At 45.5% G+C, this 130,318-nt stretch overlaps 7 protein-coding genes across 17 annotated transcripts; 6 read left to right on the forward strand and 1 right to left on the reverse strand.

Moving 5' to 3' along the window:
- Positions 1-773: 773 nt before the first annotated feature.
- Positions 774-2,919, forward strand: LOC128419230 (sulfotransferase 2B1-like). The gene is given in 4 exon segments (XM_053399658.1): positions 774-975; positions 1,326-1,542; positions 1,545-1,724; positions 2,822-2,919. Coding segments are annotated over 4 exon segments (693 nt in total). The 5' UTR covers positions 774-777.
- Positions 2,920-3,391: 472 nt separating this feature from the next.
- On the forward strand, positions 3,392-14,182 carry LOC128418548 (sulfotransferase 2B1-like). Of its 6 annotated transcripts, none has more exons than XM_053398313.1 (8): positions 3,392-3,517; positions 3,722-3,890; positions 4,726-4,874; positions 9,851-10,059; positions 10,468-10,594; positions 11,301-11,395; positions 12,967-13,147; positions 13,946-14,182. In XM_053398313.1, the coding sequence occupies exons 3-8, from the start codon at positions 4,742-4,744 to the stop codon at positions 14,053-14,055; spliced, it is 855 nt and encodes a 284-aa protein (XP_053254288.1). In that variant the 5' UTR covers positions 3,392-3,517; positions 3,722-3,890; positions 4,726-4,741; the 3' UTR covers positions 14,056-14,182. The 6 variants fall into 6 exon arrangements, with proteins under 6 accessions (XP_053254288.1, XP_053254289.1, XP_053254287.1 ...); XM_053398312.1 differs by having other exon boundaries at positions 3,393-3,517; positions 3,722-3,871; positions 4,734-4,874; XM_053398309.1 differs by having other exon boundaries at positions 3,405-3,517; positions 3,722-3,862.
- Positions 14,183-15,817: 1,635 nt separating this feature from the next.
- On the reverse strand, positions 15,818-17,551 carry LOC128418556 (cytochrome c oxidase subunit 6B1-like). The gene is made up of 3 exons (XM_053398329.1): positions 17,425-17,551; positions 16,759-16,859; positions 15,818-16,067 (listed from the first exon to the last, which is right to left on the reverse strand). The coding sequence occupies exons 1-3, from the start codon at positions 17,528-17,530 to the stop codon at positions 16,014-16,016; spliced, it is 261 nt and encodes an 86-aa protein (XP_053254304.1). The 5' UTR covers positions 17,531-17,551; the 3' UTR covers positions 15,818-16,013.
- Positions 17,552-20,854: 3,303 nt separating this feature from the next.
- Positions 20,855-28,528, forward strand: LOC128418546 (sulfotransferase 2B1-like). Of its 3 annotated transcripts, XM_053398307.1 has the most exons (8): positions 20,855-20,957; positions 21,855-22,010; positions 22,732-22,810; positions 24,141-24,349; positions 25,070-25,196; positions 25,617-25,711; positions 27,355-27,535; positions 28,335-28,528. In XM_053398307.1, exons 4-8 carry the CDS (start codon positions 24,152-24,154, stop codon positions 28,442-28,444), a joined length of 711 nt encoding a protein of 236 aa, XP_053254282.1. In that variant the 5' UTR covers positions 20,855-20,957; positions 21,855-22,010; positions 22,732-22,810; positions 24,141-24,151; the 3' UTR covers positions 28,445-28,528. The 3 variants fall into 3 exon arrangements, with proteins under 3 accessions (XP_053254282.1, XP_053254281.1, XP_053254279.1); XM_053398306.1 differs by lacking the exon at positions 22,732-22,810 and having other exon boundaries at positions 20,855-20,966; positions 21,863-22,003; XM_053398304.1 differs by lacking the exon at positions 22,732-22,810 and having other exon boundaries at positions 21,855-22,003.
- Positions 28,529-30,411: 1,883 nt separating this feature from the next.
- On the forward strand, positions 30,412-39,732 carry LOC128418557 (sulfotransferase 2B1-like). 3 transcript variants are annotated; one of them, XM_053398330.1, is made up of 7 exons: positions 30,412-30,603; positions 32,199-32,343; positions 32,735-32,931; positions 35,091-35,208; positions 36,709-36,803; positions 38,864-39,044; positions 39,234-39,732. In XM_053398330.1, the coding sequence occupies exons 1-7, from the start codon at positions 30,427-30,429 to the stop codon at positions 39,341-39,343; spliced, it is 1,023 nt and encodes a 340-aa protein (XP_053254305.1). In that variant the 5' UTR covers positions 30,412-30,426; the 3' UTR covers positions 39,344-39,732. The 3 variants fall into 3 exon arrangements, with proteins under 3 accessions (XP_053254305.1, XP_053254306.1, XP_053254307.1); XM_053398331.1 differs by having other exon boundaries at positions 38,864-39,005; XM_053398332.1 differs by lacking the exon at positions 30,412-30,603 and adding an exon at positions 31,607-31,833.
- Positions 39,733-50,040: 10,308 nt separating this feature from the next.
- LOC128418558 (alpha-tectorin-like) lies at positions 50,041-61,135 on the forward strand. 2 transcript variants are annotated; one of them, XM_053398333.1, is made up of 8 exons: positions 50,041-50,630; positions 53,544-53,591; positions 53,857-53,931; positions 54,658-54,788; positions 56,737-57,018; positions 58,106-58,243; positions 59,951-60,261; positions 60,989-61,135. In XM_053398333.1, coding segments are annotated over exons 2-8 (975 nt in total). In that variant the 5' UTR covers positions 50,041-50,630; positions 53,544-53,554; the 3' UTR covers positions 60,990-61,135. The 2 variants fall into 2 exon arrangements, with proteins under 2 accessions (XP_053254308.1, XP_053254309.1); XM_053398334.1 differs by lacking the exon at positions 50,041-50,630 and adding an exon at positions 50,657-50,704.
- Positions 61,136-69,277: 8,142 nt separating this feature from the next.
- LOC128419231 (alpha-tectorin-like) lies at positions 69,278-111,231 on the forward strand (the record flags this gene model as incomplete). The annotated part of the gene is given in 19 exon segments (XM_053399659.1): positions 69,278-69,329; positions 69,332-69,471; positions 77,642-77,923; positions 81,212-81,349; positions 81,548-81,707; positions 82,857-83,272; positions 84,245-84,629; positions 85,478-85,580; positions 86,504-86,999; positions 89,666-90,224; positions 91,466-92,064; positions 94,537-95,101; positions 96,510-96,709; positions 98,082-98,474; positions 100,025-100,311; positions 101,507-101,772; positions 103,284-103,882; positions 109,704-109,943; positions 111,118-111,231. Coding segments are annotated over 19 exon segments (5,994 nt in total), but the record flags the coding sequence as incomplete, so codon positions are not given.
- Between the last annotated feature and the right edge of the window lie 19,087 nt (positions 111,232-130,318).

Below are 130,318 nucleotides of genomic sequence, written 5' to 3' on the forward strand. Positions count from 1 at the left end.
GCTCATCTCGCTCTAGAGGCCGTGAGCCGGCGCCGTCCGAAGACACTTCCAGGTCACGTGGCCAGCGTGACGAAGCTGCAGCTGGCAAGCCAGCACCAGCGCAGCACACAGAAATGCCATTTACCTTCCCGCTATAAAGCGGCCCCAATTTATCTACTTGCACTTAAGAATGCTTTCGAACTGCTAGGTGGGCAGGAGCTGGGACCGGACGACGGGAGCTCACCCCGCCGCGGGGATTCAAACCGCCGACCATACGATCGGCAAGTCCTAGGCACTGAGGTTTTACCCACAGCGCCACCCGCGTCCCGACCTCACTACGGTATACTATTCCATAATTCTGGGAATCTTGCCCAATGGGAGGGTGCTGAATAGCTACCATATGATGAAGATTCATTCAAATTCTTATGTTCCTCTAATTGTTTTTGCAAGGGTCAGGCAGGTGTGGTTAAACCACAGAGCCTAGGACTTGCCGATCAGAAGGGTTCGAATCCCTGCGACAACGGTGAGCTCCCATTGCTCGGTCCCTGCTCCTGCCAACCTAGCAGTTCAAAAGCACATCAAAGTGCAAGTATATAAATAGGTACCGCTCCAGAGGGAAGGTAAACGCCGTTTCCGTGCACTGCTCTGGTTCGGCAGAAGTGGCTGAGTCATGATGGCCACATGACCCGGAAGCTGTACGCCGGCTCCCTTGGCCAATAAAGTGAGATGAGCGCCGCAACCCCAGAGTCGGTGACGACTGGACCTAATGGTCAGGGGTCCCTTTACCTTACCCATTGGATGGCAGAGGTCTTGAGCTTAATATTGAGACATGGGGACCCCTCATGGGTTCAGAAGGTACCACTGAGGGAAAGGGCACCCTGGATTGAGCTTGATGATAACTTGCAGCTTGCCTTGAACAATCCTTCCCCCAGGATCCTGAATACTCACCTGCCATTCCAGGTTTTCCCCAAGTCCTTCCTCCACTCCAATGCCAAGGTAAAAGAGGAACAATGGACACATCAAGACTGCCTTTGACTCTTGTCTTTTTGGCACACAAATGTGGGGGATTCTGGAACACTTGACACAGCCTCTTTACAGGAGGATGCTATATTTTGCATTAGAGAATGGGAAGGAATATTGGGAATCTCCTTAGCAGTTCCTGATTGTGGAAGAACTTTAACTGGACATGGTCCACATGTATGGTCAGCCCAGGTCCTCACTGGAGGCTTCCCTCGTTCCCATGTCAGGTTTTATTTATCATGCCTTCAGTTTGCTGCCACACTCTGCCTATTAATAGTGTTGGGCTGCCTGGGCCCTCCTTCAATATAGCTCTTCCTCTGTTACAGGTAGTCTATACTCTGCGTAACCCCAGAGATGCTATGGTTTCAAGGTACCACTTCATCAAAGGCTTTAAAGTATTGAAGGACCCTGGAACTGTGGAAGAGTTCATGGAGAGATTCCTGAGTGGGGAAAGTATGGAAGGAGGCAAATCAGCCATTCTTCTTTGCCTCCTGATGAAGGGCAAGCTCTCTGCATCACATGAGGATTCACAGCCATTTGCTTTTGCTTTCTGCAGGACCTTTGAGGCAGCATGCAGAAGATCTGTCATTTTCTTGGCAAGGAGCTAAACAGCCAACAAATTGAGTCTGTGGTGGAAAACGCCTCCTTCCAGAAGATGAAGGGCAACAAGAAGTCCAACTTTTCTTTAATACCCGAGAGCACAAAATCAAAGTTCATGAGGAAAGGTAAAAACATTGGTTGCCACGGAGTGCCAAGGAATAAGGCCACAATGCTGCATACCAGGGGTGAATAACCTCTTCTATTTCTGTTTTTCTGTTTGATGCCACACAGAAAAAGTCAAATAATTAAGGGACAAGTTTCTGATGGTCACAATTCTTCAGTATGGGAAGAAGTTGAAATATTGAGCACTGTTTCGTAGCGTGATAACTGACAGTTGGGATATTGGGTTGTGTGCATAGGGTGTGGGGCTGCCACGGAGCATTTTGCTACTTGAGGCAAAACAAAATGGCTTCCCTGCTGCTGCCTCCTCCGCACCCCCTGTAGCTGCTTCCTCCTCCATCACTGCCTGAGGTGACTGGAGGCAGCCTGAGGATGCCCTGGCATGCTGAAGGCAGCGGCTGGGTGGGGGAAAGGAGGCCAGAGAGGAGCAGGTGTACAGGGGAGCAGTGTCAAATACAGTGATTTTACCTGACTGAAATTGGAAATGCTTAAATGCATTGGTACGTGTTTAATTCTGGCATGTTCCCCAGTAACTCTCATGCGTTCGGTTAACTCTGGTCACATAGGAGGTATCTTAATGCATTCTCCATTTTGTTTCGTGCGCAAACGGCTTGACTGTAATGGCTGCAGCTCCTTGAACACTGGAGAAGAGACAGCATTAGATAACTTTCTTTCTCTGGCAATAGAGATCCTGCCATCTTCCCTTCTGTGGGACACACGACCAAGCCAGCGTAGACATCACTGAGACAGAAAGTGCAAACACGCCGGGAATGTGGGCTTGGGAGAACACATCTTTGTTTGGAATTCTGTCCTGCCATTTGGTACCCAAAATCCTCCTGATCTTCATCTTGGTATTGGTGGTTAGCCCCACATTCTCTCTCCCAAACCCTTTTGGAGAAGTGAGCCGTTGCCAGAGCTGCCATTAGGCTTGTCTGGCTCAGTAACAATGGAGAGATTTCTGGTTATGGTGGAACCTAGGTGGACAAAATGGTCTACCGCCTCAAGCGTGTAGCCACCAATGCAGATGCATGGAGTGCTGGCGACATCCCGACCCAAGGTGTTGGTCTCCGTCAGGCTGATGACAAGGCCGGACTTCATGCAGGCTTGGACAAAACGGTTGATGAGTTTCTGTGGAGCTTCCCTGAATGTGCTGCCAAGGCTGCATTGTCTGCAAACAACCTCTCAGATTACGTGTCATGATGCAATGTATGAAAACCACCTTTAGGGGGCGGGGGGTGTTCTTTGTAATTGTCAGTCCTAGTTTGTTCTTCTGGGCTTTTTGTAGAGGTTTCCTGTGTGAGATGGCAAAGTCCTCAAGAAAACTCCGTGTATACCTAGGAAAACAATTCCTGCTTCCTTCTGTTAGGCTCGCTTTTCTTTCCTTAAAGAACGATTGCCTGATTCCCCTCTGTCTGATTTCCAGATTGGAACATGCACAGATTTAAAATTAAATGCTAAATGAAATAAATTCTATAATTGGCTGTGGCAGAGGGAGAGATGGGACACTCCAGTGCCTCATTTTGCTCTTGAACTGGCACTTGAGTTTTGTTTCTTCCTCCTCCCTGTCCATTCCCTTTTCCTTTGGAGTTGTGTCTTTTAGATAGGGTCTGTCGGCTTTGTTCCAACGTAAGCTTCCTCTGGGATGTTTTCAGCCACAGAGAAGAATAAAATGCTGTAAATCATTAACTGAGTGTAAAAGGTCATTGTGAACATTCTTCATCTCACCTTGCCATACTGCTGGCAGAACAAGGGAAAGGAAGAGACCGGAAGAAGGAAAGATCAGAAGCAGTCAGTGGTTGTAAGTATGGTTCAGGCTGAATTCTAAGGTGGGTTGGAGGATACTTTAGGGCTATAAACACATCATAAAGCAAAAACAAACCAATACCTCCCCTCCCACAAACACATTTAAAAGGCCATATAATGTTCAATCGGCCAAAGGCCTGGGTCCCCCCCCCCATGTTTGCTTTGCTACTACGTAAGCTCATCTGGGAATGTTTCACAGAGCAGAATAAAAAGTTGTGAATCAGGAACTGAGTATCAAACAGCACCTTGAGCAGCAAGTTCATCTCGCATGGCATACTGCTGGCAGAACAAGGGAAAGTAAGAGACCAGAAGAAGGAAAGATCAGAAGCAGCCAGTGGTTGTAAGTATGGTACAGGCTGAATTCTAAGGTGGGTTGGGGGCTATAAAAGGAGGGGGGTTGTTTCAAAGGTTTATCGTTACTCAGAACCTCCAAGTCCCATAGAGCCAAATGTATACCTCTTTGGTTCATAAAAGCCCTCACTTTTTTACACTTATTCTTTGGGGGGTCCTGATGCAAATTCTCAGGCTCTTGGAATGTAACAGTTAATGCATATTTTTGCTGTGTTTGTGGCTTTGGGGAAATAGCCATTTAAACTCTGATTCCATGGCCATAGTGTGAGACTTAGTCCACAAGCAATTACATGTGTATTTACAAGCAATTACAAGTGGAAATATTCCTACCTGGTCCCAACAATAAGGCGGCTGACATTTGTCCATAGCAAGGTCATGCATACCAAAGTTTGAAAAGAGGGCGGTTGGGTTGGGAGACCCGGCGAGGAGGTGAGAGAAGGAAGCCCCCGGCCGCGAAGCAGTTTAAAACACCTGTGGTCACGTCCCCCACCGGCATAGACTGGCCGAGCAGGTGTGACGCATCTGGGGCAGGCGCAGAAGGGGGTCTCAATCCTATGCCCACGAGCCGGGTCATTGCAAGGGCCCAGATGCCCAGCCACAACGCTGCCCAATGCGAAAGGTGAGTGGGTCCTACCTGAAGGTCCCAAAGGATGTGGCATTGAAACTCACTCTCTCATATATCTTGATAAATATGTTCTAATGAATAATAATAATGTGTTTGTGAGAGGGGGTTACTGCTTTGTTTTTGCTTTATTGTGTATTTTGTATTTTTGTGTGGCGAACCACACTGTTATCTTTGGCTGTATACAAATTTAATTAATGATGGTGATGGTGATGATAACATCTTTACAGTTTTTCAGTGTCATCAATGACTTCTTTCACATACAAGGGAATCAGTTTACCTGTAGTGGACTACTACTCAGAGGAAACGCTCCGCTATGTTGAAAATGAATTCCAAATGTTGGATGATGATATAGTGAGCGTCACTTACCCCAAGTCAGGTTAGTAGTGCACTTAGGTAATTTTAAACTTGGAGTAAACAGTGTTTCAAAGATGATGATATCCTATTTCAGAAACATTAAACAATAAAATAGCTAATCTCTCCCTGCATCCATTTTTGATGCTTCATATCTCCTACAGTCTTTGTATGTTAAGAAACACCTTTTTCTTTTTTGACAAGTCGGATCAAGAAATTAAAGTTTCATTTAAAACCAATTATTATGGTTCTGTCATGTCTAAAGGCTGTGTGTAACATTCCACTCTACCAGGAGCGCCATGCAACTCACAAATGCATCTTAAACTCGTGATTCAAAACACTGGACAGCTAAGCAGGTGGCTTACATCATAGATTTTTGTTTTTCTAGATACACAGCCCCTGGAAATGGGGACTCTATTAACACCACCATGCTAAACCTCCTTACTCGGAGGTACCTCAACAATTAAGGTATAGCTGACCTATAAAAAAATCAGGAAGATACACTCTTGCTTAAGAGAAAGATGCTTAAGGAAAACAGGTCCAAGAATTTCAGATAGTCCATCCAAAACTTCTACAGTTTTGCCTGCTGCCCAGGAGGACTCCCCTGTGTGAGTGCCTGAGGGCCCTGCTCTTGCCACTTACCATCTGGCCTGGGGCGGGGCCTGGGGCCTCATAAAGACTGCGTGCTGCTTGCTGCTGCTGCCCAGGAGGACTCCCCTGTGTGAGTGCCTGAGGGCCCTGCTCCTTCCTGCCACTTACCATCTGGCCGGGGGCGGGGCCTGAAGCCTCATAAGGACTGCGTGCTGCTTGCTGCCTGCTGCCCAGGAGGACTCCCCTGTGTGAGTGCCTGAGGGCCCTGCTCTTGCCACTTACCATCTGGCCCAGGGCAGGGCCTGACAGGCCTCACCAGGACAGTTGTTGCTGCCAGGGGAGCACAGAGTGTTTTTAGAGTGGTTTTAAAATGTTTTTAAAATTTTTCTTTTGGATTTTTTGTATGTGGCGGGTGGGGGTGGGATGGATGTTTGGTTGGGCTTGGGGAATCTTTTTATTTTTATTTTGATGTTTTTGTAATTTTTACATTTTTTTGGGTTTTTTTTGTTTGTATTGTTTTATTGGTTTTGTTTGTTTGTTTAAGATCTTATTTTGTTCTTAGGGGGAGGGGTCAGGGCTGCCGGGGAGTGGGCCCCAGCCCACAAAATGGCTGGGGCATGTTCCACAGGGGGGGATGCACTGGGGCAACCGATCTCAGTGATCACGGGTAGGAGGAGGAGTTACGCTAAGACTAGACCACGTCATTACAGAGGAGGCAGGTTTAGTCGTTGTCTGAGGACTATTCCTGCCTCCGGGTCTGGTCCTGACCGGATGGATACTAGAATCAGCAAGGGATACCCACATGACCTGAAGGTGCTGCTGTGCAATGCCAGGTCAATGATTCATAAGACCACTGCCATCCATGACTTGATCATGGATGGAGGACTTGACCTGGCATGTGTAACAGAGACTTGGTTGGATGAAGCAGATGGGCCTGTCCTTGCCGCTGCTTGTCCACCAGGTTTCTCTTACGCACAGCAACCCAGGTCATGTGGGCGGGGAGGGGGGGTTGCAGTGATTTTTAGGAAGTCATTAGTTTGCACCAGGCGTCCTGTTGGGAAGACCCAGTTTTCCGAGTGCATGTTCTGGAAGTTGGGCAATAGGGGCAGTACAGGATTCCTTTTGGTGTACCGACCTCCCCGCTGCACCAAGGATTCCCTGCCCGAGCTGCTTCAGGTCGTGGCGGATGTTCTCCTGGAGACACCTAGCTTGGTCGTCCTAGGGGATTTTAACATCCATGCCGACACGGCCTTACAAGGGGCCGCTCGGGACTTCGTGGAAAGCATGGCCTCCATGGGGCTGTCCCTGAATAAGTCTGGCCCAACCCATAGCCGCGGACATGCCTTGGACCTGGTGTTTACCTCTATGGATGTTGGTGATCTGACACTAAGTAAAAGCGAAACGAAAGAAGTGCCATGGTCAGATCACTTCCTGGTGCAACTGGACTTCTCTGCGACCCATCCCCTCTGCAGGGAGGTGGGACCAATTCGGATGGTCCGCCCCCGCCACTTAATGGATCCAAATGGTTTCCAGAGAGTGGTAGGGGATGCTTTATCCCATGTTGATGGCCTTTCAGCTGATTCCCTGGAGGCCCGCTGGAATGTGGAGTTAACCAGGGCTATTGACTGTTTGGCTCCGAAGCGCCCTCTCCGATTGCATGGAGCCCGGACAGCCCCGTGGTTTTCCACGGATCTGAGGGCAATGAAACAATCGTTGAGACGGCTAGAGCGCCGGTGGCGGATAACTCATTCCGAATCTGACCGGACACAGGTTAGAGCTCAACGTCGAGCCTACCAAGTGGCGATAGCGACGGCGAAGAAGAATTTCTTCACCGCCTCTATTGCATCTGCAGAAAACAGCAGCAGGAGACTTTTTCAGGTGGTTCACAATTTAGCGGAACCACCTGCAACATCGGGGCCCAGTATGGGCCACATGTTCTCCTGCAATGATTTTGCAAAGTTTTTTGCAGATAAAATCGCTCAGATTCGGGAAGAAGTAGACTCCACCGTGGGAGCAGGGCCGGGGCGGGAGAGTGCTAGAGTTCTGTCTAGTCAAGTTGAGTGGGATCAATTCCAATCTGTTACCTCCGAGGATGTGGACAGGCTGCTTGGACGAGTGAAACCAACCACCTGTCTCCTGGATCCTTGCCCATCCTGGCTTATAAAAGCTAGCCGGGAAGGACTGGGCGATGGGCTTCGTGGGGTGGTGAATGCTTCCCTCCGTGAGGGAGCCTTCCCAGACCCGCTGAAAGAGGCGGTTATTAAACCGCTTCTTAAAAAACCATCTTTAGATGCGGCCACGATGGCCAACTATCGCCCAGTCTCAAATCTTCCATTCTTGGGCAAGGTGATTGAGCGAGCGGTTGCCGAACAACTCCAGGCACGCCTGGAAGAAGCGGACCATTTGGATCCCTTCCAGTCGGGATTCAGGCCTCATCATGGGACTGAAACTGCCTTGGTCGCACTGGTTGATGATCTCCGGCGGGCTAGAGACAAAGGTGAGAGCTGTTTCCTAGTTCTGCTGGATCTCTCAGCGGCGTTTGATACCATCGACCATAACATCCTTCTGGACCGTCTTGAGGGGCTGGGAGCTGGGGGCACTGTCATACAGTGGTTCCGCTCCTTCCTCCTGGGCCGTGTTCAGAAAGTGGTGGTGGGGGATGAGTGTTCAGACCCCTGGGCTCTCACTTGTGGGGTGCCTCAGGGTTCTGTCCTCTCCCCCATGCTTTTCAACATTTACATGCAGCCGCTGGGAGAGATCATCAGGAGGTTTGGGCTGGGTGTTCATCAGTATGCGGATGATACCCAGCTCTACCTCTCTTTTAAATCAGAACCAGTGAGGGCGGTGAAGGTCCTGTGTGAGTGTCTGGAGGCGGTTGGAGGATGGATGGCGGCTAACAGATTGAGGTTGAATCCTGACAAGACAGAAGTACTGTTTTTGGGGGACAGGAGGCGGGCAGGTGTGGAGGATTCCCTGGTCCTGAATGGGGTAACTGTGCCCCTGAAGGACCAGGTGCGCAGCCTGGGAGTCATTTTGGACTCACAGCTGTCCATGGAGGCACAGGTCAAATCTGTGTCCAGGGCAGCTGTTTACCAGCTCCATCTGGTACGTAGGCTGAGACCCTATCTGCCTGCGGACTGTCTCGCCAGAGTGGTGCATGCTCTGGTTATCTCCCGCTTGGATTACTGCAATGCGCTCTACGTGGGGCTACCTTTGAAGGTGACTCGGAAACTACAACTAATCCAGAATGCAGCAGCTAGACTGGTGACTGGGGGCGGCCGCCGAGACCATATAACACCGGTCTTGAAAGACCTACATTGGCTCCCAGTACGTTTCCGAGCACAATTCAAAGTGTTGGTGCTGACCTTTAAAGCCCTAAACGGCCTCGGTCCAGTATACCTGAAGGAGCGTCTCCACCCCCATCATTCTGCCCGGACGCTGAGGTCCAGCGCCGAGGGCCTTCTGGCGGTTCCCTCATTGCGAGAAGCAAAGCTACAGGGAACCAGGCAGAGGGCCTTCTCGGTAGTGGCGCCCGCCCTGTGGAACGCCCTTCCAGCAGATGTCAAAGAGATAAACAACTACCTGACATTCAGAAGACATCTTAAGGCAGCCCTGTTCAGGGAAGTTTTTAACGTGTGATATTTTACTGTATTTTTGGTTTTTATGGAAGCCGCCCAGAGTGGCTGGGGAGGCCCAGCCAGATGGGCGGGGTATAAATAATAAATTATTATTATTATTATTATTACAGCTAACTTTAATCAATAATTTCATTTCCCATTTTCTCTCCCTTCATCCCTCCCCGCCCCCCTCAGTATAAAGCTGTTTTGGATTCCTGATTAAGCAGACAATGTTCTTATCACTGAATGCAGCAGAATCAGGTGGTATTCTCCTTTAAATGGAGGGCCACATAAAGAATCTGAGGCTTAATTATGCCCTCTTGTGGAATATCTGTTCTTCAATACTGGAATAGCTGGATCACATGTTTGGCCAAGTATAAAGCTGTTCTGCTATATTTTAACAGGAAGATTCTAGAGATGTGCCTCCTGCAGGTGTGAGCAACAAGTCATCCATGAATGCTGACTGTATATAGAAAGCTAAGTAATATGTCTGCTATAGATTAGTCACACTGCTAATATCCTCACTGGCTACACCCTCATCAAAATAGTTCATTCGGTTTGGTTCACCATGTTAAACTAGACATGAATTTTTGGAATCTTGCCTGCGTAGGAGGGTGCTGAGTAACTTGCTGTTCACAAAAAATCATTCCAATTTTTTCTGATCCTTTCAATTGATTATGCATGGGGCATACTGGTTCTATTGAGCCATGGAAGGGGAGAGGGAACAAGATAAAGGAAATGTGTTTATTGCAGAATCAAGAGGGGTTGAGAAGACTACCTAATATTCCTCTAGGTACCCATTGGATGCAGGAGATCCTGGGCTTAATCTGGCGTGATGGGGACCCCTCCTGGGTTCAGAGTTTACCAGCGTGGGAACGGATAGCTTGGATTGACAGTATTCCGGGCCTACAGCTTGCCTTGAAATCTCCTGCACCCAGGCTCCTGGCATCTCACCTGCCTTTCCACATTTTCCCCAAGTCCTTCCTGCACTCCAAGGCCAAGGTAAGAGAGGAACAATTGACACATCAAACCTTCTTTTGGCTCTGTTAGGCAGAATGACCTGCTCAGTGTTTCAAACACTCCACCTATGGCCCTAGTCAAGACAAGTATCTGACCCAAAAAGGGTGGGGAGATAACCCCTGCCCAAAGCAAGGATGGAGGAAGACAATTTGCTGCCTGAGGTGTGGCAGAAAACACACATCACCAAACACTAATTCCTACTAGCTTCTGGGGGTATAAGGATGGTATACAAATTTAATAAACAAAGAAAGAAACAAATAAAACAACAGTAAATTAAACAACAAAGACTTTGCTTCCTTTTCATGAGACCCACCTAAGCTGCCTCAGTCTGTCTCTAGTTAGGGCTTCTTCTCTTGCCTTCCCTAAATATGTCCCCTCCCTCTCTTCCAGGTTATCTATACCGTGCGTAATCCCAAAGATGTGATGATCTCATTCTATCATTTCAGCAAGGGCTTAAAAATAGTGGAGGACCCTGGAACTTTGGAAGAGTACATGGAGGAGTTCCTGAGTGGGAGTGGTAGGGAAAGAGGGAAATCAGCCTGTTTCATTTGTTCTACCTCACTGGTCACTATGTTATCAAGGCTCTTTCCTGCCCTTTCCTCTCATTTCCTTTCATTGTATCAGAGAAGTACAATTCCCAGTGAGATAGGTGTGGAGGGGGTAGGATGGGAAAAGGTCTCGCAGTACTCACCTCATTTTCTTTTAAAAAGTAATGAATGTCATTAAAAGAGGAATTGGAATGGCTGCAAAATGTAGGGAGAGGATATTATGAATCCCTGGCTCTAGTGTCGTATACAATATTAGATCTCTTGTCTATGTAAATAGAATCATTAGACAACCCAGTCTCTAGGTGGTACTAGGCTTAGTTGTATCTGGGTGTTATTGAAAGTTCCCTGCTTCTGTAAATAGGTGCCACTGTGGTGGGAAGGTAAACGGTGTTTCCGGGTACTCTGGCTTCCATTATGGTGTCCTGTTACACCAGAAGTGGTTTAGTCACGCTAGCTGCATGACCCAGAAAGCTGTCCGTGGACAAACGCCAGCTCCCTCAGCCTGAAGCAAGATAAGTGCCACACCCCATAGTTGCCTTTGACTGGACTGTTACCTACCTTTTACCCGATTGGGTGAATAAAGGCCCTTTGTAGGTTCCTGACTGGTGTATCCTTTATGTCTTTCCTCTCGCCTCTGAAACTGTTTACTTTGCTCTTTACACTTTGCTCTTCAAGTGTCTTATGGTTCCTGGTTTGAGCATGTGAAAAGCTGGATGGAGATGAAGGACAGATCCAACTTCTTCATCATCACCTATGAAGAACTACAGCAGGTATTGGCCCAACCTTGACCATATTCACACTTCCAGGTTGTGTCTCCAACTTTATGTCATGTGACATATCATTTTGCCATTTTATTTTATTTTTTGTTCTGAAAAAGTCTTCTACAATTGGCAAGGTGATTCTGAGTTAGAGAGGTACAAATTCCCAAGTAATTCTCACTTTTATCTGGTGCTTTCTGTCTAGTTGCAGTTGATTGGTTCTGCATAAGTCTATGCTCTGTTTCATTGTTTGTTGATTCAGAAATATATGCATTTTTAACACACACTACCACCACAGCTATCCACAGATATTTGCAAATCAGTTCATCTTCCCTGCATGCTCCCTTTCAAAATTAATGAAACAGGTAGCCCTCTTAGCCAAGAGCCTTGGGACACCTTAGAGACAAAGCTCATGGTGTGACTAATGGCCCATCACAAATCCACCTGTCACTGCAAACCTAAACATGCCCTTTCAGAAGTAAGTCCTATTGAATTCAGTGGGGCTCACCACCAGGTAAGTGGAATTAGGATTGAAGCAATTCTTGCTACCTTGATTTCACAATTCATTATAAAGTTTCTATCCTGTCTTGTTTCTCTCACGTCAGGAGGGGCAGTTTAGTTATGCTGTAAGTGCAGAAAACTTGGGTGGTGGTGGGGATGTAAAGGAGTTTTAAATTTAATTTCACTATTGAAAGAAACATTTAAGGTGGTAAGAATGGGCAGTCAAATCCAGATGGTTCTCCCCTCTTTTTCAAAAAAATCTGTGGAGCAGTGATAACACTAGCAATTTTCAGAAGAGATTATTTATTTCCTTGCGAAAATAACAATAATGATTGATGTGTTCCTTTGGTCTTTAAAATGTTAATAGGGAAAAAATCACGATAGGATTTCATCCTTAATCTGCCTCCTAAAACCATATACCTGTGGATGAGTATCTCTGAATTCTGTGGGATTTACTTCTGAGTAGACATGGTTAGGATTGCAGCACAATCCTTTAAAGATATAATAACACTTCCGATGAGGCACCTTTATGCATCAGTTAATATATTAGCAACATACTTCAAAGAAATTTATGTATCTATTTATATACAAAGTATGTGTGTTAAAAAAGGAAAGTGTCCTTTGTAGAGAACTAAGGTGAATAGTGCTCACAGCAAGTCTGTGCTACAATGGGGGTTTGAATGAGCAGATGGAATGAAACAGTTTGATAGTCCATTTTCAATTGATTTCTCCAACATTTCTGTTTTGGGTTCAGAGTTCCTTTCTTCTTCTCCAGTATATTTAAAATAAAATAAAAATGACTTAAGGCCAAAGAGCCTGATATTACATGTGCGGTGCCATTCCTTTGTTCTACAACAGACCAGGTGCGGCCTACAATCTGCTGTTCTGTACTTAATTCAACATCTCCAAATTCAGAGCTGTCTCCAGTATTCCCTGGGTCCTGTACTAAATTTGAGGTAGCCTTGAATCATTCTTGCTAAATGCTCCCTGCAAGAATGGCCTCTGCATTCTTTCTCAAAGGGCAGATCTCCCTGTGGCAGTGTCAATATGAGAATTCAGCCATTTGCTTTTTCCTTCTGCAGGACCTACGAGGAAGTGTGAAGAGGATTTGTCATTTTATTGGTAAAGAGCTGAACAGTCAGCAAATCGACTCTGTGGTGGAAAATGCCTCCTTCCACAAGATGAAAGACAACAACATGTCCAACTTTACTCAATTTCCAGATACCTATTTTGATCACACAAAAGGAAAGCTCATGAGGAAAGGTAACAAAATACCTTGTGATAAACAAAGGCTGTGGCTTGTGCAACCTATGAAAAGTGTGTGTGTGTGTGTGTGTGTGAGAGAGAGAGAGAGAGAGAGAGAGAGAGAGAGAGTGAGTAGTGGTGGGGAAGAAATCTGATTCAGTTCACATTGAGTAAGCCTACTCATCTCACACGTTCCTGTACTGATACTCAACAGTTCTTTGAAATTCACACTGCTCTGAATTTTGTGTGCTATTTTCTGCACAACCCATCAGTGCAGAAATGAAACTGCTAACATAATGTAGGCTGGCTTCACCCTTCCCAGGCTGGATACCTGGAAGTCTCCGCCTACCTCAGCAAATGACCCAATCCTGCCTGGGGAGGCGTTGCCAGGGGATCGGCCAGGTAAGGGGAGAGACCACCCTGCCCACACAACAGAAGGTGAATCTGACATGCGAAGCATCAGTTATTTAAGATTTGAAAAAAGAGAGAAAAGGAGAAAAACTAAAATTGTCAGATTTGCCCATTCTTACTGGTGAAGCTTTAGGAAAATGCAGCTAAGTACCGGTAAGTCTAGGCCATCAACATGGAAGCATGACTACTCCTGGAGTACCAGTTGAGGGAGGGCCTGGGAAGAACAGCCAGGGAGGAGGTCCTGCTACTCCTAAAAAAAGCCGCCTGAGGCAGCTGCCTTGCTTCATCCAGTGGAAGGGCAAGTCCTGAGCAAGATGAAATGGGGTCCTGATTTTAGTTGAAGTAATTTTAGTGGATCTTTTTTGTGGTTGCCAAGTGGTTCCACACCCTCTTCTGTTGTTCCAGGTATTTCTGGGGACTGGAAGAACCACTTGACTGTGGCACAGAATGAACACTTTGACCGTGTTTATCGTGAGAACATGCAGGGTCTGCGCATGACATTTCCATGGGATTGAAGAATGTCAAATTACTCCTCCTGCTATTTTGTCTCATGCTTTTATGTCTCTAGTGGTTCTGGTATTTTTGAACAGAAATTGAATGGTTTTATTGTGATCGTTACTTTTGTGCCTCCTCCTCCTTATTATTATTATTATTATTATTATTATTATTAAGCTTCTGGTCTCTCAACACCTACTCGAATGCATTAAAATGTCCCTCTTGGCTCCCTGAAGTTTATCAGCAAAGCTGATACTCTGATCATTTCCTTGGAAGGTAGGAAGTAGGTTATCAGCATACTCTTGTACGACCAGTTTCCTTGGATCTGAAGTGGTAAGGTCAATGATAGAAAATCACTCCTTCAAGTCCATCTCTTCCTATCTCTTCCTCCTCTGGAGGGTGGCAGGAATCGTTCTGTTTGCTGTATCTTTCACAGCCACTTTGGTGTGTTCTGAGGTCAGCAACTGCTGCCCTAGCTCCTCAGGCCCAGAAGTGGTGTCTGGGGTGAGAGCATGCAATCAATTTTGCAGCTCCAGCGACACAGCATGGCTCCCGACTGCCCTACTTCTGTGCATCGTATTTCTCCAGGGGCTCATCTCTTACAACGGATGATCTTCCTCCTCCCTAAGGGCACCCCACCTGTGTTGCTGTTCCAGCACATCCCACTCAGCTCTATTGAGAAACTCTGCATGTTGCCCTGTACTGTACAGGATTGCCCTGTAATTTTTCCACTCACCTCTCCATCCAGGGAAGCAAGAGGCATTATCAGAGTGAAAGAGCACCTCACAGCCAGGCAGAAGCACAAAGAGGAAGTTCAGGGTTGGTGAAAGATGCAGCCTAGGGAAAGGGTGAATGGCCAGAGGAATCCCAAGGGCCAGATAAGAGAAGTGTGGAGGGCCGCAATCAGTCCTGAAGGCCAAGCCTTTCATTCTTACCTTGTGTGTTTATTCAGAAGCAAAATCCACAGAGTTCAATAGTAAATGTAAATAGGTCTGTCACTTTACAATGCAGCCCTACATATATTTACACAGCAATCTGAATCACCCTGAGTAGGGCTTGCTTCCTAGCAATCAACTACCTAATGTTTTCCTTTTGTCCAGGTGAAGGGCTTTTCACAGTGTGAGAAAAATATCACTTTAGTGCAAGAATGCCAACTTGAATAAAATATTGGGGGGGGGGAGCAGGTAAGCCTCTCCCCACATAATCGATCACAGGATGTGGCACAAATGCACCATTTAATTGGTAATGACTATCAACTTTGGGGGCTTAGGCCCCCTCAAATATTTTACTGAGGGCCCGAAGTGACATCGGCCCCTAGAAGTTGACTCCTATGCTACAGTGCCAAAGCAGCAGTGATGAAGTCAGGCCTTAAGCCCAGCAGGAAAATAACTCCCTTCTGTAAAATGTGTTATCTAGGCTCCCGCCTCTTGCATAAGCACAGAATTCAGGGACTTTTGTCATCTGCTCATGTAACTTATTACAACATATCCAAACAACCTGCGGAACATTCTTTTATCATGAGCACCAATGGGAACTGGCCAACTGCAAGAGAAGGCTGACTGTGCTGTAGCCAGATCAGCCTCCAATCTAGCAAGCAAGTAGAAAATTCCATGTGCAAAAGTATTCCAGACTGCTTATCAAGTGGAAGTGGAGAGGTGGTGGTTTATGGCAAAGCAAGGAGGGGTGCTGTGGAAAATTATGTGAATCGTGTATCCTACATGTTATAAGAAGGACCCCAGTCATTGACAACAATACCACAAATTCACACATAATCAACCAATCTTAACACAAACCATGGCCACAGGTTTTTATGCCTTTTATTAGAATTTGCACTGTCACATGATGTTGGACGCGCAAGTCAGCATGACCAAGAAAAAGCGTTATTTCAGACTATCCTTCAGTCACCGCATTTCGGTGGGGGGACCTCAGCAGCACAGCAGTGTCATGAGAAAGGGAGCAACTGGCAGGGGCAAGACAATCAGATCTTGCCAGGAAAAGTCCCCTCTTCTATGCGCTCATCCCAGCTAGTGACCTGAAAAAGACCAATAGGCTTCTTTGATTAGTCATATCTTCTGGGCTAGTACAGAGGCAAAGTGACTAAGACTACAGATCTCCTCCTGCACATGGAATTCTGCAGCTTTCTTTGTAGAAAATTACATTTCTAATCCTCATAACTATAGATTATAATAGTCTTCTTTTGTGGGTTTTGTGGGAGTTGCCTGCAAAATGTTGCAATGTTCACAAGGTGATATTTATGTTTCCTGCATAGCTATCTAGCTTATCCTCATATTTAATAAAATTTTGACCTTGCAATTTGTCAATGAAAAGGTCCCCAAGGCAAAACAATGAAAATAGTAGTAGTTCCAGTTATGTTCTTTTATTACCCATCACTTACCAATACATATCCTCCTTGTTCTTTTGCTACATGCAGCTAAAAATATAGGAACACATCAGGCTCACATTATTAATTTTATGCAAAATAATAGGTTTTAGTGGTTATCATTTTGAGCAGATTGAAGTTTTCTGACATACATTAAGCATCTGTCTATTGCATCTCTGAGGCTTCACCCAACACAGCCCATGGTCCACAGAACCTCCCCTCCAGTCAAATAACAGAGCACTGAAATGTGCCAAACACCACCCACCAAGCCCATCCTTTACGCTGACACCTATTTCTCTTTCACATACACATTCCTTAGCCCTGCTCAGTTCCATTCACATACCCAAGAAACGGGGCAAAGGGACGTGTACACTCTTTTGTACCACTGACAGACATAAGGGTCTCCTCCCTTGGCATTCATGGCTTTCTCACAGCGGTGGAAATCTGTGGAGAGAGAAATGTTTCAGACTTATGAAGATGACCACTGCAGCTCCTCTAGTACAGAGCCCAGGGGACAGCTTTTTAAATCCCAAACTGTTTGCAAGACTCTTGATGTATTCTGCACAAGGTGGCGTCAGACATTAGTTTAGCCTATCTCTGCTTATTTTATTGTTATTTAATCCTTCTTTCCTCCTCTACTATAGAAACTACCCAGATCAACTTACAAAAAAGAATACATAACACTTGCACATTCTCGTAATAAGGATATTATAGTGATAATATTATGGTCTGACCTGTTGCATTTTCCTATTGTTTCCACTTACTGCCTCATTTTATGCACAGATCTAGAAGTGCTGCAGCCTGAAACTTTTAGGAAGACTTGCACAGTACACTATGGACCTTGCCTGCAATAGTGAAAGTCAACAGTTTGGAAGTTCAGACATGGTACAACAGGACAACTACATTTTTTATACTTCTCTGGCAACTCAGATGTCAGATGATGAATAGTCCTAGTTTCTCATTACTCACCCAAGGATGCAAAAAATTCACACAAATAAATTATACGCACCAAGATAATTCTGCCAGCAGTTCTGGGTTTCGTTTTGATTGGGGAACCGGCTGTCAAACGGAGCCGTTCGGTAATTTTCCAGCTTTTCATTTATGGTTTCAGACATGTTCTCTTCTCTGAAAGAATATATAAAATCAGCAATGTGAAAAGACCCAGAAGATTCACAGCAGTAACACTCAGAAGCCATATCCCATGTTAAGGGATTATGTGTCCCAAAGGTATTTATATCTTCAAGGAGTATTCCAACAACTGGATGGCAGCACAGTCAGATCATGGGAGCAGAACACTGCTTAAAAGCTAAAGGTAAAGGACCCCTGGACAGGAAAGTCCAGTCAAAGGTGACTATGGGGTTGGGGCGCTCATCTCGCTTTCAGGCCAAGGGAGCCAGTGTTTGTCCACAGACAGCTTTCCAGGTCATGTGGCCAGCATGACTAAACCACTTCTGGTGCAATGGAACACCATGATGGAAACCAGAGTGCACAGAAACGCCGTTTACCTTCCTGCCACAGTGGTACCTATTTATCTACTTGTACTGTTAGCTTTCTAACCCCAGCCCACCAAGCACGCATACACACATGCAGCAAAGAAATACATTAACACAGTATTATCTCTGTTATGTACTGAAGTTCTCACCCTGGGCCAGCAGGGGGATACTGTAGATAGTTTTCACTCAGGTCCACATGAGTGGACTTGAGTGCAAATAAGGGATTGAAAGTGACGTTCAGTGACTGGATAGTTACAGAAAGTTGCTACAGTTGCGTGGTAGTGGAGCTCTATATAAGCAGGCTGGCTGAACCCTTCAGTTCAGTTCTGTTCTGGCCTGTGAATAAACAAGAGCTGTTTGAAGAATCGCTGTGTCGTCTGATATGTTCACCTACAACTTAACAATCTCTGTACACCATCCCCTAACAAATCTACAACATTAAAACCCCATCACCCAATATCTGCCTGATAAGAGGCCAGAAAGATATTGCTTCAAGTCCCAACATTGCTGTGGACATGCTGGAAGGAGAGAAGTAGTATGCAGAGCAGGTATAAGGGAACCTCTGGCCCTCCAGATGTTGAACTACATCCCTGGCAAATGGTGATGCTTGCTGGGGCTGAAGGGAGTTGTGGTTCAGCAACATCTGAAGGGGCAAAATTTCTTCGCACCTGCACTGCTGCGAGTCCTGGAAGACCCGTTCCCTGCTCTGCTAGCTTTTTTCCACCTGGCCTGGGAGGGTGGGGTCCTGGCTGACTCCAGCTACACAAGCTGAGGTTGCTGAACAGACTCTTGGTTTGGGGTATTGTTTGGTGGGTTTTATTGCTATTGCTGATACAGTGGTACCTCGGGTTACGAACGCTTCAAGTTACCTTTTTTCGGGTTACCAACGATTGTAACCCGGAAGTAAGTTTTCCGAGCTCTAGGAGGCCTTGCCGCTGCCTGGAGCCAAGCCCCAACATCCGTGGGGCCTGCGGAGGCTCTGCGAATGCTGGGAGCCAAGCCGATTGTGATTGTGGAAGAGGACCCTGAGACCCCATCCAAACATCAGCACAGGTAAGAAAAAAAAACATTTTCATTTTGTACTGTTTTATTGATTTCATTTTATAGATCAGTGGCCTCGTTAGATAGTAAAATTCATGTAAAAGTACTGTTTTAGGGGTTGCTTTTCACCATCTGGTTCCTGTTTTGGTGTGTTTTGTTTGTTAATTGAGTCCCTGGCTGCTAATCAGAGACTTCCTGTTGAGTCTGCAATCTGTTGAGTCCTGAGCACCCATGCAACACAAAAGTAAGATTTGGAGATTTTGTTTTTGCTAATTTTTTTGCGTTTTGGTTTGTTTGTTTGTTTTTGGTTTTTTGACTGTGACTTGTTCTTCATTTTATGGGACTGACTTGTGACTTCGCTTTTGTGACTGTGGCTTGTGACTTCATTTTTGTGACTTGTTTTTGTGACTGTGTGGAACCCAGTTCAGGTACTGGTTGATTGTGTGACTGCAGAAATGGATAAAAGCCCCCCATCCAAACTGACTATCATCAGTGTATGTAAGAAAAAAGAAAATGTTATTTTTTTTCCATCTAAAATACTGTCTTATTTATTTTATACTACAGTACATTGATTATTGCCTTCATTTTATGGATCAATGGTCTCGTTAGACAGTAAAATTTGTGTTAAATTGCTGTTTTAGGGGGTGTTTTTCATCGTCTGGAACGGATCAATCCACTTTCCATTACTTTCAATGGGAAAGTCTGCTTCAGGTTAAGAATGCTTCAGGTTAAGAATGGACTTCTGGAACGAATTAAGTACGTAACCTCAGGTACCACTGTAGTTCAAAGTGTTGCTAGGTGGCCCTAAAGTTACCCCCAATTGTTTGGAAATTTCCAGTTCCAATGCCTTCTGTTCCAGTTGTCTGAAAGCTGGGTGGAACATTTTGTGACTTGCTATGTTTTGCAACGAATTGCGTTATGGCAGATTCATTTATGCCAGCGCCGTGAACTATTTTAGAAACCTTTTTTGCAGGATGGCATAGCAGTGCTTATTTTCTTGGCTTGCAAAAGTATAGAAAATGAGTATTCTGCTTAATGGATGCATCAGACCAATGAAGTGTTTGAACTTTCTAATAGATTTCGCAAGTGTGTAATGATCTATTGAGAAAAGGAGCACCCACAGATAGATGATATTGAGGCAGTAATTGATCTTACTTTGTCTCCCTCAGTAATCCAACAGGTACAAATGAGTATCATTGTGCATATTGCACCATAGTCGCAGCCTTTGATTCAAGCAGAAATCAAGCATGGCTCTCACTCTCTGGCTTCTGCCTGCTTCTGGCCCAGCTCTCTCTCACGCACTCTGGCTTTTGTCTTCCCATTTGCCCTCCTGCCGAAAGCCTTTATTAAACTAACAACCTGTATTTAGGGCCATTACCAAGAAGCTGGCCTGGAACCCCCCAACTTTACAACACTACCTCTCCCCAAGAACAAGACACCTGTCTACCCCCCACTGTGTACAAACAAGCAACAGAATAATAGCTTCCCAGTTGGAAAATAACACAAGTTAACGAAGATGTTAAACACACATAATCCAAAACAGTCAAACATAGTTACACTTCTAACACCTCAGTCACACTTCAACACTGGTCCAGTAACAACTTTATATTTCATTCTTCATTCCATTTATATATTGCCCTTCATCCGTATATCACCGGTGTGTGTGTGTGTGTGTGTGTGTTTCACAGCACAGAAATACAAAAAGAGAACACAGAACACATCATAAAGCAGAAACAAACCAATACCCCCCCTCCCACAAACACATTTAAAAGGCCATATAATGTTCAATCGGCCAAGGTTCAAGGCCTAGGTTCCCCCCTTATCTTTGCTTTGCTAAGATGAAAGCTTATCTGGGAATGTTTCACAGAGCAGAATGAAAAGTTGTGAATCAGAAACTGTGTATCGAACAGTACCCTGAGCAGCAAGTTCATCTCGCATGGCATACTGCTGGCAGAGCAAGGGAAATGAAGACATCAGAAGAAGGAAAGATCAGAAGCAGCCAGTGGTTGTAAGTATGGTACAAGCTGAATTCTAAGTTGGGTTGGGGGCTATAAAAGGAGGGGGGTTGTTTCAAAGGTTTATCGTTACTCAGAACCTCCAAGTCCCATAGAGCCAAATCTATACCTCTTTAGTTCATAAAAGCCCTCATTTTTTACACTTATTCTCTGGGGGTCCTGATGCAAATTCTCAGGCTCTTGGAATGTAACAGTACCATAAGTTAATGCAGATTTTTGCTGTGTTTGGGGCTTTGGGGAAATAGGCATTTAAATTCTTGATTGCATGAGCATGGTGTGGGAGTTAATTCCACACGCATTTACTTGTCCGTGTGGAGGGAAGAGTGTTCTGCTTTGGGCAGTTGTGGCTGTTTTACTACACCCCACTCCTTATTGTCTGAATCGAGTTTTGCTCTGTTTATGCACAGAAGTCCCAATCCTAGTGATGTGATCGTGGCTTATTTTTGAATGGAAGTAAATGATTTGAGCAAATTATGGAAGCAAATAGTGTGAGGAATTTGCCCTGTTGATTTCATGGGATTTGAAAACCCACTATTAGGTCTACAAATGACTGAATTTGTTAGGGTTTGTTTCCATGTGTCCCAGAGATCTGAATCATTGTGGTTGATGACACAGCTATGTCCACAGTTCGGCCCCAAAACAGTGACTACTTGAAGGTCCCTAAGGATATGGCATCAAAACTCACTCTCTCATACATCTTGATAGATATATCTTAATGAATAATAATGATGGGTTTGTGGGAGAGGGTTATTGCTTTGTTTTTGTTTTTGCTTTATTGCGCATTTTGTATTCTCAGATTTTATTTTTGTGTTGGGAACCACACTGTGATCTTTGGATGAAGGGGGGGGTTACAAATTCAATAAATAATAAAAATAGTATTATCTTTACAGTTTTTTAGTGTCAACCATGCCTTGTTTCACATACAAGGGAATGAGTTTGCCTGTAGTGGACTACTACTCAGAGGAAACACTCCGCTATGTTGAAAATGAATTCCAAATATTGGATGATGATATAGTGAATGTTACTTACCCCAAGTCAGGTTAGTGGTGCACTTAGGTAATTTTAAATGCTGGAGTAAATGGTGTTTCAAAGATGATGATGTCGTATTTTAGAAATGTTAAACAATAAAATAGCTAATCTCTCCCTGCATCCCTTTTTATGTTTTACATCTCCTACAGTCTTTGTATGTTAAGGCACACTTTTTTTTGATAATTTAGAAATAAAATAGTTTCATTTAAAACCAATTATCATGGCCCTGTTATGACTACAGGCTGTTTGTATCATTCCATTCCAGCAGCAACACCACACACAAATGCATCTTAAACTTGTGATTCAAAACACCAGACTCCCAAGCAGATAGCCTGCGTGATATATGTTGTATTTCTAGGTAGACAGGCCCTGGAAATGGAAATTCTGTTAACACCACCATGACAAACCTGCTTACTCGGGGGTACCTGAACGAAGTGTACTGTAGCTGACCTATAAAATCATCAGGAATATACACGCTTGCTTAAGAGAAAGATGCTTGGGGGGGGGGAGGGAGTCCCAACTCATCCCAATTTTTTGCGAGAATTTCAGAAACCATCAGATAACCCAACCAAAACTGGCCAGTAATCTGGTAATGGACTACAGTTTAGTTTGCACTGTCCCTATTCGCCATAATGCCCTGGACTTCTTTTTTCACAGCCAACTTTAATCAATCCCTTTATCTCCCATTTTCTCTCCCCACATCCCTCTGCCCCCCGCCCCACCCACTGAGGTACAAAGTTGTCTGGATTCCTGACTAAGCAAACCAAGTTCTTATCACAAAATGCAGAATCAGGTGGCATTTGCCCTCAAACGGAAGGTCAGTTAAGGAATCTTAGGCTCAGTACAACTCTCTTGTGAAATATCTGTTGCCTGTCAGGGTCCTCAGTACTGGAATAGCTGGATCACTGGAATAAAGCTTATCAGCTGTAGTTTAACAGGGAGATTCCAGGGGTCTTCCTTCTACAGGAGTGAGTTGATCATTTGCTTGGCTTCCAACCTAGCACAGTTAACGTGACAGGCTTGGTCAGAGGGCAAACCAATGCTGCTGTCAAACCAGCAAGAGGAGGACTTCAAGAGGAGCTGTGGTGTGGCACGAGGGGCTCAGCTGCCTGGTGGGCTTGGTGGGAAGGGAATTGCAGGGCTGTAGCTGCAACAAGCATTTTTATTACTTCTGTTTTCTCGAATGATTTGCTCATGTCAAAAGCAATTGTATTTCAGGATATTCATCTCTGAATGTTGTTTCTTTATATAGAAAGCTAAGTGATATGTCTGTTATAGATTAGTCACACTGCTGACATCCTTACCTGCTACACCATCATCAAAATGGTTCAATTTGATTCACCATGTCATGAATTTTTGGATTCCTGCTTGTGTAATATTTATATCCCTGGCTAGGCTTCCCCAGCCACTCTGGGCGGCTTCCAACAAAATACTAAAATACAGTAATCCACCAAAGATTAAAAGCTTCCCTAAACAGGGCCGCCTTCAGATGTTTTCTAAAAGTCTGGTAGTTGTTGTTCTCGTTGACATCTGGTGGGAGGGCGTTCCACAGGGCGGGTGCCACTACCAAGAAGGCCCTCTGCCTGTTTCCCTGTAACTTGGCTTCTCGCAGTGAGAGAACCACCAGAAGGCCCTCAGCGCTGGATCTCATTGTCCGGGTAGAATGATGGGTTGGAGACTCTCCTTCAGGAATACTGGATCGAGACCATTTAGGGCTTTAAAGGTCAGCACCAACACTTTGAATTGTGCTCGGGAACTTACTGGGAGCGAATGTAGGTCTTTTAAGACTGGTGTTATATGGTCTCGGCGGCTGCTCCCAGTCACCAGTCTAGCTGCAGCATTCTGGATTAGTTGTAGTTTCCGGGTCACCTTCAAAAGCAGCCCCACATAGAGCGCATTGCAGAAGTCCAAGCGAGAGATAACCAGAGCATGCACCACTCTGGTGAGACAGTCCACAGGCAGGTAGGGTCTCAGCCTGCGTACCAGATGGAGCTGGTAAACAGCTGCCCTGGACACAGAATTGACCTGTACCTCCATGGACAGCTGTGAGTCCAAAATGACATGAAAGGGGAGAGGGAACAAGATAAAATAAATGTGTTTATTGCAGAATCAAGAGTGGTTGGGAAGACTACCTAATATTCCTCTAGGTACCCATTGGATGCAGGAGATCCTGGGCTTAATCTGGCATGATGGGAACCCCTCCTGGGTTCAGAGTTTACCAGCGTGGGAACAGTCACCTTGGATTGAGAGTGTTCCAGGCCTACAGGTTGCCTTGAAAACTCCTACACCCAGGCTCCTGGCATCTCACCTGCCTTTCCACATTTTCCCCAAGTCCTTCCTGCACTCCAAGGCCAAGGTAAGAGAGTAGAAATTGACACGTCAACCCTGCTTTTGGCTCCTGGGCAATCTGTTAAGCAACATGACATGTTCAGTCTTTCAAACACTTCACCTACGACCATATCACCGTGGGCAACTTCTGTCATGATCACAGCTAGTTAGAGAAGGCTTATATATCCCCACCCCAGATGTTGTGGTTGTGGTGAAAATTCCACTTTGCCTCTCACTTTACATTTAACCTCCACCTAAGTAACTCCCACCGTTCCTGGAAAAATCTTGTTTGAGAAGTCATCCACATTTTTCAAAATTTTGGGGAAAGGTGGTTAGTCTCCAACTGAGTTGTGTCTGGTGAAAAGGTGGGGGGGGGTTATTGTGAAATTATTAATCCTGTAGGATTCACATAAATTTTGGACAGGTTGCTTAGAGGTAAGGAAAGGCAAGTATCTAACCCAAAAAGGTGGTGAGAAAACTCCTGCCCAAATCCATGCTGGAGTAAGATGATATGCTGCAAGAGGTTTATCAGAAAACCACAAGCATCAAGCACCAAATCTTACAAGCACCTGTCCTGTGAGTATAGGGTGGCATACAAATTTAATTAATATAAACAAACAATAACAGTAAATTAAACTACAAAGACTTTGCTTCATTTTCATGAGACCCACCTAAGCTGCCTCAGTCTGTCTCTAGTTAGGGCTTCTTCTCTTGCCTTCCCTAAATATGTCCCCTCCCTCTCTTCCAGGTTATCTATACCGTGCGTAATCCCAAAGATGTGATGATCTCATCCTACCATTTCAACAAGGGCTTAAAAGCAGTGGAGGACCCTGGAACTTTGGAAGAGTACATGGAGGAGTTCCTGAGTGGGAGTGGTAGGGAAAGGGGGAAATCAGCCTGTCTCATTCGTTCTACCTCACTGTTCACTATGTTATCAAGGCTCTTTCCTGCTCTTTCCTCTCGCAGTACTCACCTCATTTTCCAAAAAAAGTAACAAATGTCATTAAAAGGGGAATTGGAATGGCTGCAAAATGTAGGGAGAGGATATTGTGAATCCCCAACTCCAGTGTTGTAGACGATATTACATATCTTTCCAGTGTAAATAGAATCATGAAACAGCTCAGCCACTAACTGATATTTGGACTTGTTGTATCTGGTTGGTGTTGGAAGTTCCCTGCTACTGTTCTTGTTGATCAGGTGAAGAATAAAGGTCTTTTCTAGGTTCCTGACTGGTGCAACCTCTATGTCTTTCCTTTCCCCTTCAAAACTCTTTACATTCCACCTTGCTCTTCAAGTGTCTTTTGGTTCCTGGTTTGAGCATGTGAAAAACTGGATGGAGATGAAGGACAGATCCAACTTCTTCTTCATCACCTACGAAGAACTACAGCAGGTATATTTATGCCCCCAGGTTATGTCTCCAACTTTGTGTCATCATTTTGAAATTTTTTTTTGTTCTTAAAAAAGTATTGTACAATTGGTAAGGTGACTCTGATTTAGAGAAGTACAAGTGTGGGGTTAGGATTGCAGCCATTCTTGTTACCTTGTGTCAGAGCTGCCCGAGGTCCCAGCTCACAAAGGACCAACGCCGTTTCGTTGTTAAGTACGAAAGTCTTTATTGAAGTTCAGTTTCACTTTCACAGCCGCAGCGTGCAGCTCTACGTCTCAAACTCTAGACCGCTGAAGCTCCGTCTGAATCTCCTCCCCCCAGACACCAGTTTAAGCCTCTAGCCTTGCTCCACCTCTTCCTTTGCTCTTTCCTCCTCTGGTTCCGCCTGTCCGTCGGGGTCTCGCCCTTCCTAGACTCTTCTGACGCTGAGTCCCCTGAGTCTTCCCCCTCCCTCCAGCGGGCTTTAGGACCTGGTTCCCAATCCGGGTCTCCTGCTGTCCCGCGCACCTGTACATTTGAACTTGGCGTGCGCGCCCAGCCGGCAACCTTCCTCCTGACCGTTTCACTGCTGCTGTCACTGCTTCCCCCTTCGGGGAGGCTAGCTGTAACTGACCTCCCCTCCGTTCCCCCACTCTCCGATGGAGGCGTGGTCAGCCCTGACTCATCTTCTCTCCCCGCTGGAGGAGACGCTGGTCCTGACACATGTGACTCTTCCCCCCCACTACGCTCTGGTGGGGAAGCTGGTCCTGATCCCCCGCTGCTGCTTTGGGAGTCCCCGCTGGCCCCTTGTTTCTGGTGCGTCCCCCCTGGGACCCCCCTTGCCCTGACCATCGGCGCCCCCTTCTGGGAATCTTCTGATTCGCTGGAGAAGCTCATGGAATCTCTCGGGTCACTGTCATACTCCCCTACGCTGCCCTCAGATTCTTCCCCTTCGCTCTCCATTTCCTCTCTCCCCTGTGCTTCTGCTCCTGAGCCCCTGACACCTTGATTTCACAGTTCAGTATAAAGTTGCCATCCTATCTCGTTTCACCTCAGGGAGAGACAGGTTAGTTATAAGTGCAGAAGTAAAGGAATTTTAAATTTCATTTCATTAATAAAACAAAGATTTAAAGTGGTAAGAATGGGCAGTCAGGTCCAGAAGGCTCTCCCCTCTTTGACAAAAAGACCAGGATTTTAACTGTGGAGCAGTGATAAAACTGACAAGTATCTGGAGAGATCACTTCTTCCCCTACAATATGCTATTCTGTATTTAATTCAATGTCTTCTAATTCAGTGCTGACTCCTGTGCTGACTTTGAGGTACCCATTGACAAACATTTGCATGATTTTTGCCAAGTGCCCCCTGCAAACGGACACAATTGCCTTTGTTTTCTTCCTAATAATAATAATAATAAATTTTATTTATACCCCACCCTCCCCGGCCAGAGCCTGGTTAACAACAGTAAAATCACAGTAAAAACATAATGGGGGGGGGGAAAGCAATTTAAAATACAGGTTAAAATGCAATTTAAAATGCAGCCTCATCAAAACCATAAGGGGAGGGAAACATAATGGTCAGACTGAGTCCAAACCAAAGGCCAGGTGGAATAGATCTCTCTGTGGCAGTGTCAATGTGAGGATTCACTCATTTGCTTTTTCCTTCCGCAGGACCTACGAGGAAGTGTGAAGAGGATTTGTCATTTTATTGGTAAAGAGCTGAATAGTCAGCAAATCGACTCTGTGGTGGAAAATGCCTCCTTCCACAAGATGAAGGACAACAAGATGTCCAATAATACTCAATTTTCAGATACCTATTTTGATCACACAAAAGCAAAGCTCATGAGGAAAGGTAACAATTTACATGACAGACCAAGGCCATGGCTTATGCAAGCTATGAAGAACCTTTGTGTGTGCATGTGAGTGTGAGAGAGGGAGGGAGGGAGGTGGGGAGGAAAAAAAAAGAGGTGTCGGGGGGGGGGATTTGACTCAGTTCACCTTAAGTGAACCTACTTAACTGACACTTTCTTGTACTGAAACACAACTATTCTTTGAAATTCACACTACAGATTTTTCAATGCTGTATTCCAGACAAGTAATCAGTATAAAATGTCACGGCTAGCATAATGTAGGCATATAAATGCATATACTGACAATAACATACATATTTGCAACAAAAGCAACAACAACCTGTTTCTTGCATGAAAAATGTGTAATTAGGATAAATTTGCATTAAAATGCTGGTGGATTTTTGAAGGATTTTTTTAAAAAAATACAAACGGATGTTATAATGTGGACAACTGAATTTAAGATTTGGGGAGGAAAGGAGAAAAGGAGAGTAACCAAAATTGACAGATTTGCCCATTCTTATTTGTGAAGCTTTAGGAAAATGCAGCTAAGTAATTCTAGGCCATCGACATGGAAGCATGACTACTCCTGGGGTACCAGTTGAGGGAGGGCCTGGGAAGAACAGCCAGGGAGGAGGTCCTGCTACTCCTAAAAAAATCCACTTGAGGCAGCTGCCTTGCTTCATCCAGTGGAAGGGCAAGTCCTGAGCAAGATGAAATGGGGTCCTGATTTTAGTTGAAGTAATTTTAGTGGATCTTTTTTGTGGTTACCAAGTGGTTCCACACCCTCTTCTGTTGTTCCAGGTATTTCTGGGGACTGGAAGAACCACTTGACTGTGGCACAGAATGAACACTTTGACCGTGTTTATCGTGAGAACATGCAGGGTCTGCGCATGACATTTCCATGGGATTGAAGAATGTCAGATTATTCCTCCTGCTATTTTTGATCCTCATGCCTCTCATGGTTGAAGTGTGTCCTGCTAAATAAACAGATTTCTGAATAGAAATTATATGGTTTTATTGTGTGACTCCTTTTAAGGGTATGGGTTTTTTTAAGCTTCTGGGCTCTCAGCACCTACTGGAATTTATTAAAATGTCCCTTTTGGCTTCCTGTAGTTCATCCGCTCAGCTGCGTTTGCTGGAATTACCATGGGAAGATGTTTTTCATGGGTGTTCCAGTAAGATCTGGCAAACTACAGAAAGTCACAGGACTAATTTTAATTTGTTTAAGTTGTTTACTTCACTACTGTCACACCTTTTCACTCTACCAGACTGGTTTATGAGCCCTCCATCCCACACAAATGGGATAGAGGGCACATTTGCCCCCACCCCCATTTTTCAGGCTGCAGCAGCTGTATTTCTCATTCTTCCATCATTGCCTGCCTTTCCTTCTTGCATCAAGGAAGAGGCGTCACCATTTCTTGCCTACCTCCTCTCCTTGGAGTCAACATGTCTTCTTGCTAGTGGTTTCTAGTTAGAACCCTTTGCTCAATTCTAACTGGACACTACTGGTAGAAGCTGTTCTGATTTCTGGCCTTAAGGAGGGCCTTAAGATACAATCTGGCCCAGAGGAGATGAAATAATTTGGTGCATGCCTCATGGGTTTCTCTGGGTGCCTTGGGGCTTGTGAACAGGCTCCAACTCTGCAAAGAAGCCCTGTGACACAACTGCATTTATTTTGATCTGACAAAGAGAAGCTCACAACTCAGCCTGAAACAGCTTACTACTGAAGGGGAACAGTTAGGGTTCCCCCCAAAAAACCCTAAAAACTGTTTGTGAATCCCCCCCCCCCCAGCCAGGCCTCACCTTAAGCATTTTAAAACTGCATTTTCCTCTAAGACAAAAAGCATTAGCTAAGCAGTCCTCTTCTGTAATGAAAATGCTGTAACTAAAAAAGATTGCAACAAGGTAGAGAACAGAGCCCATTGTCTTCTCAGGCCTTTCTCAGAGCCTTTGGCCTTGCTAAAGAACCACATTGCAACTTGCTTTCTGTCCGGGAACCATGCCAAAGCACAAGAATGAAACAACTGGAACACACTGAAACCCTCTCACCCACTTTCTGGGAAGGGTCCAAAAATGGTCCCAAGACAGGAGCTTTCTGTTCATGCTCAGAGGAACTCATGGGCAGGACTCTTGAAGAAGGGGGAGGGAACTGGAAGGGGATATAAAAGCTATGTGCAATGGCTGTGAACTTCGTGCTTCTTTGTGACTTATCACACTTGCTCCTCTGCCGACCCAGGTTGGCAGAATAAAAACACTTTCTCTGGATTTAACCCCTTGGTGTCGTTTGGCTCCTTTCGTCCCAGCTTGGGTGCAACATTTTTCCTACCCATGGTTTAAAGGGCCTAGAAAGGCTACACTACCATCAACAACAGACAGCATGACAGAGAAGCAAACATAGGAACTAGAACCTGCAACACACCCGGATGCCAGCTCAGGCCACATTCATGCCATACATTTAAAACACGGCGCTAGCACTTTAAACAGCCATGGCTTCCCCCAAAGAATCCTGGGACCTGTAGTTTATTAAGGGTGCTGAGAGTTCTTAGAAGACCCCCATTCCCTTGCCAGATCTACAATTCTCAGAGTTTCTAGTGAAGAACAATAGATTATTAAACCACACTGAAAATTGTTTACTGATCACCATTGCATGGTTAATTGATAAACTGCAACTGGTTCACTGAGGCATGGCATTGGGGGAAAGACGACATCTGGAAAGCCCAAACCCACCTTGTCCATTATCCAAAATATTATCCAAAAATATTCTGTCCCTCTTTTGTTTTTAATTGTTTGTATTTTACATGTAAGCCACCCTGAGTCCCTATCAGGGAAAAAGGTGGGGTAGAATTTTATTGTTATTGATGATGATGATGATGGTGTTGAGGTGCAGCAAAATATGGTGGGCAGCACAGGCAGTTTCCTGGCCACCTCACTTGGAATGTCTCACTTTGAGGAAGGACCCAATTGGCTCCTCCTCCTCAGAATGAGACAGGTAGAAGAAGGAGCAGCAGAGAAGCCTCCAACTAGTCACCTGCCTCATCACTGGACAGCTCACTTGCCTGGTCTTCTGTTGGTAGGTGCCATAGGCTGCCCATTAAAATCTATCTATCTATCATCTATCTATCTATCTATCTATCTATCTATCTATCTATCTATCTATCTCTATCTCTATCTATCTATCTATCTATCTATCTATCTATCTATCTGCAAAGCACCATTCTAAGGGATTTCAGAAGTAATCTACCCAGCTTCTACTCATATTGATCCGGCGCCGAACTCCAACTTATAGTTAGCAGAGTAAAAAACTTAAAACACGTTGCAGGATTCCCAATAAATAGACCAGACGCAATTAATATTTCATCCAGCAGAGCTTTACTGCTACTGAAGGCAAATGAGCATAATGGTCACAAATCCAATACATGCAGGATTGGTACTGTCCATAAGAAATCGAGTTGCAGCAGACTTAAACTTACAATAACTTTTAATAAGACAAAACCTTAACACTATATACAGAACACCACACCAGAAGAGAGATAGAAAGAGAAAGAGAAAGTGAAACCCAGGCTCCTTCTGGCCTTACTTTTATAACATGACCTTGACAGAAGAGATAGCGCAGCCAGTTTAAGCCAGCTGTACTCAACTTCTCTGAAGGAATAAGCCAAACATCATGAACCTTCTGCTTGTTTCTTTCACACAGAGAAGCTTCCAGAACCCACTTGAATTAATTAGACTAGGAAAGATCTCTGCATATCAGATCAATGCTTTCTGCACTAAGAAATGCAAACTGACACTTAAGGCATGATAACATATCTATCTCTAAATCGCTATACCAGTAAGTGTATCAATATATATTTAAGTGTGTGTATAAGAGAGAGAGAGAATTTGAGGGGGGGGGGAGACATACAGTATGTAAGACTATGTAGCTAAATGTTTAGACTTCTACCTTCCTCAGGGATACAGTTGGGATTTCAAATGAACACCATTAGCCTGGATGACAGTTTTAAGAACACTCGGGATGGAATAATTCTAAGGAGTGTGTCATACACAATATATTGTTGTTGTTTTTAATTTAAGAAAAGGAAAAGGCTACATGCGAAACAAGCATTGTATTCTAGATGGAAACCAATGTTGATTATTCGTGTCTTAAGATGATTGATTCAGAAATCCTCTTTCTTATAATGGTGGATTTGATGGTTGCCCCATAGAAAAAATATGTATTTTATATCTATTTATTACATTTCTTCAGGGAGCTCAAGGTGGCATACATAGATCTCCTCTTTTATCCTCACAACAACCTTGTGAGGTAGGTTAGGCTGAGAGTGAGTGACTGGCCCAAAGTCACCCAGTGGCTGGGTGGAGATTTGAACCCTGGCATCCTAGGTTCCAGTATGACACTAACCACTACACTATGCTAGCCCTTTAGCAAGATTCCCATTCATGGCTCGGAATAAAGGGCTGAATGTTTAATTAAACATTGCAACTTGTCTTATACCATATCAGACCTTTGATCCATCTACCAACTTTCCCGTTGCTCATCTTTATGCAGAAATGTTTCTACGATAACTCCAGTCCAGAAAGGTTGAGGGCCATCAGAATTAAAATGCTTTGTAACAGGTTGCACAACTTTCTTGGTCCAGGTTACTGATCTATTTATTTTGATGTCTTTAGCGTTTTTCAATGTCATCACCATTTTTCGTCTACAATGGGATCTTATTCCCCACAGCGCTGTCCTCAGCAGAATCGCTCACCTATCTGGAAAAAGAATTTCGCTTCTTGGATGACGATCTACTGAGTGTCTCTTACCCCAAGTCAGGTAGGAAAGACAGTGTGTGGAATGAGAGCTGCAGAACATTTTCAGAACAAACAGGGAAAGGTCATTGGAATTGGCATTGACAAATCATTGATCTTGTTTATTTATTAAATGTCCATCCTGCTCTTCCTCCCATAGGAGCCCAGGGCAGCAAACACTAAAATGTTAAAGCAATAATATTAAAATAATAAGATTTTTTTTTAAAAAAATTAATGCACATGAAAACACCAGACAATTCAAAGACATTTAAAACAGTCACATCCCCTCACCACTAATAATTTCATATTGCCAGGAGGTTTGCTTTGGTTGTCAAAGTAGTTGTAAGGTGTGCATTGCAGAACCAAAAGGGCTGTGGGAGAAGAGGTAGCCCTGTGATTGCTATACTCCCTCCTAGGTGGCCATTGGATGGCAGAGATCTTGTCAGCGATCCAGCAAGAATGGGACCCCTCGTGGGTTTGCAGTGAGAAAATAACCTGGATCGAGACTTTTGATGGCATGAAGACTGCCTTGAAATATCCTCCACCCAGAATCTTGGCTTCTCACCTTCCAATAAACCTTTTCCCTAAGACCTTTCTCGAGTCCAAGGCCAAGGTAAGAGAGGAACAATTCACACACAAAAGCCTGATCATGTCTGTCTGCAGTAAAGATACTGGGAATTCCGTACTGTCAATACAGTATTTGGCACAGCCCATTTCCAGGAAGGTGCCACGAGGGTTGTTTGTAGTAGTAGCAGTAATAGTACAAGCTTAGAGATCACTATACGAAAGACTCTTTAACCATCATCTTAATTCCAGAATGGTGCTGTGGGTTAAACCACAGAGCCTAGGACTTGCCGATCAGGTCGGTGGTTCGAACCCCCATGATGGAGTGAGCTCCCATTGCTCAGTCCCTGCTCCTGCCAACCTAGCAGCTCGAAAGCACGTCAAAGTGCAAGTAGATAAATAGGTACCGCTCTGGCGGGAAAGTAAAGGGCATTTCCGTGCGCTGCTCTGGTTCGCCAGAAGCGGCTTAGTCATGCTGGCTACATGACCCGGAAGCTGTACGCCGGCTCGCTCGGCCAATAAAGCGAGATGAGCACCGCAACCCCAGAGTCGGTCACGACTGGACCTAATGGTCAGGGGTCCCTTTACCTTTACCTATGAATAGGTAATGTTCAGTCCATGACCTCAGCAGAGGACTGCTGTGGCCCCAGTTTGCTAGGCCCCAAAGCTCTCTCTGAAGCTGGAAGTTGCAATGAAATGTCTCACTTTCAAAATCAGGCAAAATGTCAGAGTTCAAACTGTGTTTTCAGCTTTCGCTTCTGAGGGCCAGACTAGCTGATGTGATGATTTGGCAAGTAGGTAGCCATGCAGGTGGATTCTGAAGCCATATCTGTATGGTGAGGCAGGGACTGACTTTTTCAATCCATTCTACTGGCAATGTTCATGTATCCTTAATGGTGGGGATCTTCATGGAGAAATGAATTAAAGAAAATGATTTTTTAAAAAACCTCACACCAGTCCCATTTCCTCTGTCCCATAAGGGGCCACCAGACACCTGCACTTGAATAAATCTCAGAGCAACAAGATATCACAGGTTTCTACTATTTACACCTACTTAGGGTTCAGGAAAACTTTTTAAGGACCTCTAAAAGTTAGCCCTTTTTGAAATTCAATTCTTTTTTAATTTTTCCCACCCGCACCCCCAAAAGGTCCCTAAAATTGAAGGGGCAATGTGGAAGGCAAAGTGTGAATTATGAGACTATAAATTCAGGGAAGGTTGCAAAGGAAATTTAAGCAGGAAAATTCCCCTTCATTTTGCTTCCAGCTTTTCTCAGGGTCAAACTTCCTATTATTGTAATTGCATAGCTAATAGCTTGTTGTTGCTGTTTGGGGGAGGGAGTGATATTCATTGGAACCATAGTATACAGAAAGGCGATGTTTAACCTTTCCCTTCCTGGCTGTGATCCTGATGAAAACTGCCCCTCCTCTATGGACTCAAGGCAAATCACCCAACACCTGCTGTTATTTTTTAAACCCCAGACATAGTTGCTAAGTGCAGGATTAGAGCAATTTTCAGAGCTACCTTCATCTCAAAATCCTAAATCCTCAGAGATACAAAACTCTAAAATATAGGTGCTCTGGGGGAAAATCAGATATGAACTGGGATTAGGGGTGGGAGAGAAATTTGATTCAGTGTGCATTGAAAGGCAAATCTACTGACAGTGATCCTTCTAAATTTGTACCTCCCAGTTATTCTCAATGCAGTTCTCCCACCAGGTAATTTGTACAAAGATGAACATAAAAATGCATATTATTATGGGCCACCCCTGTCTCTGCCAAGTGGTGCACAGGATTTCAGGGGTCTTGGCACTTCACCAGGGTTGTGTTTTCTTTGGAAATGAGGCACAACGGAGGCTGTGCTCCATTTCCATATTTCTTAAAGACACTCGTCTCTGCTGTGCCTCGATTTCCCAATTGAAGCAACCCTACTAGAGAACCTGGAACACTCTGGGATCTTGCTACTGCTCAGCAGACTGGGGTGGCATGCAACCTTTGTAACAATACGACTATTTGATTTGATTTATTTCCATGTCGCTTTTCATTCAAATGAATCTCAAAGCGGCTTACAAACAATAAATAACTATCACATAATAAAACTATAATAAATAGTTAATTTCCTGACTCCCAACTTGGCCGCCACATTCTACCCAACGTTAGAGCTTGTCCTGCTCCTCCTCCCTTAAAATGTGCCCGCTGCCTCTCTTCCAGGTTATTTATACCCTACGTAACCCCAAGGATGTGCTGGTATTGTTCTACCACTGCTATAAAAAATGGAAGGATCCTGGAAGTCTGGATGAGTTCTTGGAGGAGTTCTTAGATGGGAACGGTATGGAAAGAGCCAAATCGGCTCACCCAGGGCCGTCTTTAGCATATGCGTGGCTGGGGTGCAAAGATCTGCCCAGCGCCCCCAAATTTAGTTAATTTCGCATGCATGGCGCCATTGAGAATGGCAAGCGCCCTCGTTGAGTCTGACAAGCGCCACAGTGGTGAATGACAAGCGCCGCTGCTGGCTCGGCGCTTCTCTGGTAAATGAGCGCACAAAGTCAAAAGTCCTTTAGCGAAACAGCAGGTATACATTTCGGTAATACCTAGGTATATATGTATTTTGTTTTTCTAGCTTGATCAAAATTATTTATTATTTCATAACAGGTAGATAGTTAAGAACTTAGGCTGCTTCAGCAGCGGGCGCCTGGCACCCCCCAGAATTTGGCGCCTGGGTGCCCCGCACCTCTTGCACCCCTGGGTAAAGACGGCCCTGGGCTCATCCCCCTCTGTTGCAGCCCAAATGTCTGCTCCATGGCACCACGAAGGCTCTCTTTTTAACCATTGCTAGAGCCCTATCATAGAACTGTAATTCCAGCAGGAATAAATTAGAAGGAAGGTGGGAGGTGTCATGATAGTTAAACTCATTTCCTTTTAGCATTAATAACGTCCTTAAGTAGTGAATGGCCTGAATGTGTGGGGCGGGGATATAGTGGGGTCTCAAATTCAGTGTTTTGGGGCAATATTATAAGGAATGTGTGACACTGGAGTTGTTACTGGACTACAAATGCCATCATCCCTGACCACAGGCTATACTGCTGGGTGTCAGGGACTGGGCAGAGGAGGAATGGTGCAGACCGCCTCTGCATCCTGACCCTTCCAGGGAGGAGGAAGAGGAAGACAGTCTAGATTTACAACAGGGGTTTGAGGGAGGTAGCTGCTCAGAGGAAGATGAGGGGTAAAACTTGAAAATCATGGGATAGCCGGGACAACACCCGGCTGACACGTTGCCATTAGAAAGCACCCCAGACCCACCATCTCCCAGAACCCGACGAGCCTTGAAAGTAGGAGAGTAAAGAGCTCAAAGACAGAGGGCACTTAGCAGCACCCATAGAAGTGATGAATGAGGAAGTGGGAGGGACGGAGGGGGTGGAGATTCACTTGGGACAATGCCATTATCCAAGAGGCTGGGTTCTATAGCCTCTCTCTGTAAAGATTGAAATGAAAAAGGTCAGTAAGAAACTTTTCCTTGTCTGTATACTTTCCTGGGCAACCAGCTGGAAGCCACTGACAGCATCCTGACACTGGGGCTGATGGGAGGTGTGGTCCAAGAGAAGTGGTAAAGTTGCTGTCTCACCCCAAACTCCGTGTCATTATGTAGTCTAGTAACTAACTGGCAGTATCTGGATAGGATTCAGGAGTTTCCTGTTGCTATCCTGCTTTTGTTAGAGAAAAGCATTAGATGTTCCTTGCTACCTTCTTGTTTAGTCTGTTCTCCCCGAGTCTTCCTTGACACACCTCCCTACTGTTGATGCTTACTGGTGCCTCCGTTTTCCTCTTCCAGTGTCCCATGGCTCCTGGTTTGACCACGTGAAAGGCTGGCTGCAGATGAAGAAAAGGGAAAACTTCCTTTTCATCACGGTTGAAGAGTTGAAACAGGTGTGGTCCAACCTTAGCGCTCGTCCTGGAGTTGTCCACATTTCAGCATCTCCTGTAGCTAGGAAGCATGGGTCCAGCCGGTTTTCTGCTTGTAACTCAAACTTTCTAGGCATGAGTCCAAGCCATTTTGTATTTGCCCCATTGCTTTCCCCTGGAAAACCTGCTCTTTAGCGCTGAGTCTGAGCAAACGTCCATCTGGAGAAAAACCTGACTGATGTTTGCTCCAATTCAGCTATAAACAGCGGGTTTTCCTGGGGGAAAGTGGCAGAAAAGCAGAAGTGTAGATGAGCCCATTGTTATATTCACACATCCATAGTTACCTCACCTTGTTTATTGCTTATCTATTTCATAAAATCTATATAGCACTTGATTTTAAAAAAAAACCCTCAAAGAAGTTTAGAAAAAGTTATCACCATTTACGTTTTTGTAAATTCTGGTACTGTTTGCTAGATACATTTAAACATGTGCAGTATTCCTTTCTGCCTCTCTACATGATTAATAATAATAATAATAATAATTTATTTATACCCCACCCTCCCCAGCCAAGACCGGGCTCAGGGTGGTAAATAAACCTAATAGGAAAGTCACTTAATGGAAAAGAGCTTTATATCATGTGCAGAGTGCCCTTCCTTTGTCCCACATCAGACCAGGAATGCCATCAGATTAGCTATTTTGTATTTATTTCAATATCTCCTTTTACAGTGGTGCCTCGCAAGACGAACGCCTCGCAAAACGAAAAACTCGCAAGACGAAAGAGTTTTCCGTTTTTGAGTCGTTCCGCAAGACGAATTTCCCTATGGGCTTGCTTCGCAAGAAGAAAGCCCATAGGGAAATCTCCGCCGGCCTTCAGAAGAGGTCCTGGACCTCCCCCCCGCCTGCCTTCCTGGGATAGCCCTTCTCCCCACCTTTTAAAAACATTTTAAAAGCCCCCGGGACAGCGGAGACTTCTCCGCTGTCCCGGGCGATCTGAAAATGCTGGCGGGCAGCAGCGAAGGCTTCACTGCAGCCTGCCAGCATTTTAAAATCTCCCCGGGACAGCGGAGAAGTCTCCGCTGTCCTGGGGGCTTTTAAAATGCTGGCAGTCGGGAGGAAAGCCCTCCTGTCCCCGGAGCTTGCGGGGTGGGAGGTGGGGAGAATGGCTTTTCTTCCCACCGCCAGCCTTCAGAACAGCCTTCTGAAGGCTGGCGGTGGGAAGAAAAGCCCTTGTCCCCCCCCCCAGCCTTCAGAAGAGGTCGGGGGACAGACTGTCCCCGGACCTGGTGTGAAGGCGGTTTCCATAGGAACGCATTGATTGATTTTCAATGCATTCCTATGGGAAACCGTGCTTCGCAAGACGAAAAACTCGCAAGAAGAAAAAACTTGCGGAACGAATTAATTTCGTCCTGCGAGGCACCACTGTACTTGTATTTTCTTCAACTTCTTACTTCAAAAAAAGACTTTTTCTTTTAGGTGTCTGTGCACAGGGAAACAAATACTTGCATGAATGCCCACAGCATTTGGAACCTCACATAAATTTATTATTTTGTGCAAATCTGATAGTTTAAAAAACTTGTATTCCTCCCCCCCCCGATTTTTTTTTTAAAGTGTGCACACAAATAAACAAATAGCCTATAATGGACCTCAGTTTTCCAGAACTTGTGAAGGACAAGTATATACTAATTGAGAAGGAGTGTGGAGACACACAGCATGAAAACATTCCATCAAGCATCACCCACTAGTATAGACAGGAAGCAACAGGACGGATTTTGGAGGCATAAAATCAAAACTGGATGAAGGCAAACAAATTTGCACATGGACTCAGTGACCTAATGTGGACACAACCAAGGTCTGCTGCTGTCTCAGATGCTCTTTCGGTGCTGAGCAGGCCAAGAGGCAGTCTGAGACAAAAAGAAAGGCAATTTTTTGAGAACAGGATTCTACTCTGGCTTCCTCACCATGGTGGCTGAGAGGTCAATACACCCATGGCATCAGTATTGTTAAATGCACCCTACAAACTAGCAGTAATGCCCTCTGTGTGCCTCTTCATCAGTTTCACAGTCATTTGCTTTCCCCTTCTGCAGGACCTTCGAGGGAGTGTGGAGAAGATCTGCCAGTTCCTTGGCAAGGAGCTGAACAGCCAGCAAATTGACTCTGTGGCGGATAACCCCTCCTTCCAGAAAGTGAAGAATGAGACTATGCCCATCTCATCTCGGAAGCGAGGAAGTGTTTCGATGCACATTAAGCAGCCGCTTGTGCTGACAGGTAACAATATAGCTTATGGTGGAGTCCATAGATAAAGGCCATTAGGCAAAGGGGGCGGGGCGGGTGGAGAGTCTTTCCCTGTGATGTGCCATTGACCAATGGATAAAGTTAATCAGGAACTGAAGCCAGTGCTGAAATAATTCTGGCTGAACATCTTTGTGGTTACGAGTCCCTCTTGTGGTCTTTCAGGGCTACCCGGGGATTGGAAGAACCACGTCACAGTGGCACAGAACGAACGCTTTGACCGTTTTTATCCATCTCACATTAAGGGTGTGGGTGTGAGTTTCCCCTGGGACTGAAGAAGAACAAATGGTTGCTCTTGCTTGCTTTTTTGCATCCCCACACCCTTTTATCTCTCATATGATGCATGTCCCTCCTACCAAACCACCAGGCTGTATCGCTACCGAATTATTATTTCTTCAGATGTGATCAGAAGAGGCTGGTCAGTAAATGGTATGGTTGTATTGTATTTTGTATTTTCAAATGCAAGAGGTAGGCAAGAGGTAGGCAACCTGTGGCCATCCAGATGTTGTTGAACTGCAAGCCCATCACCCTCGGCCATTGGCAATGATGGCTGGGGCTGATGGGAGCTGGAATCTATTACCATCTGGAGGGCTACAGGTTCCCCATCCCTGCTGTATGCTATTTGTTTTTATTCTGTAATAAAATTGTATTGTATCTTATTGTATCCATAATTGTACTGATGCACGGCTAAATGCATTCAATTACCCATACCAACACAACAGATGGTAATGCTGTCAGCATGATGTTATGGATTTCAAAGTTATTTCCCAAACTGGCAGTCTGTCTCTCCCCCCTCCCCCTCCCTCTCTCTCCTGCCCCCCCCCAATTGCCAAAGAAACTCCTCCAGGGGGTGGGAGTTTCCTGGCAGTGAGTGATTCAATCATTAGGGTTTGGAATGGGTGTGTGGACTTCATGGTGAGTTGCCTGCCAGGTGCAAAAGTTGAGAATGTGACACATCATCTAGATAGCTTGGTTGTTAATGATGGGGAAGTGTCAGTGGAAGTGACACCTGTGGAAGTGTAGACGCGCAGTTCTGGAAGCAACATTTCAGGTGTTAGGTAGGGGCTTGAAAACCAGAATCTTCAAAGTCGCTTTCTCAGAACTGCTACCAGGTCCACATGCAAGGCCAATAAGACACGAAACGTTGAGGACTCTCAATGCATCGATGAGATGATGGGTGTCAGTAGGAGGAGTTTAATTTGTTAGGCATGGGGGAATTTGGGCGGGGGGGGGGATGGACAAACTGGTCCTCTACAAAAGTGTCAGGCTCCACTTCAACCAAATGTTGGTGTTTAAAATCAGAACACACTGAGAGGGATGCAGAGGAGATCAGGGAAACTGCTGGCCAGTTAGCTTAACATCTGTTCTGGAAAAACTGGTGGAGAACATTATTAAAGATGAAATTATGAAGCATCTAGGAAAGAAGACAAGCTGAAGCATGGCTTCTGTGAAAGTACCGTAATTCCTGTCTAATCAACATTTAGAGTTTAGAGAGAGGGTCCATAACTATATGGGGTGATCTAGTACAGAGTGTGTATTTAGACTTTCAAAAAGCCTTTGGTACAGTCCCACACCAAAAAAAACACCAGAGTAAGCTTAGCAGTTATTAGATAAGAGACATATTATTTCATGGATCTGTAACTGGTTAGGAACAGGAAACAGTTCTCATAATGGAGGGATGTGAGAAGGGCTGTCTCCAAGGATCTGTATTGGTGCCAGTGTTTTTAACTTGTTCATAATAGAGTTGGGAGTGACAGTGAAGTGGTCAAGCGATGAAACTAAAATATTCAGTGTGGCAAAAGAAAGAAGGGATTGTGAAGAGGTCCAAAAGAATTGCTCCAAATTGGGTGAATGGGCCTTAAAATGGAAACTATTGTTCCATGTAAGTGTATGTACATTGAAGCAAGAAATCCTAACTTCATATAGTGGATCACTCAATGAAGATATTGACCCAGTGTACAGAAGCTGTGAAAAAAGGTGAAATTCATGTTAGGAAGGAGATTGAAAATAAAACTGCCAATAGTCTGATGCTAGTCTACGGTATGATCACATACTTTGAATACTGTGTTTTGGTATTGTTGCTGCACCTCGAAAAGGATATTGTGTAGATCTGGAAAAGGTGCAGAAAAGTGCAAACAAAACGATCAAGGGGCTGGAGCGGCTCCTCTATGAGAAAAGGTTGCTGCAGTGGGGACTTTTCAGGTTAGGGGAAAAAAGCAAGTAAGGGGAGACATGATAGGGAACAATAAAATTATGCACAGGGTAGAGAAAGTGGAGAAAGAAAAATGTTTCTCCCTCGTGCATAAACCTAAGAACCTGCAGTCTTCCAAGGAAGCTAAGGGCTCATCCAGATTTCTGCTTCTTATATTCTTTTGCTGTGGCTGATGGAGAGTAAGTAAGTAAACATTCCTACTAGAGTTCCTTGCAATGTGTAGGTGACTGCATATGAGACAAATTTCCTACACGGTAGAAACTTATGGATAAGTTGGTCACTTAACTCATCGCCAAAAAAGTTGAAATGCACCAGCTGCTCATTCCATGTGCTCACAGTTGATAGGCAACATCAAGACCCCTACTCTTGATTTTTCAGTTATTGACCTTTAAACCAGACTTGGATAGTCCTTCAAAGAGAGGATTCCTTGAATAGAACTGACTTCTGTAAAGAAACAACCCCTGCTTCTATGTGGGATATGCTGCATGTGTCTTGGGTTTCATCACGTCTGCACCGTGTTACAACTCAAAGAGTATGTAGATAACAACCATACTATCACAGGAACATTAGTGGTTGCTTTCTTCTGATATTTTTTGGACCTATACCGAGCCAGACCAGGAGATAAAATAGAAATTGAAAGAAATATAAGAGAAAATAAGTTGCCAGAAATTTCATATGAAAAGTTGAATATTTTAAATGCACCAATTAATATAGCAGAAATGCCATTAAACAAGCAAAAACAGGAAAAGCACCAGGCCCAGATGGACTAACAGCAAAATACTACCAAAAAATTTAGAAAATTACTTAATTCACCCACTACAAAATGTAATGAACGAAATATTAAAGATAGGGGAAATACCAAAGACTTGGAAAGAGGCTTTTATTACTCTAATTCCACAAGACAAAAGATAATAAGTGCTGGAAGTGTAAAGAAGTAGAAGGTACGTTTTACCATATGTGGTGGCAGTGTAAGGTTATAAAAAGTTTTTGGGAAATGATTTATAATGAATTGGAAAAAAAAGAAGTTTAAAATAACATTTGTTAAAAAGCCAGAAGCTTTCTTAATAGGTATAACTGGAATGGATATACCAAAAGAATGCAAAATTTGTTTATGTATGCAACAACAGCCACGCGGATATTGATAGCTCAACATTAGAAAGAAGTCCCAACTAACGATGACTGGCAACTTAAATAAATGGAATATGCTGAAATGGCTAAATTACCTGGAAGACTAAGAAATCAAGAAGACAACAAATATAAAAAAAGAATGGAAAATGTTTATTGCATATTTACAAAAGCGTTGTAAGGAAGTTAATACAATAGCAGCTCTTTAAAAACATTTAAAATTGGAAATAGTTAAAGATAAAGAAATCATAGACATGTATAATATAAGATATTATAAAAGAACCAGGGGAGGAAATGGAGGGAAGTAAAGGGATCTGAATAATCCGAAAATATGGATTTAATATGGTGTGAAAATGTTTTATTTTCAATTTCTATTTTAATTGTTTTTGTTTGTTCTGGTTTATATGATGAAAATGTTTAAATGTGAAAATTAATTAATTTTTTTTAAATAAAATAACAACAACAACAATGGTCCATCAGCCTCTCCAGGGTTTCAGACAGGAATCTTTAACTGCCCTCCCTGCAGATTGAAACGGGGACCTTCTGCATGTAAGGCATGTAAGGCACTGAGCATGTAAGGTCCTTCCCAATGGAAAAGCCCATGAATTCACAAGGATTGTTTCTACAACATTATACTTCCATGAAAATGCAAAACAGCCTAACAGGCTGCGCTGAAAACATAAAACAAAAGACACATTGAGAAAAACACTACTACGTGTCAATCGACATGAACACTCTTTTCTTCTGGAGGTTTTAGATACCAGGCTGGGTTGGGGGTGAGACATTTTGATAAAATTAAATACTTAGTTATGCTGTCCAATCTATGTTGTATTGCCCTTGTAGCACTGAAACGTCTGGTGAGGACCGGATGAGCTGTTGTGATGGCTGCCAATAATTCAGTAGGCATCTATTGCAATCTTCAAATTAATACATTTGACAGCTCCCTAAGGTACATCATGTACCCGGCAGAAGCATCATCTTGCTCTCTTAGCAAAAATTCCATGTTGCTTAAGGATCGTAGAGCCAGCTATCTTCCCAAAGTGTCAGCAAGATCTTCCAGCACAGAATCACTACATAACCCCCCAAGCCCCTCCTTTCACATGAATTTGGTGACAAGAAAGTGCCTTTCTGTTGCGTCGGTGCAAACCTGCAGGCATAAAAATCCACTCCTGCTTTTTGGTCACAGCTCCTTTCTAGATACAGCAGTATTCTACTCCTCACACCCTTGAACCCAGAAAAAGGTAATTTCTGACCCCTGTTATTTCTTACAGTAGTCAAGGCGCTATTATTATTATTATTATTATTATTATTATTATTATTATTATTATTATTATTATTATCATCTCTTTGGCATTCTGAATGGGTTATTAATAATGCTGCCGCATATCCCTTCATTTTTATTTTTATTTTTTTAACCCTAACCCAAAAGAAAGCTTTTATTTGGGTCGGCATTCTTTGAATATACCAGTGGGTTCAAATTACAACCCCAAGGATGTCAGCTAAAGGACTTGGTAACTATATGAGCTGTTCAACCTCAGGAAGTGATGGGTGATTTTTCACCTGAGATTCTTAAGTAGCTACTGAATAGCCACCTCTATTCTAGGCTATAGTAGTGCTGTAAAAGGGGGTTACCTTTGTGGTCCCCTTCAGCTCTGCGGTTCTGTTATTTTAACCCCCTGCTCTACTCAAGATCTGTGGTACAGGTGCAACTCCAATATCCCTGGAATGATGGCCACCCAGCTTCTGCATAAATGTCTGCAACACAGGACAACCCGCCATCTTCTGAGACAGCCTGTTCCACGGTTGGACAGCTCATGCCATTAGCAAGTTTCTCTTAATGGTTAAAGGGAATCTCCCTTCCTGCAATTTCCACCGATTGGATATACCTGTTAGGAGTCCAGGTTCCCGGCTTGATAACACAGTAAATGTATGTAATTAAAAAGGAGAACTTATTGCAAAAACAAGCAATTAGCTCCGGATTGCTCTAGCCAAGCATCCGGATGTTAGGATATCCCGTTCCACCTTAAGTACAGGCATGACTATTGTGTGTCACATGCCTGTTTACACTCCAGCACAGCTTGCTGAGAATTTCCATTTGTGTATAGCTTTCACTTTTAGCGTCTTGCTTGGGACACAAAGGAGATTGGACATGTTTTTCTTTTGTCCTGCTGTACGCTGAATAAACTGCTTGTAAATATGCTCACACAGCCGTCTCCTGCCACTTCTGTTGCGTAGCGTTTACTCTGCTGAGTAGCGTGCTCTAGCTTCTGAAGCTTGAGTCGCTGATGCTGCACCAAGGACTGGAGATTGCCTGGCACACCGGCTGGTGGGCTGGAGCCAGCTGGGGGCCTGCCAATTGCCCCCGATTCCTTGGCTGCATCCCAACACCGGCATCATCCCTAAGTTGACCCTTCTGATGAGTTCTTCCTGCGTTGACAGAAGATACTGAACCTGTTACCCTTACGTCTCTTGTTTTGTTTCCTGTCTGGCAGCCGTCCTATTCATCTACGTCTCAGGCTCCTTGGGTCATCTACAGCCCCTTCCTGTGACAAAAGACTGTCTCTCTCACTTTTCGTTCCTGTCTGTGCTTCCTGAGAGCTTTGGCTGTGTTTCAGCCTGCTCTCAGCTACTGCCTTATCAGTCTACTGCTCAAGTCCAGGAGCATGCGACGTCTGCAGCTGCTGACTCTCCTCTGCCTTAGTAAAATCCAAGCCTCTCCGTTCTTGGCTGCTTTTTGCAGCTGGCTGCAAACCTTCGCTTGGAGCTGGCATATTTATGACATTACCCCTGCAACAGTGGTCCAGCCTGCTTCTAATCTTCTGAAAGGCAGATCTTTAGCATTTCAAAAAATGCAATTTAAACCAATCAATGTCTAATATAAGGGCTTCCAGTCCCTTCTGCACAGCTGTATCCCCACATTCTTCTGTGTCTCATGTAGTCATTGTTACTGCTGCTGAAGAACCACATCCTATTACCAGGCAATTTATTGTATTTTTTTTAAAAAAAATGTATTATGTTTCCTTTTACTTTTGAGCTCCTTAGAAAATGTTGCTGATGTGTGGCTTTTAATTGCAATAACATAGTTCAGGAGAGGTAAGGTTGTCAGAGTGGTGCTGTGGATTATAAACATTTCTTTCCAAGACTGTCTTCATTACTCTTGCGAAGTCCCTACTCTCACTGTTTCTTGCTATTTAGTGCCTACAGAGAGTAAGTAAGCATTCCTACTAGAGTGCCTTGCAAGCTATTCCACACATTTCCTTCATGAAAGCCAGCTTGAATGGGGTGCACTGCAGACCCTCCAAGTGTTCCTATTTTCCTGGGACAGCCCTGGATTTACAGAAGCTGCCCCAGTTTCTGATTTGATCCCAGAATGTCCCACATTTCCTTAGGATGTCCTTATTTCCATCGGAGAAATGTTGGAGGGTATGGAGTTATCTGACCTCCGAGTTATCTGAAAGTAGCCATGTATGGGGAAGGTTTTTTTTTTTAATGTTTAATGTTTTATTATGGTTTTTTATATGTTGGAAGCCATCCAGAGTGGCTGGGGCAACCCAGTCAGATGGATGGGGTATAATAATAATAATAATAATAATACATCTCTATTTTCATCAGAGAAATGTTAGCGGATATGGGTTCTGCCCAGTACTGACCCAAGAGAGGTTGGGACCAAATAAACCTTTTAAAGGGTGAACCAGGGCAAGTGTCCATGCTGGGCCTTACCAGGGCACCTGCCCTCCCCCCTGAAAGTTATTTGATGATGTGCCGACTCGGGTCCTAATCCAAAAACAACAACTACTCCTACTTTTCCCACTTGAGGCCTGGCTGCCTTCCAAGGTGGTATCTGGAATGATAAATGCCACTGAGCAGACCTGGGGAATGGATCTCAAAAAACAGAAATTGTCATTTTCAAACAATTGGAGCCACTTGGAGCTTGCAGTACTGTGCAACAATATGGGGCTCTACCCTCTTCTTACAACTGAATCCAGGCAGGTGCCAACAGATGGCTCTCCAAGGGCTTAGGGCTGCCCTGCCCCACCCAAGTCCTATTCTCTGCTAATAGTTACACAGGGATCAGTGCACCAGCAAATGAATCAGCTCCGAGCAGATTCACTGAGCCGTAGAGATGCACATGGGATGGGCAAACAACTTTAAAATGTGAGTGCATTGCAAGACCTCAACAGCAGGACCTTTGGCAGTCAGGAAGGAGATCAGCGTTTGGACCAAACTCTGGCTCTCATCTTCCGAGAAACACTGGCGAAAAAGCAGAACATGAATGGACACAGATGAGTCCTTACTGTGCCAGTGACCTCTAGGTCAAAATCTGACTTGAGGGGTTCTTGTTTCATCCGAAAGTGGGATTCACAGAAGCAAGGCAACCCCCTGATAACCAACTTTCAGTTTCCCAAACACTCTCTCACACCCTCTAGCATTTCTCTGGTGAAAATTGGGATGTCCTATTCCACCCCCTCTGTAATATTTCTCAGGTGAGGGAGCCTGTTGTTGGGGGGCATGGTTGTGCCTCCTCAAAAAAATGCACCCAGGGCCACGCCCCCCCAGCCCCCTTGCAACACCACTGTACCAGAGAGAGGTTGACAAGAGAAGTGGACAGCAGCAAGAGGGAGACTCTTTAACATGTCTATGTTAAATGAGGAATGCGGTGTCAAAAATCTGTCAGTTTGATTTCTCCCAGTTTTGCATTTTGTTAATCTTAAAATTCAGTTCACTTCATAAATGTATATATTTAGGGCATTTTTTTTAAGGTATCATGAGCCATACATTTCCATGAGACAGATGGATGCCAAACAACTTCCCAGTGTGCACATTTTCCCATGCAATTTCACCTAGTGCATATAGTCTTGCCAGCAAATTCTCCATAATAGAATGCATTTTTCGCACATGCACTTTTCACTAAGGTCTTATCCACACATCCTCTTGCCTTGCTGCTTTCCCTCAGGGAAAACCGTTCTTTAGTGCTCCATCTGAGCAAACGGCAATCAAGTTTTCCGTGGACTTACATTCATTCTGATTTAAAGCTAAAGAGAAAAGGAGTGAGTCAATTGGAAAACTGCTTGGATCTGTGCTTTCTAGGCATGGGGCAAGCTGAAGTATGGATGAGCCCTAATGCAAACCTCTTCGTATGCATTATTTGGTTATGCTGCAAAAGAGAAGCGCAAATTTTGCACTGAAATGTGAACTAAATTAATTTCTTCTTAATTCCCCAAAAAGGGACCTCATTTTCCATCTCATATTGAGTTACCAGTTATTCTATCCATGGTTTCCTGTTCCTCTATGTTTCTTAGCCAGATATTTGGTGTGTGGTCCCTTTAAGACAGAGCTGTGTGTCCTGACACGTTAGTGTGTAGGTGTGTCATGCTCCTCCTGGGTCTGGAAAGGGGTTAGTTTAACCTCCTGTCTGCTAACAAAAATGAATTACTGTGTCGTGAAATGGAGTATGCCTAAAAAGTGTGTCACCAACATGAAAAGTTTGGAAAGTTCTGCTTTAAGAGATATAGCTGCTTCCTGGTGAAGTGATATAGATAGGATTTACAGGGCTGGGCAACTGAGAGTTAGAAAATAACAGAACACCTCTAGTCATCACATACAGCTCCCAAGTTAAAACAGTACAACGCATCATCAGAGATCTACAACCTCTCCTGGACAATGATAGTTCTCTTTCTCAAGCTCTGGGAGGAAGACCTTTCATTGCCTACAGACAGCCACCCAATCTTAAACAACTCCTAACCCACAATAATACTACAACCAGACGTAACACGGACACTGGCACCAGAGCCTGCAATAAACCCAGATGCCAACTTTGCTGCCACATACACCTGGACAACATCATTACTGGCCCCAACAACATCACACATACCATCTCGGGACTATTTAATTGCTCATCGTCTAACATTGTATATGCCATCAAATGCCAACAGTGTCCTTCAGCTCTCTATATTGGACAAACAGGCCAAACCTTACGCCAAAGAATAAATGGACATAAATCGGACATCAAGAATCACAAGGCAGAGAAACCAGTAGGAGAACACTTCAATCTCCCAGGACATTCTATACAAGATCTCAAAGTAGCTGTTTTACTACAAAGGAATTTCAGAAATAGACTGGAAAGAGAAGCTGCTGAATTGCAACTCATTACCAAACTTAAAACCATGGAGAGACCTGGTCTGAACAAAGACATTGGATTCTTATCTCATTATACATGACAAAGCCATTTTTCACCTTCTCACCCCTTGCTTTTTCCTGTAAGACCTATTGCAGTCGTTAAGAGTCGTCAACAGGCTCATCACAGCTATCTGCCAATCACCCATTCCCACCACCCTTCTGAGTAATACCCCTCCCCACCTTCTCACTATATAGAAGGATCTGGCAACGTCTGTTTCAGTGTATCTGAAGAAGTGCGCATGCACACGAAAGCTCATACCAAGAACTAACTTAGTTGGTCTTTAAGGTGCTACTGGAAGGAAAAAAATTTTTTGTTTTGCATTTGCCCTGTTACTTGTTCTGTGTTGTTGTGGATGCTCACTGCTGAGATGGAGGACAATACACCAATTCCCAGGGGTGTGGCAAGATCCTGTTCCCCAATCCATATCTCCTTTTGCAAACATTTGGGAGTTCAAGCCCAGTGGGATGATCATGGCGCAGAGTCCACACTTTGTATGTTCACCTAATCCTTGTTGACCTTCTCTTAGTAAAGGAGCAAACAAGAGGATCAAGGCCTAATCCACATCCGCCTTGCCCTTTCAGCAATGAGTTGTTTTCTGCTTTCTTAATTGGGACTGCTAGATTGGGGCCCTTAGATCTCCTTGTCAGAAGAACACAGGGTGGAGGACAGCTAATACTGATTTTCATAGAGTTGGGATAAAGCACCCTGAAGTGAGGTCTTGAGGAAGGAGCTTCTTTCAAACCACACAGTCAGGCTGGATGTTTTAGGACAGAGCTGTCAATTGGTAGCTTTTCAGATTTTGGTGGACTCCAACTCCCATCAATCTCAGCTAGCATGGCCAGTGGCTGGAGATGATGGGAGTTGCAGCTCAGCAACATATGGAGTGCCACAGGTTCCCCTACATCTGCATTAGAAGACACAGCAGCCTGTGAAACATGGTCACCTTAGTCTATAGTACAGCTTCGCTTGTGCCCTGACATCATGGCAACTGTGTTTCTTGGCCCCCACCAGTACCGAATTTAGGGGTGTGGGGGCAGATTCCCCCCCCCCAGGGTGCTGAGCCGAGGAGGTGCAAACTTGAGAATATCTACAATTGAGAAGATACATTTGGGGGCTGTGTGTTTTCCTATACATCACAATGTTTCAATAGCTTTAAAAGATGAGGCTATTCAAAATTTTGCTTGCAGATAACTGAAGAGGTGGTTTATGGTTAAAGCACAGCTCTGGATATATTTTTTTAATAGTTAAAAACTTGATTTAAGGTGTTTTGTTGTTGTTTTAAATCCTATATTGCCATTTTTTAAGAAAAGCAAATATACCTCACATTACTTCACAGGCCGTGTTCTAGACAGGAAGCATGTGCAGAATGGCCAGTGTGAAGGTTCAAAAATTGGGAAAAAAAATATGAAGACAAAAATGCACATACTTGGCTACCTCTTAATTATATTTAAGGCAAGAAAGAGCAAGTAACCTCCATGGTGGCCCTTGTTTGGACTTATGGAGGAAAGTGAATCTCTTTTATTTACAAAAAGCTTCCGAACCCATTCCACTGCAATTTGGCAAGCTTAATCCACTCTGAAGGGACTCATAAATGTCACTCACTTTGTCAAAAGGGGAGAAGAGTTACAGCTGTTTTTAGATTTCCCATTATAGTGAAAGGGGAACCACAGAACTTCATTTGGTACAACTCAGAACCCAAATTAAAGATCGAAGCGGGAAAAGTAGAGTGTCTGAAAACAGATCAGTAATTTTAAAATGCACAAACTCAGCTACAAGACAAATCTTGGGGCCTGCGCACACCCCTAAAACATACACAATGGATTAAGAGTGGATTTAAGGCTTCCATCTTGCCATTGAGTTAGGAATCCCTCTAGGGCATCAGGCCAGGTCAGAGGGAAGGGAAGAGCAGTCGGGAGGCAGGTCAATTTTTACAGGGGAACTTGGGTGTGGAAATATTGCAGGGCTGTATATATAAAACCAGAAGAGACTCCTTAGGGATGTCTGAGCCTGGGCGACAACAGACGTGGAGGAAGAAAGGAGCAGAAAGGTAAGTGAGGTAGGGGCTAAAGGCAAGTGGAAATTTCCGCATCCTCAAGATATCAGGAGCATGAAGACAGACAGGTATTTTTACATATGCACACACATAACACGGCCGAGCTTGACATGAAATTGAATGCAATTAACTTGCATGCTTTTGTTACATGAAGAGCAGCATGGGAGAGCCTTAGCAACATCTGGGACTGCAGTGGATGGAGATGGAAGGATGGGGGGAGAGAGGGGGCGCGCAAAAGGCTTTACTCCTTTCCTCCCCCTGCCATGATACCAACAAAAAGCGCCCTTCCCTCATTGCTGTTTGCATTGAGACAGAAACCTTCCTGGGCCATTTCCAGGTTATCAGCACATCTGAAATAGCTTAGTGAATGGCATGTCCCAAAACCAGGATGCGTGTCACACAAAAGTCACATGACCCGCTTGAGATCACAGTGCTCAGAATGGCCGCCATGCTCTTGTGCAAAAAAAACAGGATGTTCTCTTTTTCCCCTGGGACACTTGCAGGGTATAGCATGTTGATATTGGATTGAGGAGATTTGGGTTCAAATGCTGGCTCAGCGATGAGGTTTAAGGGGAAGGGGCAAGTTGTAATTATGAGGACAGACAATAGTGAGTACAGTGCATTAGCTGGCTTACCCCCCCCAAACCTGCCACTGTCAACATACATGCTGGCCCCATAACCCAACATTTACATGTGAGGTAGCCATGTGTAGCGTCTATACATGCAAAACTGTGAACATGCCTAGGGATTCTCAGCATGAGGGAGAGACCCAACTTTTTCCATTCACGTGCAAGTGAGGCAGCCACACTTTGGAACTCTCCGTCTGTTGATGTTAGGCAGGTGCCTTCACTGTACTCTTTTCGGTGTCTGCTAAAGCATTTTTGTCCTGGATTTTAATTATTTTTGGGTGGTTTAAATATGTGGTTTCACTTTCTTTTTGGTGGTTTTTTTTTTTTTTTTAGTAAATCACTTTGAGGTTTTATTACAATCAAGGCGTATATAAATGTTGTGAAATAAATTGTCCAGCATGCATCAATCAGAACATGCACAAAAACTGCCTGGTTATGCCATCGAAGCAGGACTTGTGGGGCAGAGGTCTATTCCCTACCCAGCAATCAGAATGAGCAGTAAGGTCTCCAAGCACAGCAGAGCTGGCTTACTACATTTTGAAGGCAGTGAAATGATAAACACTGTCATCTTAAGAGGGCGATGCCTGTAAGACCATAAAGTCCAGAGTCTAAAATGACCTAAATGTGGCTGATGGGGAGATGGTTAGGTGCGATGGGTAGTGAGCACATCTTTGGTGGGGTGGCACAACACTGTGACCCCCTCACCTGTGCTTCCAATGGAACACCCACCCACCTTCCAATATAGTGGTACCTCGGTTTACAAACTCAATCCATTCCTGAAGTCCGTTTCTTAAACTGAAACCATTCTTAAACTGAGGCACGCTTTCCCTAATCAGGTGTTCCACTGCTGGTGCCCTTCCACCGTTCAGTTTCCTTTTGTAGACCAAGGTAAAGTTCGCAAATCAGAACATTACTTCTGGTTTTGTGGAGTTTGTAAACTGAATCATTTGTAAACAGGACTGTTCTTAAACCAAGGTACCATTATATATTGGGCTACCTCATTTCACATACGACACCTTGTGCACTTTTGATAGTTGTTGGGAGGTTTGCAATGCAAGAGTTAAGTGCCGCTCAGGACCTCCTGATGATACCTTCCATTTTCCTAAGGTGGAAATGCTTGAAAATGCACCAAACTTCCCAATTCTATCGCTTTGATTTCTGAAAATGCTTCTCCCCCCGCCCTCCCACCACATCCTTTGCTTCAGAATTCAAACTCTATGGTAAATTGTTGGGATATGCAAAGTGCTTAGATAGTTAAATAAATAAATAGAATTGTGCATCAGCTATCAGACACAGGCAAATATCAGATTCTGAAATCAAACCTCTTTAGTTGAACATCAAATGCTGAAACAAAATATCGCAGGGTGTCAAATCCAGATATCCACATCAAGTAACTTTGGCAAATATGTAAAACACTTAGGCTGTAATCCTGTCCACTTACCTAGTGTTTTCACCTAAGTAAACAAACCACAGAGCCTAGGACTTGCCGATCAGAAGGTCAGCGGTTTGAATCCCCGCGACGGGGTGAGCTCCCGTTGCTCAGTCCCTGCTCCTGCCAACCTAGCAGTTCGAAAGCACATCAGGTGCAAGTAGATAAATAGGTACCGCTCCAGCGGGAAGGTAAACGGCGTTTCCGTGTGCTGCTCTGGTTCTCCAGAAGCGGCTTAGTCATGCTGGCCACATGACCTGGAAGCTGTACGCTGGCTCCCTCGGCCAATAAAGCGAGATGAGCTCCACAACCCCAGAGTCGGTCATGACTGGACCTAACGGTCAGGGGTCCCTTTACCTTTAAACATGCCTAGAGTTGCATGGTCAGAGATTGCCTGGAGAATATTCCACATCAAGTGACGAAAATTCAGAGGAGCACTAGATTTTTCCTGTTCCAGCCATTGGCCAGTTTCACATAGGCAATGGGGAAGAGTGGAACTGACAGGCAGGTCTCAGACCCCAAAAGTGTGATCCATTGTTAGGAGTTCTTAACGCAGGAAGGGGGAGCCTGTGACGATCCAGCTGTTTGCAGACTACAACTCCCCTTATCCCTGACCATTGGCCATATTGGTTGGAGCTGATGGGAAATGGAGTCCAAAAACACTTGGAGGACCACAGGTCCCCCACCTCTGCTTTAATGGGATGTGGGTGAGTGGGAGTGGGGGGACATACACACAACTGGAAAAAGCATCTTTCCCTCCTGCATTCATGTCTTAATTCAATTTTATATGCCCTCTCCTTTCTCCTCAATTCCTGGGATGTTGCTTGTCATATGCTGCTGCTTGGGAAGGAGACGCCAATATGAAGACTTCCTTTGCCTTCCTGATACTTCTGCTAGGTAAGTTGAACCAAGGCAGCAATCTGAGTCTCACCAGAAGCTGGTATATGGAGAAAGAGGCATAAACAAGACCAAGAACAAGTGAAAAGCGCAGAGAAGTGGAGAAGGCCCATCACAAATTGGAGAGCTGCTGCAAAGCCTTGCTAAATTGACAGGTAGATGTGGTGAGACCCCCCAGGGAAATCCACAGACCCAGAAAGCTTCCCAGAAGAGACAGCACTCTTCCCCTGAAGACTCATCATTGTCTTTCCTTTCTCTGTTATAGGTTCAGCTTCGACTTTTTGGTTGCATGAAACAAAAGTAACAATAAAAGAAACAAAAGAAACTAAAGAAACCAACGGTAAAGTCTGACCCTCATGGGGTGTCGGTGGAGCATTCTCCAAAGAAATAGTATTTCTAGAAACCTGAGTTATTTAGCACTGATTTAGATAATGATGGGCTGACTGAAGTCTTCTACATATCCTCCAGTATTTCTCCGATGAAAATAGGGACATTCTATTCCATAACAACCATCATCTATTATTTATACCCTGCTCATCCAACTGGGTTTCCCCAGCCACTCTGAGCAGCTTCCAACATATGTAAAAAACATAACAAAACATTAAAAAAAATCCCTATATAGGGCTGCCTTCAGATGTCTTCTAAAGGTGGTATAGTCACTTTTCTCCTTGCCTAAGGGCATACCTCCATACCCTTTAACATTTCTCTGATGAAAATAGGGATGTCCTAAGGAAAAGTGGGACATTCTGGGATCAAATCAGAAACTGGGACGGCTTCTGTAAATCTGGGACTGTCTGTGGAAAATAGGGACACTTGGAGGGTCTGCATAAAACAACTGCTGAGACCAAGATGGAGGTCCACCTAGCAAAAACGTTTAAGCAGAGTATTTAGGGGGTCACTATTGTGCAAATCTTCCTTCCAGAATCTTGAGGCTGTGAGAACATAGAGAACAGTTTCCTTCCTTCTGAGGATGCTCTGTTATGCCACACAACAGCACCCCTCCCCGATTTTCATAGGTTTGTGTCAGGTTTGAGGCATCAAAGTGTTCTCTCTCCTTTCTGTCCAGAGCACCTCCTGTATCCCTATGGGGAAGCTGCAGGAGATATGAAGAACCCCACGGCAGATGACGGGACGTCCCCTAAGATTCCCATTTTGGTACCTTTCACCTTCTACGACAAGACTTACCACAGCGTTTATGTACGTATAATCCCTTTTGGCACAAAGCAAGAATGAATCACAGGAAAGGGAATGTGACCACTCTCCCACTTCAACCTCAAGTGTTCTGCTCTCAGGATGCCCATTACCCTACAAACTTCCATCTTCTTGTAGCCGGAAGAACTGATAGCCAATACTGTGACTAGAGGCTTATTATCTTTTGCCCCGCTCTTTCCAGGCAGAAACCAATGCTTTGAAGTTCTGTGTCAGAGCACTTAAAGGGTGGGTTTTCACAGGGAAAGCTCTGGAGCAAAAATAAAAAGAGTGCTTAGAGCTTTAAAGCACGGAGGAAAGGTTAGCATAGATAAGCCCTAGCTGTCAGGGAATGCTAAAACGATACACAGGGGTGTCGTCTTCTTTGGCAATCACTCGTAGCCGAGCTAGATTGTCTTCCATAAACACAGTTTTAACAGTGAGTCCGTAAGTGACTGTGGAGGCCAATCCTGGATCCACATGTCCTTCCACAGTGGGGACATAGGTTTCTGGGCGGGAGTTGCTCATGGTGAGGGTTTGCCAAGTGTGTCTTCCTCTTAGCACTTTTCTTCTTTTCATCCTGAGTTTGAGCGTCTTCAAAGCCCATGACACCTTTGGTAAAGGCTGTTCTCCAACTGGAGCGCTCACAGGCCAGGAGGTCCATTTTTAAGTTCGGAATAGAGTACAGTGGTACCTCGGGTTACATACTCTTCAGGTTACAGACTCCGCTAACCCAGAAATAGTACCTCAGGTTAAGAACTTTACTTCAGGATGAGAACAGAAATCGTGCTCCGGCAGCGTGGCAGCAGCAGGAGGCCCCATTAGCTAAAGTGGTGCTTCAAGTTAAGAACAGTTTCAGGTTAAGAACGGACCTCCGGAATGAATTAAGTACTTAACTCAAGGTACCACTGTAGTTGCTTTGGAAGACGATAATCAGGCATCCGCACAACATGACCTCTCCAACAAAGTTGATGTTGAAGAATCATTGCTTTGACAGGGGTGTACCTAGGGGTTGGCAAGGCTGGCCCCTGCCAAGGGCTGCAGGCCCGGGTGTGTGTGTGCAAAAACGAGCCTCTTCACTCTGACTAGGAGCCCACTTGCCTGGCCATCTCTCAGGCCACTCCTTCACTGCTCTGGGTGACCAACATCTCCTTACCAAGGGTTCAAGGGAACCTAGGTATGCCCCTGCTGGTAGACAGAGTTCCCATGGACAAGGGATCTTCCCTGAGGTCTTTTGACAAAGGGCAGGCTATAAATAGTATGCATGTACAAATAGATAAACGACGCAGGACAATGCCAATCACTGATGGAGGTTCTCAGAAAGATGGGGGGGCGGGGGCTGAAAACCACCTGCTAGGCAATGAACATCAGTTCATGCATAGCGACTCTTGGTGATCCAAATGCCTAGGCAAGGGGCAGCAATGCAGGGAGGCTCACCTGGCACCTTCATTACATATCTTTTGGTGCCAGGCAAAAACGTTCCTCTTCTCCCAGGTCTTTGGCTAATTGATCGATGGCCTTTTAAACTACATATGTGGGGGTTATTGCTTTTGTTTGTTACTATGGCATGTATTTTTGTGTTTTTATATTGTAAACTGCTCTGTGATCCTCAGATGAAGGATGATGATGATGATAATAATGCACGAACCAGCTGCTGAATAGGGACTCTCGTTCAGATATTTGCATTCAGAATGTCCTCAGCAGTGCAGCTAGCCTAAGCACGTGACTCAAGGGGTAGGACCAGCAGCACAGTCTCACTTCCCAGTCATGGTATCGACTCCCTTTGCCTGTTACACTGTGCTGCTCCCAGAGTCTAAGAGCCAATACCCGGAGGATTCAGATCAGAAACTGAAAATTCTTAGCAGTGAGAAGGAAATAGTCCTTGGGATGCTTTGCCTGGGGGCACTTTAGCCTTTTGCTGTTTCTGCTTACGTTGCTGCTCTCTGCCCCTTCACAGGTCAACAACAATGGGGTGGTTTCCTTTTCCGTGCCCGTCCCAGAGTACACCCCCGAAGCCATCCCCATGGTAAACGGAAAGGCCTTTGTTGCCCCTTACTGGGCGGATGCCAACATTATTCTAGGTGGCCACGTCTATTACCGGCAGACGCAGAAACCAGAACTGCTGAGAAATGTCACCCGGGACATTAATAACTACTTCCCTGAAATCAGTTTCACAGCCACCTGGCTCTTCATTGCCACCTGGGACCGTGTAGCCTATTTCGGATCTTTGTCCAGGAAGGTAAGTCATTCCGCATATAAATAAGAGCCTAATTTGCTCGGGCATCTTCCTTCCAGTTGGGCCTTGTCTGGGACAACATGGGTCTCTGCTCTGATACAGGCCTTGGAGGTCTCCGTACCAGAGCAGTGTTTCCCAAATTTGGGTCTCTAGCTGAGTCAGACCATTGGTCCATCTACAGTAGTTCAGTGTTATTATAGATTGGGGAGGGGGGAACCTCCTAAACCATAGGAATTAATAAATGGTATGATTTTGATTAATTGGGATGTAGATGAAAGGACAAGATGCAGAGCTGTGTCAGGAATCTCTGGGCTTGCTTATGCTAACCAGTTTGGCTGGCCCAGTGAAGAGCAACTCTGTTAACATGACAAAAGGTGTTGATGGATCATCCAAGAGGAATCCTTTGGCCTGGGGAGACAGATGGTGCCAGGGAAAGTGGGTGTGAGGTGACAGGTAAAGGGAGTCTTTTAGCAAGGCGTTCTGGGAAGAAGAAGAGGGGAGAAGAAAGAATGGGATCCATTGGCTGAAGGATGGCAGGGAGAGATGCCTTGGACTCCAGGGCTGCCCTACTGTGCAAGCCTCATCTGGAGTGCTTGTTTCAAGCATAACCACCACTCACTTGAATACTCACTTTTCAGAGTCACTGGAAATCAGAGTCACTAAAAGTATAGCACACAAAATACCTACAGCTATCCATCGGCCTTCCCCAACATGATGCCCATTCCCATCCACCCATTATGGTTGGGGATGAAAGAAGCTGGAGGCCAAAATTAAGAGTTGAGTAGGCCTTTTAGGGTTAACATATACCAGAAATAGGAACCGTTTCCCCAGGAAGCTACCCTTGAAATTAAGGTGCAAAGCAACCCTAATTTCTATAGATATATTTGCCCATCAGAAGCAACTCCCAACTTTGTCAAAACATGCATCCCTTTCTTAAATGCAGCTGTAGCACCAAGAAGCCAAATCCACATGGAAGAGCATAGCCAGCCAGCAGCTACAGCAAAGAGGAAAAGACATAGGCCAAGGAAATTGCCATGAAATTCATTGTGTGTCTTCTCAACCTCACTCTTTCTGCTTGTTTTTGTTCCAGGTAAACACCTTCCAGGCTATCTTATGTACTGATGGCCATGTTTCCTTTATGATGCTCAACTATGCAGACATCCAATGGACTACAGGGGCAGCAAGTCAGGGAAATCCCAGAACAGGTTTAGGAGGAATCCCAGCACAGGTAGGCCCATGCTGTGAGCTGAGAATTTGGTTCCAGGAGGTTTTCTCAGAAGAGCTGCTCAGAGTCCCTTATGGTGCCAGAGTGAATGACATGCTTTTCCATTCAAATTCAGGAACACAGCTAGCTGACTTATTTCATTGGTCTGGTCTACAATGGTCTCCTCTAACAGGCAGCGGCTGACACTGAGTCAGGCTATTAGCCCATTGAGGCCACTGTTGTCTGCTCTGACTAGCAGTGGTCCTCCAGGGTTTCAGCCTTACCTGAAGATGCTGGGGATTGAACCTGGGACTATCTGTTTGCAAAGCTCTACCACTGAGCTGCAGCCCTGCCCAGGCTTTCAGGGACAGATCTTCCACACTGACAGCTACTAGCAGGGGTGGATCTTGGGGTCTCAAATTTCAGCAGTGCCCTGTGTGATGCTAAAATTGTGCTCCATTCTAAATCATTGCTGCAGTGTCCCCTGTGGCACCCCAAGTCTCTGCTCCCACTGTAGCCACACTCCCCCAAATCCACCTCTGCTGCTACCTGTCCTTTCCAACTTGGGATGCCAAGGATCTTCTGCAAGTTGAGCCACGGGGGTCTCCCAGTAAAAATATTTTACAGGTCTCATTGCAGAAACCAAGCCAAAGCCACCTGGGTGCAAACCAGCAATCCTAACATGACTTTTGCTAAGGGATATTTCTTTTTCTAAAAAAATAAAATTTTATTTGATTTTCAAGAATATAAACATACAACAAAATCTATTCCAAATCCAAATATCAAGATTACTCTGAATCTCCTGACTACCCCCCATCCCCCATCCCTTCCATGGGTCCTGTTGATTCTATTTTCCACTGCATATCAATACTTCACTTTTTTATCTTTCTAAATTATCCGTACATTCTGTTACATTAGAAGTGTGTTTAAAATCCTGCCAATGTTTTAACCTGCTTACAATGATCTTGTATATAAATTATAAACTTTTCCCATTCTTTTTTTAAAGTTCTTGTATTCTTGGTTCCTGAACTTCCTGGTTAATTTTGCCATTTCAGCATAGTCCATCAACTTGGTTTGCCATTTTTTTCTGGTTGGGGGTTGTCTCTTCCTTCCATCTTGCTAAGGGATATTTCTGACCAGGTGTGGCAAAGCAGCAAATGATCATCCTGGATATCTCACTATTTGGATGGAAGCAGTGCTGGGCCAAATATCTGACAAGCAAGAAACTTGGATATTGCAGGATTGGTGAATCTTTGGCCCTTCAGATGTTGCTGAACTATAATCCCCACCATCCACAGCCAGCTTGGTCCAAGTTCCCCACACCTGAGTATTGGAACCAAAGGAAAGTTTAAGTCAGGGATAGGCAACCTATGGCTGCCCATATATTGTTGGACTACAAAGCCCATCATGCTGCCTGGGGTGAGAGTTGGAGCCCAACAACAGCTGGAGGGCCACAGGTTCCTCATCCCTGATTTAAGTAGTTCTGCAGCAAAAAGCCACTTTCCTTGAGGGAGCCCACCTTAGTGGAAGTCTCTAGCAGAGCAACCAGTTTGTTGATAGCTCCTGCAGTAGTTCAGGAACCCTGTCCATCCTGTAAGTGCTTGGACTCCTTCCCCGAGAGGGAGAGACCCTGGGAAGATTCCCTGGAAGTCCAAACTGTTGCTGCTTCTTGCCACAAAGCAGCATTTGACTGCTATGCATGTATCAAGGCTGGTATTGTGGTTATTTCAGGCCGGCTTCAACAGCGGCGATGACAAGAACTACTACAACATCCCTAGCTCCCGCACTCCTCAAGTCATCAACATTACAAAAACTAGCAACGTGGATGTGCCAGGACGCTGGGTGTTCCAGGTGGACAATTTCAAACCGGCTAGAGACCCTAAAGAGCTTACGCCTAAGAAAGAAGAACCAGAAGTCCCCCAGAAAGAAGAGGACCTCCCTGAGCAAGAAACAGGACATCACAACCATGAGGACAACCAGGAGGTTCCTGAAGAACAGTCACATGTGGACAGTGATGAGGAGGAGAGTGATCACTGTGAATGGTAAGTATGTCAAGCCAAGGCCTGAAGGGTGGGAACTAGCTGGCTTTTCCTGGAAGTTGACAGGAAAAAGCTTCACAGGGCATTGTATGAAAGCAGAGACCATGCCCTCAGCCACACGCATCTCCCCCCCCCCCGCCAGAAGATACTGCAGAATCATTTCACATTATTTTCAAGCTTTTGCAAAATCTCACCTTGAATGTGGTCCTTCTTACCATTTCAATATTATAGGGCAGTCACTTCCATATGTTATTTTGCAGAAACACTGGGTGAGATTCAGCTAAGTCATACACAAAGCAGATGTTCACAGAGTAGACTGTATTGTTTTCAGCGACTGCTAAAAGCATTTTTGTTCCAGCAAGCCTACCCATTGTAGCATGCAATTTTAACACATGCTCTTAGTATGTATAATTGTTTTAAAATGACTGGTTTCATTCTAGGTTTTGCAATTTTGTTTTTAATTGATATTTTTGATTAATCTTCTAGATACTCCACAAATACAAACACTTTCAGTAGATAACCTTGAAAGAAAGACTTTGTTGCAAGTCCAAAGCGATATCCCCCTGCACAGTGCACACTGTGTGTCCTGAGCTTGCAATTTCTTGCAGTATGAAAGGACAATGTAGATAAGTAGGGGACAAATTCAAGCTGGGATTCTGGGGCAGGCCTTAAAATGACTTAATTTTCTTTTCAGTAAAAACAAACATCTTGCCTCTTTCCCCCACTCCAGATAAGCCACTTTCCTCAGAAGACCTTTGCTGTTGCCGTCAGAAGAGAGAGACAGCCAGGATGTAGAACTATCCCTCTGTTGCCCTCTAGAGGCTTTCTGCAACTGCAGCTTAATTGTAGTGTAGCAATAAAATATTAAGCTCTTCTAGCATTGTAGTTGTGCTATGTATCTCAAGAGCGGGGGGAAATCTGAAAAGGGGGGAAATTTGGGGAAAAATCTGTGTGTAATGACACACACACACACGGAGAATGACTGCATATATAAGGGTGTGGGGAGATTAATTTCTAAATTAGTAACATAGGAAGGTGGATTATACATCAAACCTTGGGTCCACCTAGGTCAGCATCACTTGCACTGCCTGTCAGGAGTTCTCTATTGTTTCTGACAAGGGTCTCTCCCAGTCCTCTGTGGAACTGCTGAGAACTGAGCCTGCTCTGCCACTGAGCAATATGAACCATTCCCTATTAACAGGTGCCACCTCTTAAAACATTTTTCATAAGTCACACTGTCTTCAAAAGACAACATAAACTATGAGATTAACCCCACCCAATGGACCAGAATGTGGTCTAAACCTCCCTTTAAATCCATATCAACAAAAAGAAAGGAACTCACTCTGAAACTCACTTACAGGTGGTACCTAACACCACGGAAACTAACGCTAATACGCCCAGGAACCTCACTAAAATTCTGGAGAGAGTGCACCTCCACAGGCACATACCTCCCCATGTGGTAGGAATGATCCAAAATTCAACTCTTCTGGACATCAATCACACAAGAAATATGCAAAATAACTAAGCAAGTATTAGACGTCACCCCAGAACTGGTCCTACTAAACAAATTCCAAGACAGTAAGAAGTCACACTGTCTCATTTAGATACTTCCAAGCCATTAGACAGACAACCCCCCACCTGAAATGGCAGGAAGGAACTGGAAAGTCATTGTGGCTCATGAGGAGACCCTCCCCAGAGCTTGAAGAGGATGCCAGTGAGCTGAAAGTCCAGTAAAAGGACTAAAAAATGGCTCACGGGAGCATTTGCTGCCGCCGCGAGTAGGGTGTCCCATTCACCCAACTGAATCATCCTCCACTGCCTTTCAAACCCACTATCATCTAGAGAGGGTTCCCCGTAAGACCATTAAGTCCAGACTCTCAAGTTCCCTAAATCCACCACTTAAACCAATCAATCTCTTGGACCAATACTCCTCCTAAGTACCTTGTTTGGGTTCCTGCCTGCAGCAGGCCCCCAAGTGCACCTAATTGCTTTCCCCAAATCCACTTAATTTTCTCCCCAAGAGCTTCCCAGCGCTAAGGCCACCCACCTGGCCCAGGATGGATGTGGAGGTCACTCCATCTCCCAGCTCTGGATGATTAATGGGTCTCTTTTCTTTCTTTCATGGAAGCGGCTGTATAATGCAGTGGCAGAATAATGGGACCTGACATATGCTGAGGCCCCACAGCTGGGTGAGAACAATGGCACTGTAGGAAGAGTAAGGTGACACATCCGCCTGGGGAAAAGGATCAGAGGCCCACTGCCTGTTAATGGTTAACTCTACTCTTTCTCTCCCTCCTTGCCGTCTCCAAGAGCCAAGAAATTTGTATCCAGTCTGCCTGGAGAACCCAGGCTGGATGCTGCCATTGTGGAGGTCTGTGGGTGATGAGATTGGTTTGCCAGAGTCCTGATCAACAAAGCTCTTGTATCATTCAGAGTTGTGCAGGCATGCCCTTAAAGGACAGCCCATTTGGTTGGAGTGTTGGAATAGTGTCCTGAAGACCAGGGTTCAAATCCCCACTCAGCCATGAATCTTTGGCCAGTCACCAACAAGCAACCTAACCTACCTCACAGGGTTGATATGAGAATAAACAACAACAACAACAACAACAACAACTTGAATTTCTATACTGCCTTTCATCTGGTGATCACAGTGCAGCTTGCAATATAAAAACACCCAAACACATAACACAGTAACAAAAACAATAACCCCTACATGCAGTTTAAAAACCCATAGATTGTTTAACAATAGAGAGAGGGAGAGAGTCATTCACTGTCTTATTTGTGAATCACTTCCCATAAAACACCATTAAACAATTTAACGATACATAAAAACGTGCATGAATACAATTCCTAGTCCAGCACAGAGGAAAACTGATATTAACCAGATTTGGACCAGACAGACCTTCAGACAGAGGATTCCATCAAACGGAGTCCTGTACTCTGTAAGGCAGGAGAATGATGACCCTAATGCAAACTCCACATTAGAAGAAGGAACCTACCTTTGCATGCCCAAGCCTTTGATCAGCTATGCAAGATTTTTATTATATTTTTCTCTAAGAAGCTAGTCAACTCCACCCCCCCCTGCAGCATTCCACTTGTGATTGAACTTCATTCCAAACTCAGAAATTAAGCAGGTGAGCCTTGGTCTCCATGCCAGGAAAAACACTACAACTGTTGACCTCTACTTGATGTTCAGCTATAAAATCCCCGGGTCAAACCCAGCATCAGATTTAGAAATCCAAAGGCCATTGCTGCATGGATGCTGTGCAAGTTGAAGCTAGGAGTGGAAGGATCGATCCATTTCAGATCTCTCGGCTTCTTATTTTTCCAGTCTTGAATTCAGTTCTGCACCTTTCAGCAGCAATATGAGATATTAAGCAGGAGGGAAATCTCCAGAACTTTTTCTCTTCCCTTTTAACAGCAACACTCATTGAGCAAGAGTTCTATACTCTGCATTCACATATGTTTGAAATTTGCTTGTTTCCCCAGTCAAAATCTAAACAATAAATTTAAATAGTTTAAAACTGTTGTTTCTTACCTACCTTTCTTCACCACAAGCTCCCAGGGTGGGCTACGGCAATTTAAAATTACAACAACATTGAAAACAGTGCTGGGGACATGGGTTGCCTCAGCCTCGTTTGTATAAACAGATGTTTAGGTGTTTGTGCAGCTTTTAATTTTCTGCTGCTGTCAATTCACTCAGATTTTTTTTTTTAAACCCACCTCCTGACAGCTGATATAGAAGGCTAAGTGAGATGAACAGCAACTCTAGAGACAGGATGGACTTCATGCAAAGATTGTAGGGTTATTCAAGGGATATTATGCACATAAAGGAATAATGATACCTATATTGTGGTTGCTTAAATGTGTTTGGCAACAGTTTCTGAAGTGATGGTGTTACTGACACCAGCCTCTAAGTGGCTTTTACCTCACCCCAAACTTCCACCCCAGCCAAGCACTCACACAACCCAGTCCAGCTACAGGAGACAATCTTCCTGTCATCAGACCAACTTGAGCAAAATATTTGAGAGGGGGCACCCCATCCCTCCCTCCTCCCCCCTCTTCTGCATCCTCCTCTGCTGCACACAACTGAGGGCAGACCTCCCCTTCCCTGCCAACTTATTCGCCTCTCGCCTGTGCGCAATAATAATACTTCTGACTTGCCAGGAAGGTAAGCAGAAACTAGTCTAAAGCAACAAAGGTACAAAGCGAAAATTCAGATTAGTTGCTCCGCTCACTTTTGCCTCTGACCCTGCCCACCAGCGGCGTGTGGCCCCCAAAAGATTGTCCAGAACAGAATGCGGCAGCTAGACTGGTGACTGGGAGTGGCTGCCGAGACCACATAACACCGGTCCTGAAAGACCTACATTGGCTCCTAGTACGTTTCCGTGCACAAGTCAAAGTGTTGGTGTTGACCTTTAAAGCCCTAAATGGCCTCAGCCCAGTATACCTGAAGGAGCGTCTCCACCTCCATCGTCCAGCCCGGACACTGAGGTCCAGCTCCGAGGGCCTTCTGGTGGTTCTCTCACTGCGAGAAGTAAGGTTACAAGGGACCAGGCAGAGGACCTTCTCGGTAGTGTCGCCTGCCCTATGGAACGCCCTCCCATCAGACGTCAAGGAGATAAACAACTATCTGACATTTAGAAGACATCTGAAGGCAGCCCTGTTTAGGGAAGTTTTTAATGTTTGATGATTTATAGTGTTTTTAATATTCTGTTGGGAGTCGCCCAGAGTGGCTGGGGAAACCCAGTCAGGTGGGTGGGGTATAAATTATTATTATTATTATTATTATTATTATTATTATTATTATTTGGCCCTCAAGCTGAAAACATTTTCTCACGACAAAAATAATTGTGCACTTGTTTCTTGGTACTGTCACCTATCTCCAGTTCCCTACCCAATTCAGTATTATTGCCCTTTCTCCTTGCCAAGGGCATTGGGATTGTGTTATTTTTAATTTTTTTAAAAAAATCTGCCCAATTTGATATTTATACCCTGAGACTGCCAGCGATTGGGCTTGGTTGCATTAGGGGAAGCTGACCATAGGACAATATATCCCTGTCTAAATACCCCAAGACAGGTTGGGTTGACAAATGAATCTATTCATTCCTATTAAAGCGTCCAGGATTTGTTCCGAGTTGCACCTACTGGGAGATCATGTATAAAACCCCCGCTGAGCTATAGACCATACGGGCAACAGGGATCAGTGTGACTCAAGCGTTCTGAAGGATTGCTCTGAAAACACGAATGGGAGGCTGGTAAGTGTTTCACTTTTGGGGTAGAAGGTGGGGGAATTCTCCAACTTGCTTGCAAAAAACAAACAAACATGGTCATACAAAGTCTTCTGCTTTATCTGTTTTTAACCAGAGCAATGTTGTGTAGTGGTTAGAGTGTTGGATCTGGAGGGTGCCTCCAGAGGGGTGTTTATTGTTTGATCAGGGCTCCTCATGGATGCAGGTTTTTCAGAGCATCCACATGACATCATTGGCATCAGAACGCCAGCCAACATCTCCATTTCCCGCAGAATATCTGCTAAGTTTTAAAACGGTTGTGAATGACTCATTGGCAATATTTGAATGACCTAGATTGCCTCTAGACTATTAGTATTGTATGGGAGGAATACAAGCGCCTACTGAAAGTTTAGGTTTGTACTTATAAAGTAGATTAAAGCACTCTGTTGCCCTAGCTCATGGGTAGCCAAACTAAGGTCTGGGGGCTGGACCTGGCCCAATCGCCTTCTAAATCCGGCTTGCGGATGGTCCGGGAAATTTACATGAGTAGAATGTGTGCTTTTATTTAAAATGCAGCTCTGGGTTATTTGTGGGGCATAAGAATTCGTTCACTTTTTATTTTTTTCAAAATATAGTCTGACCCCCAACAAGGTCTGAGGGACATTGGACCGGTCCCCTGCTGAAAACGTTTGCTGACCCCTGCCCTAGCTCAACGAACAGACTTTAAAAACAAAAAAACCCAGACTTTTTGCTGTTTGGAAAGTAATGAGGAAATGGATAAAAATGTGTGGGGTGGACAGCTGATTAACAGGAAAACATGCAAACACCCCCACAAACAAATGAGGGTGAATGCTCATTGTCATATAACCAACCCACAAACAACTCAAGCTCAATAATGCTCAATGAACTGGACACAGTCTGACCACTGCAGACAAGCAAATCAGGATGAATGCTGAATAACTTGCAGTACTAAGCCCCCACCTGCAAGCACCATTAGAGGCAGCTCCCCATTCACTCATGAGACTCACCTGGTGGCCCCTAGATTTACCTTCCTTGCAGGGCTGCTGGGAGGATAAAGCAAGGGCAACTACACACACCACTCTGAGCTCCTTGCAGAAAGGTGAGATTAGAAAAAAACAATAACAGAGGTCCAGTTCAAGAACTGTAGAGATTGAGATTGCTGGGGACATAGGTTTCTGGAGGGCTTTGCCTCAGACCTGATGTTTGCTAGAGTTTATTCTAAAGAAAGAGTTTCATGCAAAGAATACAATAGGCATTTTGGAGGCATATCGATATTTATATTTTAAATAAAAGAAATCACACTCAACTCAGGTTTGTGCCAACCATAGTTTAGGTCCCTATTGCTTTAATTGTTGCTATAATTACTGATATCTGATTTGAAGCCCTATTGAGTGCAATGGGACTTACCTCTGAGTAGGCACACTGTAAAACTTCTATGAGTAATCAAGTAAGATTCAGATTGCAGCCTGAGCATATAAAATAATGCACAGTCCAACTCAGAGTTAAGTCCCACAGTGTTCAGTTCCGCTTACTCCTAGGAAAACGGCCAGAGGATTGCAGTCTAAATTAATATATTCAAAGAAACTTTTACAATATAACGCCAGAATGGGGTGTCCTTACTAAATTGACTCAAGAGAGTTTGGCAACTGGCCCTAACAGAGAAATGTGATTAGCTAAAGGACAGAAACACAAAGACTCATTTGTAACTGGCTAGTACTATTTTATTGATATGTATAAGAAAAAACAATCCTTACCTTCTGCACACATCCATATCTTTTGGATGATCTATGTTAAACCACATCCTATGCTTTAGACTGCTGGCTGTGTATTTTTATGCTACATTTTCAAGGTGTACCCCAGGGTTTCGGTTAAAGGGGGGTGTTTGCTATTTTAAAAACACGTACACCATTGAACTATTTTAAAGAACAAGAACAAAGCAAAAATCCAAATTAACTTATTAATTACTAGGTCACCAACCCAGTTCATGTTATAAAAAGTGAAGGAGGGGCTAAGAATAATGAGACCACGCCTCCTACTGTTCACAGAACTAGCACTGGGTAAGTATGTCTTCTTCAAAAAAAATTGTCCCCCCAAGCCTACCCAAAGGGTCAGAGCCAATGCAAAAAGCCTGTGACTATAGCTCAGCATTAGCCATTGTGGGGTACTTCATCTGCTTTTAGAGGTGCTACCAGCCATGAATAAGGCTTCTCTGTTCAGAAGCAATGAATACCAAGCGATGGAGATTTTCTTGGCTTGTTGGCCATAGGCAGATGGGGGGAAGTGTATCTGACCACCAGCAAGTAACCCATCAGGTGACTTGTTCTTGGAAAGCCCTGGGGATCAGCTGATTGTTGGGGCTTGCAAAGCACAGGGTTTGTGCAGGGCTTTGCAGATGTTGCCAATCAGCTGTATGGCAGTGCCTACAAACCCCCTTCCAGTTCATCCACATATTTACCTGCCCCGAACCTGATGTTGTATATGTCAGGTATAGGACGGGTGGGCATGGCTTGCCTAAAACAACCTCCTGTCCCAAATGTAGAGGCTTGGCGGGCATAATTAGGGCCACAGACTGCAGATTCCCCACCACTGGCCTAAGGGGATGATTCTAGCATAGGGCATGATAGGTCCTAAGCTCAAATCCTAGAGAAGTTCTGTATGTAGGCAAGGAAGCTATCAGATCTGTCGCAGCCCAAAGCATGAGGCTCAAGTAGTGGGTTTAATGATGTCTCTAGGTGTTGATGTCATTGAGACAGGGCCTGGTAATGTCACAACTCTTGAATCAAAGATAGGGCATTCAGGTCAGGCATGGTGCATGACCTCTAGATGAATGGGTGCAGCCTAGAGTTAAAGGGGTAGCGCTAGAGATGTTCAGCAGATGCCTGAGCTCTTGCTAATTCCATTGACTAACTTGCTTCTAATTCTAGCACTGCAGGTGCTATTGTTGGGAGAAGTAGCTGAGGCAGGTAAGTTGAATTCAAGTACTCCAAAGACCATCAAACAGCCTCCCCCAACATGATGCCCTCTAATTGCTTTACATTCTACTGTATATGTTTTAGCACATCATAAAAGAGTTGCTTCAGCCCTTCGGCACATGGCAGGCTCTCTTTTCTATGCAACTATTAATGGGCCTCAATTAACATTGAAGTGTTTTATTTTCTTTGCACTGGGCTCAACTAATATGCACTGAGTTGAAGATGGGGTCACACTTTTGTGAGATCTCTCCCCCCCTCCCCAAGATTTTATTAAAGCTTTTTCATAATACAATAAGAGGAAAGAAACTAATCTAATAAAAACAGAAATGGGAGAGGAGGGAGAAGAAAATCCTCTCTCAAATGCAGCTCTTAAGCAACCCTTTTCTCATACAGAAAGTGGTGGAACCTCCCTGTTTTTCTTTCTTCTCCCAGTCTCTGAAACTGGGAGGTCTTCCCTGCCCTCTTTTCCACATGGCCACTGTATTGAAATATTAAAATAAACTGCAATTTTCTTTCTGGAAGCTGTGACATTGCATCGTAGTATTCATAACACTCCTTAGAGAGCCAGCGTGGTGTAGTGGTTAAGAGCGGTGGACTCGTAATCTGGTGAACCAGGTTTGATTCCCCGCTCCTCCACATGCAGCTGCTGGGTGACCTTGGGCCAGTCACACTTCTTTGAAGTCTCTCAGCCCCACTCACCTCACAGAGTGTTTGTTGTGGGGGAGGAAGGGAAAGGAGAATGTTAGCCGCTTTGAGACTCCTGTAGGGGAGTGAAAGGCGGGATATCAAATCCAAACTCTTCTTCTTCTTCTTCTTCTCCCTACTATTACTCTCAATTTCTTTCCCGATTCACTTCAGACGAACTGCTCTACCCGTATGGACCCAAACACCAGGACAGAACCACCCCAAAAGCAGATGACGGGGCATCTCCTCAGATCCCCATCTCTGAGAGCTTCTACTTTTACACCAGGAGGTATCAGTCTCTTTATGTAAGTATCACCCTTACGGCTCTCACGACCCTCTGTAGCCCTTTCCATTTATAGCAGAAAGCTCTCTGGAGATCCCCCAACTGCCTAGAAGGCAAAACCAGCCTGTGATACCCCAGACTAGGGGTAGGCAACGTGGTGCTTTTCAGATCTTGGTGACCTGCAATGCCCATCATCCCTGACCATTGGCCATGTTGGCTGGGGGTGATGGGAGCTGTAGTCCAGCAACATTTGCATAGCATCACATTGGCTATCTCGTCCACAGACTTCCAAGAAGAACTCCAGGACTGGCAGGTTAATTTTTTCACATTTTCCTTCAAAAAGCAAGGACCACCCATGATGTTCCAAAGATGACAGATTTTCACCTGGGATTATCTACTTTGTTTAAAAGCTCTGTGGAATCAGGGGAGAGGTTGACAGAGGGAGGGGGATTGTCTAATCAGAGATGGCCATGTTGCTTGATCACACCTCTAAAGGCAGCATCTTGACATTGACTAGTCCAACTGGTACACCAAGAGAGGGGAATCCATGTTGTCAGCGCTGCCCAAGGTCCCAGCTCACACAAGACCAACGCTGCTTCTTGCTCAAGTTTAAAAGTCTTTATTGAAGTTCAGTCTCATTTCCAGACGTGCAGCGCGCAACGCTACATCTATCCGTCAGACCGCAGAAGTCCCATCTGAATCTCCGCCCCCCTGACACCAGCTTAAGATTCTAGCTTTACTCCACCTTTTCCTCTGTTCCTTCTTTCTCTGGGTCCTTCTGCTAGTCGGAGTCTCTGCCCTCCGAGATTCTTCTGACGCTGATTCTCCCGACTCCTCCCCCCCCTCTTTCGGGCTTTAGGACCTGGCTCCCAATCCGGGTTTTCTCCTGTCCCGCGCTCCTCCACATTTGAACTTGGCGCGCGCGCGCAGCCTCCCACTTTCCTTCTGACCGTTACACTTGTGTCACTGCTCCCCCTTTCGGGGAGGCTAGCTGGACCTGGCCTTCCCTCCTTCTCCCCACTCCCCGATGGAGGAGAAGATGGTCCTGACTCACGTGACTCTTCCCCCCCACTGTGCTCTGGTGGGGAAACTGGCCCTACTCCTCCGCTACTCCTTTGGGACTCCCCTCTGGTTCCTTGTTTATGGATCGTCCCCTCTGGGATTCGCCTCGCCCTTACCATAGGCGCCCTCTCCTGGGAATCTTCTGATTCGCTGGAGAAGCTCATGGAATCTCTCGGTCCACTGTCATATTCCCCTACGCTCCCCTCTGATTCCTCTCCTCCGCTCTCTATCTGCTCTCTCCCCTGCTCTTCTGCTCCTGAGCCTCTGACATCCATCCCCCCCTCGAAGCCCCCCCTTCCCCCCTCCCCCTCTTCGGGTGTGGGTTCCAGGTGCTCCAGCGCTGGGGGTGTGAGTGCTGGCTTCTGTTCTCTCCCCCTGGTGTGCAACCGGCCCGCGGGATCAGGCCCCCCCACGATGGGTTCGTCGACGTCGACTTCCCCTGCTTCCATTTCTCTGCTGTCGTGCTCAAAACCAAGATCCTCCCCCCACACGTCCATGTCCTCCTCTCCACCCGGTCCCTCGGGTGAGGCTGTGTGCAAGGGCCCCCTCAGCAGTTCCCTGCTCCACCCCACTTCTGGTTGAGTGTCCCACCAATAGGAGCGGTCCGTGGCAAACCCCGAGAGCGACCCCTCCGGGGAGCTCATCCCCGGCGTCGGCTCCTCATCTGAGGAGAAACCTTGGAACGTGCTGGCTGACAGTGTGGGTGTGAAAAGCCAGTCGTCGAAATACTCCGCCGGCATGGGTCTGTGTGGGAAGATCGAATGGAACTCGTCTTTGAGATAGTGCTCCTCCACGGCGTAGCAAGGCACCCACTCGTTGGCGCTGGCCGGAGTACCCTCCCTGGCGAGGAGATATTCAACTCCCTCTTCCCCCCATCTGGAGTCCAAAATCTCTGTGACCTCGTTGAGTGGCGTCGCCCTCTGTGGTCCCTCCCCTGTTGGCGATGGGCTACGTGGAGCTGGTGCGTTCCCTGGCGCCTGAAACCTGTGGGGCGCCTTGTAAGGCGTGAGCACTGACCTGTGAAAGACTGGGTGCATTCTGGAGCCCTCCGGGAGTGTCAACCGGTAGGCCACTGGATTGATTTGTGCCGCGACCTGGTAAGGTCCCAGCTGCTTGTGTCCTAGCTTCCTCTTAGCTAGCGTTCTGGCCGGCACTGCCTGAGCTGCTAACCAGACCCAGTCCCCTACCTGTATGTCTTCCCCAACCCTCCTGTGCCTGTCTGCCTGCATCTTGTAGGCGTGTTTCGCGAGTTCCAAGTGCCTTCGGAGTTGCTCATGGACCTCCTGTAACTCTGCGGCTAAGTGCTCTGCCCCCCGTGGCTCCCCCTCTGCCTCGGTCTCCAACCCCGGGAAGGTTCTGGGGTGGCGCCCATTGTTGGCGAAGAACGGTGTCACCCCTGTAGACCCGTGCTTCGTGTTGTTGTAGGCAAACTCGGCTAGCGGTAGGTAGTCCACCCAGGTCGAGGGCTGTTGATTGGCGTAGCATCGCAGGTACTGCTGCATGATGGCGTTGACCCTCTCCGCTTGTCCGTTGGTCTGCGGGTGTCGTGCCGACGCTAAGTTGATCTTGACGTTCAGGATGCCCAGCAGCTTCTGCCAAAAGTTCGAGATGAATTGGCGACCCCGGTCGGACAGGATGGACCGCGGCAGGCCGTGAGCTTTGAAAACGTGGTCTATGAACAGCTTGGCGGTCTGTTCCGCTGTGGCCACCTTCGCGCACGGAATGAAATGCGCCATCTTGGTGAAGAGGTCTACGACCACGAGTACCGCTGTTTTGCCGTGCGAACTGGGCAGATCTGTAACAAAGTCCAGGGCCACTTTCTCCCATGGTTCGAGCGGCGTCTGCAGCGGTTCCAGCAGACCCGCCGGCTTCCTGTGTACTGGCTTGGCCCTTTGGCAGGTGTCACACCTGGAAACGTAATCCGCAACTTCTCCCCGCACCTTGGGCCACCAAAAGTCCCTGGTGACTAATTCCGCCGTCTTGTCCTTGCCGAAGTGCCCAGCGCTGGGCGCGTCGTGCAGCTGCTGCAAGACTCTCGCGCGAAGGTCGTCTCCCGGTACGTAGAGAGCCCCTTTGCGGAGGAGTAGTCCGTCGCGTATCTGGAACTCGTCGTCCCTCGCTGTGCCGTTTCGCACCTCCTCCATCTTGGATTGCGCAAACGAATCCGCCTGTAGCGCACGACGGACTGCGTCCAGGTCCACTGCGGCTGAAGCGCACGCCCACACCTCTGGTGCGAAAATGTGTTTGGCCGCTGCCGGTGCCGCTTCCTCGAGATACTGTGGCTTCCTGGATAGCGCATCCGCCATGACGTTGTTGTCTCCCGGGATGTATTCTATCCGGAAATCGAAATCTGCAAAGAACTCCGCCCAGCGGATGTGTCTCTGGTTCAGGAACTTCGCCGTGCGCCAGTACTCCAGGTTCTTGTGGTCCGTGCGAACCTGCACTGTGTGTCTGGCTCCGACGAGGAAGTGCCGCCACGCCTTGAAAGCAGCATGAATGGCCAGCAACTCCCTGTCCCAGATGGTGTAGTTCTGCTCCGACGTGCTGAGCTTCCTGGAGTAGAATGCGCACGGTCTCCAGTCCCCTTGCGGATCTTGCTGCAACAGGACCGCCCCCACCGCTCTGTCCGAGGCGTCCGTTTCAACCCTCATCGGTTTGCTGGGGTTTACGTGTAGCAGCTGTTCTTCGGACGCGAAGAGACGCTTGAGCCTCCGAAAGGACTGCTCCGCCTGGTCCGTCCAGGTGAACTTCTTCTTCTTGGAGCTGAGGGTGTCCGTGATGGCTGCTGTCTCCTTCGCGAACCCCTTGATGAACTTGCGATAAAAGTTGGCGAAACCGACGAACTTCTGGACCTCCTTCCGGTTGCGCGGGCTCTTCCAGTCCAACACTGAGCGGACCTTGGCGCTGTCCATGGCAAGTCCCTTGTCGGACAGCTTGTAGCCCAGGAAATCCACCTCTGTCGTGTCGAACTGGCACTTCTCCAGTTTGGCGTAAAGTCTGTGCTCCCGTAGTCTTTGCAGGACCTCCTTGACGTCCTCCTCGTGCGCCTCCTGCGAGTCCGAAAAGATCAGGATATCATCTAAGAAGCAGACGCACTTCTTGTAGAGGAGTCCCGCTAGCACGTGGTGCATGAAAGCTTGGAAACAATGGGAGCCATTTTGGAGACCAAACGGCATGACTCTGTATTCATAGGTTCCTAAAGGCGTAAACATGGCTGTCTTCCACTCGTCGCCCTCCCGCATGCGTATAAGGTTGTAGGCCCCTCGTAGATCCAACTTGGTGAAGATCCGCCCCTTCCTCACCGTCGCGAGCAGGTCGTCAATTTTGGGCATGGGGAATGCTGTGGGCTTTGTCCTGGAATTGATGATTCTATAATCCACTATGAGCCTCCGTTCGGGCGTGTCTCTCTTCTTCACGAAAAACACGGGACTGCCCCCCACTGCTTTGGATTCCCGGATGAATCCCCGCTTCAAATTGCGATCTATGAACTCCCTGAGTTCTTGCATTTCGTCTTCAGACATGGAGTACAGTTTCCCAGTCGGCAGCGTCGCCCCTGGCAGGAGGTCAATCTTGCAGTCGTAGGGTCTGTGGGGAGGCAGCTTGTCTGCTTCCTTCTCGCAGAAGACTTCCAAAAAGGCCTTGTACTTGTTGGGCACCGCTTGCACCATGCCTAGGTGTAGCTGCGGTGCATCCTCTTGCCCCTCCTCTTCCTGGCAGGTCTGGATGCAATGCGCTGCGCAGTAGGAAGAGCAGAAGGTCAATTGCCGCTGGTACCACGCTAATGCCGGGCTGTGCCTATCCAGCCAACTCATGCCCAACACTATGGGCGTGTCCGACAGGTGAGTGACGTTGAAACTGATGACTTCACGGTGGTTCCCAATTTGCATCACCAGAGGCGGTGTCTGCTGTACCACCTCTCCTCCCAGTATCTTCCTGCCATCTACTGTGACAACATTTAGGGGCGTCGTGGCTGGCAGGAGTGCTATGCGATGCTGCTTGACGAAGTCCAACCCTACAAAGTCTGCGTTGCTACCAGAGTCAATGGTAATAGGGACCTCCAGGGTGAGCCCATCGGGCAGCTGGAGCGATGCAGTGAGTTGCACCACTGGTTTGGGTGGGAGGGGGTCCGTGGGCTGCAAAATCTCTGGGGACTGCTTCACTGACTCGCCTGGTTGAGCCCCAGTGCCTCTGTCTCCAACCAGGCTCCTCCGTTTCCCTGGGGCTGCTCCTCCTGCTGAATTGCTCCTTTAACAGTTGCTGAGGCTGCAGTGTGCTTCTGGAGCCTCTGGGGACACTCTTTGGCCATGTGCAGTGCACTGTCGCAGATGTAACACTTCCTGCTCCCTCTAGGAGCCTTCGCCTTGACTGCTCCTGGTGTTTGGGCTCTGCTTGCTGTCTGAGCCCTTGCACCTCCGATTTCCATTGGCTCCTCCCCCCTCATCAGAGCAGGCGTGGACTGAGCGCGCTCTGTCTCTCTGGGTAGGAAGGGAGTCGTTCTAACTGACGTGTTTGCTCTTCCCCCCTGCTCCCTGCTCCACGGGCGTTCTTCCAGGCGCACCCCAATTGCGAGCGCCCTTTGGACAACTTCTGTTGTATTTTGGGGTCTCTCTCCCCTCGCCAGCTCATCTTTCACGGCTCCATTCAGCCCCTCCCAGAACAGATCCCTGACGGCAGCTGAGTCCTTCTGCCAGCCCAGCACATTTACTAACCCAAAAAAGCGGGAATGATACTGGCGCACTGTCGCTTTTCCTTGCCGCAATCCATGCATTTCCCTTCTAGCGACATCCACATCCACCATTGATTTAAAGCAAGCGTCCATGGCTCCAATAAAGGCGCTTGAATCTTTGAGGGCGGGGTCATTTTCGCGTAACAAGGTTCGCAGCCACGACTTAGCTTCCCCATGCAGATGAGTGATTATGAAACCCACTTTCTCCTCCTCATCTCTAAAATCTTTCCGAAGCAAATTGAGCGCGAAAACTACTTCTGCTCTGAAGTTAGGGTACTGCTGCAGGTTCCCGTCAAAATGGGTCACCAGGCTTGCCCCCCTTTTCCCGAGGGCAACTCCCTCCGGCTTGGCTCCCAGCTGCCCCTCCTTTCCCCATTTGTCCCACCTGGCTTGCAGATCCTGGCAGAGCGCAGCTGTTTCTCCTTCTTTTTTCTTAGACGCAGCCAATTCTGCGTAGAGCGTTGACACCGCTTCCTGCAATTGCTTGATTTTTTCCTCTGTAGTCATCTTTGCCTATCTTCGTGAGCTTGCAGAGTTTTTACGAGATGGGACTTACTGTCAGTGCTGCCCAAGGTCCCAGCTCACACAAGACCAACGCTGCTTCTTGCTCAAGTTTAAAAGTCTTTATTGAAGTTCAGTCTCATTTCCAGACGTGCAGCGCGCAACGCTACATCTATCCGTCAGACCGCAGAAGTCCCATCTGAATCTCCGCCCCCCTGACACCAGCTTAAGATTCTAGCTTTACTCCACCTTTTCCTCTGTTCCTTCTTTCTCTGGGTCCTTCTGCTAGTCGGAGTCTCTGCCCTCCGAGATTCTTCTGACGCTGATTCTCCCGACTCCTCCCCCCCCCTCTTTCGGGCTTTAGGACCTGGCTCCCAATCCGGGTTTTCTCCTGTCCCGCGCTCCTCCACATTTGAACTTGGCGCGCGCGCGCAGCCTCCCACTTTCCTTCTGACCGTTACACTTGTGTCACTGCTCCCCCTTTCGGGGAGGCTAGCTGGACCTGGCCTTCCCTCCTTCTCCCCACTCCCCGATGGAGGAGAAGATGGTCCTGACTCACGTGACTCTTCCCCCCCACTGTGCTCTGGTGGGGAAACTGGCCCTACTCCTCCGCTACTCCTTTGGGACTCCCCTCTGGTTCCTTGTTTATGGATCGTCCCCTCTGGGATTCGCCTCGCCCTTACCATAGGCGCCCTCTCCTGGGAATCTTCTGATTCGCTGGAGAAGCTCATGGAATCTCTCGGTCCACTGTCATATTCCCCTACGCTCCCCTCTGATTCCTCTCCTCCGCTCTCTATCTGCTCTCTCCCCTGCTCTTCTGCTCCTGAGCCTCTGACACATGTCTCTCCAGCTGCTGCTGCAACTGCCATCATCCCTGATCAAGTTGGCTTGGGCTGATGGGGTCTGGAGCCCAACAGCACCTGGAGGAGCACAGCTTCCCCATCCCTGTTCTACATAGTGGCAGATGGGCCACTGACACCTTGCAACAACCCAGGACTCCTTTAAGAGTCTTACAGAAGAGCAGCTATACAACTATCAGAAGTGTGGGGGCCCTGTCTTCTTTTTCACCTGACCACTCTTAGTGAAAAGTGAGAGTATGACTGGAGGACTATATTATATTTCATTATTTGTGTATACTACATTTTATTTTATTTTGCTTAATTTATTTGATTCATATACTGCCCTTCCTCATAAGATCTCAGGGTGGTTCACAGAATAAAATATAGGATAAAAATAAGTAAATAGTGTAAGTAAAACAAAACAGCAAAAAATATACCCCACCCCACCCCCTTCTCACAGTCACATGTAAAAGACTGGAGAATATTAATCAGCCAAAGGTCTGGTTGAATATCGGGCTGCTATATGTCCGGGTTTTCCTGGACATTACCAGGATTTCAAAGGTGGAATTGACGCCCGGGGGGGATTTCCGAAAGGCGGTGCTTTGTTCTGGATCTTAGGAGAAAGCTTTTGGCATTTTTGTAAAATGGGTTTTTACTTTTTGAAATATGGCAACCCTATTGAAGAGGAACTATATTATAAATATCAAGTAATTTTTCTGCTTGGAATGGGACAGGTAGCTTGCCATTTAATAGAGAGGCTAGTGCATTATGCCGGGTACATTGGGTTTTTAAAGAGACTGTCATTTTATTCTCAGGACTTCCTCTGAGGCTGACCTGAAATTTCTCAGAAAACAATTTTCTGACAGGTTTTAGATTGCTCATTTTTCAAGCTGCTCCTGAACCATTGGAGAAATCCCCTTCCTCCCTAGACAATATTCAGCAAAATAGCATCCCCCAGTCTTTCTGTCTGCGAATCTTGGGTGCAAATGTGGATCCAGTTAGAATATTTTGGGATTTTATGTTAAGATTGTGGACTGGACCTTGACCTTTTGCCCCCCCCTCAGGTGAACAATAATGGAGTGGTGTCATTTGGTAAGCCAGTCAGCCAGTTCACTCCTGATCCTTTCCCCTTGACGGATGGACGGGCCTTTGTTGCTCCCTTTTGGGCTGATGTCGATAACCGCATCACCGGCGAGGTCTACTACAGGCAGAGCCAAGAAAAGCAGCTCCTGCAGAGAGTCACCAGTGACATCAACACTTACTTCCCAAGTGAAAATTTCACGGCTACCTGGGTCTTCATAGCCACTTGGGACCAAGTGGCTTTCTATGGATCCCTGTCCTCCAAGGTACGATTCTTTGATCATTTCTTCATGACGGCATTTCACTCACACACCAGAAACAGCTGTATACATGACAACACTGGCTGCCTGAGTACAGTTCACTGGCATGCAAATAGCAGCTGTGGGGCAGACTTCTGGACCAAGGGGACTGGAGAAGGAGAAATTTAACTCTTTCTCTCCCTGCCAAATTCTATTTGTAACTGCCATTTGCATTTCAAGGGAATGTAATAGTGGTGCCAATTGAGACTTTGCTGGAAATGCAAATAACATGTCCAGTGTTGTGATATTTGCCAGGACCACAGGGAGAGGGAATTACTCATGCCCCTGCTTGGTCTTCCCTAGGGCTACCAGATGCAGACAAGGACAGGGCTCCTACACCTTTAATAGTTGAGTCCAAGGGAATTTCAGCAAATGCACCTGCTGAAATCCAGTTTTTGACCTAACTATCAAAGGTGCAGGAGCCCTGTCCCGTTTTTGCACCTGGTCATCCTAGTCTCCCCTGCAGCTGCTACTTACAGAACAAAAAAAGTGTGTTGATTGTATTTCCACAATTAATATCCCTTCTAGTTTGGGCCTAAACTAGTCACTTCCATGGATCCAATATGAAGCAAATATAATGGCTGTACAGGCTTTCCTACAGCTGCTATTGATGCAACAAAATGGATGAACATTGATTGCATTTACACCATCTGCTGTGAACTTCAGATGACCAATGAATAAGTCTCAAACTTTGGTTTAAGCAGCTGCAAACCCAGGGGCTCCTGCCAAATGTTACTGGACTACAACTCCCATAATCCCTGAGCATTGGCCATGCAACATCTGGAAGACTCCACATTGGCTATTCTTGCCCAAACCTTTCCTGGTTTGAACTCTGAAGTAATGCTCTCTCCAGAACACCCAGCTACAGCCTATAATAAGGTTTTATTTAAAAAAGAAAAAAGCAGAAAAAATATTACAAGAAGAGAGGTGGGAAGGAATGGTTTCATTGAGAACACCGTCTTCATCTGGTGAAAATAAAAGCTGTTTTCTCCCATTGCAACCTGGGCCCTGCTTAACGTCCTCCATTTACTTGTGTTTAACTGTAACCTGGCATGTATTTAATGTGCCATAAAAGTCGCAATAAATCCTGATTAAATGCCTGGTTAAGAATTTTAAAGCCTTGGGACACCGTGACCAGATTACAGAGCAGAGTAATAGTTCTACCAGCTGACAAAATCAAGGGAACTGTAAGCAGACGGCTCATTGCTTTCTGCTCCAGTTAACCGCAGTCTAAAAGCAAACAATATCTACTGGAATAAAGGAGGAAGATGCCACTCCCACTCGTGTGCACATTAAAAAAAATGTCCATGTGAATTCAATGGTACACCCTTAAGGGCCAAACAAATGCAATGAATGCTTTTGATTTTTAAATTCATGTTTGTTTTTCTCATGTACATGCGACAAACCATAATCAATCATAGGGTGCTTCTGGAATGTGCTGTTTATGGTTTGGGATTCAGTCACATACCAGCAAAACTCTGGTTGTGCAATTGTAGTTGATGGGGAGGTCTTGTGCAAGAAATCCTCTTCCCCAGAATACTGGACCTTTTGTGATAAGGAAAGTGACTGGACAATGCAGTGGACAGTGTGGGTGTGAGATAACTGTTGCTTTGATGCAACATCCTCCTATATCCACACAAACAAATGAGACTGGCTGCTCATTGATTAGCCAACATTGCCTAACCTCCCTGCAAACAAACCAGGATAACTGCTCAATAAATGGGTTGTCTGGAAGTGGTCAGAGAAGCTATAAACAATACATACCTCACAATCCAGGAAGGTGGATTTACGCCAGACATAGGCAAACTCCAGCCCTCCAGATGTTTAGGACTACAATTCCCATCATCCCTAGCTAACAGGACCAGTGGTCAGGGATGATGGGAATTGTAGTCCCAAACATCTGGAAGGCCGGAGTTTGCCTATGCCTGATTTACACTATGGAGGCTCCCCTGTCTCTTATACATGTGTAAATTAGGGAACTTCAGAAGAGGGAACTGACCACTGAAAGGCAAGCTGTACCCATCTACATTCCAGTTGCATTATTCTACCTTTATATAACAGGGATTGAACCTGGGACCTTCTGTATGCAAAACGCAAGCTCTAACACTGAGCTGTGGCCTCACAGAAACTGTGCTCTGGGAACCAAGTTTTGTTGCTGATGCTATTCCACATTATCCAGGAAAAAGTGTGAAGCATATGGATATGGGAGACAACCAGTCATTGTATAATTGCTGTAGGGAAGAGGATGCTGATATTACCCATTGATCATGCATTTGGTGTTGGTTTTTAGTAATTTGGTTAGAGAATAAAAGGCGAATTCCCTGGATTCCTAGATCCAGGTTTGGGGCAAGTGTTCTTTGGTGAGAGAGTCCCAGCAGAGATTTAAAATCACAAAACATGCACCAGACTAAAGTGTGGAAACATAGGCCATTTGATATTTAAAATATCCCCTTCTAAGTTTCTTTTAAAGTTTCCCACTTAGCATAAAAAGAGACTACACATTTGAAAAGTTAAAAATAGTTTATTTACAAACTCTTTGACGGTCAGATTCATGCGCTTTCCCATACAACAGCTAGAAAAGACAGGCAGCACAACTTAGTTTCAAAAAGTGGTTAATACTTCTAATTATTTGTATAGAAACACAAAGATGGCTTGCTAAAGCCATGTGGTCTAAGCTTGGAGCATTCAGCTTAGACATCCTTACTTAAAGGATTCACATGGTGAAAGAAAAAGAATAAAGAGATTGGTAACCTTTCCTTCCAGTGTGGGTCCCAGCTACGCCTGGCAGGACTGCTTTCTCTGTGATCTTAACCCCTTAATAGCAGGGACGTGGGTGGTGCTGTGGTCTAAACCACTGAGCCTCTTGGGCATGCCAATCGGAAGGTTGGCAGTTCAAATCTGCGAACAGGGTGAGCCTAGCAGTTCGAAAGCATACCACTGCAAGCAGATAAATAGGTACCACTGTGGTGGGAAGGTAAATGACATTTCCATGCTCTATGGCTTCCGTCATGGTGTTCCATTGTGCCAGAAGCGGATTAGTCATGCTGGCCACATGACCCAGAAAGCTGTCTGTGGACAAATGCCAGCTCCCTTGGTCTGAAGCGAGATGAGTGTCGCACCCCGCAGTTGCCTTTAATGGTCCAGGGGTCATTTGACCTTCTACCTTTACCTTAACCCCTTAATGCATTAATTAGAGTTAAGCATGTTGGTTATATGAGACTGATATATCCCACATTTGGCACCTGTTTTGTATAGGTGAACACATTCCAGGCTGTTTTAACCTCCAATGGTAAACTGTCTTTCGTTATACTGAATTATCAGGACATCCAGTGGATATCAGGGCAGGCAAGTGGTGGAGATGCTCACACCGGCTTGGAGGGCACACCTGCTCAGGTAAGTCCCACCTCTGGTTACATGCTGAAAGGAAGTAGTAGTCCAAAACATCTAGAGGGCACCAGGTTGATGAAGGTAGATGATCTGGTTGATCCAGTTCAGCAGGAGGAAGTGAAGTGTTACCTAGCAAGCCATGTATTCTGGAGACACATGAGCAAAACTCTCATCCTTTGCTCATGTTCCATTTCTCTCTTCCAGGCTGGATTTAACAATGGAGATGCTAACAACTACTTCAACATCCCTGGATCTTGGACTCCAAGCATCATTAACGTCAGCTCCACGAGTAACATCATGGACCCTGGGCGCTGGGTCTTTGAGGTGGATGTCTTTGCAGTGCCAAATGGCTGTGTTTACAAAGGTACGTTGATCACTACTCAGTAAGAATATAAGAAGAGCTATGAAAGATCCAGATCAAATTCTTCTAAAATCTTGGGAAGGGTAATAATGGATAGAACATCTGCTTTGCTACCAGCTCCACACCCACCAACCCCTGTCCTCCCAGGCCTCCCCAAATTCACCCACTTCCCTTAGACCTCCTCCCACTGCTCCTGCTTATACTGCCTGCTTCACTCCAAGGATGCTGTTTCAGATCAGCGGCAGAGGGCAAGGAAGAGGGAAATGGCAGGTAGTGGCAGAGCAGGATGGTAGCTGGGGAGTTGCCTAATCCTATTTCCTGACCTGCCCACCTACCTCTGTCTCACTCCTCTGTGTCCCTTGTCCTTGCACTCCAACACTGCTGTGGTGGCCTCACAGCTCTCAGATGTGTGCCCACCATGCTGTGATATGCAACACCACCTGTTGGTAGCCAAGCAGACAGCAGCATGACAACTGAGTAAGACCTAGGGAAGGGGAAGTGGATCCAGATAATGGGCCAGATCCTTACCTCCCTGCCATGGATGATGCTGCCCAGCTATCAATCACCCAATGTCAGAATGTTGGGTGACCCATTTATGCCTGCATAATCATCAGGGCTTTGCATGTGCCACCAATCAGCTGTTGGGCAGTGTCTCCTAACAGTCATTGGTCCTTTCATGTCTTTACCTGTCACACACCTGAAATCATATATGGCATCAGGTGTAGGACAGATGGGTGTGCCTTGACTTGCCCCCAACTGCCTTGGGAGCCAAATGAGCAGGCCTAGTTTGACCTGTGGGTTGGAGGTTCCCCACCTCTGCCATGAGGGAAGGGCCATCACTCAGCGGTACAGCTGATGCTTCACATCTTCAGTGAAGTGGCCAGATGAAGGGGGAAATGTCTCGGAGAGCCTTGTCTAGGTGGACCTTGTATAAGGCAGATTTCTGTATATCCATCTTACTGCCATTAAATTTTAGCATCTCTTTCCTGCTTTGACTAATATTTTAACCTCACCTGTGTGGTTTGCAATGGCTATTGCTTCAGTTGTGTTTGTAATGTGAATATAATGAAACCAGAAAGCTCTCGCGCAAGCTAATGGCATGAGCCCTTCTGGTCACTTAAGTTGCTTATGACTTGCATTCTGTCTTGATAGCTAATTTCCTGCCAGTCAGTGCCACCTTCTGGACTGAATCAACTTGTGAGGAGAAGTGCCAGTGCACGTCTGAAGATCCCAGGGTGACATGCCAGGCCAGCAGGTGCTCTGCAGATGAGATTTGCCAGCCGAATTCCTGGTACCATGTGTGCCGGCCCACCCATAAGGCCACCTGCCACGTCTTGGGTGGGCGGCACTACACCACCTTTGATGGCCGACTGTACCAGTTCCAAGGCAACTGTGTTTATATGCTGTCTCAGATGTGTGCACCCTCCAACAAACACAGCCTGGAGTATTATCGGGTGGAAGCAGGGATTTCAGGGGAAACCCCAGAAGTGTCACAGATAGAGCACTTGCGCATGATGGTCTACGGACAGGACATTGCTGTAATAGCTAACTCTGCTGGGCATGTCATGGTAAGTGCTTTGAATTCAACAGCCAAGATAAATCCTAAACTCTCCAGATTTCCCTCTGCTCTTCTTCCCTTAATTACTATTTTTCTTTCTCTCTTTGCAGCCTCCCCTCTCCCCACACCACTTTCACTCAAGGGTGGGGAATCTGTAGTCTTGCAGCTCCCATCATCTCAGAACATTGGCGATGGAGGGCCAGTTTTCTTCACCACTGCACTACCTGAAAAGACACCCCAAGTGACATACAAAAACCAGTAGTAAGACAATCCTTGCCCTCAGTTTTAATGACACAACACATAAGGAAATAGGGTTGGGGAGGAAATAGTTATTTTTTTTAAAAAAGAAACAAACTCAGTTTTTTATAACAAGCAGCTGGGGTGGAAACGGTTCCTGCAGTGGTGAGGAAATATTTTCCCTTCTGTCCTTTGGTCTGCGGCCTGATGGTTCCACACCTCTGGTCCACCCTAGCTGGCAGCAGCTCTCCAGGTACCTGGAGATGCCAGGGATTGAACTTGTGACCTTCTGCATGCAAAGCAGATGGTCTACCACTAAGCTATGGTCCTTTCACAATGGGAAAGGCCAGACTGATAGTATTGGCTGTAGTTCTGCAGGATCTCAGGCAGGGGGTCTTCAAATCACCTGCTACCTAATTCTTTTAACATGGAGATGCCAAAGATTTGAACCTGTGTGACTTTCTGCAGGCAAAACAGATTCTCTACCCCTGAACTAGCCTATGAGTCCTTCACACTGAGCTATGATCCTGCTTTCTTTGCAGCTGATTACTGGAATAGATACAGGAACATTATAGCATCCATAATTCCCTGAGTTCAGATCTCAGATCCATAATTCCCTGGATAGATCTCAAATCTATATAGAACTGTTATCATATGTGGCCAGCATCACTTTCTTAAGTACAGTCTAGGCAAGAGCTAAGCTATGGCTTTTAACTCTGCTTTATTCTGCTGAACCCCATTCTAGATCAATGGAATCAAGAGCCTTCTTCCTGTGACCCTCCTTGGTGGCAAGGTCCGAGTGCATCAGAGTGGATTCTCAACTATGATCGCCACTGATCTGGGGGTGGAAATTTCCTACAAGGGGAGTCAACATGTGGAGGTTGCTGTTCCTGCCAGCTACCATAACGCCACCTGTGGCCTCTGTGGAACCCTGAATGAAAACCCCGCTGATGATTTCTTGACTCCAAACAGATCCCTCGCGGCATCAGCAGCTCTGTTTGCTAAAAGCTGGCAGGTGCACTCTGCGGAGGACCAGTGTGGGGGCACCCAAGAGTTGCCAAGCTGCCCTTCAACCGAATTGGCTCTTTTTTCCAGCCCAGAGTACTGTGGCATCCTGAAGGAATCTCCAGGTCCTTTTGCAAACTGTGCAAAGGCTCTGCCTCTCTCCAGCTTTATGGAAAGCTGCACGTATGATCTTTGCAAATCTGGGGGCAATCGGACGGTACTGTGTGAATTTCTCCATATTTATGCTGGACGTTGTCAAGCAGCAAATGCCACAGTTGGGCAGTGGAGATCGGATTCATTTTGTCGTGAGTCAACAATAATAATGGTGGCGACAATCACCTATGAGCCCCTGTTTTCCAGCCCAGGCTTGTTGTGAAGATGGCCAGGTGGGGTAGGGAGCCTGAGGCCTAGCAGCTAAATGCAGCCTCTCTAGGGGCTGGAGGGACCTTGGGTTCAACAACATCTGGGAGGCCGTAGGTTTCCCATTGCTATCTTATGAGAAAGGGCCAGAAGAAGGCAGCCCATGGTTTCCTCAGGTGAACAGGTGTGTGTGTGTGTGTGTCTGTCTAGTCCAGGGTTTCCTAAATTTGAGTCTCCTGGCTCTTTTTGGACTACAGTTCTCATCATCTCTGACCACTGGTCCTGTTAGCTAGGGATGATGGGAGTTGGAGTTCAAAAGCAGCTGGTGACCAAAGTTTGGGAAACCCTGGTATCACCTCAGGTACTATTTGCATGATTCAGGAACCTAATTTTCTTTTCAAGCCCAGCCATGCTATTCAGCAGGGTGAAGTGACCTTCTTTAGCTTAGAGAGAGTTGGTAAAGGCATAAATTGGTGTTTGAATGGTGCAGCACAACTTTATGAAAAGTTGGGCGTAGCAGAGTGTCTATGTTTGCACTCCTCTCCAGGCAGCAAAATGTCTTGGGCCAGCACTGATTTCCTCTACCCCTCTTCACACATCCTTTCTCCATCAGGAATCACTTGTCCAGAGAACAGCCATTATGAGCCTTGCTCTACTGCCTGCCCAGCCAGCTGCTTGGATTCCACAGCCCCACTTTATTGCAACGAGCCTTGCAGGTAAGGACAGGCAAATCCATCAGTTTTGGTTTCTCTCAGTTTTTCAGTTTTCTAATCACATACTCTACATTCTTAGTTTGCATTTTTTTTAAGTCCTCAAGAGAATCCATCAGCATTTTATTGCAAATTTCTTCCAATCAACACATATTTGTGTGCAATTTCCCCCAATAGACAGAATTTTGCAAAGCAGTTCACCTAATAAAATGCATTTTTGTATCTTATTTTCACAAATGTATGCATTTTTATACACACTTTACCTAAGCATATGCCCAAAAATGGAAAAAAGAAGTCCCAGCGAAAGAAAAATGGATACAAAAACTTACTGAATATGCAGAAATGGCAAAAATTGCCGGAAAAATAAGAAATCAAGATAACAAACTTTTTATAAAATAATGGAAATGGTTTATTGAATATTTACAGGCAAACTGTAAACAGATAAGAACATTGTCAAGATTATTGTAATAACCTGCAGTTTTATAAGAGTATACACTTAAAGTAGATGAATAAGTGAGCAAATTAAGTTAATTTGGATATGCAGAAAATATTAAAAATAAATTTAAGGAATCACGTGAAATGTTAAAATGATTGTAAAATTATTGAAATGTATAAAATTGGAAATCATAAAGAAGCATATGCATTTCTGTACACATTATTGGCTGGAGAACTGCAGTGCAAAATTCGCAGGAATTTCGGCTTGAAAAGTACGAATTAGGAGGACTCACCTCTAAACGTGGGTGCCAACTCCTTGGGGCCCTGGGTGCCTAAGCACCCACAAAATTCCCCATGAAGGGGTTGGGCACCCACAAATTTCGGTACCAGGGCCATGCATGCTATACTCACGGCCCTGGGCTCCCATGGTTGCGGTGCCAACCTGACACTCCTGCCTCTAAATGTGAACTGACTTCCCTGTCCCCTACTTGCAGGGAGGGCTGCTTTTGCAACAGAGGCTACATTCTTAGCGGAGGAGCTTGTGTGCCCCTGGACCATTGCGGCTGCACTCTGAACGGCCGGTATTACCAGCTGGGAGATGACGTGATCCTGACAGATACCTGCAGCCAGAAATGCTCCTGTAGGCGCCCTTCCCACCCCATGGAGTGCCAGAAGCATGCATGTGGGGCTCTGGAAACGTGCAGAGTTGTGGGCGGCATGCTGGGCTGTTACCCGGCGACCTTTGGCAACTCCTGGGTGTTTGGGGACCCCCATTACGTCACTTTTGATGGGGTCGCATTTGACTACGAGGGAACGTGCAAATACACGCTGAGCAAGTACTGTGCCCCCCAGGGAGCCCTCCCTTACTTCGCCATAAAAGTGGAGAACGAACACCGGGGCTCCTTGGCCGCAACATGGGCACGTCTGGTGGAGATAGACGTCTATGGGGAGCACATTGCCATAGCGGCTGGTCAGTACGGCAAAGTGCAGGTAAGGACCTTGTCCATATTCTTTCCTTGTCTGGTTCCACCTGGCATTCTTATCTGTTGCATGGCAGAGAAGGATCTCAATGGTTGGATGCACAAACACTTGAGCAGGCTTGGCAGAGGAGGAGGAACATGGGCTGAATGCAGATGCAGACCTGGATCCCTGTCGTCACACTCAATGGGATGTATGTTCTTAACTGTGTGTTTTATTTATCTGACGGGATTTCTATACTAGTTAATTGTAGGGTTGCAATTTGTCCGGAACTTCCCAGGTACATCCTGAATACTGCACGACAGCAGTGTCCAGGCGATAAAATGTCCGGGAAATTCCAGACATATGGCAAGCCATGTCGGTTGTGTCGTTTTCCCTGATTTTCCTTAAAAGTAGCTCAAAAGCGTCATTTTTTGTTATTTTGCCAAAAAAAGAAAAAGAAAAAAATCAACAACTTTGGCACAAAACAAAAAACTCAACAATTTTTCTCTCTGGATTTTCACTGTCCGTATTCTTATAAGCAGTTTACAGAAAACAAAATGCACATTAAGATTATAAGTAAAAGTCATTTAACCTACCTTTTTTTTACAACATATAAATAAAATGAGCCATTTAAAAAAGGATACGTTGGTTTCAGCATTACACCTCCAGCATCTTTCTGAATTAGCCACTGCCTTTCTATACAAATATTGTGCAGTCCAAGGGCTGGTGTCCGTCCTGGGTCTCCTGCAAGTGTGGTTCCCGAATCAGCAGGCGATGCACACATAGAACTTTCCTCCTGCACATGAATTACCCTTTGCTACAAATGGTTGTCACCTATACTTTTGAATTCATATTGCAACTTAAGCCAGTGGCGCTTATTTGGCTGGTACAATATCTTACTTACTAGTCTTACTTTGGATCTAATCAGTGCTTTTTTTCTGGGGGGGAATGCAGGGGTTTGCATACCCCTAAACATTGTGTGAATCTAAGTTTGGCCTCATTGAGGGGCAGTATTTCAATATGAGTAGGAAAATGAGAGCACCCATAAATATTTTTTTGGAGGGGGGGAAGCACCTGGAACTAGCTTTTTATTGTAGCTTTGCTAGGATGTACTAAACCAGCAAATTCTGAAGATGCCAAGGTTTGGCAGTGAGAAACGGTGCGATAGTAAAACCTTCAGAAGGTATTACATCCACAACTGAAACGTTTACTTGCTTATTAATCAGAAAATATATATATACACAACCATACCTTGGTTTTCGAACAGCTTAGTTCTTGAACGTTTTGGCTCCTGAACGCTGCAAACCTAGAAGTGAGTGTTTGCGAACTATTTTTAGAAGCTGAGCGTCCGATGGTGCTTCCACAGCTTCCGATTGGCTGTAGGAGCTTCCTGAAGCCAATCAGAAGCCACACATTGGTTTCTGAATGTTTTGGAAGTCTAACAGACTTCCAGAACGGATTCTGTTCAACTTCCAAGGTATGACTGTAATGTGGAGCTCATAGTTCAAGAGTTCTCTAGTGGGATGCGCCTTGGGCTTCCAGTGTGAGGGCTTCCTCTATGGCTTATTCAGTCCGTAATAACTTACTGGCTTGCTTAATATGTAAAGTGAGTGTGCTGCACCCTTTTGTTAAGTGATGGAAGGAATGTAACTCTGGGTTAAATTGGTTGCGGTGGTTGCTATTTAGTAATCCCCTGAGAGCACTCTGTGGTCCAACCACTAATATGCGGTATAATCTATCTGACAGAAATGTGGGTAGAGAAAGCCACATCAGTAATTTTTTATTATTATTGAAATCAATAAAGTGGTTTGCTCATTAAAGTAGGCTTGGCTATGTCCAACGAAAATTCGGCTTGATAAATGTATGCTGCACCAGCTTTAAAAGTGCCTTGATAGACAAATCACATGCGCCTCTACTATACTTGTTTGGGAAATGGGAGGAAAAGGACTGGGCTGCAACAGAGCCATTCCCCTCTAGGAACATTGGAAGCTGCTTTTAATGAGTCAGACTGCTATTCCACCTGGCTCAGTATCGTGCATGCTGATTGGCAGTGCCTCTCCAGGGTTTCAGGTAGGGAGTCCCTACCTGCCTTAGGTAGAGATGGTGGGGATGGAACCTGAGGTCCTCTGCATCTTCTAACACTGAGCTACTGCCATTACCAAAAAAGTAATGGATGGTGGAAGGCTTCCGAAAAGATTGACGATCATCAGAGTTGGGAAGGATGGTCTGTAGTGACAAGCAGACGCTCTCTGGGACGTCAACCCTACTCAGAGATGCCAGGGATTGAACTGGAACCTTTTGCATGTGAAGTATGTATAGATGGAGAAGCTATGGCCTTTAACCATCTAGGCCGAGTTGTGTTTCTCCTGTGTGCTATAGTATTGTTAAACATTTTGTTCTGCCTCTTCTCTACTTAGCTCCATACTTCTCCCATTTTATAAATACCATGAAGTGGTCTGAAACCACATGCCCCACCCAGAACTTGTGATGGGTGAACTTGTGGCTGGACCGTGTTGCTGAACGCCAATGGTCAGGGATGATGGGAGCTGGAGTCCATCAACATATGGAGGGCACCGAGTTGGGAAAGGCTGTTATAAAGGCTGCTTAAATGGGGGTGGGATTTGGGCCTGTCACTCATTGTGAATGCAGCCATAATGGTTTGAGAAAGACATCTCCCTGCCTTTCTTTCCATTTAGCTAAACGGCATCCTCCTTCAGCTGCCTTTCGACTTTGGAAACGGGAAGATCTATGGCTACTATAGTGGCTTCTCTGCCATCATCCAGACCGATTTTGGCCTCTTTGTCTCTTACGACTGGTCCTACTATGTGTCATTTTCTGTCCCCCCGTCCTATTCTGGATTGCTCTGCGGCCTCAGTGGAGACTTCAATGGGAACCAGAGTGACGACTTCAAAAGCCCCGATGGCACTGTGCTCTCGGATGCTGCCGCTTTTAGCAATAGCTGGAAGGAGGCCAGCTCACCTTTCCACTGCACAGTTGTTGGGTTTCCACCACACTGTGATGAAGACCTGCTAGACCGGTACTCCTCTGTGAGGTCCTGCGGAATCATTCGTGATCCAGATGGGCCATTTAGACTCTGCAGTGACCATGATGTGGCTCAGGTCCACTTTGAGAGCTGCGTGAAGGACATGTGTGTCACGAACGGCAGCAATTTGTGTGAGGTCCTGGGCACATACGCCCAGCAGTGCCAAATTCACGGAGACACCATTCAGCCCTGGAGGGAGATCACTGGGTGTGGTAAGGGACTGACGACTGGCATGTGAACTGCAATAGCAATACTGGCCACAGTGTTTTAGAGCAGTTATGCCATGATTTCTAGAACGAGAAAGAAAAGCTTATTAAGTGATCCATTGGGACCCCCAACAATTTTTTCAACTGGTTTACAGAGGGAGAAAAAAAAGTTTGAGAATCACTGCTTTAGTGTATTCAGAGAATTTTGAACATATTTTCTCACTCACCCTTACAACAATCCTATAAAGGGGGGGGTGTGAGGTTGGGACTGAGAAATTAAGGCTGGTAGAAACAGCATCAGTGCCTGCTAAAGCCACAGCACCGAAACAAAGTTTGCCACTGAAGTCTGCTCTGCAATCCTTTTTAAAAATAAAATTAAAAAGTTGCATCTGCCAGATGTCCATTGCAACCAACTCCTCTACAATTTTGACCTATTTACTGATAGCAGAATAGTTTCTTTAATTACTTTAGTAGTTTATAATAGTTTCAAAGGTAATTAAAGATAGGAGGTGCAGCTGGCCTTTTCCCTGGAGATTAATTTCCAGTATCATAAGCAGTAGGGACGCGGGTGACGCTGTGGTCTAAACCACTGAGCCTCTTGGGCTTGCCGATCAGAAGGTTGGCGGTTTGAATCCCCGCGATGGGGTGAGCTCCTGTTATTCAGTCCCAGCTCCTGCCAACCTAGCAGTTTAAAAGCAAGTAGATAAATGTGCAAGTAGATAAATAGGTACCACTCCGACGAGAAGGTAAATGGTGTTTCCATGCGCCACTCTGGTTTCGGTGTTCCATTGCACCAGAAGCAGCTTAGCCATGCTGGCCACATGACCCGGAAAGCTGTCTGTGGACAAACACCAGCTCCCTCGGCCTGTAAAGCGAGATGAGCACCGCAACCCCAGAGTCGTCTGCGACTGGACTCAACTGCCAGGGGTCCTTTACCTTTTTATCATAAGCAGTGCTTGGGCGAATGCTGTAATTTCTCCTCACTCCTGGTTCATGCATCTTTCTGATAGGATTTCTCTATTTCCTCGACAGCAAGCATCTAGGAGTAAATGCTTGTTCTCTGTCTGTGGAGATAAGAACAACAGATAACTCTGTCACAATTATGCACGACTTAATTACAACTTTTGAGGAGCTCTGAAAGCTGCGACCGACCTGCTCAGCTCCTTCCCGGAAGTCCGTCTCCTCTACAGTGTTGAAGGAGCTGCACTTTTGCATTCTCAATATCTTTTCGTTTGTGCTTGTTTCAGAGTTGCGCTGCCCTGCCAACAGCCACTATGAACTCTGTGGACCTTCCTGTCCTGCTTCTTGCGCCCACCCAGCTGTGCCCTCTCGTTGCCGGACTGGGTGTGTTGAAGGGTGTCCGTGTAACCCTGGCTTTGTGCTGAGTGGCACCGAGTGTGTGCCTCGCCAGCAGTGTGGCTGCACTCACGGTGGAAGATACTACCTGACTGAGGAAACCTTCTGGCAAGGAGAAAACTGCAGTAGCTTTTGCCGCTGCGATAGCACCACCCATGCCGTCATGTGCACCCTCTCATCCTGTGGTCCTGGAGAGTTCTGTGGCATTCACAAAGGCGTTTATGGTTGCCACAAGCTGTTGGGTGGCACTTGTTGGGCTTCAGGGCATCTCCACTACACGACATTTGATGGCCGGCATTATGACTTCTGGGACACTTGCAAGTACATATTTGCAGAGCTGTGTGCGGCAAACACATCTTTACCCTTCTTCAGGGTAGAGGTTAAGAACAAGAAGCTGCACAACAGATCTTTGTCTGTGACCTCAGAGGTGTTTGTGCAAGTGGGCACCCATCAAATACACTTGCAGAACAGACGCCGGGGAACCGTCAAGGTAAAGAGCATGGGGGAAAGCTCTGAAGTGGGGGCGAGCAGCCTTTTTGCTCCTACAGCATTGGCAAGGGTGGAGCTGCACTAAGGAGCTTTCCCTGCCATGTAGGGGGCGGGGGGGGGGAGAAGACCCACCCCTAGTGGTGGAGCTTCATGCTCTGGCAGGGGGGGTGGAGAGCACGCAGGGGCAGGGTTAGTGCGCATCCCGGAGGCATGGCGCGCTGCCCACAGGGGCGTGACGCACGTTCTGTGGGCGTGGCATGATCCCTGTGAGGGCATGGCGCCCAGCATGGGCAGGGGGGCAGCTGTGATGGCACCCCACCGGGATCATGCTGCCAGGGGCGGTGCACTCCGCCCCCACTCCTCTTACTCTGCCAGTGCCCGCCCCCACCTTGGCAGAGTGAGAGAATCCCCTTTGAAAGCAGGGGCTGCATTGGTGACAGCCAGCTTTTTCCAGTTACACTCTCTGTGCTGTGGTGGAGAAGAATACAATGGGGGTGCAGCCAGCCCCATTAGGAAGCAGTCTTGGTGGCATATTTGCAGCATCACCTGCAGTGGCTGAAGTTCCATGGCTCATACTGTGGCAGAGCAGCCCCCAAAATGGGTAAAGATAGTGGTAGCAGAGGAACCACCCAGGAGGCCATGTTAAGAGGGCCACATGTGGTGCACTGATTGCCCACACGTACACCATACTGTGGAGGTAAGGTTCATCGTGCTCTTGTGAAGAATCTGGTCAGGGCTATGATTGGTAGCGAGATGAGATGCAGATACAAAATTCAGAGAAATGGGGCATGGGGAGGGATTTTAAAGATGAAGAAGGAGCAGGGCAATGCCAGAAGAGAACTGACATAGCCACGGGCATATGAATTTATTTATTTATTTTTTGACAAAGTAATAATCCCACATGAATAAGAATAAAAATGTGCACCCCACCACCGAGACCATTCCATTGTAACTATCCAACCTCCCAAAATTTCAACACCTCTTGCGATGGTTTGACCCCTTTCTATTTTAACAGTACAAATTCTACAAACACCCTCCATATCTTCTCAAAATCATTTCTCCAGCATATTCCCCATCTTACCTTAATGGCACATGTTTATTTATCATTAATAGCTACCGTATTTTTCACACCATAGGACACACTTTTCCCCTCCTAAAAAACAAGGGAAAATGTGTGTGCGTCCTATGGAGCGAATGCAGGGGGGAGGCAGGCGGGAAAAGCCCCCAAGAGCTGCAAACAAGCTCCGTGCGCTCTTGCGGGCTTTTCCACAGGAGGGAGAAGGGACTGACTAGCCGCATCAGTCCCTTCTCCCACCTCCCAGTAAAGCCAGGAAAGCCCTGCGCAGTGTCTCCTGGCAAGGAGAGGCTGCACGGGGCTAAAGGGGAAGCCAAAACAGCGAGGGGGATCCATCCTGCTCGCTGCCTTGGCTTGTGCCATAGCTGCGCGCAACCCCTCTGGCAGGGAGAGGTTGTGCGCAGCCTGTACGCTGCTCTTTGGGGCTGGGAGGGGAATTTTTTTTCCTTCTTGATTCCCCCCCCCTAAAAACTGGGTGCGCCCTATGGTCCGGTGCGCCCTATGGTGCGAAAAATACGGTATATCCCACACTATTCTTCCACTTTATATTCTGCTTGCCCCTTCCACTTCCTAGCTATAATAATTCGTGCAGCTGTCAATAATTTTGTGAGCAAGTCTTTCATAGCCTGCGAAGCTTCCATCCCAACATAAATTGATAATAATGCTACCTCTGGAATTTCAGTCAGCTTTAACCTAGTGATTTCTGTTATCATGTGAAAATTTAAGGCAGGCATCCCTAACCTGGTGCCCTCTAGATGTCTTGGGCTGCAAATTCTATCATTTCTAGCCATCGGCCATCCTGGCTGGGGCTGATGGGAGCTGTACTCAAAAAAAGCTGGAGGGCTCCAGGTTGGGAAAGAATGTACTGAGGGGGCAATCAGGTTGGCTCATAGTTAGGCAAGGATTATTTTGCAACAGGAGCTAAGATGCAGAGTCAGAGCAAAGCAGGTATGAGGCTGATGCAGAAGTCAAGGAGAGACCTCAATGAAACAGGAAACTAGTCAATGAGAGTGCAAGAGACCCTGGAACCAAGCCTAGTCAAGGCAAAGTCACATCAATGAGTCTCTTGATGTGCAGGTAAGCTACCCGATCTCACCAAGGCCAGATTAGTAAAGATTCCAAGACAATTATTGTTTTGGAGTTGTCCTTAGATCGGCCACTTAAGCCCCACATGAAATGCATCACTAAAAATGGGGGCACCAATTTGCGTCAAATTCGCACATTGAAAATTCTACACTCAACTCCTGAACTTTGTTCTGAAGTAAGGAGAAAAGGAATGGTTTCTTAAGGGCCAAAGTAACTTCACCACCAGAAGCCTTGTTGCGGAAGAGAAGCGTACCAGTTCCTTGATGACCCTTCAGATTAACCAGTCTCTGACTTTTTGCTTGTTTCAATCAGATTGATGGGATAACTGCAAACCTTCCAGCCGACGTTAATCAAGGAGAAGCTGTCATTTATCGGCATGGAGTGTACACAACACTGAGAGCGAAGTTTGGCCTGGCAGTGAGCTTTGACCTGGCCCACAGCCTTTTTGTCACCATCCCTGCCGAATACATGGGCCACACCTGCGGGCTTTGTGGGAACTTCAATGGAGCTGCCGCTGATGACTTTATGATGCAAGACGGCTCCTTGGGGAAGAATGTCTCCTACTTTGCTGCGGGTTGGAAATCTGAGACTGTGCCGGGCTGTGACGGTGGCTCTGCTGACCCCTACCCTCAGTGCCTGGAGCAGGAACAGATCCTCCAGGCAAAATGTGGATGTTGGATCATCCAGAACCCCACTGGGCCCTTTGCTCCTTGTCGGTCTGAAATTAGCCCTGAGCCCTATCTGTCTGATTGTATATTTGACCTCTGTGCCTCCCCAGGCGACAGAAGGGTCCTGTGCCAGTCCATTCAGAAGTATGCTGCAGCCTGCCAGAGGGAAAACCTGAGCATCTCAGCTTGGAGGAACGATACTTTCTGCAGTACGTATCTTGGAGCTGTGTTACACTTGAAGCAGAGAAATCTGTCCGTGTTGGTTTCTCATCATTTCTCATTTTTCCCAGTCTTAAGTTCAGTTCTCCACATTTTTGCAACGGTTTGTGATTTTAAAAATGCTCATGAAAACCTGTAAAAATGTAATTGCACACTTCCCCCCAGTATACACATTTTTTGTGCTGTATTTTACCTGATTTCCCATTTTTGCAAAGCAACTTATATACTGCACTTTATATGTTATTTTCACTACTATATGCATCTTAACGCACACTTTCCATTAAAAGAAGGATTTTTTTGTACACAGATGGGAGCTGCAGAAAAGTGCAAAATTTGAAAGATAGCAGAACGTGCAAATTAGGTAGATTCTCACTGAAATTCAAGCTGAATTCCTTCCCCTTCCCTACTTACACGCACAACAATTGCACCATATGGACATAAGAAGAAAATGGTTATAATTAACATTAAACTTTCGTATTTAGGGGAAAACATGCCCACAAGGAGAGAGAGAGAGAGAGAGAGAGAGAGAGAGAGAGAGAATTGCTTTCTGTTTCACCGGCCTCACAATTTATTTTATTTATTCTCCTCCTTTTCTTGTGGTGAAAAAATTATGTAATAATAATAGCTCCCCCCCAAAAGGCTGCTGTAATTTTAAAAAGGCATTTGCTTCTCAGTGGGGTGGAGATCGCAGAATTTTATAAACTCAGTATGGTATTGAAGTAAACTTTACTCAGAGGAGATCCGTTGAAATTAATGAACACGACTAAGTTAGGTACATTGATTTCAATGGCTCTGAATAAAACTTAATTGAGTACCACCTTGGGGCTGAGCAAAAATGGTCTCCCAAATTTCTCCATGGTTTTTGTGGGTGACAAAATGGGTGTGTAATGGGGACTGATATCCTTGGAGAGGGAGCTGAAATTCTCCAACACCTTATCTCTGAAAACTGTCTTTTGTTAAAATTTGGTTTATTTAATGTTGAACAAAACTCTGGGCTGCTCCAGACTGGTTGTGGTTGTTGCTGTTGTGTTGCAAAATGTTACTGATGCACAAATAGTGCATTAGCAGTGGGCTTATCCACACACCATTCTGCAAAGCTCATACCAATAACAAACTTAGTTGGTCTCTAAGGTGCTACTGGAAGGAATTTTTTTATTTTGTTTCGACTATGGCAGACCAACACAGCTACAAACCTGTAACCATCTGCTATGTTAGTTGATCCACAGCTGCAACCAACATTAAAGTCAGGAGTGCAGAAACCATTTTGCCAAGCACTCTGTAGGGGAGGACTGAAATCCTCTGTAACGGTTCAGGAGGAGGTCAAAAAAGAAAAGATAAATCCGAAACTTGCCAGAAAATTATTTTCAGGAAAAGCGCTTTCTTCTTCTCTACCCCTAGATCTCCAGTGCCCACAACACAGTCACTACGAGCTCTGTGGCAGTCCTTCGCATCAGTTGTGCTTCGGGACCTGGCTCCAGAACGTCTCTGTCTCTGCTTGCTCCGAAGGGTGCTTCTGTGACGACGGTTACTATTGGAATGGCAATGAGTGCGTCTTGCCTGAGCAGTGTGGCTGCAAGCATGATGGGCGCCACTACAAAGTGAGCTGGTTGTCCAGTCCAGTCAAAGCCCATTATTATTATTATTATTATTATTATTATTATTATTATTATTATTATTATTATTAAAACTGCTCCCTTTCCCTTTTGGGGTACAGTGGTACCTCGGGTTAAGAACTTAATTCATTCTGGAGGTCCGTTCTTAACCTGAAACCGTTCTTAACCTGAGGTACCACTTTAGCTAATGGGGCCTCCCACTGCCGCTGCCGTGCAATTTCTGTTCTCATCCTGAAGCAAAGTTCTTAACCCGAGGTACTATTTCTGGGTTAGCAGAATCTGTAACCTGAAGCATCTGTAACCTGAAGAATCTGTAACCCAAGGTACCACTGTATTCCAGAGCCTGTATAGAGTCCTTAAGTGGGTTCCCTGTCGGTAGGAGAAAATAACAGAGGCCAACCAGAGTATATTGAGAAGCAAAGTGGCTAGCAAGCCTCATCTTTATTCAAGGAACTGTTTCAACAGGGTCCCCACTCACTACACACAGGAGGGAGGGGAACCCTGAACAATGGTGACCAACCCTTATATAGACTTTTGAAATTGCCCACCCTGTAGCCCAAGACCACCTGTCCAAAACATCATACATGCCTCACAGAAGGAGGCGGTCTACAGCAGAAGTCCTGTCTGCCAGGATACCTGACAATGGTCACTGGTTGCATTACCTGGACAGCCTGGCCATTCTTTTGTGATGGTTAATACTTTAGTTCCTGAAACCAGGTCACAGGCTCACCCTATTCATACACAAATACGCCCTTAAGACGGGATTTGCAAGCGAAAAGACAATGGGAAGGCTTTCCCCATTTGCCTCCCTTACTGCAGAGGAATATTTTAAGTCATTGGGAGAGTCAAAATGGCTCCAGGATTGCTCTCCCATACTATTTCAGGCACATGGTTAATATATTTAGATATGTGGATTTATGAACATTTATTCTATATTTGAGACCTTAAAATTCTTATAATATAATGTTTGTTTGTCTGTTGTACTTCACCCATCCGACTGGTTTGCCCCAGCCATTCTGGGCAGCCACTTCCAACAAAATATAAAGGAACACAGCAAAACATAAAACAATAAAAGCTTCCTGAATAGTGTGTAATTTGGGAGGGGTTATAGATCAGGAGTGGAGCCCTTGCTTTCCGCATGAAAGGGACCAGGCAGCAGGTTGTGAGCAACACCTGGGCCTGAGATCGTAGAGGGCTGCTAAATAAGTCTCTTCTGCTTTAAGGCCACTTCCTAATATTGCCCAAATTATTACCTTGCCACCTTTGCCTAAGGCAGGAAAATGTCTTGGGCCAGCTGTGGGTGTATTGAAAGAGTTATACTATATGATGGCCATTTCCCTTTGTCTTCCTCATGCAGGTTAGAGGCCATATCTGGCTGCCCGGCTGTGCTAAAAAATGCATCTGTGACCCCCAGGGCAATTTCCGTTGTTTCGCAGCTAAATGCAACCGGGGCCAGCAGTGCGCCCTGAGGGACGGACAGTGGGGCTGCCGGAGTTTCCTGACCACCTGCGTTGTGACGGGAGACCCTCACTACTTCACCTTTGACGGTGCGGTGGTGCACTTCCAGGGCAGCTGTGACTACGAGGTCTCTTACACTTGCAACTCTTCCCTGGATTTTTCCTTCCGGGTTATGGCTGCCAACAGGCATTTCTGGAAACCCAGCGTATCCTTTGTTTACAGAGTAGAAATCTGGCTCCTCACCAGCCACTCGAGTTTCCACATCGTCCTAGAGCGAGGCAAAGCTGCCCATGTGAGTTGAGGCGGGATGCTCACTGTTATCAGGCCTGCGAGCTTGCGCTGATTTAGTCGGCAGGGCCATGGACCTGGTGTTGGATTTGGAACTGGAGGGTGTGTGGCCAGGGGCGGCTGGGGCCCATTGCGACTGGTAGGGTGGCCGGACAATGGTAGGCAGAGTTAGAACGAAAGATAGGGGGAACCAACTGTGGCGATCACACAGGGTCCCTGGACGTTTCACCGTCTATTGATCCCTGTGCCACCACTTTATTTCTCGCTGCCACCACCCAGGCCCTACCTGCTACAATACTGAGTCCAGTCAGGTTTAAATTGAAACATAAACTTTTGTTTATTTATTGCAGTTTAACAAGCGTGTGGTTTCATAAACAGTATTGGTCAATTACATGCATGGGGTGCCTATCCAGACCTATAACTTCCGCTACCTGCTCTCACTCACTAAACCACCTCTCTGATATTTGCTTGTCTTCCTAGCCCCTAACTGCTCCTGACTCAGCTTATTTCGCTGCACTAACTCAACCTCCCCACAGACTCTATCCCAATTCACTCCCACTCCAACCAACCACCCAACTCCCAACAAACTCTCCCCTCCACCCCTCCCAGAGCTGGTTTTATAGTCCCTCTGACTCCACCCCCCGGGTTCCGATTGGGTAACCTGTTTAACTATTTCACCTCCAACACTCTCATATGTTAACGTCACACCAACTAATGCTAGTTTGGCCCCCGCCCTCCTTTCTGCTGTGCTGCCGGAGCAAAACTGAGACCAAAGCAGAGGTGGTTGGCTGGCATTGTCTTCTTGTAAGTAAGGTAGGCAGCTGGGGGGGTGGCTGACGGCAGACCCAGGTTGGTGTGGCAGTGCCTACTGAGCTACCCTCTGTTGAACATGGCTGGTTACCAGGCAAGAAAACAATGAACAGGGTGGAGATACAATGACTACTGCAATCGACACGAGATAATATTGACACAAGGCAACTATCTGTAAACAAGCAATAAGCATCCATAAAAATGGCAGAAGTAGGTTCTTTCCCAAATAGGTTTTATCTTAAACAATAGCAAACACAGTAAATAAAGAGTTCTCTTGTGATATATCAGTGGTTCAGTGCTCATTTCTTCTCTTTCCAAAAAAGATTTTGGAAATTCTATTAAACAGGAGGTTAAACAAACTGAAGGACTTTGTCCTCTTTCTATGCTCCTCCCGATGGAAACGCACGGATGGAAACAGATATATCCCTGCTTTAAGTCGTTTACTGTCTTTTCTTGTATATTATTTACTACAAAGCTTGATGACTAAGCTCTTTAGCAATGAAATGTCGGATTACCAGACCAACGTCTGAGCACTGAACCACTGGTATATCTCAAGTGGACTATTTATTACTGCATTTGCAATTGTTCTAGATAAAATCTATTTTGGAAAGAGAAGAAATGAGCACTGAACCACTGATATATCACAAGTTAACTCTTTATTTACTGCCCTGGTTTACCCTTCATGAAAAACAAAGCTAGTATTACAGAAACTGCTTTTCTTCCCCTGCCCCTTTTAATATACAGGTTAATGGCAGAAGGACCCAGTTGCCAGCCCATGTTGGATCCATTGCTCTGATCTTCAGACTGAGGCACATGGTGGTCGTAAGAACGAAAGCCAACTTGGAGATCCAGTTCAATGGGGCCAGCAGTTTGTTCATCCGTGTGGGCCCAGAGTATCAACATCAGCTGTGTGGAATATGTGGAAATTTCAACGGTGATGCCACTGATGATAAAGTCCTGCTCAGTGGAGAGAAAGATCTGAGTGATGCAGAGTTTGGGAATGCCTGGATATCAAGCACCAGCCCCAAGTGGTAGGAGTATTCTCTTTCCCCCAGAGCTAAAATGGAACCTGCTCTGTTCTCCTGTGACCTATATTCCATGCAAACAGGGCTGGTCCTGCCATAAGGCAGAGTTGAATTAGCCAGCTTAGACAGCAGATGCCGTGGTGTGTCACACAACCTGCCCTACACCTTGTAAAATAGCCTGCTGGCCTCAGATGCTGTGTGTTTAAGTAAGATTCAACCACTAGTCCACTGAGATTCTGTACATGGAATTGTGGGGGAGCCATTTTTTAATTTTATTTTTTGCCTCAGGCAGCAAAAAATCTTGAGCCAGTCTTGCATGAAACCCTTTCTTAGGGAAGCACAACTGCCCAACCTTATCAGCAGAGGTGTTGGAAGAAAAGCAGTTCTCTCACAAGGCAGTCCTCTCTCTCTCTCTCCAATTGCCGCTAGAGAGGCTGTTGATGTATTATCTTCCCCTAAGGAGAAGAGAGAAGAACGAGAAACACTCTGGTGAGCTACCATCCAGCTCCCAGTTGTGGTTCCTTCATGCCCCAATGGCCACCAGAGGATGTTTTGATATTTGATAGTATTTAGGGGATGACATACATTTTGCATTTGACAAGTAGGCCGCTTATGACATTTCCTATTTTATGATTTCCTTTTTTTAAAAAAACACCCAATACATCTGATCAGATTTGAAGTTATTAAATGTTAAATTCTGATTTGTTTTGCTGCTTGTTTTTCAAAATCACATTATAATGTGGATTATTCAAAATGTGAAACGGCAGAATTTGGCAAGAGGGTGAATTTTAAATATTTTCAGATTATCCATCATATTTACCAAGGGCAAGCAAATTTTTGTTCAGAAGAACTTTCTGATATGATTGTGATTTGTGATCATTTTAAATGATGAGATTAGTTTAACTGGTTTTCCTGATTGTTTCACATGGATATACAGTGTAACATACCGTATTTTTCGCCCTATAGGACGCACTTTCCCCCCTCCAAAAATGAAGGGGAAATGTGTGTGCATCAGCTAGTCTGGTAAAGAAAAAGTGATTTATATGCATTGTATATGCGATATAACATTGTGCCACCAGATGGCGACGTGGAGTCCCGTTTTTCTCTACCTGTTTTCCCTGTTTAAATTTACAACGCTGTAGACTGAAACGCTTCTTTGATGTGCCTGCATCTAGCCTTGTTCTTCCCATGATTCTTTTAGGTGTCAGAACGACACTGGGCGTCTTCATCCATGCCCCAAACAACATGTGTTTGAGCGGAAGTGTGCTATCCTGATCAGCGATCCTGGGCCCTTCTCCGAGTGCCATTGGCACAGAAGCCCTGACCCTTATTATGAGTCCTGTGTTTATGACCTCTGCCAGTACGGACAGGCCAACCGCATGCTATGTGGAGCTATTGAAGCCTATGATGAGATGTGCACCATTATTGGTGTGAAGGTGACAAACTGGCGTTGGGAGATTGGATGCAGTAAGCAAAAAGGGGTATTTGCTCTTATGTTGAAGTGCTTGCACATTAGACCAATAACTGCTTCTGCCTGAGAACTTCCCCAGTAAGATGCCTGGACCCCTTGCAAGAACCTCTGGTTCAAGACTGCCATCGGTTTTTGCTGGGGGAAGGCTCAGTCATTGTGGAGCATATGTTCCGCATGCAGAAAGCCCCAACTCCTCCAGCTGGAGCTGGGAAAGCTTTCTGTCTAAAATCCTGCCAGTCACCATACAATTGTCACTAAGCAGCAGGATAGCCTATGTGGTTCCATCTAGATGTCGTTGGACTCCAGCTCCTATCAGCCCCAGCTAGCATCACCAGTGGTTGGTGGTGATGGGAGTGTTAGGATATAGCTCCATTCCACCTTAAAAGATTCAGGCATGACTGTTGTGCATCACATGCCTGTTTACGTCCAGCACGGTCTGCTGGGAACTTCCGTTGAATGTTGCTTTTGCTATACTGCTGTTTTGCTGGACACGAAGGCATGCAGACATGTTTTTCTTTGTTCCTGAACTATGTTGAATAAATGCTGTACATTTTTGCTTGCACATCTCTCTGTCCGCCTCTTCACTGTGAGGTGATTTACACACTCTGCTGACAGAGCGTGCACAGGTCTCTAATCGTATCTGAGGCCCGTTTCGCTGACTGACTGACTGTTCCACGGGAGACCGGTGATTGTCCGGAGCCAGCTGGGGGCCTGCCTGATGTCCCCGTCTCCCCGGCAGTATCCCAACAGGGAGTTGTAGTCCAACAACATAGAAACATAGAGTTGGAAGGGACCCCCAGGGTCCCCTAGTCCAGTCCTCTGCTGTGCAGGAATCTCAGCTAAAACATCCATGACAGGTGGCCATCCAACCTGTGCTTAAAAACCTCCAAGGAAGGAGAGCCCACATCTGGAGAGCACCCCATTGTCTATCCTCCTGTAGACAATACAAGATGGTTTCTAGGTTGTTCCTGGTGCTGCTGCTTTGAGTCATAAGGACCCCAAGCAGGTTCTCTCCTACATAGAAATTCAACCATTCTGTGTGTGCACTAAATAGAAAAGAGGGGTAGAATAATCATTACTAATAGCTGTGTGTTTATAGGACAATAATATGCCCCTAACATGCATGCAATATGCATATCAATGTAATATTCTTGACATCTCTGTCAAAGCTGCTGAGAGTCTCATAATTAAGATCAGCCCACAATATCTTTGGGACTACAACTCCCATCATCACTGACTATTGGCCATGCTGACTGGGGCTGGTGGAATTTGCGCTCCCAAACATCTGGATTAGGCACCAGATTAGGCAAATTCAGGCAATGTCTTATGGCTAACCTCTCAAACTTAATTTACCTTTGCCTCCTGTAGAAACCATGATGATCTGTGCACCAAAATGTTTTACTGATACAAATGCAAAAAAACAAAGACCTTACCAGGACTTTGCCTTGATATGCTAAGTCTGAGCATGAACGGCTTCCAAAGCATTTCACGTTTTTCTCCCCCACAGGTTTTACCTGTCCGTTCAACCAGTATTATGACTTCTGTGGCCCGGCCTGCCCAGCCACTTGCACCAACCTCAATGCACCCCCCAGTTGCACAAAGCCCTGTGTGGCAGGCTGCTTCTGCCGAGAAGGCTATGTTCTTCACTCCGGGGTGTGCGTGCCCAGGAGGATGTGTGGCTGCATGCTGGATGGCCGCTATTACCAGCTGGGAGAGGAAGTGATCCTGACGGACACTTGCAGCAAGAGATGTTCCTGCAAGCAGCCTGCGCGCCACATGGAGTGCCAGGAACATGCCTGTGGACCTCTGGAAATATGCAGAGTTGTGGATGAAAAACGGGGCTGTTACCCCATGAAAAACGGCACCATGTGGATATACAGCCATTCTCGCTACATCACATATGATAATCACGTTTATGGTTTCCGAGGCGCCTGCAAATACACCCTGACTACCTACTGTGGCCCCCCAGGAAAGCTTCTGGGTTTCACGATCAAAGTGCTGAATACACACAAGGCTTCCCTTGCGATGACGACAGTGAAGCAGTTGGAGCTCGATATCTATGGCGAGCAAATTATTATAGAAGCAGGACAGGAAGACAAAATACAGGTATGGCTTTGCTGTGTTATCCCTTGCTTCTCTGGGTCCCTTTCTGCCCCAAATGTAGGATGCAAAGGGCTCATCATACTATAACCTGGGACATTCAAGACAGACAAAAAGTAAGTACAGTGGTACCTCGGGTTACAGACGCTTCAGGTTACAGACGCTTCAGGTTACAGACTCTGCTAACCCAGAAATAGTACCTCGGGTTAAGAACTTTGCTTCAGGATGAGAACAGAAATCGTGCGGCAGCAGCGGGAGGCCCCATTAGCTAAAGTGGTGCTTCAGGTTAAGAACAGTTTCAGATTAAGAACGGACCTCCAGAACGAATTAAGTTCTTAACCCGAGGTACCACTATATTCTTCACAAGGCACATAGATAAAGTTTTGGGATTTGCTTTGAAAAGATAATGTGATGGCTATCAGTTTGGGTCTGCACCAAATCTTTCAGCATTCATTGGATGCCTACAAATTCTAGTGTTATGAGAGAAAGAAGAACTTATTTCCATCTGCCTTCTTTTTTTTTAAAGAATATTTATTAGATTTTCCAATTTTTTAAACAAACAAAAACAGAACAAACAAAAACATTTAAAAAGACATAAAGTTCATACATCATACTTTAAAATAACAAATTTCTCAGACCTCCTCATACTTCTCCTCCTTGTATCCCAATTAAGGTTATTTGTTCAGCAAATCCTTCATTTAAAGCATTACAGCTTATAACATTACCTTATTTTTCAAACCCTTTCCCCCCCATCTATGTTCCTTTGTATCATTACAGCTAGAAACCACTCAATTTCAATCCAACACCATTTAACTTTCCTTAATTTTACAGTATTTCTGTAAATAGTCCTTAAATTTTTTCCAATCTTCTTCAGCCGACTCTTCTCCCTGGTCACGGATTCTGCTCGTCATTTCTGCCAGTCCCATACAGTCAATCAGTTTCATCTGCCATTCTTCCAGAGTGGGTAGATCTTGCGTCTTCCAATACTTTGCGATAAGTATTCTTGCTGCTGTTGTAGCATACATAAAGAAAGTTCTGTCCTTCTTTGGCACCACTTGGCCAGACATACCCAAGAGAAAGGCCTCTGGTTTCTTCAAGAAAGTATATTTAAATACCTTTTTCAATTCATTATATATCATTTCCCAGAAAGCCTTAATCCTGGGACACGTCCACCAAAGGTGAAAGAATGTACCTTCATTTTCCTTACATTTCCAACATTTGTTGTCGGGCAAATGATAGATTTTTGCAAGCTTGACTGGGGTCATGTACCACCTGTATATCATTTTCATAATATTCTCTCTTAAGGCATTACATGCCGTAAATTTAATCCCGGTGGTCCACAACTGTTCCCAGTCAGCAAACATGATATTATGTCCAACGTCTTGTGCCCATTTAATCATTACAGATTTAACCGTCTCATCCTGAGTATTCCATTTCAGCAGCAAGTTATACATTTTTGACAAAGTCTTAGTTTTGGATTCTAACAATTCTGTTTCCAATTTAGATTTTTCCACCTGGAAACCAACTTTCTTGTCTGTATTGTAAACCTCCATTATTTGATAATAATGCAGCCAATCTCGTACTTTATCTTTCAGTTTCTCAAAACTCTGCAATTTCAGTCTGTCCCCTACTTGTTCCAAAATTTCCCAGTATTTTGGCCATTTGGCCTCCATGTTAAGTTTTCTCTGAGCCTTAGCCTCCATTGGTGACAACCACCTTGGAGTTTTATTTTCCAATAGATCTTTATATCTAGTCCAAACATTAAACAGTGCTCTCCTGACAATATGATTTTTAAAAGCTTTGTGTGCTTTCACCTTGTCGTACCACAAATATGCATGCCACCCAAAAACATTGTTAAAACCTTCAAGATCCAAAATGTCTGTGTTCTCAAGAAGCAGCCAATCTTTCAACCAGCAAAATGCTGCTGATTCATAGTAAAGTTTGAAGTCTGGCAGGGCAAATCCACCTCTTTCCTTTACATCAGTTAATATCTTAAATTTTATTCTAGGCTTCTTGCCCTGCCAGACAAATTTAGAAATGTCTTTCTGCCACTTCTTGAAACAATCCATTTTGTCCAAAATTTGCAAAGTTTGAAACAAAAACAACATTTTAGGCAATACATTCATCTTTATAGCTGCAATTCGACCCAACAAGGAAAGCTTCAAATTCGACCAAATTTCTAAATCTTTTTTCACTTCAGCCCAACATTTTTCATAATTGTCTTTAAACAAATTCCCATTTTTAGCTGTCATATTAATCCCCAAATATTTCACTTTCTTAACCACAGTCAGGCCTGTTTCATTCTGGAACTTTTCTCTCTCTATCGGTGTTAGGTTTTTCTCAAGAACTTTAGTTTTTAACTTATTCAATTTGAATCCTGCAACCTGACCAAATTCTTGAATTAATTCTAAAACTCTTTTAGTACTAGATTCTGGCTCCTGTAGTGTCAAAACTAGATCATCTGCAAACGCTCTTAATTTAAACTGTTTGGCTCCGACCTGTATACCTTTAACCATCCGGTCCCTTCTAATCATGTTCAGCAAAACCTCCAGGACCGAGATGAAAAGCAGAGGGGAAATTGGGCATCCCTGTCGTGTCCCTTTTTCAATCTTGAACTGTTCTGTAACCACATTATTTACAATCAGTTTAGCCGTTTGTTCTGAATATATTGCACCAATACCATTCTCAAAACCATGGCCTACCCCCATACCCTGTAGGTTCTTTTTCATAAAGCTCCAAGAAATGTTGTCAAAGGCTTTCTCCACGTCCACAAATATCAAAACTGCCTTAGTGTTTATGTTCACTTCTAGCTTCTCCAAAATGTCAATTATATTCCTTAGATTATCCGAAAGATGTCTACCCGGAAGAAAGCCCGCCTGGTCCTTATGAATCCCCTCAATCAGTACTTTTTTGAGTCTCTTAGCTAAAATGTCAGCAAAGATTTTGTAATCCACATTTAATAGGGATATGGGACGGTAGTTCCTAAGTTGAGTCTTTTCAGTCTCTGTTTTTGGTATTAGTGTAATGTAGGCCTCTTTCCACGATTCTGGTGCCCTTTTCCCCTCCAAAATTTCATTACAAACTTCCTTCAATGGTTGCAATAGCCACTCTTTCAAAAGTCTGTAATAGCAGGAAGACAACCCATCCGGTCCTGGAGACTTGCCCACTTGCATACTTAGAATGGCACCTTCTATCTCCTGGTCGGTTATTTTACAGTTCAACATAAGTTTACTTTCTTGTGAAATTTTTTGTAATCCATTTATCTTCAAAAATCGGTCTATGTCCATTTCGTTCTGTGGCCCTTGTGCATATAGTTGTTTAAAATACTTCTGGAAGCAGTTTCTAATCTCAATTGGATTATGTATATCTTTTCCTTCCACTTCCAGATTTGTAATTGTATTTAGTTTTTGTCTTTTTTTCAGTTGCCATGCTAATAGTTCCCCACATTTGTTTGCTGATTCAAATGTCTTCTGTCTCATTTGTTTAATTTTCCATTCTATTTCCGGATTCATCAATTCCATGTATTGTACCTGAAGTAGCTTTATTTCTTTCAGAATCTCCTGTGACTTTGGCTTTGCTCTCAGTTTTTTCTCTCCTTCTTTTATTTTCTCCAGAATTTTGTCCTTTTTCTCATTTCGACTTCTCTTCTTTATTGCATTCTGTTGAATCAGAAACCCTCTCATCACGGCTTTACTGGCATCCCAAATTACTCTTTTTTCCACATTAGTAGTCAAATTTATTTCAAAATTTATCTCAAAGTTTTTTGGGCCTTTTTGTATACTTCTTCATCTCTAAATAGGGTGTCATTCATCCTCCATCTGAAGGAACCGGGTGTTATTTGCTTCATCTCCATCTTTACAGCATTGTGGTCGGAGCAAGTTTTAGGGCAGATTTCGACCTTCTTTATCTTTGGTGCCATTCCTCTAGTAATCCAAATTTGGTCGATTCTAGTCCAGGTCATTTTTGCTTCAGAGAAAAAAGTTCCCTCTCTCTCTAGGGGGTTCTTAGTTCTCCAAATGTCAATCAGGTCCATGTTGTCAGTCAGTTCAAAAAAAGTCTTTGGTAATCTCCCATCTTTGGTGATTACCTGTCTTTGTGCCTTGTCCATATTTGTAGAAACAACTCCATTCATATCTCCCATTAAGATTATATTATAATCCATATAGTCCAAGAGAACCCCATGCAACTTCTTAAAGAATTCAGATTTCCCCTCATTCGGTGCATACACCCCTACAATCAAAAATTTTTCTCCTTGAAGTTGAATTTCAATAGCCAAATATCTTCCTTGTTCATCTTTAAAAATTTGTTTCGGTAAAAGTTTCTCCTTTGCATATATCACAACTCCTCTTTTTTTAACCTTGTCAGATGAAATAAATTCTTGTCCCAATCTCTTATGAATAAGCAACTTCCTGTGTGACCTCATTACATGTGTTTCCTGTAAACAAATCAAATGCAATTGTTCTTTTCTTAATATATGAAAAACACTTTTCCTCTTTCGAGGGGAATTGATCCCATTACAATTCCAACTTAGAAGTTGCAGAGCCATGGTGAATTACTTGTTCTTCCCTCCTACTGCCCCGAGTTCTTCTTCTTCTTCTGTCAGTGGTATGTCTTTCCCTGGTTCAGCCAGTCCATATGATAAATTTGCTATATCCAGAATTCCTTCTGGGCCGATTGGCTCCTCTCCAATCACTCCCTTCTGCAGATTCTCCCCTTGTTCATTCAGAAATTTGTCTTTATCCTCCACAGTCCTTATTCTTATTTTCCTTCCTTTAAATTTAAAGGATACACCTTGAGGGAATTCCCATCTGAAAGGAATATTATTTCTTTTCAATAGATCCACCAGATCTCTGTAATGAGCCCTGACATCCAAGATAAGTTTAGGGATATCCCTGAAAATTTCCACGAAAGAGTCTCCAATTTCCAAAGCTCTTTGGTACCCATCTGCCGTCTACATAATATACAGCTATGCCTTGGTTGTGGAACTTAATCCGTTCTGGGAGTCCGTTCGACTCCTGGAACAGTTCGAAAACCAAGGCGCGGCTTCCGATTGGCTGCAGGAGCTTCCTGCACTCAATTGGAAGCCGCAGAAGCCACATCAGACGTTTGGCTTCCAAAAAACACTCACTTCCAGGTTTGCGGCGTTCGGGAGCCAAAACATCCCAGTACCAAGGCGTTCAACAACCAAGGTATGACTGTATACAATTTCAGAAACTTCTGTCATGCTACCTCTAACAAGCTTTTTCTCTAAACTGGGAAGTCTCAAATACTGCAGCCTTTCCTCACAGGAGAGTCTCTTCGCCCCCTTGACCATTTTGGTTGCCTGCTTCTGAACCTTTCCCAACCCTTCAATATCCTTTCTGAGCTGAGGCAACCAGAACTGTAAACAGAATTCCCAATGTGGTCACACCAAAGATTCGTATAACAGTATTATGGTATGGGCACTATGATATTGACATAAAAATTCAAGCTTGAAAACGAAAACTGCTTAAAGCGCAAGTTGGCATAAAATGCAGGCTTTGTCACTGATAAACTATAAAAAGACTTCATGCCTATTCACGATTGTCCAGGGTACCAGCTTCATTCAACAAGGCTAATCTGGAAGGCTCTGTTTCCCTGCCACCTAATTTAATGCGCTATTTGTATTTTTATGGTTTGGTTGTACCTTTTTTTAAAGAAATTGAGAACTGCCCAGAGAATTCCTGTTGCGCGGCAACCTTTTTAAATGTTGTTAATAAATAAATAACAAATGCATTGCTGGCAAGCGTAAACCCTTGACCGGACATACACATGTCACAGAATGTTCGCATCTCCATTTTTGTCCTAGGTAAATGGGTACCTGATGAACCTGCCTGTCACCCTCGCATCAGGGAAACTCAACGCCTATTGCAGTGTCTCTGGCCGCTTCGTCATCGTTGAGACTGATTTTGGCCTCTCTTTCTCCTATGACTGGGTTTTCTACGTGTCTGTTTCTCTTCCTGAGACTTATTCTGGCTCCCTTTGTGGCCTCGGTGGAGATTTCAATGGGAACCGCCTTGATGACTTCAGGACCCCCAATGGTACTCTGGTAAAGAATGCTCATGCGTTTGGAAACAGCTGGATGCATGCAAGCTCTCCGTTCTACTGCAGAGCAGTTGGGGCTCTGTCTGCGTGCAGTGAGACTGAAGTAGCCAGGTTCAGATCGAAGGACCGCTGTGGAATTATAAGCGATGTGAATGGGCCGTTTAAGCACTGTAACAGCCCAGAAGATGCTCGGCTCCACTTGGAAAACTGTGTGAGGGACATGTGCGCAAGCACAAGCAGCCGCAAGACTCTTTGCGAGTTGCTGCAGAGTTATTCCCAGCAGTGCCAAGCTCGAGGCATCAACATTCAGCCATGGAGAGAGATTGCTGGATGTGGTAGGCAATTTTTCACTAGAGAAAAATATATTTAGGGTACAAGACTCTAATTTTTCTGCAGGATTGCAGGGAATGTGTGGGCTCCATTGGGCACAGGATTCAGCATAGACTCAGCTTCCTATTCTTTTTATTATTACCGGTATTCTTCTTTAAAGGAAGCTCCTAGAGCTCATGGCAGAGAAAGGGGTGCTTTCAAAGTCTGTGGGTGATACTGAAATCACAGCAGAGGAAATTGCTAAGTAACAGATCTAGGGGGTCAAAGGATAGTGTTTAGAAATGTGTATGGCTTTTGCCGTGACTAGCTGAACCATAAATAAATTAGGCAAAATAATTTTAAAATGCAGGATGATTTGTGCAAAATAGGGGGAAATTATATGCTGGTTCCATCTACAAGCTCATAATAGTCACATTTGGGGGGGGGCAGAATTTTAATTATTTTAGCACAGAGTGCATATATGCAGCATGGCCTGATATTGTTCTTTGACACTGAAATCTGACTTGGCCACTTTCTGAAAAGCTAAAAAAGCACTGAGTATTTCTGTAACATTTGGCTATATCAGAGAATAGAATTTCTTTTTGTCTTCCCAACCCAAGCAAGCCTTTTGGGCTAAAAGCAAGCCGTCAGACAGTTTTATTTAATTTTCACATTTCAGTCCCTACAGAGTATCAAAGCAGAAGGCCTGGAAAACACGTTTTCTGAGACAGGGCTTTTTAATTTTCTAATTCCAAAGTGCAACGTGCAGGCTTCATTGTGTTTGTCCTCAGAAGGACCTTCTAAAGGCAAAACAATAATGGGAAAATGTTTTACAAGCAAGGTGGGCCTTTATCTCCTGTGCCATCCAGGCATTACAAGCGGAGACCTACACCAAAGTCTTGTATTCTCTGTCCAGGAACATTCTGGTTCAGGTCCCCAGTTCGCGTGGAACAGAAGCTCCATTTGGGGCATGCAGAGAGTGATGGGGCGAGGGAGAGACGAAAGGCGTTAGGATGGAGGAGAAACTTAAAGCAAGTGTTTTATTGCTATAGAATGAGCAGCAGATCTCTGGACTAGGAAAAGTGCTGTTTCCCCTTGCTTCCATCCTGAAATATTCCCATTTAGTGTGGTGTCAGAATGCTTTTAAAACTCCCGGTAGTCATCTGCCTACCCTTAGCCATGCCTCCAGGTGTTCTGCTCCTGGTGACTGGACTGGGATGTGTTCAAGATGGACAGCTCCATAGGGGGAGCTCAAGCTGGAGCAGGTATAGAAACATTGCTTCAGCACAGATTAATGGTGGCTTCAGCCTTAAATAAGGCTGCAAATATTTTTTTGCTTTTCAACTGCTGTGCAAGCATGGTACCAGCTAAGTTTGATGTTGAAGGAATTGTAGAACTCTTCGGGAGGAAGTCTAGGAAGCTTCAACAACAACAACAACAACAACAACAACAATTTATTTATACCCCGCCCATCTGGCTGGGTTTCCCCAGCCACTCTGGGCAGCTCCCAACAGAATTAAAAGCACAATAAAGCATCAGACATTAAAAACTCCCCTAAACAGGGCTGCCTTCAGATGCCTTCTAAAAGTCAGATAGTTTTTTAAATTTCCTTAACATCTGACAGGAAGGCGTTCCACAGGGCGGGTGCCACTACCGAGAAGGTCCTCTGCCTGGTTCCCTGTAACCTCACTTCTTGCAGGGAGGGAACTGCCAGAAGGCCCTCAGAGCTGGACCTCAGTGTCTGGGCTGAACAATGGGGGTGGAGATGCTCCTTCAGGTATACATAGTGGGCGTTGCTTCTTTCTGCACCAGTTTATTAAAAAAATCTGGCTGTGTGCACATCACCAGGTTGAAATGCAACCAAGTTATTCCTTTTCTCAACTCGAATCGTAGCTTGTGGGGTTTTTTTGGAGGGGGGGATACATAAAAATGCTGAAGTTCATAAATAAACAACCAGATTGATACAGGATAGACATGGGTTGTGGCTAACGTTGTGGTAGCGCTGTGGTCTAAACCACTGAGGCGCTTGGATTTGACAATCAGAAGGTCGGCGGTTCAAATCCCCATGTCGGGGTGAGCTCCCGTTGCTCTGTCCCAGCTCCTGCCAACCTAGCAGTTCGAAAGCACACCAGTGCAAGTAGATAAATAGGTACCACTGTGGTGGGAAGCTAAACAGCATTTCTGTGTGCTCTGGTTTCCATCACGGTGTCCCATTGCGCCAGAAGCTGTTTAGTCATGCTGGCCACATGACCCGGAAAGCTGTCTGTGGACAAACGCCAGCTCCCTCAGCCTGACAGCGAGATTAGTGCCGCAACCCCATAGTCGCCTTTGACTGGACTTAACCCTCCAGGGGTCCTTTACCTTCCTTTACCTTTTACCTGTGTTTAGTCCACTTCCCAAACTAGCAGTGGGAGTGACCTGGATGCCTGGGAGTGTGTGCGAAGGCTCAGTCTTAACTAGAAATAATGAATATTCTATGTGATGTTTTTAATTTTCCAGACTTTACCTGCCCATCAAATAGCCATTATGTACTCTGTGGTTCTCCCTGCCCTGCCTCTTGTGCTGAACTGGCTATGCCCAAGAACTGCAGCTGGTCCGCATGTGTCGAAGGATGCCAGTGCAATGCAGGGTTTGTGCTGAGTGGCATCGAGTGTGTGCCTCTGGAACAGTGTGGCTGCTTCTACAAGGGACAGTATTACCTGAAAGGGGAAACATTCTTCCAGAAAGGAGAAAACTGCCAAAAGATGTATCAGTGTAATGGACCTACCTATGCAGTCGTTGCTGTTGAGTCCCTGTGTGGACCTGGACAATTCTGCGGTACCCAGAAAGGGGTGTATGGGTGTCATCCATTGTTGGATGGTATTTGTCTGGTTTCTGGGTTTTCCCACTACGTCACTTTTGATGGGTGGCATTATAGCTTTCAGGGCACCTCCACATACGTCTTGGCTGAACTGTGTGGGGTGTCCAAGCCTTTACCAGCTTTCAAAGTTGAACTGAAGAGCGAGAAGCAGTCCAGCAGCCCATTATCTGCAGTATCAGAGGTGTTTGTGCTGGTGAACGACACCCAGATACATCTGCAGAGCGGACAGAGGGGCAGAGTCAAGGTAAGAACATTCTTACGTATTCACAGCTTGGCTAATTCATCACTAGCATCATCATTTTTAATTTGTATACCGTCTTCCTATCTTACAATACTCAAGGTGGTTTACAAGCTGAAGAAACAAAAGATGTGCATCTTATAACAATCTGATGCAATACAAAAATGTGATAATAAAACATAACTTTAAAATAGGCAACCTACATCAAAAAAGTAACATTCAACAATCATTAGAATAGTATTAAATAAGAATAACATATAAAAGTTAAACAGAAATCCACTCAACAGTTACAATTAATAATTTCTAAACTATAATCAATAAAACAATGGCAAGCCACAGTACAGTCATACCTCGGGGTTAAAGACGCTTCGGGTTAAATCTTTTCAGATTGCGTCCCACGGTGACCCGGAAGTACCGGAAAGGGTTACTTCCGGGTTTTGCCGCTTGCGCATGCGCATGCGCTCAAAATGATGTCATGCGCATGCGCAGAAGCGGCAAATTGCAGCATGCACAGACGCAGGTTGCATTCTGCTCAGGTTGTGAATGGGGCTCTGGAACAGATCCTGTTCGCAACCAGAGTTACCACTGTACATAAAATAATACAATACAAATTGAGAAGCAGAGACAAGAAGGTGGTGGGCAAGGGAGATGGAAGGAGGCCTTGCCTGATGGAGTCTCTCCATCTTATTTATTGTTAGGGTGCTTACTAAGTGCTGTTATATTCCAATTACGACTAAAAGAATCAGAAGCAGGGTATCACATATAAGCCAGTGCAGTGTAATATTAAACAGGTCCAATGATTGAACTGTGCACATCGGCACCTAAGAAAGATGAGGGTTCGCTGACATCTCACACTCTTCTCTATTGAACCCACTAAGTCTTTGCCTACTTATCTTTTCTTTATTTTGTAAAATTTTAAACTCTTAAACCTTCCTCCTTCACCACCCTCAAAACCTGGGCAGATGGAGTGCAGCTGACATTCCACTGGTGCAGAGTAGCCTAGTGCCACGAAAGACTGTTTAGTGTCATCAGCCAGCCTTGCAAACAAATCTGTACATAAAACAAACAAACAAACAAATTTCTTTCCAGTAGCACCTTAAAGACCAACTAAGTTAGTTCTTGGTATGAGCTTTCGTGTGCATGCACACTTCTTCAGATACACTAGTGTATCTGAAGAAGTGTGCATGCACACGAAAGCTCATACCAAGAACTAACTTAGTTGGTCTTTAAGGTGCTACTGGAAAGAAATTTGTTTGTTTGTTTGTTTTGAGTATGGCAGACCAACACGGCTACCTTTCTGTAACTAAATCTGTACATGTTACTATTCCACAAGAAAAAGGTATTTACAGCTCTTACAAGACTAGCACGTTTACTGTGGCATAAGCTTCCCCTTCATTGAATGTATGGCATGCATAATAGTGGGGGGTTGTAAGCAGTGCCATCAGAGAGAAATGAAATGCAAAGTTACAACAGCTGACCACTCAATTACAGCAGCTTTCTGTCAGTTGAATGAATTTTATTGTTACAGTCACAGACCAGTTCCGGCTCACTTACAATATCAGGGAAATCATAAAACACAACAGGAATACACTGAATTGCAATTGGGTATAACAGAGACAGTACAGATACAGCGGCAGTTAAAAATATATATTTCTGTCAGTTTTTTTGGAGGGGGGGACTACAATTCCCGTCAGTCCCAGGAAGCATGGGAGCTGTAGTCCCATACAAAAGCTGGAGAGCACCATGTGCTCAATAGTGTATGTATGTATGTATGTATGTATGTATGTATGTATGTATGTATTTTGTGTTGGCCTCTGTTTGAAATGCAGCATTTTCCTACAGCGGCTTACAACATTAAAAAAAATTAATGATCACGATTTTGATTTCCCGCCTGTTTACAACCATCTGCAACTCAAGGTGGCGGACATAAAGTCAGGGTAAGGTAAAGGGACCCCTGACCATTAGGTCCAGTCGTGACTGACTCTGGGGTTGCGGCGCTCATCTCACTTTATTGGCTGAGGGAGCCGGCGTACAGCTTCTGGGTCATGTGACCAGCATGACTAAGCCGCTTCTGGTGAACCAGAGCAGCGCACGGAAACACCGTTTACCTTTCCACCAGAGTGGTACCTATTTATCTACTTGCACTTTGACGTGCTTTCGAACTGCTAGGTGGGCAGGAGCAGGGACCGAGCAAGGGGAGCTCACCCTGTCGCAGGGATTTGAACCACCGACCTTCTGATCGGCAAGTCCTAGGCTCTGTGGTTTAACCCACAGCGCCACCTAAACAATTCAGCTCACAATGAAATCGAGCACTGTTAAAACAGCCACAGATGCGTTTTAAATCAGCATCCTGAAAAAGCCCACCTTCTGCTGCAATCCTGTACATTACCTGGCAGCTGACCCCATGGAACTCAATGTGACTCGCTCCTAAGCGGACATTGTAGGATTGCACTGTAAATAAATAGACCTCACTTCCTCTGGCAATTAATACTTGCTGTCTCCCACATACACTGTGGGAAATTGAAATACTGTCTAGATACAGCTGCCTGCCATTTTCTAGAGTGATGGGTTTCGGGGAAGAAAGGTTCAGTGTTCTTCTTTTGCTCACACAGATTGATGGCGTGGTCACAATCCTCCCAGTGCATTTAAAAAACCAAGGAATTGTCATCTACCAGCATGGGTTTTACACCGTTTTAAAGACAGACTTTGGGCTAACAGTGAGCTATGACCTGGCCCACAGCGTCTTTGTCACTCTTTCCCCTCAATACCAAGGCCAGGTATGTGGGCTGTGTGGGAACTTCAATGGGGTCGCTGACGACGACTCGGAGACACGCAATGGATCTACAGTGAAGCATGCCTTGGACGCTGCCCTAGACTGGAGGTCATCAGACATTCCCCATGGCGCCTCTTCTGCTATATTTGGTCGGCGGAGAAGTCTCGTCCAATCTATATCTCTGTGCTGGATAATACAGAATCCTGATGGGCCATTTGCCTCTTGTCACTTGCAAGTTGACCCAGAGCCTTATCTGACGCGTTGCATTTTTGACCTGCACATCTCTGCTGGGGACAACAACATCATGTGCTGGTCCATTCAGACATATGCAGCGGCCTGCCAAAGAGCAAATGTAACCCTCCAGCCCTGGAGGACAGAGTTTTTCTGTGGTAGGTCCATTTTGTGATACTTGGCACACCCCGCAGTTTGGGGCTCTGCCCACATTGGCCCATTTCCATTGCAGCCCTCAAATTTCCATTTCCCAATGCATGACTCTTACAATTGGTCCTCAAGGACATGTTTGCTTAAACATATGTGCTTTCTGTTCCTGTGACTACTGCATTGTTCTTTGCATTCGAAGCAGCAGAAGACAGCATAGTGAGGTTCACTGCTCATACTGATTCTAAGTGTAAACTTAAATTTTGGGGCAGGGAGAAGAAAATGGAAAAAATTAGTGCAGATTTGGAAGCATCCCATATGTGCCCTGCCAACTATGCTGTAGGAACAGCATTAAAAGTCAATCCTGTGAGGGCTGGCAGAACAGGTGAACATGTACCAAGGACAAAATCATTCCCTCCATTAGCTACCTCAGGTACTGAGTGTCAACAGGACTGTAGCTATTCAGATCAAATCTGATGTGATCTGATCAGGGTTGTAGCCCAAATGAGGTCACTGTGGGACAGGCATCCCCAAACTCGGCCCTCCAGCTGTTTTGGAACTGCGATTCCCATCATCCTTGACCACAGGTCCTGTGGGTGATGGGAGTTGTAGTCCCAAAACAGCTGGAGGGCCAAGTTTGGGGGTTTCTGCTGTGGGATAACCAGCCTCATACAACCAACATGTTTATGTCTAATTAATGCAATGAAGAGGTTAATACCATAGAGTAAGCTGTCCTGCCAGGCTTGGCTGTGTCCACTTCCCTTCACCTTGGAGGAACTAGCTTATGAAGCCCTCCACAGTCTACTTGTGAAACTCAAACCAAGCTCAAGCCACATGGCTCTCATCAGCCACTCTTGAGTTCCTATAGCAATCATTTAGGAACTTTCACCACTTTGGAACTAAACTATACTTGTTGTTTTTATTTTGTGGTTTTATATATTAATTTTATTCTGTAAACTGCCCTGAGACCTGCAAGTATAGGGCGGTATATTAATAATAATAATAATAATAATAATAATAATAATAATAATAATAATAACTGCCTGTGCAACCTTCTGACTGATGTATGGAAAAGCCCATGAATCTGACCATTGGAGAATTTGTAAGTAAACCACTGTCAGAATAATCACTAAGGCAATTTTTTAATTGATAAGCTCAGTCACTGTATGTAAATGCTGCATTACAATGATGGTGGCACAATAATAATACATCTTTAAGAGTCCTAAAACCATGGGTGAGAGCAATGGCTTTTGTAAGCAGTGAAAAATATAAACAACCACTCCAGATTTTGAAAAATCCCTGTTACAGTACTGTATTTTGGTGGTGGAAAAACAAACCATTTCTCATCCTTGTTTATCCTCTTCTTTTCAGCTGCAGATTGCCCAGCAAATAGTCACTATGAGCTCTGCAAGCCGCCTTGCCAAGATCTGTGCTTGAGCTCCACATTTAAACACCTCTGCAGCCCCCTGTGCTCAGAAGGGTGCGCCTGTGATGATGGATACTTGTGGAATGGAGACAAGTGTGTTCAGCCTGAGCAATGTGGATGTAAACACAATGGGCTGTACTACAATGTGAGTAGATTTCACCCTCCCTGATGTTGTTAAAATACCATTTAAAAATACTGGCATGCAATGCTGTGTTGTTGTTTTTTAAAGAGAGAATTAAGATTACTCTGCTAGATTCAAAGCCAGTATGAGCTTATGCAAGTGTTTAAGACCATCTCCAGTCTTTACTGAGCATTTATCCTGAATTGTTTGCGGGGAGGTTCTACAACAAATAAACACTCATCCTGGGTTGCTTCCAGAGTGTATACTCGTCTTCCCATTAATCATCCATTCATCTCGTGTTTTTCAATGCATTTCCTCATCTCTTTCCTTACTGCCAAAACTCATTTCCTTTTTAAAGTGGATTTGTTGAACTAGGGGGGACAGAGCACTTTAATCCCCTTTAATTGTGCAAACCTAATTTGCTCTTGAGGGACGCGGGTGGTGCTGTGGGTTAAACCACAGAGGCTAGGACTTGCCGATCAGAAGGTCGGCGGTTCGAATCCCCGCAACAGGGTGAGCTCCCATTGCTTGGTCCCTGCTCCTGCCAACCTAGCAGTTCGAAAGCACAAAGTGCAAGTAGATAAATAGGAACTGCTCTGGCGGGAAGGTAAACAGTGTTTCCGTGCGCTGCTCTGGTTCGCCAGAAGTGGCTTAGTCATGCTGGCACATGACCCGGAAGCTGTACGCCTGCTCCCTCGGCCAATAAAGTGAGATGAGCGCCACATCCCCAGAGTCGGCCATGACTGGACCTAATGGTCAGGGGTCCCTTTACCTTTACCTTTAATTTGCTCTTGAATCCCTGAAGGCATCCTTAAAATCACACGACGCACCCTAAGGCAGCAAGCGTATGCATGCTATATTATTTTCTTGTTAGTATTATTCATTATCATTATTATTCATTACTTGATGATTGTTCAAATTCAGGTTTTCCCAGGGAAAGCAACGGGGCAAAAGGAAAACCTCTCAGACCCATTCTTAGAAATTGCAGGAGAAGCAGAAGTGTGGACGAGCCCATAGTTTGGCCCAGGCTCCCTTTATCAATAGCAGCCCTCCAAAAGCTAAGGGAGAAGGCTTTCCATCTCTGCTTCCCAACATCTTTTTGACTGGGGGAGACTGAGATTGAACCTGTGGTGTTTTGCACCCAAAGCGAGAGCTCTGTTATTTGGTCCTCCAAGCAAATGCCTTTGTCTTAGAAGTCCTGATGTGTCAGGACATACTCATAGGGGCAGCTTTTCTCTGCCACTCATCCCCTCCCTTGTTAGATTCTGGCTGCGTACTGATTGAAGACAAAATAGTAATAGTAATAGTAATAGTAATTATTATTATTATTATTATTATTATTATTAATTTATACCTGGCCCATCTGGCTCGGTTTCCCCAGCCACTCTGGGCAGCTCCCAACAAAATATTTAAAACACGATAAAACATCAGACATTAATAAACTTCCCTAAACATGGCTGCCTTCAAATGTCTTCTAAAAGTCAGAGAGTTGTTTATTTCCTTGACATTTGATGGAAGGGTGTTCCACAGGGTGGGCACCACGATCGAGAAAGCCCTCTTCTGCTGGTTCCCTGTAACCTCACTTCTTGCAGGGAGGGAACCCACCAGAAGGTCCTTGGCGCTGGCCCTCAGTGTCCAGGCTGAACGATAGGGGTGGAGACTCTCCTTCAGGTATACTGGGCTGAGGCCATTTAGGGCTTTAAAGGTCAGCACCAACACTTTGAATTGTGCTCGGAAACGTACTGGGAGCCAATGTAAGTCTTTCAGGACCGGTGTTATATGGTCTCGGTGGCTGCTCCCAGTCATCAGTCTAGCTGGATTAGTTGCAGTTTCCGGGTCACCTTCAAAGGTAGCCCCATGTGGAGCACATTGCAGCAGTCCAAGCGGGAGATAAAATGCTAGCCTAGAGGAACAATCATCTGATGTGACAAAGGAGGTGAGTCCTATATTCTTCCTTTCCTTTGCGCCTTGGGAAAGGGCCAGCAGAGACCACTATATATGTCTGTCCTCTAATTTACTTTCCATTTTCTCTAGGTTCCATTCTGCAAAGACAGAGCTCTTTCTGGTTTATATAGTTTCATATTTCAGAGATATGCTCATTATATATATATATATATATATATATATATATATATATATATATATATATATATGTTCGTGATCTTTTCACAATGGCCATTCTTTCTCTCTTCATGGCTGCTTTCCCTACCAGATCGGAGACCTCCTCTGGCTCTCTGGTTGCACACAAAGGTGCAGTTGTGATGCTTCTTCCGCCTTCCGCTGCGTCCCAGCAAGCTGCAGCCACGGACAGCAGTGTGCCCTCAAGGATGGCAAGCTGGGCTGCAGGCCTCGGCTGGCCACTTGCACCGTGTCTGGGGATCCACATTACTTCACTTTCGACGGGGCTGTGGCGCATTTCCAGGGCACTTGCGCCTATGAGATCTCAAAGACTGACGGCTCCTCTACTGACCTCTCCTTCCGGGTGGTGGCGGCTAACAAGAATTTCCAGAGTCCTCTGGTGTCCTTTCTTTACCGAGTGGAAATATGGCTTGTCTCCAAGCAGTTCCATTCTCATGTTGTTTTGGAACAAGGCAAAGATGTGCAGGTGAGCAGAACTTGTTGGACTCAAAGAAGAGGCCATGGGGTGGGAATCAAACACAAGCAGATTGGAAAATATACATTATAGAGCAGCATAACCAAGAACACATCCTATGAGGAAAGGTGGAAGGAACTATCTTATGTGAGAAGGTTGTGGATAGTAGGAGAGGATATATTGATTAAATATTATCCTTCCTCACTCACGCTAGTGAGTCAGTAGCAGAGTACATTCCCCAGTATATAGCAGAAAACTAGTTGGTAAATTCATTTGAATCTCTTTACTTAAGCCAGGCATGGCCAAACTTGGCCCTCCAGATGTTTTAGGACTACAATTCCCATCATCCCTGACCACTGGTCCTGTTAGCTAGGGATGATGGGAGTTGTAGTCCTAAAACAGCTGGAGGACCAAGTTTAGCCATGACCAACTTAAACAATCCAATCTGGCTAGTCCAGATTGGGCTTGATCCTGGTAAGTTCCCCTTTTACTCCTCTTAAAAAGAATAAAGACACAACAGTTTTCTTTTAAAAGTAACGATAAGAAGTTTACCTACATTCAGTTCACAGTAGGTTCCCTGAAGGCAGGTTTTTAGCTTGTACTTACAGAAAAGAGAGTGGGTTCATCCCATGTAGGGATTTGAGCCCATGTGCTGCTGGCTCAGAGCCAGCAGACAGCAAAGTACATCAGTATCAGAAGAAAGCAGCAAAAGAGTAAAGGGAAGATGGCCGTGTGACTGGCCCTTTTACAGGGATCTCACAGGGTCACACCCACCTACCTGGTCACACGCAGGGGGAGGATGCTCCAGACCAGGTGTGACAGGAAGTCCTCCTGGAACTGGAGTAACATCCCCCTGTGTGTCTACTCTGGGCAAACAGGAAGTGTTGTACTTGACTGCTTATGTTACATCCCACATCTTAGCCTGGAGAGGAGAAGTCTGAAGAGGGACGTGACAATACTCTTCAAATATGTTAATTCCCAGGGCCCATTTTCTTGAGATCTTTTTGAATCTGCCTATATTCTTGTGAATTTGCCTCCAAATCCTGATAGCTGCTGAGGACCATTGTGGTGCCCACCTACTTTTACCACCCAGAGGTGGGGGTGGAGAAGTCTAGGAAGAAGCAGTGCCAGCAATTGCAAGCAGTGACTGTTTCAACAGCCTGGCATGTGTGTCTCACCGTGGGAGAGGCATCCTCCTTTCTTTGTGGTGCTGTAACCCACAATTTCCCCTCTGGACACTACAGTTATTTCCTGGTTCCCATTTGGACTTCCATTCCCTTTTCAGGTTGATGGGATTCAGACCCCCTTGCCAACAGAGCTGAAGCAGTTGGCCAACATCACGCAAAGGAGGAACGTGGTGACTTTGAGAGCGCCCCCCAATCTGGAGATCCAGTACAATGGCCGCCATGCTTTGTTTGTCCGTGTAGGGCCAGAATACTGGGGAAAGCTGCACGGGATGTGTGGGAACTTCAACAGCATCCGCAGGGATGATAAGGTCTTGCCTGATGGCAAGGAAGCCAAGAACGATGCGGAGTTCGGCAACGCTTGGATGTCAGACAGAAGCCCCTCAGAGTACGTTTATACCCTTCATCTTTCCGTCACCATTTATGGTGGTGCTGGTGCATTCACACGTGCATGGAAACAGGAGCTGATGAGGGCTTTCTTTGCTGCAGGACATGCTCTTCAACTGCCTTTGCTCCTCATGCATTCCTGCATCTGAATCAAATGCAGACTGTTATCCCCCATTTTCCAGTCTGACTGTCTGCTTTGTTTTCCTTCTCACCACTGGTCCTATGATCCTTCCATTAGGCAGCAGATGTTGGTGGGTGGGAAGTGATGGGGAAATGTTGGAGGACTGATCTGTGTGACACGTGGCCTCCCTGTGCTTCCTAAGCCTGGTCAGTTTCTGTACATGGATCAGGTGTCATATTATCCTTTGCCTCAGGCAGCAATTAGTCTTGGGCTGGTCATAAGTGTTCACTTGCTTATCTACTTAAAATGTCTGGCTTTTTAATTTTTTATATATTTTTTCTACTCTGTTGCTTGTTCATTTAAAAAACAACAACACTATTTCATGGAAGGGTGTGGAGATGGCTTCATGACTGATAAATGGGCCAGTCAGTCAGCTCTATGCAAATCTGCTACAAAACAGAAATAAGCGCTTTCCCTTGCGCTTGGCATCTTTTTATGAATATGATGAACGTGTTTCCATAGCAGCCTGACCACTAAATTTATGTGCATCTGTCTCTGCTGAGAAACAGCATTATCTGATTGGTTTCAGGGAGAATGGTCCACACCATTTCAGAATTAGTGTTCACAATGGGGACCTGCAACGGAAACTTGCAGAGCAGAGTGCTCTTGTTCAGTGTGCTAGTTAGTCATGCCCTTTATTGGATACTCCATTCCCCTTTCCATTCCTCACACAACAGGCATGACGTGGTCCCTGAACATTCCTCATTGGATTGTCTGCCTTAAGAATTTTTCTACTACTGTAAATCTTGAGGTTCCCCTAAGTATGCTGGTGCCTCCTTTTGGGATCTTTGTGTTTTGGCTACAGCTATATAATTCATCACTTCCACTTGGTATTAGTATAAGTGATGGCTGTCAATCTCTTTTTTTCCTAGCCAAAAATAGGCACTTGAGGAGGATTGGGCATTTCAGTGGTACCTCGGGTTAAGAACTTAATTCATTCTGGAGGTCTGTTCTTAACCTGAAACTGTTCTTAACCTGATACACCACTTTAGCTAAGGGGGGGCCTCCTGCTGCTGCCGCACCGCCAGAGCAAAATTTCTGTTCTCATCCTGAAGCAGAGTTCTTAACCCGAGGAACTATTTCTGGGTTAGCAGAGTCTGTAACCTGAAGCGTCTGTAACCTGAGGTAACACTGTACTGGATATTGGAAAGGAACTGTTCTGCTTGGAAGTTTTGGAATTGGGGAGATTTCATAAAACTCCTCTGGAGATTCACCAGAGCCCAATCTTGAACGTGGCTTAAATCTTGCCTGTTTGGGTTGATCTATGGAGTTTTGTACAGAATTTCTGAATGCACAGTATTTCCAGTTAACCGCTACTCACACTTTCAGGTGCAGAAACGACACCGGAGGATTTGAGCCTTGCATAAAGCAGCAAGAGTTTGAGCAAATGTGTGGGATTCTAAGAGATCGCTCTGGGCCTTTCTCAGAGTGTCACTGGCATGAGGATCCAGATTCTTATTATGAATCCTGCATCTATGATCTCTGCCGGTTCGGACCAGGCAATCTCATGCTCTGTGGAGCCATAGAAGCTTATGAAGAGATGTGTGAGATGCTGGGAGTGACGGTGCCAAACTGGAGGAAAGAACTTAAGTGCGGTGAGCATGGTTCCTCTTGAGCTATCTATGACATCACCACTTATAATGTGCAAATGTGCACACGTTCATTTCTATGTCTTTAGTTCAGGGGAGCTTTTCTGTTGTGAACCACATTCCCACAGGGGTAATCTGTTTGGGGCTGCATGCCAGCACTTGGGGGCGGAGGGAGAGCCATTTTTGCAGAAAAATATCATTAAAAAAGAAAAAAAAATGGATCCAGATTAAATCAGTTGAAATAACAGCTCGTACACACTTACCTTTTGGCCCATGCTTTCTAGGCACAGATGTGTGTTTTCCTGGTCTGGGTCCAAGTGTTTTTGTTTTGCCTTGCTGTTTTCCCCAGAAAACATAATCTTTAATGCTGAATCGGAGCAAATGGCAATTTGGGTTTTCCATGGATAGTCGTTTGCTCTGACTCAGTTGTAAAGAGCAGGTTTTCATAGTGAAAACAGCTTCGATATGTGTGGACGAGTGCTTAGTCACAAAACCTTCTGTGGCTGCCTTTAAATGTTTGGGGAGGAAGGAAAGACCAAATCACAGCCCCCTTGCATCTATTTTGACTTAAGTTGCCAACCAGGGTTGCAAAATAACGTTGTGGTTGTCTCTTTGTTTGGTGGCAGCGAGGGCAGTCATGTCCTCTTCTTTTAGGATAATTTGTTTTCTTTTACCCTAGAAATTGCCTGCCCGGCCAACACTTACTATGATTTCTGTGGCACAGCCTGCCCTGCCAGTTGCACCAACCTCAATGCTTCTGCCCACTGCTCCAAGCCGTGTGTGGCAGGTTGTTTCTGCAGAGAAGGCCATGTTTTGAAGTCTGGAGTCTGCGTGCCCTTGGAAGAGTGTGGCTGCAGGCTGAATGGCCACAGCTATCAGGTGGGCGAAGAGGTGATCCTGACAGACACCTGCAGCAGGAAATGCTCCTGCAAGCAGCCTGGCCATCCCATGGAATGTTGGGAGCACACCTGTGGGCCTCTAGAGAGATGCAGAACCATAGACGGCATCCGGGGCTGTCACCCTGTGAAATATGGCACCATGTGGGCATTCGGTTACCTCCACTATATCACATTTGATGGAGTTGCATTTGATTATCGAGGCGTCTGCAGGTACACACTCACTAGGTACTGCGGCCCTCCCAGCCAGCTTCCTGCTTTCACCATCCATGTGTCCAACAAACACATGGGCTCCATCGCAGCATCTTGGACCAGACGGATAGAGCTGGATGTCTATGGGGAACACATTGCTGTAGCAGGAGGGCAAGAGGGCAAAGTGCAGGTAAGGAGAACTTTTTGCAAGCTTCGAAGAACTTCACACACACCCCAGAGAACACTGCAGAACTGATTAGTAGAGAACCTGGAATCCCCAAAGAGTCGCTAGCTTGGCACGCTTGTACACAAATACACTTTGCCTATACAGCCATTTTCGCAAGTCTGCAGGGTGTTTGAGGAATCGTCGCCATCTAAATTTAGCAATTGTTTCAGGTGTCCTCCTGTCCCAAGAGGGGATGGAGAGGAGGTCACAATTAAAGGAGTTGCTCGTCGACAAACATGCAGCAGAATGCTAAGCATGCTCACTTAGCAGTAAGTCCCATCGCATTCCTGGTAAGTGCGTTAAAAGATTGCAGCCTTAGTTGTCATGCATAGGTCAAAACTGGAAGTAACAGCAGTAGTCATGTATGACTGCAAAAGTGGCTGCCCCATTGCATAGTAAAATATAGATATGGCATCTCAGGGCCCCTGCAGTTGTCCTTTTCCTTGTGCCTTCGTGATGATTTGTGCTCATGATATACACCATCCTCTTTTTAATACTGTTTGTGGCTGCAGACATTTTGGGTGGGCGTGCTTGTTGCTTTTCCATTGGTGCATGCCCCATAACGGCCTGCTGCAATCCTGTCGCTTTTCATACCATAAATGTCCAGGGGAGAGCGGGGGCTGTCTTTTTCTTTCATTGCACTACAGCTCAGGAATGCCCCTCCATGCCCCAAGCGGATCAGAACGGGAAGCCCAGCAATATCCGAAAGGTTGCCAATCCTTGTAGAATGGCAGCTTAAGGAATGAATATGAAAATAGTAAACTAAAATGAGCAATGATTTCCGTATATTAAAAATCACACCAGTCAATTATCAATTAATCGATTATGAAATTGATCATGAAAAGTATTTTTTCTTTTCATTTTTTTCTTGTTTCTTTCTTTTATCTTTCTTCCTTTCCAGTTTGCATTCTGGAAAATTGTGTAGATAAAATGTTTTTATGTATGTTTATGTATTGTTTCTATTTCTTTTTTTCTTTCCATTCTTTTGTAACATTTAATAAAATTTTAAAATTAATTTTAAAAAAAATCACAGCAGTCAGCATGGGGGTAATTGTGGTCGGCACGGGGGTCTCAGTAGTTCCTAAAGGTTTCTGGCATCACCCTTTTGTCCTAGGTAAATGGCCTCCTGGCAAACCTGCCCCTCACTCTTGCATCAGGGAAGATCAACGCCTACTTCAGAGGCTCATCCATCATCATCCAGACTGATTTTGGCCTCTCCGTTTCCTACGACTGGTCTTACTATGTGTCCGTTTCTGTTCCCGAAACCTATTCCGAGTCCCTCTGCGGCCTTGGTGGAGATTTCAATGGAAACCACCACGATGACTTCAGGACCCCCAACGGCTCCTTGGCTCAGGATGCCCTCGCTTTTGGTGACAGCTGGAAGGATGCCAACTCCCCTTTCCACTGCACAGTGGTTGGGCTCCCGTCCTCCTGCAGCGAAACCGAGGCAGCCCAGTTCAGATCTCAGGGCCGCTGTGGAATGATTAGCGATCAAAACGGACCCTTTAAAGAATGCCACGACCTTGCAGATCCTCAAATGCACTTGGAGACCTGTGTGAAAGACCTGTGTGCCACTCAGGGCAGCCATAAGACCCTGTGCAGGGCCCTTCAGAGTTATGCTTGGCAGTGTCAGGTTCAGGGCATCATCATTCAGCCATGGAGGAAGATTGTCGGCTGTGGTAAGTGAGACTCCAAAAAGTAGAATTTTAAGGTGTCTTGTTGTATCGTCATCAGCTGGAATGGAAGTTTCCTCCCATTTTTCTTATTTTACCTATTTCTCCTTCATGGAGAGTATTCCTTAATTGGGGAAGAGACATAGCTCAGTGATAAAATATCTGCTTTGCATGCACAAGGCCCCAATTTTAATCTCCAGGTCCTCTGCCTGAAAATCCTGGACAGCTGCTGCCATTTGGTGTCAACAATACTGAGATTAGATGGACCAGTGGTCTGACTCGTAAGTCAGCTTCATATGTTCTTATATATGTTTCTTTAACATTGCTGGAAGTGTTGCACTGTGTGTGTCTTTCAGAGCTGACCTGCCCATCGAATAGCAACTACGTGCTCTGTGGAACTGCTTCCCCCGCTTCTTGCTCACAACCACCTGTGCCCAGGAGTTTCTCACCTGCCTGTTTAGAAGAATGCCAGTGTGAACCTGGCTCAGTGCTGAGTGGCACCGCCTGTGTGCTTCGGGAGCAGTGCGGCTGCAGCTACAAGGGCCGATACTACCTAAAAGGGGAAACATTCTTCCAGGAAGGAGAGAATTGCCATAAGATATACCGGTGTGACGAATCAGTCCATGCCGTCAGTGGCACAGAGTCCTTGTGCGGCCCCGGGCAATTTTGCGGTAGCCAGAATGGGGTGTACGGGTGTCACCCATTGTCAGACGGTACCTGTCGGGTTTCCGGGTTTCTCAGCTACATCACCTTTGATGGGCGGCATTATGGTTTCCATGGTGCCTCCACGACTGTCGTGGTTGAACTGTGTGGGGCACTGGAGTCCTTGCCATCTTTTAGAGTTGAGGTGAAGACCGAGAATGTGGCTGGAAATCCTTTACCTGTGATATCAGAAGTGCTTGTGCTAGCGAACAATACACAGATATCTCTGCAGAGAGAACACCAGGGTACTGTCAAGGTAAGAACATAGGAGCCATGTTGGAGGTTAAACAGGAAAGGCCCGGGCCTGTGTTGAGCTTCTGCCTAAACTCATCCCCAGACTCGGCAGAGCAGAAAAGTCAGTGTGCGAAGGAGGGGAAAGAAGAGATGCAGGTCCACCAGCAACTCAGCTAAGAAGCCAGTGTGGTGTAGTGGTTAAGAGCGGTTGTCTCATAATCTGGTGAAACCGGGTTCGCTTCCCCGCTCCTCCACATGCAGCTGCTGGGTGACCTTGGGCTAGTCCCACTTCTCTGAAGTCTCTCAGCACCCACTCACCTCACAGAGTGTTTGTTGTGGGGGAGGAAGGGAAAGGAGATTGTTAGCCGCTTTGAGACTCCTTCGGGTAGTGATAAAGGGGGGTATCAAATCCAAAACTCTTCCTTCCCCAGCTCTTTTGGCTGTCATAGGGCTGCAGCCTTGGTGTCAAGTTGTAGCAGAGGAGAATCAGAAAGGACACGGGAGGACCACTCCATCAGCACAGCAGGGAGACAGCAACTTTTGACAACACTAGACATACACACAACATACAGACATGCTGGGCAGACAAACTACTCACAGCCTCCCCTTATCAGTGGGCAGTGTTCTGATAAGAGAGGGAGGAAGAAGAGGAGGAGGGATGTGATTGGCCCTTCCATGCTACTCAAATGATCAGTCTGATGACCAAGGATGGAATGGTTTATGTCCTCGTCAGGATGCTGGGCTTAGCTGGGCAGATAGATTTAGGCACCTCCCACCCCTAGACCATGTCTTCCCTAAGTGTCCCTTCCTTTTTTTGCTACCACCATAAAAATCGGGGTGGTCCATGGGGAGGCAGACAGGTTAGGCCTGGATTAGGGCAGCGGTTAGCTAGTCTTAATGTAAGGCAAGTCAGTATCATTATTCCCCATACAGAAGATGGGATGACTGAAGCTGAGAGAGAGAGAGTGGCTTCCCTCATGAGTTTGTGACAGAGGTGAGATTCAAACCAGGAACTTTGTCATTTGTTGCTCAGCTTCTTTGCCGCTGTGAACCCCAACCGTTGTTCCACCACTGCAAGATGCTCAGATTATCCTGATGGAGCTTCCCACATATGCTACGTGCTGTGCCAAGAGGAGGGCCGTGGCTTGTTGCAAGGGACATGGTTGCAGCCGCAGTAGAAAGGTGGTGGGGAAAGGGTTAAGCACATGCCCACATTGGATGTATCTCTGCTGCAAAATCCCTTCTCCATGGCCACTTTGCAGCAAAGATGTGGTGACTGGGAACCCCTGATCCATCTTCACTCTGCGTAGTTTGGCCATTGAGGTTTCAGTTGGCAGGACTAACCTGCTTTTGTCGTTTCCTTTCATACAGATTGACGGTGTGGCCTTCATCCTCCCGGTGCAAATCCAGGCCCTGGGAACTGCCATGTATCAGCATGGCTTTTACACAACTTTAAAAGCAGACTTTGGGCTAACGGTGATCTATGACCTGGACCACGGTCTCCTTGTCACACTTCCCCCTCAATACCGAGGCCAGACCTGTGGGCTGTGTGGGAACTTTAATGGAGCCATTGGTGATGATTTCCCATTGAAAAATAGCTCCACAACAAAAAACACGTTGCATTTTGGTGACCTCGATGGATCTCATGCCTCTAACCCCATGTTTGATCTCATCTGGTCAAAATCTCTGTGCTGGATCATCCAGAATCCAGATGGGCCGTTTGCCTCTTGCCACTTCCAAATTGATCCAGAGCCTTATCTGACCGACTGCATCTTTTACTTTTATCTCTCTATCGGGGACAACAACACCTTGTGCCGGTCCATTCAGACATACGTAATGGCTTGCCAGAGAGCCAATGTTAGCATCTCACCTTGGAGGACAGAGACTTTCTGTGGTAGGCCGAAACCACTACTGCCTCACAGTTTGGACTGCAGTATAGCTAATTTGATGTATTGCTTTTCTGTAACAAATTAGGCTTAAAACCAAGAGTTCTCAAATTGTGATCCATGGACTACTGGTGTTCTACAGGGAGCCAGTGTGGTGTAGTGGTTAAGAGCGGTAGTCTCGTAATCTGGTGAACTGGGTTCGCTTCCCCGTTCCTCCACATGCAGCTGCTGGGTGACCTTGGGCCAGTCACACTTCTTTGAAGTCTCTCAGCCCCACTCACCTCACAGAGTGTTTGTTGTGGTGGAGGAAGAGAAAGGAGAATGTTAGCCGCTTTGAGACTCCTTAGGGTAGTGATAAAGTGGGATATCAAATCCAAACTTTTCTTCTACAAGAAGAGTGATTCAGGTGGTCTGCAGAAAGACTGAAAAACAATCAATAATATCTATACTTACGTTTGCACTTTATTTGTTGTCCGCCCCCATGACAATGGAGATTGAGACTGTTTTGACCAGGGCAAGAATATCAAACAG

The sequence above is a fragment of the Podarcis raffonei genome, chromosome 8 (assembly GCF_027172205.1).
Source record: "Podarcis raffonei isolate rPodRaf1 chromosome 8, rPodRaf1.pri, whole genome shotgun sequence".
NCBI classification, from domain to species: domain Eukaryota; kingdom Metazoa; phylum Chordata; class Lepidosauria; order Squamata; family Lacertidae; genus Podarcis; species Podarcis raffonei.

Bases quoted from the DNA above. Each gene is read 5' to 3' on its own strand.
- LOC128418548 (XM_053398314.1), top strand. From the start codon at position 4,742: ATGACTTCTTTCACATACAAGGGAATCAGTTTACCTGTAGTGGACTAC. The intron at 4,875-9,850 runs GTTAGTAGTGCA...ATATTCCTCTAG, and splicing joins CGTCACTTACCCCAAGTCAG to GTACCCATTGGATGCAGGAG. The intron at 10,595-11,300 runs GTAGGGAAAGAG...TTGCTCTTCAAG, and splicing joins GGAGTTCCTGAGTGGGAGTG to TGTCTTATGGTTCCTGGTTT.
- LOC128418546 (XM_053398304.1), top strand. From the start codon at position 20,914: ATGAAGACATCAGAAGAAGGAAAGATCAGAAGCAGCCAGTGGTT. The intron at 22,004-24,140 runs GTTAGTGGTGCA...ATATTCCTCTAG, and splicing joins TGTTACTTACCCCAAGTCAG to GTACCCATTGGATGCAGGAG. The intron at 25,197-25,616 runs GTAGGGAAAGGG...TTGCTCTTCAAG, and splicing joins GGAGTTCCTGAGTGGGAGTG to TGTCTTTTGGTTCCTGGTTT.
- LOC128418558 (XM_053398333.1), top strand. From the start codon at position 53,555: ATGAAGACTTCCTTTGCCTTCCTGATACTTCTGCTAG. The intron at 53,592-53,856 runs GTAAGTTGAACC...TCTCTGTTATAG, and splicing joins CTTCCTGATACTTCTGCTAG to GTTCAGCTTCGACTTTTTGG. The intron at 53,932-54,657 runs GTAAAGTCTGAC...CTTTCTGTCCAG, and splicing joins AGAAACTAAAGAAACCAACG to AGCACCTCCTGTATCCCTAT.
- LOC128418557 (XM_053398330.1), top strand. From the start codon at position 30,427: ATGGTGGGCAGCACAGGCAGTTTCCTGGCCACCTCACTTGGAATGTCT. The intron at 32,932-35,090 runs GTAAGAGAGGAA...CCTCTCTTCCAG, and splicing joins TTCTCGAGTCCAAGGCCAAG to GTTATTTATACCCTACGTAA. The intron at 39,045-39,233 runs GTAACAATATAG...GTGGTCTTTCAG, and splicing joins GCAGCCGCTTGTGCTGACAG to GGCTACCCGGGGATTGGAAG.
- LOC128418556 (XM_053398329.1), bottom strand. From the start codon at position 17,530: ATGTCTGAAACCATAAATGAAAAGCTGGAAAATTACCGAACGGCTCCG. The intron at 16,860-17,424 runs GTGCGTATAATT...CTCTCTCCACAG, and splicing joins CTGCTGGCAGAATTATCTTG to ATTTCCACCGCTGTGAGAAA. The intron at 16,068-16,758 runs GTATGTGAATGG...GGTCTTTTTCAG, and splicing joins CCCTTTGCCCCGTTTCTTGG to GTCACTAGCTGGGATGAGCG.